This window comes from Gorilla gorilla, chromosome 13 (genome assembly GCF_029281585.2).
Source record: "Gorilla gorilla gorilla isolate KB3781 chromosome 13, NHGRI_mGorGor1-v2.1_pri, whole genome shotgun sequence".
In the NCBI taxonomy this organism is placed as follows: Eukaryota; Metazoa; Chordata; class Mammalia; order Primates; family Hominidae; genus Gorilla; species Gorilla gorilla.
The window spans coordinates 83,114,765-83,258,943 of NC_073237.2; the positions used below are offsets into that span (position 1 = coordinate 83,114,765).

Sequence of the window (144,179 nt, forward strand, 5' to 3'; positions counted from 1 at the left end):
TATTTTACAGCTATTTTAATCAAATTGTATCAGCACTTGCATTTGAACAAAATCAGGATAAGAATGTTCTTTATAAGCCAGCCTTGTTGTAACTGTTGGTGTACTTTAGTGACAAAATGTTGTCTTTCTCTAGAAGGTTCAGCAAATAAAAATGAAAATAAAACTTATTGAAAATAAACTTGAAGCTAAGTCTTTTAGTAAGGGATAACAAAAATAAGAAAATGGCTGAGGTTATAATCGAGGGGTATTTTTGTAATAAGCTCAAAACATTTCTGTGCAGGATGGATGAATGAAAATGACAAGTTCCTTCAACCATATATACTGACATTCTGAATTTAAAAAAATCATTTTCTAAAATTATTCTGTTTTAAAGTGTCATCAAAATAAAAACTATTTTTCTGATGGAATCTGTCTTCAATTTTATTTTCTTGTAAATAGCATTTCAAAGAGTTATTAAATTTCTTGTAGCTATGACTTACTCTGCAAAGTTACCTCCGTTTTCTTCTACTGGCACTTGCCAGAAAACAGAGATTGTATTTTACCTTCTCAGTTCAAATTATAGCATAAGGTAATTTGTGAAGTTGTGTGCTACACAAACAAAGCTGGAGAATCTACTCCTAGGAATAAAACCCACAGGCACAAGGAGGCGGGGTGTAGTTGTGGGCAGATGGCATCAGATCCATTCAGAATCTATGTGACCAGCACATGTGTCTCTCCAGAGCCTGCTTTGTGATTTCCAACATGTGATCAAGGCACTACCTGTGAGAAGGAACCCTGCAAGTGGTGAAGTAGTTATTTGTGGCATTTACAGCTGGAGGTCCTCCAATATCATCTCAAGCTGAAACAAATTGATGCTAGATTTTAAAAAATTTTGTTAAGTCTCAAACTCTTGATCTCAAGTGATCCACCTGCTTCAGCCTCTCAAAGTGCTGGGATTATGGGTGTGAGCCATCACTTCCAGCCCCTTTTTCACTTATAAGAACTCTTTTGACTGGAGTTCAAGACCAGCCTGGCCAATATGATGAAACCGCCTCTCTACTAAAAATACAAAAATTAGCCGGGTGTGGTGACGGGCACCTGTATTCCCAGCTACTCAGGAGGCTGATGCAGGATAATCACTTGAACCTGGGAGGCCGAGGTTGCAGTGAGCTGAGATCGAGCCACTGCACTCCAGCCTGGGTGACAGAGTGAGACTCTGTCTTAAAAAATAAATAAATAAACAACAACAACAACAACAAAACCTCTTGTGATTACATTGGGCCCACCTGGGTAATCCAAGACACTCTTCCCATCTCAAGATCCTTAACTTAATCCCATTTGCAATGTGATTGTCATGTGTGTCACAAGTTCTGGGAACTTAGAATGTAGATATCTTTTTACATTTTCTTCTTGGATGGGGGTGGGGAATTACTCTGTCTATCACAGGTGAAAAAAAACACTACTATATCAGGCAGGGTTTAGTATGCTAAGTTTAATCTTTACCCTGTTACCTGAATTTAGTCAATCTTGTTACCTAACTTCTTTTCAACTGAAGAGAAGTAGGAATGTCCCAACTTCCAAGACTGCTTAATGAATACCTAAGTAGCTTCAAAATAATGCCACAGCTTTCAAGGGTTTATTATAAATATCTGTGATTGCAAATAAGAGAACTAAAGGAGACATCCTCTGCAATTACTTCCAATCTCAGTGTATGATAGCATGAACAATCTAGCTTTATCAGGCAACTGTATTCATAGACATAATCAGAAGAAGGAAAATTCCAGTGCCAGGAAACCTTTTGGTTATTACAGATGTTTGGCTATGACTCATCCAATCCTATTTCAGATGCAAAAAATCAACTTTCAAGAGTTCAGTGGATGGCCATACTATCTGAATCATAGAGTGAGAACCTCTGTAAATCCATTTCTCCATAAAAGCAATGAAAACACTGGCAAAATGGTCAAAATCAACATTTTCATGACTCTGGAAATTAACCAAAGCCTGCAATAATCTAAAGTGTTTATTTAAGAAATAAATAAACCTTTCCTACCAGCTAAGAGTTATCTTGGGCAAAGTTCAGTCCATAGATGGGTGAGCTCAGGGCCTGGTCCTGGGACTCTGGGGGTACTGCTGTGGTACCATGGAGCTCTCACCAGCCTCCTGGGCTTGCCTCGTCTGGGTGAGCTGGCTTGTGTGTCTTCAGTGACATCAGAATTTTAGGTACATTTTAAACTTGCCTACTCACTTTCCTCTCTCCACAGCTCCACGGTAGTCTTGAAAACCAGCAGCCTCCAACTATGGTAGCTGTCACTAGAGGGAGGAAGCCAGCTTTGGAGTCCTATCCCAAGAGCATTGCCATTATTTGAACTGTCTTGCAGCTCCTTGGAAAAGCACCATTTGCAAGGCTGGGCCTTCATTTGACCTAACCTGGAGCTCACCCACAGGGAAATCCTAACCCCAGGGCATTTGCTGAAAACAATCAGAGGAAATTGTTAACATTATAGCTGCCTGAGACTGTTCTACCACTTAGGGAAAATGAGACCCTTACCAAAACCTGAAAGGAGAGCCTGAAGAATGAGATGTTTGTAGGGGGCTTTGAAAAACTCTGACATATTCCTGGGGATTTACAAAACTGCATACATGTATAGAGCTATGTGCATGACGAGGAAAGACCTAACAGGACCCCAAACTCTCATCTCTGGCTGAACTTGAGGCCCTGCACAAGCAGGAAGTGAAGGCTAAGGCAGAGTTTTAAAATGTTAGATCATTGAGCGTGTATTCCCAGCAAACTCAGGCCCCTTTGACAAAAGATGAAAGACTTATTGCTTTAGGGCCTGTAAGCAAATCTCTGACCAATCATTCACTGATTACTAAGCTAACTGAGATGAGTTTTCAGTTACTCACACTGCAAAGACTATAGATTTTATAGGATTAGTCCAGGAAAAGCACTAAATGAGCAATCAGCAGCAGCAACAACAAAGCAAACAAAACAAATTGGGGGTTGGGATGAGGGTAATTTGACTTCCAGAGTTGCCACACTATATTATCTAAAATGTTCAGTTTCAACAAGAACTTACAATCCGTGCAAAGAAACAAGAAATTATGTTTCATACACAGGGGAAAAAACTAGCCAATTTAATGTTTATCAGAAAGGATCCAGATATTTGCCTTACAAAACAAAGACTTCAAATCAGCTATTATAAATATGTTCAAAGGACTAAAGGAAGCCATGACTAAAGAGGAAAAGGAATATATAGAAACAGTGCTTCACAAAATAGAGAACACCAATAAAGAAATAGAAATTATTTTTTAAAAAACTAGATAAAATAACAGAAATGGAAAATGTGCAAAAGGGACTCAACAGAAAATATAAACTGAAAGGATAAAGATTAGAGAAGTTGAAGACAGGTTAATTGAGATGATCTGGTCTAATGAATAGAGAGAAAAAATGAATAAAAATGAACAGAGTCTCAGAAATTCCTAACGCACTATCCGACATACCAACATCTGCATAATGGGAGTTCTAGTGAGAGAGAGGGGTGGGGGGCAAATAGAATATCTAAATAAATGATGGCCAAAAACTTTAAAAATTTGATTAAAAAGATTGATTTGAAATAAGCTCAAAAGCGCCAAGTAGGGGCCGGGCGCTGTGGCTCAAGCCTGTAATCCCAGCACTTTGGGAGGCCGAGGCGGACAGATCACAAGGTCAGGAGATGGAGACCATCCTGGCTAACACGGTGAAATCCCGTCTCTACTAAAAATACAAAAGAATTAGCCGGGCATGGTGGTGGGTGCCTGTAGTCCCAGCTACTGGGGAGGCTGAGGCAGCAGAATGCTGTGAACCCGGGAGGTGGAGCTTGCAGTGAGCCGAGATTGCACCACTGTACTCCAGCCTGGGCGACGGAGCAAGACTCTGTCAAAAAAAAAATAAATAAAAGCTTCAAGTAGGATAAACACAAACAAATTCACACCTAAACACATCATAATCAAACTGCCAAAAGTCAAAAACAGGGAATCTTGAAAGCACCTCCTCTTATGAGGTCAGTATTAACCTGATATCAAAAGCAGACAAAGATATCTCAAGAAAACTAAAGGCCAATATCCCTTATGAATATAAGAGTCAAAATCTTCAAAAAAAATGCTGGCAAGCTGAATCCAACAATATATAAAAATGATTATGCATCATGGCCAAGAAGGATTTATTAAGGAACACAAGGTTTGTTTGACATCTGAAAATCAATTATATTGATAGAATAAAAAAACAAAAACCATATCTGCCTAGATGCAGAAAAAGCATTTGACTAAATCCAGCAGCCTTTCATAATATGAAGAAAAATACACTCAACAAACTTGAAATAGAAGGAAACTTTCTCAACCCGAGGGAGGCTACCTATGAAAAATTCAGAGCTGGTATCACAGTTAACATTTATAGTCTGAGTGTTTTTCCCTCTAAGATCAGGAGCAAGAAAAACATGTCTGTTCTTGTCATTTCAAATCAACATTGTATTGGAGGTTCTAGCCAAGGCAGTTAAGCAAGAAAAAGAAACGAAAGTCATCCAGATTGGAAGAAGTAAAACTACTCTACTGACAGATATTATAATCTTGAATATAGAGAATCCCAAAGAATCAACAAAAAGAGGAAGTGGCCCTCTGTGGCCCTCCACAGGTTTTTGCATCTGCGGATTCAACCAACTATGGGTGGAAACCTGTGGATATGGTGGGCTGACGTACACATTTTCCATCTGAGTTGGGTTGAATCCATGGATGCGGAACCTGCAGATGTGAAGGGCAAATTGTACTATGTCATTTCATATAAGATACTTGAGTCTCTATGGATTTTAGAAGTAATGAACAAGTTCACTGATGTTGCAAGATGCAAGATTAATGCAAAGAATCAATCATATTTCTCTTTACTAACAACAAACAACTCAAAAATAAAAATAAAGTTTAAAAAACAATTCCATTTAGAATAGCATCCAAAAATACTTAGTAATAGATTTAATGAAATAACTCATACATCAAAACCTACAAGTTTTGTTGAAGGAAATTAAATTAGATCTAAACGAATGAAAAGACATCTCATGCTTTGGATCAGAAGACTTAATGTTGTTAAGATGGGAATACTGCCCAAATTGTTCTACCTATTCAATGCAATCTCAATCAAAATGCCAACTGACATTTTGTAGAAATCGACAAGCTGATTTTAAAATTCTTATGAAAATGCAAGGGATCCAGAAGAGTCAAAATAATCCTGAAAAGGAAGAAAGCTTGGAAACTCACATTTCCCAATGTGAGAACTTACTACAAAGCTTACTTACGGTAATCAAGACGTAACAATAAACATCTAGATTAATGGAGTAGAAATGAGAGTTCAGAAATAAACTCTTACATTTATGGTTAGTTGATTTTCTACAAGAGTTCCAAGGGAATTCAATGGTGAAAATAATAATATTTTCAACAAATGGTACTGGGACAATTGGAAATCCTAGAGAAAAGATTGAAGTTGGTTGCCCACTTCATAACGTACACAAAAATGAAATGAAAATGGGCCAAATACCATACACCCAAATGTAATTGTGAAAACTATAAAACTCTTGGAAGAAAACTCCAAAGTAAATCTTCATAAACTTGGGTTAGGGAGTGGTTTCTTAGATAGGACACCACAAGCATAAACAACAAAACAAAAAATAGGTAAACTGGATTTAATTAAAATTAAAAACTATTGTGCTATAAGTGAGAGCATCAAGAATTGAAAAGATAACCCACAGAATGAGAGAAAATATTTGCAAATCTGGGTACGAGGGTTGGGATCCAGGGTGTATAAAGAACCCAAACTAAGAAATAAAGACAAGTAATACAAATTTAAATAGGCCAGAGGATTTGAACAGACATTTCTCCAAAGAAGGCATATAAACTGTCAATACACACAAGAAAAGATGTACAATATTACTAGTTACAGGTAAATTAAATCAGAACCACATGAGATAATACTTCATAGCTACCAGGATGGTTGAAATAAAAAAAGACAGATCATGCCAAGTGACAATAAGCATGTAGAGGGAGTGCAACCATCCCAGATCTTTGGTAGGAATTGGAAGGGTACAGCTGCTTTGGAAAACAATTTGGCAGTTTCTAAAAAAAAGTTAGGGATAGAGTTACTAAGTTAACCCAGCATTTCCACTTTACTTCTCACCCAAGAGATGAAAATATGTGTTTACACAAAAACTCATAGACATATGTTCATAGCAACTTTATTCATAATAACCAAAAAGTGGAAACAATACAAGTACCCATCAATTGATGAAAGGAGAGACAAAATGGGATGTGTGTGTACAATGGGAGAGTATTTGGCAATAAAAAGGAATGAAGGACTGATACACACTATGACATGGATGAACCTTGAAGTCATTACGCTAAGTGAAAGAAGCCAGCTACAAAAGACCAAATATGATATGATTCCATTCATATAAAATGTCCAGGATAGGCAAACCCACAGAGATGAAAAGTATAGTGATTCTTTAGGGCTGGAGGGAGAGAAAATTTTGGGGTAAATGGGGAGCGACTGCTAATGGGAACTGGGCTTCCTTCTGGGTTGATGAAAATGTTCTAAAATGAGATGGTGGAAATGATTGCACATGTCTGTAAATATACTAAAAAGTCACTGAATTCTACACTTTCAATGAGTGAATTCATAGTATGAGTTATGTCTCAATAACTCTGATTATACATGTGTATTTCACATATATGTGAAATAATATGTTTATTGGAAAAAATATCTATTAGGAGAAATACCAGCCAAAAGGAGGTTTCTCCAGCTTGAGTCAGCTCAACCACCAATCTAAATTGGATCTTAGTTAAATCTCTTTCCTCCTCTCAGCCTCAGTTTTCTCATTTGCAAAATGGGCCGATGGTAATACCCATTCTTTGGGCCTCACATAGTTGCTGTGAGGATCGAAGTAGGTAATTAGAGTGAAATCAGTGTTCAGAGATGGATAGGGCAGGAAACCAGGAGTTACATTTAAGTGTAGCTTAGTCTGTAGAGAGAGTCAAGGTTAAGAACATAGACTCTAGGGCCAGGCAGCCTATGTTTAAATTCATCTATAGCACTGACTAGCTGTGTGACCTAGAACAAGTGACTTCACCTTTCTCTGTGTAGTTTCTTCTGTAAAAGCGCATCATAGTATTGCTGCCTTCATAGAGCATTATGAGAATAAAATAATTTAATTAAACACATAAGGAAGATTTTTTAAAAAAGTTTAGTGTACTAAGAGATTGAAGTAAATTCTGAGAATGCACTGCCCAAACTCTGAATACTACAAAAAAAAAAGAAAGGGAGAATGGAAAGAGGAAGGAAGGTGATGGGGAGAGGATGGAAGGAGGGAAGAAAGAAAGAAGTAAAAAGAGAAAGAAGGAGGGGACGAAAAGGAAAGGAAAAGAAAAGAAAAATGCATTTTCCAGCTGGAAGGCAGAAATGATACAAAGAAAAAAAAGTATTTTCCAGCTAGAATGCAGAAATAATACAAAGAAAAAAATGTATTTTCCAGCTAGAATGCAGAAATTATACATTTTCGAGGGACTGAGAAAGTTACTGCCTCAAATTGCCATCACTGGAGATTATGAAACAAATTACACTGGGCTATTTAAAATGGTGATTAATAAATACCCTTTATTTATCAGCTGTGGACATTTTGAGTAAAGACAAAAGGAGGAATGTATTTTTTAAATATCTGGAATTATTCCATTTGACCACATTGCTATAAATGATGGTGAGGAGTATAAGAAAGAACTAGTCAAACACAGTTTTTTTTTCTATTTTTTAAAAAAAAACCCTCTGTTTGACTAGCTACAGAAAATGTCTGAAATGTCTCATGTGATTTTGCACATAAGATTTTTGACAAAATCTTGAGAGACAATTCATTCTTTAAAAACTACTTCTTGAGCATGGAGGTGAGCTCCTGAGAGGTGAGGCCGTTGTAGCTTGAGAGGCCCTAAGACAACGTCCAGAACAATGGCTCTTGACTCTAACTAGCAGAATAAACTAACAGAAGCCAGTTTAGCATTTCTCCATGTTGTTTGGAATTCAAACATAATGAAATGAATAAAAACTTTTTTTTAATTGTCTTCGGAGACATTTACATTTTCATATTGAACAGTTCCATCAAGAATCCCATGCGGTTCCTCACATTTCAGGTCTGAGCCTCAGTGTTTAGCCCGTGGGACTTCAGCAAAATGGCCTGTGCTGTGGAGGAACCCACAGTCTCAGCCTGTGCTTTGGAAGAGCTGAAGATCCACTAGGAGAGGCAGGAGGCTGAATGACATAAATGTCAACCAAAGGATTACAGACAAAGCCACAGAGGATCAGATAGGGAGAAAACTAGAAGAGAGAACTAAGAAGAGATCCCAGGAGATGGCAGTTCAGCTGGTCTTTATGGAACAGGCACTGGGGAGAAGTGTTCCTGATACCCGGGCTTGGATGTGGACTCTGGGAAGTCAAAGGCAGGGCCCATGTACTGGAGGTAATTCTGCTTGCCTGGAATGCAGGGACCACAAGAGAAAGTGATGAGAGAGAAGACTGAAAGATAACATGGTATTTAATCATCCTCAAAACTTAAACCACAATCTATGAAATTTAGAATTAGTTCTTTCAGCTCATATGAGGATACTTTTAAAAGTTTTAATCAGAAAAATATTATAATTGGAGCTATGCTTTAGAAAAAGTAATCTAGTGGCTCCCTTTAAAGAAACTTCACTTGGAAAATTTATTCTCTTTTTTGCTTCTGAGAAACTCCTAAGTTTACTCTTTATAGGGAATAGAATCATCTAATTGTTTTCTTTTTCCATTTGTCTCCCAGGATGCTCAGTGCAAATCTGCCATTTGTTTTTACCTGGCTAAATATTATGGCTTTTATAATCTGCAATCAGTTTCTGCTAGTTTCTGATCTTCCACTCTGATATTTATTTTTCCATGATTCTGACTTTTATACTTTATATTTTATCTTTTATTGAATATATTTATCAATATTACCATAAATCCTCAGGCTAAAATGAGGTAGAGTTATAAATAAGCAGCAACATGATATATATATCTGAATATAGTTTGTGGCAAAGATTGGGCGAGCATGAGTCTGAGTCCAAGACACTAGTGAGGCAGTACCAGCTCCAATTCCAAGCTGGAATCATACCAACATGAATGAATGGGGGAGTGTATCTCAGACAATGAAAAGGTCAGCATCCATGAGATTCATACACTTTGTTTATTACTATTTATATGTATTTATTCATTTATTTATGTAAAAAAATAGAGACAAGGTCTCACTGTTGCCCAGGCTGGTCTTGAACTCCTGGGCTCAAGAGATATTCCCGCCCCAGCCTCCCAAAATGTTGGGATTACAGGAGTGAGCCACTGCACCCAGCTGAGATTCATACACTTTAGATGTATGATGTGGAGCAGACCAGGGAGTCAAAGGTGATTTATGCCATGGATTAAGCATGAGGTGACTAGGTTTCCTCAAGAGTGATGGCGGCCTTGATACAAATAAAAAACATAGGAAGAAGAAAAGTTTTGCATGTTAAGGCAATGAGGAAGGTTCCAGGAATGATGACCCATAGTTGGACACATACAGCACGTGGATAGAAATGGAGAAGAGCCATCGAAAGAGAGGCTGAGCTGGAGAAAAAACTTGGAAATCATCTGTAAGGAGTTGGGAATTGAAAGAGAGAGAGAGAGAGAATGCAAGTAGGTGAGATTTCCAGAAAGAAGAATATATAAAGTGAAAAGAAAATGGCCAAAAATAGGGTCTTGACCAATGCTTGCATTACAGGGTGGGAAGATTGAAAGGAATTAGAATAGATTCCTAAAAGAAGCAGAAAAATGTGGTGCCAGGAAAGCCTAGGTGGAGAAAATAATTAAGAAGGACATGTGATCATCAATAGGCAAAACTATTGGATTAATTTATTAGAAAAATCATTGATAACCTTCAAGAAAACTATTTCAATGGACTGGTGGGGCCAAAGCCAATTTCAAGGTGTTAAGAAATGGTTGGATGTTGGGAAAGTAAAGGGCATGAGTACAGACCAGTAGTTTTCAAACACCACCTGCAAGCCTGGGGGCTTTGAGAAATCCAGCCTCTTGGGCCCCACCTCTGGAGACTCTGGTTCAGTGGGTCTGGAAGCAGTTGTCCTGGTGAAGAGGACAGAACCACATGAATCGTCTTGCCTATGCTTGTCTGTGGCTCATGGTGAGCTTGTTGTTTGGATGGTTGGTTGACTGTGTGGTTTGAGGGGAGGGTACTCTCTAACTCCTAAGGGTGGGATAAATTGATTTGGGAAATAGACTGCAAGAGAAAAGTCTCAAATTGGTGTGCAAGGGTGAAAAATAAGGAACAGTGGGGAAAGGAAAACTGGAAGGAATTTCGAAGCAGAGGGGGGACAAACAAGGAGTGAACAAATATTAATATGACTGAGGACCTGGAGCCATGGCAGGTACTTGAGAGTAATGTAGAGTGTTGGGAGAAAGAGAGAGAGAGAAATACTAAAATCTAGACAGAAGGGTTTGGAGTTGGTACTTCAGAGCCATGATTCTCCAAATGTGGTCCTCAGGCCTCTGCTCCAGACCTATTGAACTGGGGACCCTGGGGCTGGGCCTCAGCAATCTGCGTTTTAGTAAGTTCTCCCATTTGGATGCAAGTTTGAGAACCACTGCTTCAGAGAAAAAAACCCCAAAAACCAAAAAACAAAACAAAACAAAAAAAACAGGCCATATATTTTCTTATTAAATGTCCAAGCAGCATAGTGAAAATGATGTTTGGAAAAGATTTTCCAATCAGATATCGGGGTTTGCAAAAAGATAAAAATGGATGAAGTTGAAATAACCTAGATTTGAGAGGCTGGAATAGGGTAACAACTAAAGAAATGGATGGAAGAGGCAAATGCAGCATCAGCACAGGGCTTTGGTAACAGGGCACGTGGAAGGAGAGGGAAGAGAGTCTAAGCATTCCTCATTTGCCTGCCTAGAGCAGCCTGTGGTTTTAGTATCAGTCATGATGATCAACTAAGGAAGTTGGGAAAGGTGTGTGCTATGGGAAAAGAAAGCTCAGAGGTTTCTGTTTTGTTTCAAAGTCCAGGTGATGAAGTTGAGAAGGTGTGTCCTGTATGTCACTGGACATAAAGAGGGACACAGACAGAGCAGACCTGGGGCTGACCCTGGAAGGCGGCAGCTGACACAGCTTGAGAGATAACATACATATATAGGTAACCTTGAGTGACATGTACTGCACCCTCACTACATGTGAGCCACAGTAAATGACCAGAATCTCAGTTGTAGCTGGAGCATGTTGTGTATATGGGTGGGGGGCAGTAAGAGGGAAGAGCAGTAAAAAGGCAAATTTTTTTTTTTTTTGAAACAGAGTCTTGCTCTGTCCCTCAGGCTGGAGTGCAGTGGCGTGATCTTGGCTCACTGCAACCTCTGCCTCCCAGGTTCAAGCGATTCTCCTATCGCAGCCTCCTGAGTAGCTGGGATTACAGGCGCACACTACCAAGCCTGGCTAATTTTTTTTTTTTTTTTTTTTTTTGTATTTTTGGTAGAGACGGAGTTTCACTATGTTGGTCAGGCTGTTCTCAAACTCCTTACCTCATGATCCGCCTGCCTCAGCCTCCCAAAGTGCTGGGATTACAGGTGTGAGCCACTGTGCCTGGCCAAGGCAAATGTTCTTTAGCCATCTAGTTTAAAATGCATATGTGATCTTGCTTTTATTCGAATGAAATACTGTCCATAATAGATCACCTTATAATTTCAAGTAATGATTTACTTTTTTGTTTGTTTTTAATAAACTTTATTTTTTGGGAATAGTTTTACATTTACAGGAAAATTGAGAAAATAGTAGAAAGAGTTCCCAGATATGCCCTCACTCAGTGTTCACTACTATTAACATGTTCTTTTTTTTTTTTTTTTTTTGAGACAAGTTCACTCTGTTACCGAGGCTGGAACGTCATCACAGTTCACTGTAGCCTGGGTCTCCTGGGCCCAAGAGATTCTCCCACCACAGCCTCCTGAGTAGCTGAGTAGCTGGGACTACAGGCACATCACCGTGTCCAGTTAACTTTTTTTTTCTTTGGTAGAGATGGGGGTCTCATTATGTTGCCCAGGCTGGTCTCGAACTCCTAATCTCAGGCAATTCTCCTGCTTTGCCCTCCCAAAGTGTTGGGATTACAGGTGTGAGCCACTGCACCAGGCCCACATTATATTTGTATGTTACATTTGTTATAATTAATGAACTGATATGGATATACTGTTATTAACTAAAATCCATAGTTTTTTTAGACTTCTTGAGTTTTGTTGTTGTTGTTGTTGTTGTTGTTGTTGTTGTTGTTGTTTTGAGATGGAGTCTCACTCTGTCTCCCAGGCTGGAGTACAGTGGTGTGATCTTGGCTCACTGCAACCTCCACCTCCCGGGTTCAAGCGATTCTCCTGCCTCAGCCTTCCGAGTAGCTGGGACTACAGGCGCCCGCCACCACGCATGGCTAATTTTTTGTATTTTCAGTAGAGATGGAGTTTCACTGTGTTAGCCAGGATGGTCTCGATCTCCTGACCTCATAATCTGCCCACCTTGCCCTCCCAAAGTGCTGGGATTACAGGTGTGAGCCACCATGCCTGGTTTTTACCTGTTCCTGATTTTTATTTTTCCCGTTGCAGGATCTCATCCAGGCTGTATTTACTTGTCATGTCTCTGTGGGCTCCTCTTGGCTGATAGCTTCCCAGGCTTTCCTTGTTTTTGATGACTTCACTTGGTTTTGAGTTGTTCTGGTCAAGTATTTTGATGTTTTAAAAATATTATAACAACTACCACTTCCTCAGCATTTTATATGTAGTGTCTCTTAACATTCACAGCACAGATACTTTCTGACTGGATAGTATTACCATGATTATGATTTACATAGGTGGGCAGACCAAGGCTGTCTTTTATTTCTCATGACACATTTAACAATAGAATGCAGGAGAGTTAGGGTAAGAGGTTGAGGACTGAGGCATACATTTTTTCAAAATCCATAGTTAATTTCTTTTTTTTTTTTTTTGAGATGGAGTCTTGCTCTGTCACCAGGCTGGAGTGCAATGGCGCGATCTCAGCTCACTGCAACCTCTGCCTCCTGGGTTCAAGTGGTTCTCCTTCCTCAGCCTCTGGAGTAGCTGGGACTACAGGCATGTGCCACCATGCTCAGCTAATTATTATTATTATTATTGTATTTTAGTAGAGATAAGTTTTCACCATGTTGGCCAGGATAGTCTTGATCTCCTGACCTCGTGATCCGCTGACCTCAGCCTCCCAAAGTGCTGGGATTACAGGTGTGAGGCACTGAGCCCAGCTGATAAATTTCTTTATTTCCCGGCACCACTTCCCCCAGTGGCTTCCAGCTACCCCATCCCCCGCCCCCACCACCCTACCCAGGAGGGCAGTTTAATTTTTTCTGAGATGGATTTGCCCCTGGAAAGCTGTTAGATGGTGCGCTTGCTTATCTCATTCCTTTAGAAGGCTGCTACTCCCCTCTCCAAGCAGGTCGTTGGAAACATGGGTTGTAACAGTGTGTCACTTTATGGAGACCTGGGAAAATGGGCCAGGTGGCAGCTCCTCAGTGACCGCAGAAAGCAGCTGTCTGAGGATGAAACTTCATCTCACCTCGACTCCCTCTTATCCAGCCTCTTAGGAGCAGTCACAATTAAGCCAAATGTCTGACCATTTTTTAATCACCAAGCAGATAATAATTCAAAGGACCAGGCCAAAGCAACCTCTCTGAAAAGATCTTATGAAATAATTTCTCTTCGCAAATCCATAAAAATCGCCCAGGACTCCTTATCAATAGGGAGGCTTAAAGGGGGAGCAGAAGTCATTGGATTATGATGTGCTCATTTTAATGAAATTCCTCTCCTGCTGAGATGTTCCCTGCAGATTTTCCATATCTCAGCCTGGGAAAGGTTTGATGCTTTCCTGCCGGTGCCAAGAGTTAATTGAAAACATTTCAGGATAAATTTGGCTTGGGGGCCATCGCTTCCAGCCCATCATTCTTCTTAGCAATAATAGAAGAGTAATACAATTATTAATAGGCATGTTGTATCCTCTTATGGTACCCGTGGGTTTAGGAACCGTGTCTTTGACGTTCTTTCTAAAACGCCACACAAAACCCTGAAATGCGAGACTAGGAACTTAGAAGAAAAACAAGCTTTTGCTGCTAAATTATATAGTTTGTCTCTTCCTGTTTGGAGTGGATGAATGGTAGTAGATGATTGCTGCTTTTCCTAAAAAGTTCTATTTTCAAATCTAGCATTGCGATTTGAGAAAGATGCACTTATGGATATTAAAAGAAAATGTATGTAAACATTGGCAAAACAATTTACACAACTAAAATCATGTTAAGTTTTAACGTAGTACTCACTGGGGGAATTATTTAGGCATCATCTATCAAAATTGAATTAGCCTTCAATTTTAAATACAGCCTATTTTACCCTCTACATGCTATTTGACTGTCTCCTGAACTTTATTGAATAACATAGCAAACTAATATTTAGTCATTGTTATGAACGAGAATTGTAATTCTGATTTTCTTTGCTTTTTAATGTGATTTGGAATGTTAACTCTTTTACTAGCACCTTTCCATGTAGTTTGAACACCTATGATTAAATCTTCTCTTGAAACTTAATCTCTCTGGAGTCCTTGCAGAAACGTTAGGATAACGGAGCAAATCAGAAACACATCTCTGTCCTGGGTGTTGCCTCTTAAAGGGAGGAATTAACACCATCCAACCTTCATATATGTTCTTCCTCTAGCCAGAAGCACAGGCAAAATGTGTATGAAGGAATGAGTAAGTCACATAGAGCAGTAGCACCGTTTACTTTTTTAGAGCAGTACTTTAAATCTCTAATCTGACATTTAAGTTAATCATTGTGTCATCTTTTTGTTCTCTAAAAATATGTCAGAGTTTTATACATATATATGCACATTTTAGATGTATGTTTTAATCTCACTGCACACCCATTTTCTACACAGGGAAAACTGAGATGCAACGGTGTTAAGGGAGTGAGTGGCAAGAGCATCTAGCGTTCTCATCTGCCCTCGGTTTCTCGTTTGCTTTCCCTTCTAGGCTGGAGGCTCAGCGAAGGCAGGGATGTGTTCAATCACTGCTTTTTTTCTCCAGTGCCTAAAAGGGTGCTGAACATTCACTGAATAAATGAAAAAAAACAACAACTGCTGACTCTCCCTGACTCTTGCCTTTACTTGGGGAAACAAACCCAATTAGAAGTAATTTTCTACTTCATTAAACTATAATTGTGTGGTTTTTGTGGAGTTCTCTAATAAGATCATTTTAACTAAGATGCATAATGAGTACTTTGGGGATATTCTCTTAGATGTTAGCTAGAAAGATTGCTGCTTCTGTAGTGGGATTTCAGGACTCTCCATAGAACTACGCTGCTATGGTTTGAACGTGTCCCTAAAGTTTATGTGTTGGAAACTTAATCCCCAGTGCAAGCGTTGAGAGGTGGGACCTCAAGAGGTGATTAGGTCATGGGGGTTCTGTTCTCATGGACAAATTAATGCCATTATTGAGGGAGTGAGCTACTTATACAGGAGTGGGATTCTGATAAAAGAATATTTGGTCTCCTTCTCTTTCTCTCTCTCTCTCTCTCTCATGCTTTTTTGCCCTTCTGCCTTCCACAATGAGACGATGAAACACAAAGGCCCTCACCTGATGTGGCCTCTTGATCTTGGACTTCCCAGAACTGTAAGAGATAAAATTCTTTGTTGAAATAAATTATCTAGTCTGTGGTATCCTTTTATAGCAGCAAAAAACAAACTAAGACATACACCAAAAGATGCCTCCACTTCATCAAACAGACTTTGCGTGAAATCTCATAGTTCCTTCAGCTCTTGTCAGCGTCCCTCAAAGTGTGATCAATAGACTCTCCTAGGGTGCTTGACAAAAACAGATTCTCAAGGCTTGGCCCTCAGAGATTCTGATTCAGTAGGCAGAAGAGTGGAGCCTAGAAATCTGCATTTTGAACAAGCTCCCCAGATAACTTTTATGTACACTAAAGTGTGGGAAATATTGGATTACAGTTTTGACCCCGTTGTAATGAATGTGGCCTTAAAAGAAGCTGTTGCCGGCTGGGTGCTGTGGCTCATGCCTGTAATCCCAACACTTTGGGAGGCCCAGGTGTGTGGATCACCTGAGATGGGGAGTTTGAGACCAGCCTGACCAACATAGAGAAACCCCGTCTTTAATAAAATACAAAATTAGCCAGGCATGGTGGCATATGCCTGTAATCCTAGCTACCCAGGAGGCTGAGGCAGGAAAATCTCTTGAACCCAGGAGGCGGAGGTTGCAGTGAGCCGAGATTACACCATTGCACTCCAGCCTGGGCGACAAGAGTGAAACTCTGTCTGAAAAAGAAGGAAGGAAGAAAGGAAGGAAGGGAGGGAGGGAGGGAGGGAGGCACGGAGGGAATGAGTTGTCGTATATAATATGATATTATTATATGATAAGATACTTGCTTTAGGGGGAATGAGCTTTCTTAAAAGCAAAGCCTAACAATAGAGTCCACCAACAGTAGAATTCTCAATAAAGGAAGTCAAAAATGTAACCACAATGCTGTCACCACTCCAAATCCAACTTCTTTTGAAATCCCCTGTATTAGTTGGCTGGGGCGGCTGTTAACGAAGCACCACAAACTGAGTGCTTAAACAACAGAAATTGACTCAGTCCTGGAGGTTAGAACTCCACGTTCAAGGTGTAAACAGAGTTGGTTCCTTCTGAAGGCTAGGAGGAGGCATCTGTTTCATGGCTCTCCACCAGCTTCTGAAGGTTTGCTGGGCATCTTTGGCATTCCTCGGCTTGGCATCACCCTAATCTCTGCCTTCATCGTCACATGTGTTCTTCCTGTGTGCATGTGTTTGTGTGCAAAGTTCCCCCTTTTCAAAGTAAGGTCACCAGTCATATTGGTCCACTCCAGCATGATTTTATTTTAACGTAAGTAAGTTACATCCGCAATGACCCTGTTTCTAAATAAGTTCATATTCAGAGGTACTAGAGGTTAGGACTTCAATCTGTGAATTTGGGGAGGAGCATAATTCAACCATAACATCTTGCATCCTCAACAATAGGCACTAGGGACGCTTGAGTTTGGTGCGAGTCATGTTAGGCCAAAGGCAACAAGTCCCCCACTGCAGCTTGGTTGCATAGACATGTCCCAGCAATGGCAGCCACATCAAGTGTAGCATGGACTGTCCCCTACAGTCACAGCCTGAGCTGCTGGATGACGGGCATTGTGGGGAAGTGGAGACAATGGAAGAAAAACAGAGGCTGAAGCAGAGGAACTAAAAGAGGAAGCTGGAGAAATGGCTGCTGCCAATGACATCCCAAAATTTCTATATCTAGGAGCTTAGGGGCACCATCAATATGGTTGACGGGGGAGACTGGGAAACTTTTCCTGTTTCTTTTTTTTTTATTTTAAAAATATGTTTAGTTTTTTTGGAGACAGGGTCTTGCTCTGTCACCCAGACTGGAGTGCAATGGTGTGATCAGAGCTCACCGTAGCCTTTAACTTCTAGGCTCAAGCCATCCTCCTGCCTCAGTCTCCTGAGTAACTTGGACTACAGACACTCAGCACCAAGCCCAGCTAACATTTTTATTCTTATTTTTTGTAGAGCCAGAGGTCTCACTGTGTTACCCAGGCTGTTCTAGAACTCCTGGCCTCAAGCAATTCTCCTGCTCTAGCCTTCCAAAGTGCTGAGATTACAGGTGTGAGCCACCACACCTGGCCCTTTTCTTGTTTCTAAGTGTTGACTTAGCCAGCCTGCCATCATTCTCATGTAGCTTATATCAATATTTAGATGGTTGTGGGGGGATTGATACAACTGTAGGGGTGATTGAAGCATGCCTCTCCCCTCACCACACCTTGACTCTGCTATTTGTGGCTGACCAGTGGTGATGATGACGACAATGATAATTATGACATTGTCTCTATAGCATGCAGCATAGTTCTGGCACACATGAGACACTTAGTGAATACTGGTTGAATGAATAGCTTGAAAGGGCTAAAGCCTCACTTAAGACCAAGCATGTTTGCTTCCTGGGAGAAACATTACAAACAAATTAAAGTCAGATGGCATGTCTGGAATGCATTTACTTGGCAAAAAAGAATCTATTCCAGAAGATTTGGCTTGGCTCTGGGATGTTTTGTATAACCTTAAGTTAGAAATGAATATTTAAAATGAGACTCAGTAAATAAGGCTAAATATAGGACTAACACATACAGACTCTTGAAACTTTATCACTAATGAAAGCTGCCTTTGTCACCCATTCCCAGTGGAAAATGTTTGTGTCAGAAGCTGAAGAAGAGATGTTCTCAGGACCCAATACCTTTGAGATGACTCTAATCCTACACTAGGGTCACATAATTTGTGGGTCCACTAATCATAATAGCACCTCACATTTGATTGGGCCTTTCTGGTGCACAGAATGAACTTCATTGTATGCACTCATGAGGTGCACATTTTACCCTCTGCTGAAGGAAGGGCGAAGATCATCATCTCAATTTCACAATCTTAGTAACCACTACTGTTCACTGACCATATGCCCCAGGTTCCTGCACATGAAGATATAAGTAAGAGCAGTTTGAACTTTCATTCTTGGAATTCTATGGAGTCTCGTCCTTTCCCCAAGCATCTGATGAATTCTCAGAGTATCATTTTTTTTCTAGTCCCCTCTGAATCTAATTTTCTGCTTTTCTTTTTTTTCTTTTGGGAACAGGGCCTCTTTCTGTCACCCAGGCTGGGGTGCAGTAGTGCAATTACAGCTCACTGTAGCCTCAACCTCCCAAGCTCAAGCCATCCTCCCACCTCAGCCTCCCAAGTAGCTGGGACTACAGGTGCACACCACCACATCCAGCTAATTATTTATTTATTTATTTATTCATTTATTTATTTATTTTTGTAGAGACAGGGCCTCGCTGTGTTGTGCAGGTTGATATTGAACTCCTGGACTCAAGCAATTCTCCCAGCTTTGCCTCCCAAAGTGCTGGGATTATAAGCATGAGCCACCAGGCCCAGCCATTCTGCTTTTCTTGTACTGTTATTTTCCCTCTGCATTGTGGATCTCTTTATGTCCACTCCAGCACCAGCCCACAGTGAGACAAAACTCTTTGTCTAAGGAACCGCATTCTTCAGTCAGTTACAAAAATCAGGAACATTCAGTAAGGGGTAGTGATGGGTGGTATATTTTTATTAGAGTTCATAGATAATAGCAAAGGATACACATGTAAATTTTATGCAGCAGATAATTTAAAGAGAAGATTAGATAGTCCCCATTGTCTGTAAGTCACCCCAGTCTTCTGTGTCTGGCCATGTTGCTATGTCCTATATTACTCTCCTCTCTCATGCCCTTCTCTTCTCTCTTCTGATTTCTCCACCACAAATTATTGTTTACTTACAAAAAGCACTTGAATTATCTTATTGTGTTCTCCATTCAACCTTTCTATTCTGGAGCCTCCCTCCATGCTGCTATCCAATGACTTATCAAGGTTCTTCCTACACAGTCTATTTTTTCCCTAAAAGGGACTTCGGTTCCACCTGGTAAAATAAGCTTTATTCCTTTCCTTTTATCTCAAATTCTCATGACAATTATGTAAGGTAGATATGTTTAAATACTTCCGTTTTTGCTGTTCTTCACAAAGAAAGCAGTAACATGTATTGTTAATTCCAAGTAAAGATTGATTACAAAAAATATGAATAGCAAAACAGGAAAAACAATTTATAGGATACAATATGGAAATGGTGAAAATGGTAAAAGAAGAAGGCTTAGGAAAAGTTATTGTTTTCTTTAGGAGGAAGATATGAAACTTTCCAACACTTAGACATTGAGAGAAAATAATAGTTAAATATATGGGCTAAGTTTTAAGATAAAACACTAGACAAAGTAGAAGTATAATTTATAACTTCAAATAATTGGGGAAAGGGGGAAGGTGTGAGAAAACAGCCACAAACATCCTCAACATAATAAAAGCCATATATTACAGATCCACAGCTATTAACATGCTGAAGGGGGAAAAACTGAAAGCCTTTCCTCCAAGATCTGGAATACGACAAGGATGACCACTTTCACCATTGCTATTCAACATAGTACTGGAAGTCCCAGCTAAAGCAATCAGATAAGAGAAAGAAATAAAGGAAATCCAAATTAGAAATGAAGGAGTCAAATTATCTTTGTTTGCAGATGATATGATCATATTATATATTCAGCAGAACCTGAAGACTCCACCATAAAACTGCTAGAGCTTATAAACAAATTCAATGAAGTTTCAGGATACAAAATCAACATACAAAACTCAGTAGCATTTCTATATGCCAACAGTGAACAATCTGAAAAAGAAGTTTAAAAACTAATCTCAATAGCACAAATAAAATTAAATGCCTAGGAATTAACCACAGAAGTGAAAGAAGATCTCTATAAAGAAAACTATAAAATACTGATGAAAGAAATTGAAGAGGACACAAAAAAGTGGAAAGATATTCCTTCTTCACGGATTGGAAGAATCAATATTAAAATGTCCATACTATCCAAAGCAATCTACAGATTCAACGAAATCCCTTTCAAAATACCAATGGGATTCTTCACAAAAAAAAAAAAAATCCTGAAATTTATATGGAGCCACAAAAGACCCAGAATAGCCAAAACTGTCCTAAGCAGAAGGAACAAACCTGGAGGAATCACAGTACCTGATTTCAAATTATGCTATAGAGCTATAATAACCAAAATCACATGGCACTGGTATAAAAACAGACACATAGACCAATGGAACACAATAAACAACCCAGAAACAAATCCACACACCTCATTTTCAACAAAGGTGCCAAGAACATACATTGGAGAAAAGACAGTCTCTTAAATAAATTTTGCTGGGAAAACTGGATATGCATATGCAGAAGAATGAAATGAGGTTGGGCACAGTGGCTCATGCCTGTAATCCTAGCACGTTGGGAGGCTGATGCCGGTAGATCATTTGAGGTCAGGAGTTTGAGACCAGCCTGGCCAATATGGTGAAACTCTGTCTCTACAAAAAAATACAAAAATTAGCAAGGCATGGTAGTAGGTACCTGTAATCCCAGCTACTCAGGAGGCTGAGGCTCGAGAATCACTTGAACCCGGGAGGCAGAGGTTGCAGTGAGCCGAGATCACACCACTTGCACTGTAGCCTCAGTGACAGAGTGAGACTCTGACTCCAAAAAAAAAAAACCAATTAATTAAAAAAAGAAAACTAGACCCCTATCTCTTACCATATACAAAAATCAAATAAATGGATTTAAGACTTAAATCTAAGATCTCAAACTATGAAACTGTTGCAAGAAATCATTGGGGAAACTCTCCAGGACATTGGTCTGGGCAAAAATGTCTTAAGTAATATCCCACAGGCACAAGCAACCAAAGCAAACATGAACAACTGGAATCATATCAAGTTAAAAAAGCTTCTGGTTGGGTGCGGTGGCTCACACCTGTAATCCCAGAACTTTGGAAGGCCAAGGCAGGCAGATCACCTGAGGTCAGAAGTTTGAGACCAGGCTGGCTAACATGGTGAAACCCTGTCTCTACTAAAAATACAAAAATTAGCCAGGCGTGGTGGCGCACGCCATCATCCCAGTTACTCAGAAGGCTGAGGTGGGAGCATCACTTGAGCCTGGGAGGCAGAGTTTGCAGTGAGTCGTGATTGCACCACGGCACTCCAGCCTGGGCAAGAGAAAGAGAGATTCCATCTCAAAAACTAAAAAATAAATAAAAAATATAAAAAAGCTTCTGCACAGCAAAGGAAACAATCAACAAAGTGAAGAGACAACACACAGACTGGGAGAAAATATTCGCAAACTACTCATCTGACAAGGGATTAATAACCAGAAGTTTTAAGGAACTCAAACAACTCTATAGGAAAAAACCTAATAATCAAAAAAATGGGCAAAAGATTTAAATAGACCTTTCTCAAAAGAAGATATACAAATGGCAAACAGGCATATGAAAAGATACTCAACATGCTTGATCATCAAAGAAATGCAAATCAAAACTATAATGAGATATCATCCCACCCCAGTTAAACTGGCTTATATGCAAAAGAAAGGCCATAACAAATGCTGGTGAGGATGTGGAGAAAATGGAACCCTCATACACTGTTGGCGGGTATGTAAATTAGTACAACCACTATGGAGAACAGTTCAGAGGTCCCTCAAAAAACTAAAAATAGAGCTACCATTTGATCTAGAAATCCTACTGAATGATATATACCCAAAATAAAGGAAATCAGTATATTGAAGAGATATCTGCACTCCCATGTTTGTTGCAGCACTGTTCACAATAGTTAAGATTTGGAAGCAACCTAAGTGTCCATCATGAACGTGCTAGGATTACATGGGTAAAGAGAATGTGGTGCATATACACAATGGAGTACCATTCAGCCATAAAAAAGAATGATATCCAGTAATTTACAATAACATGGATGAAACTGGAGGTCATTATGGTAAGTGAAATAATCCAGGCACAGAAAGGCAAATATTATATGTTCTCATTTATTTGTGGGATCTAAAAATCAAAATAATTGAACTCTTGAAGATATAGAGTAGAAGGATGGTTATCAGAAAGAGAGAAGGGTAGTGGGAGGGGACCAGGGGAGAAGGGGATGGTTAATACGTATAAAAAAAGTTAGAAAAAAATGAATAAGATCGAGTATCTGATAGCACAACAGGATGACTATAGCCAATAATAATTTCACTGTACATTTAAAAATAACTAAAAGAGTATAATTGGATTGTTTGTAACACAAGGGATAAATTTTCCATGATGTGATTATTATGTATTGCATGCCTACAGCGAGACTCTGCTCTGTCTCAAAAAAAAAAAAACTCATGTGCCCTATAAATGTATACACCTACTATGTACCCACAAAAATTAAATTTAAAAATTAATAAAACAGCAACAAGCATACATAGTCAGTCCAACAAAGGCTATCAATGGGAGATTTTTGAGAAAAAAAAAACCATGAAAGCATGGCAAATTTAAAACATAAAGTAAAATGGTGAGAACGTATCAAAACAAACCAGTAACCAGTAAATATAAATAGTTTTTGAATTGCTATGAAGAAATAAAAATCTCCATTGGATTTAAAAAAAATGGTACCAATCAATCAAACAAAATTCATACTACCCAACTATGTGCTCATTACAAGACCTAAATTACAAGAAGATAAATGGATTGACAAGCGATTATGGTTTGGCTCTGTGTCTCCACCCAAATCTCATCGTGTACTCCCATAATTCCCACATGTTGTGGGAGGCACCCAGCGGGCGATGATTGAATCATGGGGATGGGTGTTTCCCGTATTGTTCTCATGATAGTGAATAAGTCTCACAAGATCTGATGGTTTTAAACATGGGAGTTTCCCTGCACAAGCTCTCTCTTCTCTTGACTGCTGCTATGTGAGACATGCCTTTTACCTTCTGCCATGATTGTGAGGCTTCCCCAGCCACATGGAACTGTAAGTCAATTAAACCTTTCTTTTTTAAATTGCCCAGTCTTGGGTATGTCTTTATCAGCAGCATGAAAATGGACTAATACAAAGAGGAAGATATTTAAAAAGCTACCACTCCCTAAAGTGGTATTAGAGGGATTGTGAGTATGATGACACAACTTATAAAGTAGAATGTACTTTTTAATTTTAATTTAAATATATAGAAAAGCTCAAAAGGTTACATGTAAATGTACTTAGATTATCTATAGGTGTTATCATTATGGGTGGCTTTTAGTGTCTTATTTTTCATTAACTGCAGTTAATGTTTAATTTAAACATTAACTTTAAAATTTTTAATGTGTGCGTGTTACTCTCTACAAAGAAAAAGCAAAGTGAAGTTTCTTCAAAAAACAGTTAACAAAATAAAAGCAGGTGCAATTTTTTTTGTTTGTTTGTTTTTGTTTTTGTTTTTGAGAAGGAGTCTTGCTCTGTCACCCAGGCTGGAGTGCAGTGGCACGATCTTGGCTCACTGCAACCTCCGCCTCCTGGGTTCAAACAATTCTTCTGTCTCAACCTCCCTAGTAGCTGGGATTACAGGCACACACCACCATGCCAGGCTAATTTTTGTATTTTTAGTAGAGAGGGGGTTTCATCATGTTGGCCAGGCTGGTCTCCAACTCAGGTGATCTGCCCACCTTGGCCTCCCAAAGTGCTGGGATTACTGGCATGAGCCACCATGCCCAGCCCTGATGCGACATTCTTACACAAAATAAAATTAAAGGCAAACATTATTAAAAGGGCAAAATTGAGGTTCATATTGTTAAAAAATATATTCTTCCATAAAGATAAAAGTCGTGTACCTAAATGCATTTAACACTATACCTTCAAAATATATACATAAAATCTGACAGAAATAAGAGGAAAAACTGATGGATCCATAGTGTGACAGGAAATATTAACATATCTCCTAAAGAAAATAACAGAAAAAGAAATACAGAGAATTAAGATAAGTAAATTGATACACTGTTGTAAAGAAGAACTCAGACAAAATCAGAGATTACACATTTCTTTTTAATGCACCTAATATAAATTTAACATTTTATCATATTAACAGCTATACATTAAATAGCATGAAGTTGCATACAGCAGAAGTTATTAGGCTGTGTTCGTTAATCAAAAATGCTGTAAAATGAGAAAATAATACCTACAAAATTATAACACAGATAATTCTGAGGCTAAAGAGACAATCCAAATAGGAAGTACGTACTCTTTGCAAATAAATTATAATAAGGAAATAGCACATCAAAACCTGTAACCCAAAAGTTGCACAAAGGAAAAGTAACATTTAGAAATGAACTTGTTAGAGCACATGAAAAAATGAAAATAAATAAGCTAAACATTTAGCTGAGGAACCCAGGAAAATAACAGAAACATAAAGTAGAAAAATGCAATCAAGAATGGTACAGCAGAAATTATTAAGATAAGAAAAAACCAATCATAGAATACATTTGAAAGATGAAACTAAAAACTTGCTATTTGAAAGGACCAATAGGCCGGACACGGTGGCTCATGCCTGTAATCCCAGCCCTTTGGGAGGCCAAAGTGGGCAGATCATTTGCAGCCAGGAGTTCGAGACCAGCCTGGCCAATATGATGAAACCCCGTCTCTACTAAAATTACAAAAAAATTGGTTGGTAATGGTGGTGAGCACCTGTAATCCCAGCTACTCAGGAGTCTGGGGCAAGAGAATCGCTTGAACCCAGGAGGCGGAGGTTGCAGTGAGCCAAGATTGTGCCACTGCACTCCAGCCCGGGCCTCACAGCGAGACTCTGTCTCAAAAAAAAGAAAAGAAAAGACCAATAATACAAGCAAAACTTCCAAAGAAAGAAGGCACATAGAAGCTTAAAAAAGAAGGAAGATATAAACACAGGATCAGAAAATGTTAAAAACTGAAAGAGAATATTTTCCACAATGTAATATTAATATATTGGAAACCTAGATAAAGTGATTTTATTTTATCTATATGAAAATATAGATCACCAACAATAGCTCAAGAATAGGGCTAGGTGCAGTGGCTCACACCTGTAATCCTAGCATTTTGGGAGGCCGAGGTGGGAGGATAGCTTGAAGTTTGAGACCAACCTGGCCAACATAATGAGACTTCATCTCAACTAAAAATAAAAAAAATTGGCCAGGCATGGCAGCACGTGCCTGAGGTTCTAGCTACTCAGGAGACTGAGGCAGGAGGATCACTTGAGCCTGGGAGATGGAAGCTGCAGTAAGCTGTGATTGAGTCACTGCATTCCAGCCTGCAGGGCACAGCAAGACCATGCCTCAAAAAGAAGAAGAAAAAAAAAGAAACAAAAAGAATAGAATTTCACAATAGACCAATAAACAAAAAATAAACTGAAAAGAAAATTCTTTAACTTGATAAAGCATAAACTAGAAACCGATACCCAGCATCATAATAAAAAACATTACAAATGCCATCCCTGAAGTCAGCATGCAAGAATAGCCATTATCATACCCTCCTATTTAAGTGGAAATCCTAGCTACAACAATAAGACATGAAAAGTAATTATGTGACATAAATATTATATATATTAAAAAGTAAAAATATATCAGCCATTTTTAAAGTGTAGTGTATACATTTCTGGAGGATTCCTAAGCTTCTTTCAGGGAGGCCATGGGGTCAAATAATCCCAAAGCTCAATTTTCCTTTTGCACTGTTGACATCTATTTGCACTGATGGAGCAAAAACAATTGTGGGTAAAACTCATTGTGAATTAGCACAAAGGCAATTGCACCACACTGTACCAGTATTCTTCCCTGCTGTGTATTTGCACAAAATATTGACTCTTTCACCTAAGAATAACCTCAATAAAGTAGTAACAATTTTATCTGATCTCAACCCTTGAGTATACATCTTTTTAACATTCTGATGATTAAATGGGAAGTATGAATAAAATGTTTTTCTTAAGAAAAAAGCTTGTGGTTGAGTTACAAATAGAATTAGCCACTTTTTTTTTCATGGAACACCATTTTTATGTGAAGAGACTGCAAAAACGTAACTGTAAGGGAAATTAAGTTTTTCAGACTTGGATATTTGACAAATATTTATCAAAAACAAACACAATTTAAGGAAAATAACAGAATTTGTTGTCAATAGTAAAAATGTGATATTCATGTAAAAATTAGAACTTCAGAAAAAACTTTTATCCTATACTGTAAGATTGACATTTTTCAACAGAGAATTATATGATGGAATCAGTGGGGATATTAACAAATGTGATTTATTTACTATTATGAGATTAAATGTGTCAACACTTGGAAAATCTTCATAATTCAGTGACAAATATCTTTCAAAAGATTGAGGCATGATGTTACAAAATGATGCATGAATGAATGATCCATTAAAAGTGCAAGATAGAATAATAGAATTTAATGTAACAGATTATGAAATGTTTATTGATATGGTTTCAGAGTCTACCTTATAATTAAACTTTTAAAGTTTACCATTTCCTAGATAGAAAACATTATTATATTTATGTCTAGGAAATCAAAGAGAGTCTACTGCCAATAGTTAGACCTCATAAGAGTTCAGCCAAGTATTTAGACACAACATCAATATATAAAAACCAATAATTTCCTATGTACTCAATTTTTTTTTTCTTTTTTTTTTTTGAGATGGAGTTTTGGTCTTGTTGCCAAGGCTGGAGTGCAATGGGACTATCTCGGCTCACTGCACCCTCCGTCTCCCTGGTTCAAGCAATTCTCCTGCCTCAGCCTCCCAAGGAGCTGAGATTACAGGCGCCCACCACCACACCCAGCTAATTTTTTTTGTATTTTTAGTAGACCCAAAGTGCTGGGATTATAGGCGTGAGCCACCACACCGAGCCCGTACTCATTGTAATAATAAAATAGTGTAATAATAATAATCATCATCATCATCTAGCAGAAACTACAAAATACCTAGGAATAAATCTAAGAAGAAATAAACAAGACCTGAATTTTAAAAAGATACAAAACCTTCAGCAAGACCTGTTTATAGATAACCATAATATTTATCTAACTGGAAAGATGGAAAGATTCACTATTATCAAGCTGCCAATTGTCTCCATATTGATCTGTAAATCCCATCCAATTCCAATCAAAATCTCAACAAAAGCTTTTTAAAATAAACTTCACAAGCTGATTCTAAAACTCACCTGGAAGGCAAACAATGCAGGATTATGTGAAATGTTTTGATGTAGAAGCAGGTCCTACTAGAAACCAAATCAATGCAAGTGTTTAGTGAATGAAATAGTAGATCAGTATTTCAGGTCTTTTCTGGCTTTTTGGCTCTAAAGTTCTATAAATTCTGAAAACCAAAACAATGAACTGCTTTCTTACTGCTCTTTCTTCCTATCATGCCAACAAAAGATGTGGGAACAGAACCCAGGGAAAATGATCCATTGTTGTAGAAGATCGTTTATAGAATGGCTGTCATAATTCTTAACATCCCCAAATGCTCACCTCTATGCAAAGGCTGCTGCCTGTCTTCCCACAGAGAGGTCGAGTCTATTTTTCAACCCCTTGAAGCTGGGCTTGGTCATGTGAATTTCATATAGATGCTCGCACATGTGCTGCTAGCAGAAGCTTAAAAAGTTCTTGCAGGCCGGTTGTGGTGGCTCCCCCCTGTAATCCCAGCACTTTGGGAGGCTGAGGCGGGCAGATCACAAGGTCTGGAGTTTGAGACCAGCCTGGCCAATAGGGTGAAACCCCGTCTGTACTAAAAATACAAAAATTAGCCAGGTGTGGTAGCGTGCGCCTGTAGACCCAACTACTTGGGAGGCTGAGGAAGAAGAATCTCTTGAACCCGGGAGGCAGAGGTTGCAGTAACCTGAGATCGTGCCACTGCACTCCAGCCTGGCGATAGGGCGAGACTCCATCTCAAAAAAAAAAAAAAGTTCTTGCAAACGGGGGCTTCCCCTCTCTTGCTGTTTTTGGACTCTAGCTGTCACGATAAGAAACTTGGGTTACCTTGCTAGATGTGAGACATGTAGTCCAGTTGTAACTGTCAACCCAGCCAATTGCCAGACATGTGAATGAGGCCACCAGGAACCAACCCTCCCTCCCCTGACCTAGCAGCTAACTACAGCCAAATTAGCCAAGAAAAGGTCAAGATTATTACTTTGCTGAGCCCAGCCCAAATTATTGATCCAACAAAGGAGATCCAAAATTGAGATCAAAGGAATGACTAAAAACTTTAAGCTATTAAGTTTTGGGGTGGTCTATTATGCTGCAGAGGCCAGATAATAAAATCATGAATTTCCTGGCAGTAACCTAAATATTGGCAGTTTTTTTTCCTCTTGTTTTGCCTTAAAATACTATTGGTTTCAATAGGCTGGATTTTGTGAAATAGAGAAAAATCAGGAGACAGTGAGCAAGAACCCCCTTTGGCAATTTACACGAAATATGAGTCTATGTGTTTCTAGAACTTACTCATAATTATTTTTAAAATAATATGCAATGTGAAATGTTATGATTAATTCAGTTACTATAAATAACTTGTCCTTCTAGAATATAACAGTATGTTTTCATTTTAGTACATGTCAAGAATCAGGGCATAATTTAGCCCCTGAAAGTGCCATAACAATTTTTGGCTTAGCCCTTCTATCAGAACTTCCCTAAAATAAGACAGCTGTACTTTCATACACTTTTTAAATATACTGAAATATTATAGGACAGAAGTCTTCCACTCATAAAACACATTTTTAAAAACCCAGAAGATTAATATGAGAGCTAATATTTTCCCACAAATATCTGTAAGGCACAAACATATTTTGAGAAAGAGAAGATAAACAAAATGGTTAATGAACAGATGTAGAGAAAAAAAAAAAGAAAGGTGTAATCATTCTTTAGTAGAGGAAGAATGGGCTTGTTAGAGAAGACAAGAGAGGGGGGTTCCAAAAAGCAGGTTTCTAGCGTTGACCCACACTCATAGATAGCAGGAAAGTTTACTCTTTGGTTCACTGTAGTATCCCTAGAGCCCAGCATGGTGCTTAGCCCATAGTAAGTGGTGCTCAATAAATTTTGATTGAATGAATGAGTAAACAATTTATCAAGTCTTCTCACTCTAACACTTTTGTGTTATGATTTATTTTCATACATCATATATTTTTCATCTAGAACAGTTTCAGAGTTTGTGTTATTTTATGAATACAAACTTCTTCTTCATGAATCCAAAGTCTACTAAGCGAATAAAGGAAAAAGAGGGCCCGTTCCTCTGAAGTATAGGTAATGGTTGTCAGGGGCAGGTTAGCACCCACAGGGACTGAATCCACATTCTGTTGTTTCTTCTTCATGGTTCTGAATAATATTTTAAAAACATTTTCATTGTGAAAGCAGGATAATATATATTCATTGATGAAAGTTAGAGAACATTTAAATCTGTAAGGAAGAAAATAATAACGACTCACAATTACATCATTGACTGCTAACATTAAGACACATTTCCTCTCATAGACAGATGATTAGAAAAAGTCACTGGAGCCAGATGTGGTGGCTTATGACTGTGATCCCCACAATTTGGGAGGCCAAGGCCAGAGGGTTGTTTGAGCCCAGGAGTTCAAGACCAGCCTGGGCAACATAGTGAGACTCCATCTCCACAAAAAATTTAAACAATTTAGTTGGGCGTGGTGGTGCACATCTATATTTTTATCTACTCAGGAGGCTGAGGTGAGAGGATTGCTTGAGCATGGGAGGCTGAGGCTGCAGTAAGTCATGATTACACCACTGCACTCCAGGTTGGGTGACAGAGTGAGACCTTGTCTCAAAAAAAAAAAAAAAAGAAAGAAAGAAAGAAAAGAAAAAGTTATTTGAATTTTGCCCAATATTTCAAATGTTCTTGGGTTCTCTGGGCTTTTTACATTTTGAGAATCAGTAAGGTATTAAAGTTATAATCACAACCTCTTGATGCAAAGAGACCTGGATTTTATATTCACCAACTTTCCCACTGAATGACTATGGTCAAGTCATTTAAGCATCTGCTCCCTCATTTTTACAGTGGTTGTGATAACAAAAATAACAATAAAAATAACAATTATTATTCACAAAGATGTAGTAATGATGAAATAATGTGATACATGTTATGTGCTCGGCATTGTCATGGTAAGTAATAATCACTTAATAATGTGAACAATCATTGATTATTATTATTATTTGAATATAATGGTGTAACTTGGTCATTTTAATTTTCCTGGAATTAGTTGTAATTACAATTATGATTACTATTATTGTTAAAATGAATAATATTTTGATCAGTTACGTTTTCTTAGAAATTCAGTGAATTCATCTTGCTTTCTAAGCTTTGCTTATAGTATTGGTCCCTTAAGCATTTTAATATTTAGGTGTAAGTGCCCAGAAATGTTATTATTATTCCTTGTTCCTGCTTTCCTCAGACACCTCTGACTTTCTTTCATCCCTGCTAGGAGTACTCTCTGGGCACCCCTTCGTCTTCCCACTGCACATCTTTCTCCCTCAGTTTTCACAATGACCACTACGCAAGGCTGACTTCTGCCTGAACTTTAGGCCTGTAGCTGGTTTCCTGCAGTGCACCACCAACAGGGCATCCTGTATGTCCTCACACATCACTTGCTCTCCCACCTTTCTTCCTCTAGGATCAAAGGTGACATCATCCACTGGTTACCTGAGCCAGAAACCCAGCAGTCATTTTGGCCTCTTCCCTCCCTGAATGCCCCATATTTGACCAATTGTGGTGTCTTGAACCTGACTTCTTCCTCCCCTTCACTGACACTCCTTGAGTTCCAACCCTGGCCTTTGTTCACTGGACCCTGCAGTAGCCTCTGAACTGTTCTCTCATCTCTGGTCTTTTTCCCTTACAGCTAACATATGCTCTGTGCAAAAAAGTGAACTTTCGAGCTTTCAGCTGGGAACACCCAAGGATTCCCAATCTTTCTTATTGTGTAGGGTAAAGTCTATGCCTAGCATGTCCTTCAAGGCTTCAATGACTTGGCATGAACAATTCTTTCAGGCCGCTGCTACTTTCTACTTTGGTGGGAACAGGTGGTCTCATGCACAGCACCATGCTGATTCATCCCTGTATGCCTTTGGTCACGCTGTTCTCCCTGTTAAATCAAGTTTAGCCTAATGCTGTCTCCTTACATATTTTAAGTTCAGCCTAAAGGTTTCCCTGTACCATAACAAGTGGAGATGTGAAGAGACCGCAGCCTACTCTTGTGCCAATCACCAAGTTTTGGCCAATCCAGTGTAGCCAACTGTTTGAACCATGTGTAAATAAGGCAAACACTGAGCTGTAACCAATCCAGCTGTTTCTGTCCCTCACTTCCATTTTCTGTATGTCACCGTCCTTTTTCTGTCTATAAATCTTCTTCCAGCACGTGGCTGCGCTGGAGTACCCCAATCTACTGTGGCTCAGGAGGCTGACCAATTTGCAAAGCGTTCTTTGCTTAATTAAACTCTTACATTTAATGCAACTGAAGTTTTCTCTTTTATTACCTCTAATCCAATGGCCTTCCCCACCTTTCTCTTGGCTACCTTCCATGCCTGTCTTTAGATTTACCTTCAATGTCACCTTCTCCAAGAAGCTTTCCTTAAACCCAGCATTGTGCTGTGATCCTCTTCTATGCTTGCCATGTCATATAATAAGTTTCTATGTGTGCCTATCTCCTTATTCTGAGTGTCAGCTTGTCAATGGACATGACTGTATCATATTCATATGGATACACCCACACATAGCACACCCTCAGGAAATGCCTCTGGAACTCTTTTTATACCCCCCAGCACCTGTTCAGGATTATGGACATAAGTTTTAGTCTTTGCAAAACTCACTTCAATGTTTGTTACAGAAGGATGCTCCACATCAGTGAAACTAACTGGCAGGTAAGAAGTGACATGGATTAAAACCCAAAGGCTGGCATTTTTCTAAAAGAAATGTCTATGACAAAGACCTCAAATCTCACTGAAATTGTTCCTCATTTTGATGCTTAGTAACATCTAATCAGGGATAAAATATACAATCAGATTTAGTTGTGGTATTAACCCCATTCTGGTATCCAAGAACCCGTAAATATCCTATAGCACTTCTAAAATTTAAATAAAAGATAAATGTGTAAGGACACATACTGATAACAAGAGAACAGAAAGTTGTCTATAATAGCATTTTATTTTTTATTACAGATTGAAGATGTCCTTGACAACATTGTGTAGATGCTATCTGTTTGCTTAAGGAGAACATGCTATAGATAACTATAGTATATACCAGCACCATTGAGAGTAGCTGTCTTTGATCAACTTTATAAAATTGAACTCTTAGAACAACAAAATCAGTAAAATATTGTTTTGGTGAATGCCGTATCAAAAACATAGACATTTGATTTTATTATGGAACCCATGCTCCTGAAATAAGTGGAGAAAACACCTTCTGCATCTCAGCAGCCCTTCTGGATTCCCTTGCATGCATATTACACAGGGTTTGAAGGTAGCCCTCCAAAATATTAGCTGAAAGCTTCCTCGGAAAGCAAATCTTTCCCACATCCTTCCCTGCAGTTCCTCTTTAAGAGGTGTCAGCATGGCTGAAAGAATGAAGTGGCTGCACATTGTTTGGCCGTGCTATTATGTGCTTAACATTTCCATAACAAAAGTGCCACTCGACTTCTCCCCGATTAATGCAGCTCGAGGGCTCTTGTCGTCCTTTAATAAAACATTGTTGAAATCATTTATTTAGAGCCCCTGGTTACTAGTGGGAGAATGACCATCTTTGTGCCAAAATATAGTGTATACAGTCCACTATTTTGTAGTAGATCATTCCGTTATTTAAGAAATTGATTAAATTGATGCTTAGAAGGAAGGTATTTATGCTAATAGCACATGACTTATGTCATTCAGATAGTCAAGGGTGAACCTTTTCCACTGTCTTCCAGAGGCAATCTCTCAAATAGACTACAGTAAAGTCCAACTTTACTTCACTCACAAGGCAGCGAGACCCACTGGAAACTCAACCTTCCTTAACTACATTGGCCACAAGGCATTTGCAACCTGATGCCCTCCCACAACCTTGCTTTGAGTAGCTGGGGGAAACAGGGTCAATTGGCGAGAGTTCTGATGTCCCTTGGTGTAAGAGGTCAAAACACAAATAACGCAGGCTTTTCTTTTTATGGGTTGAAAAGAGATACATGAGGTTATTTTGTTAGAGAGCCTCCACAATGAACTCAACAAGCTAACAATGCAAAGCCAAAGTTTAAAAGTAGACAAAATTTTAATACAATGTTTGAGGTCTCTGAAAGTCCTCATTGTATTTTGGGGATCTATTTTTATTTGATGCTCTGTAACATTGTTGGGATGGGGTGAGGGTGTGAATACAGATGGCGGCAAGGAACAGAGAAAGCTCACTCCCATGAGGGTTCTCCTGACTCTTCAAGGCAGAGAGATGGAAAGATTCTGTCTTCACTCACAGGGACCCCATCTGGAGAATGGCGGTGCACCCTAGATGTGTTAGGGCCTGATGGTCCCTTAAATTTGTGGCAGTCAGGGCCAGGAGCTATGTCCATCCTTCTAGACATTTGAAGCGTTGGTGTCCAAGTACAGAGAAGTCCTGCTACTTAGTAGAAGAACTTATTTCCCTACAGACATGTTTCCACTTTACATACGTGTATTGCTCACGTACATCGCTATATATTGTTTAAAATAAACAGAGACCTTATGTTATGTCCATTGTGAATATATACAAAAGCGTTGCTGTGTGCTCGGGTGAGCAGTGAAGCCTGAACCTCCTTCTATTTACTGTATGGTCACTGTCAGTTCAATGAACTGCCTCCTTGTTCTCGACCATTGTCCCACACTCCCTTAAACATTTGTCACTGAAGTGCCTCCAAAGACAAATAAACTGTCACTGAGAATTCAAACCTGCTAACTGGGGAAATGGGAAAGGCCGTGAGGACTCATGATTTTACATGAAATCTAGAAGGAGTTCCTCTCACCCTGGCAGAGTTCTGTTAGAAGGGTGATGCTTTTTGAGAATCCCCAGGAAAAGCCAGAGATACCTTTTCTTTCATTAATGGGACTTCCAGCCATTCTCCATGGGACATTTGAGATGGCCAAATGTCCAAAATTCCAAAAGGCTCCCCAGAGAGCGTGAGATATTACAGATGTCAACATCTGTAAAAATCCTTTCTGCTTAGAAGCAGATGGCAATATGCAATCTCATAACCACTAGCCGAAGGGTTCTAACATCTCAACAACCTCCGCTAGGTCTGTGGGGTACCAGAGGACTCCTGGGCTCCAGTGTATAATTGTTTAAATTAAAATGGACCACCAATCAATGTTCACTTTCTTTAAGGAAGAAAGCATAAAGCCTCGTGTCCTCTCTCCCCAAGAGCGAGTTGTGTTGATTTATTCCAGGCAGATGCTTTTGACAGGACCCTGTAAAATCAAGTTGTGAGTTTATTGTAGCAGTTAATTATCAGGCCTTTTCTAGTGCTAATGCCTTTTACTTCTTACTGGGGAAAACTGGGCCTTTTACTGGGACAAAGACTTAACTTTTAGTCAAGAATGTGTTAAAATAACATGAGATGGAGATGATTTAAATATATTTAAGGACAAACGCAGGAGCACTGCTAACTTGTCGTTTTGTAAAGAAAGCTGATTTCACTTACAAGTCTCTGGGAATACTCTTTGTTCGCTTCCCAAAGAAACAACACTCTCAGCTTTGTTTTAACAATATGTTTACTCAACCATTCAGGTGACTGGAGATTCCAACCACACACCACTCTCCTGGGCTTAAGTCTGACACTACAGCTATCTTAGACTTTCTAATACTATACATATAGAAATCGTGGTTTTAGGTGCACCAAGAAGTGTCTTGAATACTTCCATAAAAGCTGGGAAAACAGCGAGTTAGAAGCACAAGAAACCTTGAAAGTAGGGGGGTGGGAGTGGGTATGAGGAAGTCAGAATGGGGGCATAGCTTCGTTAATTACTTTAGGCAGCAGAGAAATCTGGTTATGTTTTTTCAGCACATGTTAATATCAAATAAAGAGACACCAGATCTTGCTAATCTGTCGACCCCTCAGACAAAGTTTATTTGTGGTGACTTTTAAACTCCCGACTTGCCTTCCAATCACCGCGTTTAAAATGAAAAGCTTTAAATAAACACCAGGAATAGAAGATAAATAAACTTTTTTTCCCCCTTGCAAGTGCCTAGCTTGGCGAGGTTCAGGCTCAAATCCCCAGAGGACAGAGCGCTCTCTTTTGTGTTAATGTTTAAAAGATTTTCCAATGCCGGAGTTTATTCCTACTGCAAACATTTCTATTTACAAGGTCAAGTGTATCAGCACTCGACACAGCTTAAGAGTGTAATTATTTATCTAAGGGCGTTTGAGTGTAGATCAGTAGCTCTGGCAGGAACCCAGCCTTCAGCCACTGCTAAACAACTCCTCACAACAATATTACAAGTTCTGGTGATTGTTCCTTTCCCCTGTGTGTTTACTTTTGCTGGTCTGAATGTTTTGCAACAAAATTTTGTACTTTTTCACCAAAAGTGTGAAAATGACTTTGAAGTATTGAGCTTGCAAGCTTCCTAAAACCTATTGGTAACAGATGTTATTGGCATGTTTGATTGAGAATGGCTAGTGGCCAGAAAGGATACTCTTGGGGGTAAGGGGTGATGGGAAGGGGGATACAAAGAGGGGAGGTCTCAGGGGAAAAGGGGGAGGGGGGGCAACATGTCTGAGTTATCCTCAAATTATGTACAGGAGACACTATTTTGTGAATTCTCTCCACAAATGCAAACACCAATAGAAGCCAGTCAATTACATATTTTTGGCTGCCTCATTTACAGAGGTCTAATTGTTCATTAAATTAAAGGCAGAAATAATACCCTGCATTTCTTGTCTTGTACTGTATTTTCATTTCAGTTGATGGTTGATAGATTCTCAGTGCCCCCTCAACCCCTCTCCTCACCCATTATTGGGTTAACCACAGTGTAACTCTGGAAAGTAACTACACCATATTCATTGTTTAAAACTCTTTACTGATGTACATGTTTTAATAAAACAAATAACCAAAAAAATACACAAATCCATAGTTATTTAAAAACTTAGGATTTTTAAAAAACATGTCTATAAAAATACAACGTTTAAGGCAGTTTGGAAATGCATTTGTACATTTCTACAACGTCCATAAATTCTCTTGAAAATAAGAATGTTAACTTCAATTCTATAAAATACACTGTACATTTTAAGACTGTTCTAAATATAGCACACTTCACAATGGACTGTGGGTTTTGATTCCTGGTGACAAATGGATTCTATACATTTCAGGGGGGAAAGGTGTAATATGGATGTGAGTTTAAAACTTTTAATTTCTTTTTAAAATAAATTATTTCTGAAGCATACAATTTATAAAAATTCTATATACAAAGTACAGCAACTGGTAACAAACCCCAGTTTTAATACATTTTATATACGATGTACCAGGGTTTAGCAACCCTGATAGGAGCAGAGGCAATATACATTCTCCGCATATTTAAACATAAAATTTCTTGATGTAAAGAACAAAAATGACAAAAAAACAAACATCATAATGAGACTTTCATACATGGCAGTGCAGAGCTTTTTTAAATAAAAAGTTGCATTGTTCAACACCATGGCAACCCCTTAGATCAGCATTTTGGGACCCTTAATCCTAAGAAATGTGCTAAGAGATCAGAGTGGTAGCAATGAAATTAAGGTCAAGGGCTCAAACTTATCCAAAACCAATTTAGGGGTTCCCTCTAAGGCAATCGCCACCCACCCTCACCCCCACGTCACTGAGAATTCTGGGCGCAGATACAAACAGTGAAAGAATGAATCGGTAAGTGGGACTTTTCTGTTTACATAGGATTATAATATCCTCACTGGCCACAATCTGTAAAAGTCGATACTGGCACTTTTTTTCCCCCCTCAAAGGAAATATGCTAATAGACAGCCCCTTTGCAAATATAATTCCTCCTTCCCAACCCTTCAAATTGCTAAGGCCCCACTGGTCAGCACCTTCCCTTTCGAGTCCAGGACTACTGTTCTGTCCCCCACATGCTTGCTTCCTCCCGGACGTCCTGAACACTGCAGCTAGGTTTCTGGACGGCAGACGAGTTGGGAGTTTCTGGAGCTTGGAATTGGGGCGGGGGAGGAGGTCCAAGAAGTCAAGCTCCGGAGAGGAGCTTCAGGGGAAGTGCCCAGAGTCGTGGCCGGGGAACCGGCTACACCAAGTTGACTTGGAAAAAGTTTTGGGAAGTATCCCCAACCATCCCCTCTATCTGTCCCAAGCCACAGGTGCCCGGCGCGGGGGCGAGGCGAGCACGGGAGTGGGACGCGGGCTCTCCCGCAGCCAACGGCGGGGGGCGCGAGGGCTAAAAGAGCGGCCCAAGCAGCAGCAGCAAGATGGAGGCGAATGGGGTCCAGGCGCCCCGGGGCGCCAAGCGGCCGCCGCCGCCGCTGCTCCTGCGCCCAGGCCCATAGGGCAGGTCCCCCCGGCCGCCCGATGCAGCAGCGCCGCTGCCCGGGCGCGGTGGGTGCGGGACGCCGTCGTCGTCGTCCAGCGGCTGCTCACCACCCGCGCCCCCGGTGCGCTGCTCGTCATCGTAGTCCTCATCGTAGTAGTCGTCCAGGCCCCCGTCCGAGCCACTGCTGCCGGGGCCGTTGCCCAGCTCGGCGCCGAAGCACAGGCGGGCCATGTTCTCCTTGACCGACTCGCAGATGGGCCGCTCGAGGCCGTCGCACACGCAGTCGTTGAGCAGCGCCGCCTTGGGCATAGCCAGCATGTCCTCAATGACGGTGCGGCATTCGTCCGTGCAGCGCAGCCCGTTGAAGACCTTGCCGCAGTAGGTCAGGTAGCGGCTCAGCGCCAGGTTGCAGCGGCTGTCGCGGTCGCAGCGCCGCCGGGCCTCGGTGCAGCCCATGACCCCGCCCGCGCCGGGGCCGCCCGCGCCGCCGCCGCTCGTCCGGGGCAGGCACGGCTCAATGGCGCGCTTGGTGGACTTGCAGTTCTCGTCCTGCGCGCAGTCACAGTCCTCCAGGGCGGGCCCGCGGCGCGTGTGGTTGAGCTGAATGAGGGCCGAGATGCAGTGACTCGGGCAGCGCCAGCGCGACGAGAAGGAGGCGGCCGAGGCCGGGAAAGCGGCGGCGGCGGCCCCGGGCGCGTCACCCCCGCCGTGCTGCGCCAGCACCGGCGCGCACGCCTCGGCGTACTGGTTGTAGGCGTAGCTGCACTCCGGCTCCCCCTGGCACTGCAGCAGCGCCTGCCAGCAGATGAGGCGGCGGCCGTGCGCCAGCCCCGATCCCCGCGGCGCCGAGCCCAGCAGCTGCACCAGCGCCATCAGGCACAGCCAGGCGCCCGGCACTGTCCCCCCGCGGGCCTCGCCGCCGCCGCCCAGCAGCGCGGCCACCATCGCGGGCAGCGGCGGCCGCCGGGAGAAGAGGGTAAAGGAGACGAGGCGCGGGGAGCGGCGGACGCGGAGCCGGTGGAAAAGTTTGTCCAAGTCCTGCCCACTTCTTGCATGAGTGTCTTCATAAATCCATGCGCGCCGCTGGCTGATGCCCCGCTGGTGGCAGAAGGTCCCCTTTCGCTCTGGCTGCGGTGGCTTCCTGGAAAGGAACAGCTGCCGAGATCTGGTCCCGCTCTCCCACCCGAGAGCCCTCCGCTCGGCCCCCGGTGGTGGCGGGAGAGGCTCACTGTCGCCCCGGGGGGGTGCGGGCCGCGGGGCCGTGGCGGGGCTGCAGGACCGCGCGGCGCGGCGGGTGCATTTTGCTCCGCGCCTGCAGATCCGTTGTGCGGCCGGCTGTCCCCGTGCCGGCTGCTCGCGCTGCGGCCGCGGCTGCTCCTTCCTCCTGGGCTCAGTGCCGCGCCGCCGCCACCGCCGCCGCGGTCTCTCGCATCGCGCCGCTTCCTGGCCCGGCGTCCGCGCGCTGCCCGCCTTTCCGCGGCCCGGCCGCCCCGCGTCCCCTCCCCCTCCACCCGCGGCAACTCCGGCCTCCGCAGAGCTCCGGGGAGCTCTTTCCGGGAGGCGCGGGGAGAACAAGAAAGTCGGCGCTGCCGGAGAGCGGCTCCCTGGCTTCACTCGGCGGCAGCTTCTCGGGTGACCAAGAGCCCTGGGAGCGGATCCGCTGAGCCCGGCTGCAGACTCGTTAGCAGCGAGGCTTTAAATACAAAAGTGGGCCGGGAGCCCCCGCGTGGTGCCGCGGTGCCCCCTCATTATGCATGCATGGAAAAGCAAACAAACAAAAACATTAGCAACGCTCCTCCGGCTCGCCGAGCCCCGGCCCCGCGCGCTCCGAGCCTGCCCGCTTTCTCCTTTCTCCACTCTCTTTCGCCCTTTGCTCGGCCCCCTTTCCCGGCTTTTCGAGATGCTATTGGTCCTGCCTGTTGTTGTTGAAAGTTTTTTTTTTTTTTTTTTTACGAGCCGCTGGAGTGGGGTTGCGGAGTGGGGGAGGGAGGGAGGGTGGTGGGCAGCTCACATTCAGGCATTCAGGGCTTGAAAGGAACGGCTTAGGGAGCCTGACGGAGGCCCGGAGCTCCTCCTACTCTTAAGGAGGCTCGGATATGCAGCCCCAGCTCGCGCACAGAACCAGCGGGCAGGGCTTAGGGGCAGCTGTTTGCATCCGGCTCAGCCACGGGCCTTTTTTGTTTTTTTTTTCTTTTTTTTTTTTGTAGTTTTATTAATTCTCGCTGGCCCCCATCTGTGCTTTCGACTGGATTCAGAACTCAGTTTATCTTCCAGGCTCCCTGTCTTTGGGTCTCGATCACCACAGAGGGGAAGGGGAGAATCCAGAGATAAAATGTGAGACTGAAACTGTTTTAAAGAAGCATACAAGAAAGAAGCACACACTTTATTAGGGAGATGTTGATGAGATGCTTACAACCCGCCCGCCACCCCCCAGCCCCAGCTAGGCCATCTGGCAGGTACCGCCCGTGCGCCAGGCATCGTTTTCAAATTGCAAGACCGAAATCCAATCAACCGAAATAATTTCTTAGGAAGATAAGCTTGCAACACGTGCAATAATGAAAAAATTTAACTAGCATTAAAAATATTCAGGAATGTCGGGCAAGTACCACCTGGCCGCAGTCACAAGACAGAAGAAGGAGATAAATGGGCACGCACCAAAGGTTTATATTAAAGTGTAAGTTTCAGCCCCTCAGTATATTTAAGGGAGGCTGCTCTGCAGAGGAAACCTCTGCCTTCTCGGCGCGGGAGTTTCCGAGCTACCTTAACTGGGGCGCAACGCAGCCTTCAGCCACCAGAGGCAGCGGGTGTCTGCGGCCTGTCAAAAACTGGCGCTTTTTTCCTCCCCTTTCCGTGGAGAGACTATCAACTCCATCTGTCACAAAAATTAAGGCTAAATCTCCTCTCCAGAAGCAGAGGGAGCCGGGGCTCCGACGCGCTCAGCGTCGGGCTGTCCGCCTCTCCCTAGAGGACAAGTGAATTTGAAATGGCAAAAGTCACAGCCGGAGGCCCAGCACTAGGAGATTCCTCCGGCTGCGGGAAATCTTCCTGTACCTGCTGAAGCTGCTGCGTTCCTCAGAGGCGCTTGGTCTGCCGTGGGAAGCTGCACCTCTGCAGTCCCCAAAACCAAAATCAAACCTTAAAAGAGCCAGACTGAGGTAAGGCGGACCGTCTTGCTCTGATTTGAGTATTGGTAGACAAACAGCAATATAAATCGATACTAAAAAAATCCAGAAAGGCTGCAACTTCATGGCACATCAAAACAACCATATCCCTGGCTCTCTGTCTCTTTTTTTTTCTCTATTATTTGGAGTTGTCCTCTCAGTCCGGCCTGGAGGACTTGGACAACTCAGACACCTTCTCTGTGTCTGGGATCCCTCCACAGGTAAGGTTCGAAGCCAATTAGACAATTGAAAAATCCCCTCTTGTCTTTAAAGCTTTGTTATTTTAGGCCCATAAGGAACAAAGTCAGCACTCGGTTTCATCTTTACTTGAATTTTTGTTGAGTTCCTTTAGAATAGTGGGACCCAAACCTTAGCACGTATCCTAAAACTCAGATCCCTAGTTTTTGGAGTTTCTGATTTAGTTGGACTGGTGGGTCCCAAGAATATGCATTTCTAACAAGTTCTCAGGGAATGCTGCTCTCAAACTTTGAGAACCACTGCTCTCAAAGTTAACATGTTTCTTTTCTGTGTTGTTGCTGTGTTTTTGGTAACACTTGCCCCACCTTGGCCTTGATACAGCTCTCAGTGGGGTTTAAGGGAGGCCCAAGAGCTCTGCATGCTTTGGGGACTTCTGCATCCCAGTCACATAGCATTAGCATTGCAAGCCTGAGGGGTTCTCAGCCCACTTTTTTACTGTGTCATTTCCATTCACCACGATAGGCTATACTGTCTTCTATCTTAAAAAAACATAATAGTAAAACCTTCTAGACTCCACGTCCCTATTCAGTCACTATCCCATTTTCAGGAAAACTTGAAAATCTTGCTTTTACTCACTTTCCCCACTCGATTCACTCTACATAATCGAGTTCCATTCGATTAGATTATGTAGAGTCGCTAGTGACCAAAACCTTGCTCTACCTGATTGTCACTTCTCAGTCCTCAGCTTATATGACGTTTCAGCAGCATTGGCCATGACTGATCACCTCCTTCTTTTCAAAGCGCTTTCTAAAATTTTGGCTTCCGAAACTCAATACTCCCCTGTTCTCTCATTTTACTGCCTGGTGGCTCCTTCTGTCTCTCAACTCCTTAGGTAACCACATCTAGTGCCTTGATTTTAAATTGCATCTCCTAATTTGATGTTTTCAATCTCAGTCTTTCTCTGATCTCCATATGTATATATTCACTTGGTTCCAAGGACATCTCAAACTTAAGCTTCCCCAAGAGCACTTCTAAATTTCCATCCCCCAAACCTATTTGTTTACTGGGCTTACTGTGGTAGATACCCTCCAAAATTGGTCTCCATCACTTTTCTCCCTACCTTTACATCCTTACTACTCAGATCAAAGGGCAGAATATAATCCCCTTCCCCTTGAGTCTTGGGTAGGCCTTACTGACTTTGACGAATAGGACATAGTGAAAGTGACTGACATTCTGGGGCCTCCAAGGCTAGATCACAAGAAGCCTTGCAGCTTCTACTCGGGCCTTGTATTAGTCCATTTTCACACTGCTGATAAAGATATACCGAAGATTGGGCAATTTACAAAAGAAAGAGGTTTACTGGACTTAGGGTTCCACATGGCTGGGGAGGCCTCACAATTATGGTGGAAGGCAAGGAGGAGCAAATCACATCTTACATGGATGGCAGCAGGCAACGAGAGGGCTTGTGCAGAGAAACTCCTGTTTTTAAAACCATCATATCTCATGAGACCCATTCACTGTCATGAAAACAGCATGGGAAAGATACATCCCCATGATTCAGTCATCTCCCACGGGGTCCCTCCCACAATATGTGGGAATTATGGGAGCTACAAGATGAGATTTGGGTGGGAACACAGAGCTAAACCTTATCAGGCCTCTTGGAATACTTGCTCTGCAGAAGCCAGTCACCATGTAAGACATCTGGACCACCTTCAGACTCGCATGCTGTGAGGAAGCCCATGCTTACTATGTGTAGAGGATACATGGAGAAGGAAAGAGATGCCTGGCCAGCTCCCTGCTGTTTCAGCCATGTGAGTGAAGAAGGCACCAGACTTGTGAGTGGAGACACTAACTTGGATGTCCAGCCCAGTTGAACCTTCAGATGACTCCAGCTCTAGCTGCCATCCTACTGAAGACACATGAGAGAGACCCCAAGCCAGGGTCAAGATCAGCGTGAAGCAAGTGAGGCATTTTGGTGCAAAATGTAAGGAGGCATTGACCTTCATAATTGGGCTCCAAGACTCCAAGAGTGAGTGCCTCCTTAAATTTTGTACTTTAGACACTACACTCACCTTTCTCTAGTTCTGGTCTTGCCTCAAGCAAGAAGAGCAGAGCTTAGCTCAGTCAACCCAAAGAATCCTGAGAAATAACAAAAAAATATTCTTTTAAGCCACTCAGTTTTGAGATGGTTTGTTATGCAACAATAGAGCATTAGAACTTTTCTTCCTGTCCAATTGCTTAGGTGAAAGATGCTAGTATCCGCCTGAATTCTTTCCTTTTCTTCACATTCTACATTCAATTAATGGCTCATCATAGGTGTCAATAAAATATTTGATAAGTTGAATGAATGAAGAATCAGCACTTCTTGTCTTCTGAATCAGCCAACTCAGAACTAGTCCAAATCATTTCTACTACAAAGAACAGTAATAAAGACCCTGAGAGATTAAAGAATACAGAATAGTTCTGAAGTTTTAAAATATAAAATTATATTTCCAAAAGGGTTGACTGGTTCAGTGAAAGAACAAAAACCTCAATCAACAAATACCAATTACCTTTTGGTGCTTTAGCAACATAACCCAGATAAAGTAGGAGGAGATAGACTTCTGCCCTCAGAGGACTCAACAATATGTCACTTGGCCATTTGGAGTTGTCAGAGGCTCTAACCACTTAGCAGAAGTCTTAAGTCACAGACACCCTGTATTAGTGTGTTCTCACACTACTATAAAGACTGGGTAATTTATTTAAAAAATAGGTTTAGTCTGCTTATGGTTCAGAAGGCTTTATAGGCTTCTGCCTCTGGGGAGGCCTCAGGAAGCTTACAATCATGGCTGAAGGCAAGGGGAAGCAAGCACTTCTTCACATGGCTGGCAGGAGAGAGAGAGCAAAGGAGAGGGGTGCTACACATTTTCAAACAGCCAGATCTTTTGAGAACTCACTCTCATAAGAACAGTATGGGGGAACTCCCTCCATCCCTCCCCCATGATCCAATCACCTCCCACCAGGTCCCTCCTCCAACACTGGAGATTATAATTCAACATGAGATTTAGGTGGGGACACAGAGCCAAACCATATCACATCCACTCTCTTGTTTTCTTTATTTACTTGCATTCTTAAAACCAGAAAATATTAATACTTCAGTTTGTGGCAGATACTGCATGGAAACCAAGCACCATCTACTCTAGAATTCTACATTAGACTTTGTATCCTGAATGTTTACCTCATTCTTCACAAAAGTCTTCCCTTTGTCTGTTGCCTTCTTAAGAAGAATTAATTCTTGGGAACAAGATAGAAGGATGGGAACCTCATGTAGAAGGAAATCCCTTTCATGCACAGTAAAGCAGGGTCATTCTCCCAGCTAATGATCTGGAGCCTCCTCCTGAACCCCAGCTTTGCTTATATCTTTGGCAAGGACCATCTTCGCATCTTTGAGCCCTATTAATTCCATCTAAGAGAAATGTTGTTCACATTCACCCTTCCTGTCTTCTCATGTCCTGGTTTCTTCAAGGTTTTCTTCATTGCTGAATACCAGGTCTTTCCCAACTCTCCTCCAAACCAGGGATTGTAAACCAGAGAAGCATCTCTAAAGGACTCGGGAGATTTTTCAAAATACATATGCCTGTGCCAACTTCATTACACTTGAATTCTTCCCCAGGGGCCAAGGAATGTGTACTATGGAAAAAAACACACACACACACAAAGGCATATTTCTGCCTCAACCACTCAAAATCAGCGGTTCCTAGATTTTGAGATTTCAAAGATCCGTTTATTTTCCAAAAAAATCTGGAATATCTTTTAAAAAAAGATGCCAACTTTTTATTTTATCAAGCATTAACAAACAAACAAACCTACTACTACCATCTGTTAACACCAGTGTCTTATTAAATAAAGAGGATTTGAAACCCCAAAGGCAGAGAAGGAATAACCAGAGAATACAGGCAAGTTGAATACATTTAGATATTTAAAGGACTTACTATATTGTCCTATTATTTTTTTTTTTCATTTTAACTGAATTTACGACACATGGGAAACTTCTTCAGAAACTTTTGCATCTTCAGAGAGCATTTTGGAATAACTACTCTAAAGCAATCCTCCATGCTGATGCTAAATGAGTCGGATGAAATCACTACTCCACTTAAAAATTTACAGTGACTCCTCAGGAAAAAGTCCAAGGTCACTACCAGTGTTACAGCAGTTTGAGGTCTGGTGCAGTGGCTCATTCCTGTAATCCCAGAACTTTGAGAGGCCTAGGCAAGAAGATCACTAGAGCCAGGAGTTTGAGACCAGCCTAGGCAACATCGCGAGACCCCATCTCTACCAAAGAACACCCACAAAAATTAGCCAGACATGGTGATGCGTGCCTATAATTCTAGCTACTCAGGAGGCTGGGGAGGGAGGATCACTTGAGCCCAGGAGGTTAAGGCTACAGTGAGCTATGATCGCCACTGCACTCCAGCCTGGATGACAGAGCAAGACCCTGTCTCAAAAAAAAAAACAAAAAAACAAAACGCAGTTTGAAAGACCCATTCCAAATACTTAATCCCATCTATTCTTGCCTGTGCCCCCAAACACAAACGTATGTGCGCACACACACATGCACTCACATACACATACATATGATGCATGTACTCACATACATATATGGATGTACACGTGCACACTCATGCAGGCACACACAGGCACAACATATACCCATGCATGCACTCACGCATACTCATTCGTGCACACACATACACACAAACTGGAATTTCTCTTCTGAGTATCCACCATGGCATCTCCATCCTGCCCTTCTCCGGGGACTTTGGTGTGTTGGCCTCTTTAGCAGAGAAATGCTTCTGTCCCCCAGCTTTAAGGGATTACAAGGGAAAGTCTCCCTTTTGACGCTCTACTCCTGGATAATACATGTAAAGTCTCACCGCCCCCTTTCTATGTGCACATACTCTTTGTAACTGTAGTCAACGCTGAGAAATCCATGTTTGTTGCTTAAGCCACCCAGTCTATGATATTCTGTTATAGCAGCCCAAACTAAGATAGTGGATGAAAAAGACAAATTTTTCTAGTTAACAAAGAGCTCTTAGAAATTTACAGGAAAAGGGCCAGGCACGGTGACTCACGCCTGTAATCTGACCACTTTGGGAGGCTGAGGCAGACGGATCACTTGAGGTCAGGAGTTCGAGACCAGCCTGGCCAACATGGCGAAACCCCATCTTTACTAAAAAAAGAAAAGATACGAAAATTAGCCAGGCTTGGTGGCAGGTGCCTGTAATCCCAGCTACTCGGGAGGCTGAAGCAGGAGGATTGCTTGAACCCGGGAGGTGGAGGTTGCAGTGAGCTGAGATTTTGCCACACCTCAGCCTGGGCGATAGAGCAAGACTCAGTCTCAAAAAAAAAACAAAACAAAACAAAACAAAACAAAACAAAACAAAACAAAAAACAGGAAAAGGACAGACCAAGGGAAAATGGGTGAAAGATAGAAACAGACAATTCACAGAAGCATAAATCCAAATTGTCAGCAAACAAGTGAAAAAATGTTTAAATTAACTAGTAGTTAGATGAAAAGAAATTAGAAAACAATGAGATATTACTTTAACACTCCATAGACCGACTAAAATGTGAAAGCACTTTGACAGCCAGTTCTTATAAAGATACCTTCAAAAGTTGCTTGTATAAATGTGAAACGTTGGATTCTTTTTTGGCAATACCTTTAAAATGTAAAATACAAATACTGTTTGGCCCAACCCATTCCTGAGAATCTTTCCAATAATAATAAATACTGATAAGGAAGGACACTATCTGCATTCTAGCCATTCCAATAGAAATAATTACTTTTTTCCTCCAAAGTTCTAGCAAAAGTTTTGGAACCTCAATTGATCTGGGCCATGTGCCCATGTACCTTAGTGAAAGAGAGAGAGAAAAAGAGAAAGAGAGAGAGAGAGAAAAACAGAGAGAGAGAGCACTTCCTGAAGGAAAACCAATGCTGTCATGATGAGAAAAATCAGCCGCTACACCAGGGCTCCACAAATGTGATCCAGTGCTTTGTAGTGGTCCATGATGAGATGGACCACTCAGCTCATTAGAGCAGGCATTTGAATACTTTTATAGCTATCTCATAGAGTAATATGATGTCAGTTGAAGCCAATAATAAAATTTGAGGCTTCTATTTTGTAGGTATTCTTTTTTCTAGTAACTTCAAAAATTTTGTTTTACAAACTATCTGTGATAGACAAAAAAATTCTGCAGTTTCAGAACAGACAATTTGAGAAGCACTGTGAAATATATACATTAAAATACAAAAAAGAAATGGATACTGGTTATTTTCTTTGGTTTTAGAGGTAAATAAGTTGTCTGGCACCGGAACATAAGGATTTGGCGCTGTGTAAAGATTAATAAAAATGGAAGGAACAAACTTCTAATTCTTCAGAGAACATGGATAACAACTCCAAGATGCAAAATGACAACACGATCCCGCTTTCACTGATGAGTGTATCAACAGAGACAGAGCAGCTGTTTAACACCATCAGCCTACTGTTCTCTATGGAGCAGAAAACACACCCCCTCATCATTGCTTTGGAACTGGGGAGATCAAGATCCAGACTCAGTTTCAATACCTAATAACATGAGGAAATACCCACAAAATTAGTAGGAGCTCCAATTATCAGGAAACTCGACTTTCATACTTTTTGAAAAGAGATATTAATGAAATAGAGACTTAAAGCCATTGGCAAGATACAACATAGAACATTTGAGGCACAACATGCTTCAACCTCAGTGGATTGCAGTTAGCCAGTTAGCAGTACAACCGTATTTCTACCAAGAGCATTTCTTCCCCCAAGAGAGTACCTTGGGCACATTTGGGCATTACCTACTAAATTCTCCAATAATTGGGGCCGATTCTACAATATGCATAGTTAGTATGTTTCAAAGTCGTGCTAGGCCTTATTTCCAAATCTAGCTTCTCACTGCTGAAATTAAGAAGAAACTTTTGGCTGGGTGCTGTGGCTCATGCATGTAATCCCAGCACTTTGGGAGGCCGAGGCAGGCAGATCACGAGGTCAGGAGATCAAGACCATCCTGGCCAAAATGGTGAAACCCCGTCTCTACTAAAAGTACAAAAATTAGCTGGGCGTAGTGGTGCATGCCTGTAATCCCAGCTACTCAGGAGGCTGAGGCAAGAGAAGCACTTGAACCAGGGAGTCTGAAGTTGCAGTGAGCTAAGATGAAACCACTGCACTCCATCCAGCCTGGTAATAGAGCAAAACTCTGTCTCAAAAAAAAAAAAAAAAAAGAAACTTTTAAATAATTTAACTCTTTCATAAATCTAGATAAATTGTTTTCTAAATAAAAATAACATAGTTTGTAAGAGAACTTATCAAATGCCTCAAAAGTCTGCTTTTTATCTTGTGAGGATTTATATAAAGACAATAGACATCCCAAAAAAACCTATCCACAGGAAAAAAAAATCTAGCAACAAGCTTGTACAAAATTTGTAAGTTTCAGGTTAATGCTTCTCTAGACAATTTGAGAAAAGTACTACAATTGCTTACATATTTACTGCTGAAAATCTGTAATTGTCATAAATGTCTTGGGAAAAATCTGTAATCTTATTGATAAAGATTACAAGCCATCTAATTCATTTTAATGAAATATATATCCTAGGACTTCATCAAAGACCTCATTGATGAGTTCACACTTTTCCTAAATTTTAAATTTATATGCACACTTACCTGCTCATTTCTCACTGAATTTGATTCAGTTGAATCCAACAGATGTTTATTGAGTTCCCACTGTATGTTCTAGGAAGGCAAATAATGTTTTCTTCAAGTATTCCATCTCTGTTCCTCTTTTCTTTCTTTATTACTAGACTTTTTTTAAAAAGCACTTTTAGTTTTAAGGCAATTTTAGAAAAATTGATTAGAAAGTACAGAGGGTTCCCACACAATTCCTACTCCCCCCAACTGTTTCCTCTATTATTTACATTCTGTATTATATTACTGTGGTACATTCGTTACAATTGATGAACCAATACTGGTATTTTATTATTAACTAAAGTCTTTGATTTACATTAGTTCCTTCTTAGTGCTTTTCATTCTATGCATTTTGACAAATGTATAATATCATGTATTCACCATTAGAATATCATACAGAGTTTCATCTCCCTAAATTCCCTGGAAGCATTCTGTATTAACCTAGAAGGGATCTTAAATCAAATTTTTTCGTTTACAGCTTCACTTCTTAAAGCTTCTGGATTTAGTATTTCTTTTTTGCGCATTATTTAAAAAATTAAGCGAGATTTTGCATGCCATTTGAATTCAAAAGTTGGTCTCTCTGTGGTACACATCTCCTCAAATGATTAACTATTTATGTTGAAATAGTACTTCTTATAATTCAGTTATCCATCCGGAAATATTTCTTGAGTACCTGCCCTGGGCCAAGCATTCTGGTCTGTTTTCTCTTGATTAGTGAAGTTTGTGATAGGTGACCTTATGTAACATATCTTTGTTTCACTCATAGACATACATTTAATTATCAAAATCCTTTACACATATATAGTACAAAATGCAAAAGAATTTTTTTTTATTGTATAATTTTAGCAAGCTTCCACTTACCTTTGCACAGAGACTGCCACTTCCTTTAGCCACTGTTATCAATTTCTGGCATGCATTTCCAGAGATATTACATGTATACACATATATAAGAATCTTTTTAAAAACAACAATCTTTGCCTTGTTTTTTTACTTAGCAGTATATTTTGGGCACTGTTCCATGTCACTTTGTAAAAAGCTGATGTATTCCTTGCTTATCCTTTTTGATGAGTACGTAGCGTTCTGCTTTTGAGTGTTCCATAAATTATTTAAGCAGTCCCTTAGTCCCTTATTGTTGAATATTTAAATTCAAATTCTTTGTTATTCCAATGTGGCAATGAATATTCTTGCACATTTGTCATCTCATAAATATTTTAATGCAGCCATAGGTTACATTTGTAGAAGTGGAATTACTGAGTCAAAGAGGAGGTTCATTTTAAACTGTGCTAGATCAATTGTTCTATCTATGTATCTCTGAGAGGTCCATTATTCCCTGTAGAAGTTGTGCCAGTGTATGAGAGTGTTTCCTAATATCATCACCAACATTACATGTTATTATTAAGCTTTTGGATCTTTGCCAATCTGATAAGTGAAAATTTATGCCATTGTAGCTTTAATTTTAATTTCTCTTATTATATGTAAGTCATACATTATTATTTAAGTCCTCAGGAAGTTAATAAAGTAAAGACTGAATACATTTAACTGCAAGGAGGTTAAGTGATCCAACATCATCCAACTCATAAGTGAGGGCACCCAGAAAGTGCTCTCCCAAGCCCCTGTCCTCTGTCATCCCCCACCTCCCTGTACTATATAGCACAGTGCCAACAGTCTTGGTTAAAGGTTTGCATTTTCCTCCACTTGATCAGTAATTGTCAAAAAATTATTACTTTTTATGAAGAGGAATAAGTTTTCTTACTAAAATGGCAAAATCAGTTAATTCTGAAGAATCCTCCCAGATTTCATTTAAAATTTTAGGAACTCCCTTCCCTCTCACTAGAGACATACTAGAAAAAAAAATCAACATTTTTTTATCCGGATAATCACTGAATGACTGACATAAAATATCTGGACTTCTGTTTGAGATGAAATTATCCTATTATTGATGGGACATATTTGAGAAACAAAGCTTCGCTCTTTCCTCCCTAACTTCCTGCTCTGAAACACCTGTTTCCATTCTGTATCTGACCAAATTCAGAGCATTGAGTTTCCATGCACTATGGAACCCTGAGAATCTTGTGGTTTCTGAGCAGCCAGTGAAGACTTTGCTTTCCTTTGCATTTGTTGTGTTTGTCAGGTAGAGGCTTGTCACTGGACCTGAGCTGTCTACTGCCTCACTGTCACAGCCAGTTTGCTGCTCTAAGAGGGTTAATTGCCCCTTCTTCTACCCTCAAATCCACTCTTGACCCTTGGTTTGGAAGGAAGGAAAGAGACAGAGCCATATGGAAGCAAGAAGGTTTCCTATGGTCCCAGGGCAGAGCAGTTTGTGGTAGTTTAACAATTATTAAACACATTAACGAAGTGACCAAATGAACCAACTTTCTGGAACAGACGTTATGTCAATCTTGAATTATGCATTTTTGCTGTTGTTATTCTTTATTCATCGAACAAATATTGTACACCGGCCGGGCGCGGTGGCTCACGCCTGTAATCCCAGCACTTTGGGAGGTGGAGGCAGGCGAATCATGAGGTCCGGAGATCGAGACCATCCTGGCTAACACAGTGAAACCCCGTCTGTACTAAAAATACAAAAAAAAAAAAAAAAAAGCCGGGCTCCGTGGCAGGCGCTTGTAGTCCCAGCTACTCAGGAGGCTGAGGCAGGAGAATGGCGTGAACGTGGGAGGCGGAGCTTGCAGTGAGCCGAGATCGCGCCACTGCACTCCCACCTGGGCAACAGAGCGAGACACTGTCTCAGAAAAAAAAAAAAAAAAAAATTGCACACCAGTTTGTGTCAGAAGCTGGTCTCTGTTCTAGAGGTCTAGCAATAACTAACAGGAGGAAATGCCTCCTCGTAGTTCATTTTATCCAAAGGCTCTCATAATTTTCTTTCCCCATTTTCATGGTAAATCTGAGAACTGAGTGACCTATCATTACAAAAGCGGAGTCCGTTTCTGGAATTTCTGGAAAACAGCAGATGCCCTCAAGCTTAGCCTTATCTCTATTCTACAAACAAAAGAAGTGAAGTGAATTCCTTCCTAGGACCTTCTAGGTCCTGGAGGAAAAGTCTATGCGATTCTCAAATCTTTGAGAAACATCTGGGGGAAGCATAAACAAGGTGGAAGAAAAGCCTCCCTTTAAAAGCTGATCAGCCACTTCTCTGCCAAGGGCTTGTCAAAATTGCTCAAGAGGGAGGAAAAAAGAGAGAGAAACAAGTGCACATATACATTTTTAAAGTAGCTAGCAACCAAGACAACACCAATTATTTAACCACAGTAAAGAAACCAGCAGCCAAACCACACTGATTATTTAACCGCTTATCCAAGTGCTGAACACAGCCATAGCCAGCCACATTAATTTAATGTAAATATCCCCAGTAACCAGTCACACGGAGTCAAGAACTGCAGCAAGGGCAGCTCCTCACCTTTCCGTGTCTTGTCTCCAGATGTCTGGAGCTGAGAAATTGGCTATCATCCAACCCATATTTTGCTATTTTTTCCCCCTTGGCATTTTTTTCCTCCAAAAATTGGTTCATTCCTTCGCTGCTGATCTACAGTCTCACGTGTATACACATACTCAGGGAGACATTGCACTTAGTGAATTATGTTCTTTCCCTCTTCATTTCCACCTGTCCTTTTCAAATCAGTCTTTCTCCTTTTTTAACTTCAGTGCTTTCTTTACAGTACATTCAATTCCTGCTTCTGTAATTTTCGCTGATCATTATAAGTAAACTTTACTCTCAAGAAGAATTTATCAGGAAAACATGATCTTGCTTTGCTATTTGTCATTACATAATCCATACCATTGGAATTTACTATAAAATATTTCCTTTCAGTGAGAAATGCCCAGACTCATAGATCTCATAAGCCCAGATGTTCATGTTTGAAAAACACAGCTCAGCTTTTAATGGCCACAGGTTTGGCATCTGACTCAAGGTCAGCCAACCCATTGTCTAGCAACCAATCTGATTCCTCTCTTTGGGATTTGAACCAAGAGACATGGAGACTGGCTTGAAATGTGGCATAGATTGGGAGCTGGCTGACAGGGGAGGCCATGTGCAAACAGAGCAAGCTTAACTGGAGAGAGGAGCAGAGAGAAACAGCTGAGGAAGACCCAGTGGTCCACAGCAGTTAAACGTGAAGCAGCCGGTAACCATATGCTTCCCTGAAGGAAGGAGAGAGACGCCCCACTGCCTGTCTGTGGTCTAGTTCTATTTCTCAGGAACCGATCTCTATTTCAGTTGCTACGACCGTGAGATTGATGCTGGATATACCTCATATTACATTTGTGTCAGCAGAAAATAGGGCAAGATTAGGCTCTGGGGTCACCTAGCTGGTCCCTTTCGATTCTGCTCTCTCCTCAATGCCCACCTTTTCTCTGGCCATGGCATCAGTTTTAAAATGATGATTGTGAATAAAATGTCTATCTCATGTGTAGGGAAGCTTCTTAGGCATAATGTAACAAGCTTAATGAGAACTTGAGCTTTGTGGAGTGAGTCATGGAGCTACTACATAGAGAAAAAGGTTCAGGGTGCTATTGATGCCTAACCAGCTTGTACAATACCTCATCAATGGCAAAGCGCAATGTTGGTGGGCTGAACCTCTTCTCTTTCCCATTGCTTTTGAGTGCTAGATGCCATATTCTGACTTCTCTGATTCAAATCTAACCCGATTTTGGGGGTGGGAAATTAAAAGTGCTCTTGGCGCAGGATAAGTTCGAGATGGTTTTTGAACAACCAAGTGAGTATATATATATATGGAGATAAGAGAAAGACTAAGATTGAAAATATCAAAAAGCACTTTGGAAAGAAGGGGGTGATTGGTCATGTCCAATGCTGTGGAAAGGTCACATAAGCTGAAGACTGAGAAGTGACCATTGCATTGGGTAGAGCAAGATTTTGATCATTAGTGACCTTGACAAGTAAAATGTTGAGATAAAATCTGATTATAGTGAATTCGGAAGAGAACATGAGGAGACAGTGGAAAAAGTAAGTAAAAGCAACTTTTCCCAGGGTTTTTAATAGAAATGAGAGAGTTACTCACTGGGGACTTCCCCAGGGGAGGTGGTTGGTTATCAGCACAGAAGCTAGGAACAGCCAGGGTTTGAATCTCAGCCTTATAGGAATTAGTTAAACTCACTAAGACTCAAATTTCTTAACCTGTAAAAGGAAGTTCAGAGCATAAAATTATTAACTGAAGAGTTGAGTTTCTAGCATGATACACATATTGGCTAAATTAAATCAAACCACAGATGAGATGCTTTATTTGTCTAATATCTATGAGCACACACCTAGTAGCTCTTGAATAGAAACTCATGCAGTTCTGTGTATATGACTCTTTACTGCCCATCTGCCGTGTCCTGGTGCTGTGCTGCTCTAGGTGAATGTGAGACAGTCCCTGTCCTTCATAGCCTCACCAGCTAACCTGAAGCAAGAAGATCCCTCTACCACCACAATGACCTATCTCGAGCCTGAATAGAACTTCCCTGGGTTATTTCATAAATGCAGATTCCAGGACATCTACTGGACCTGCAGAAGACTCTGGTAGCAGAGCCTGCCGAACCCCACATGGTACCATCTACAGTGATTTCTTCTGCACACTGGAGTCTGAGGACTCTTGCTAAGGAAACTTGGATGGTTGTGGAAGTTTTTGGGCAGATGAGTGACAACAGAGCAGCATTTGAACATTAGCCTGTTAGGACTGATTGGAGGGAAGAGAGGCAGCAGTACTAATTAAGATGAGATTGCCATGAACCAGGGTGAAAAGAGTGCTTATGTATAAGGAGGGAGCAGTGAATATAAAAAGAAGGGCAGGCAAGAAAGATTGTTTTCAAGGCAAGAAATGACAGTGTTTAGTAACTGAGTGGAAATAATAAATAAAGGAAGTATTAGCAGCGGAATGTTTCTGTATCACGTGACACCAAAGTAAGTTAGTGGAGGCAAATCCAAACGGGTCTGCAGCAACCTCGATTCTTGCCTCCTTGGAAGAAATAATTAGACCGAGGGACGTATAAATAATTAGACCGAGGCAGAGTGAGAGACTGAGGCAAGTTTTAGAGCAGGAGTTAAACTTTATTAAAAAGCTGCAGAGCAGGAACGAAAGGAAGTGAAGTACATTTGGAAGAGGGCCAAGTGGGCAATTTGAGAGATCAAGTGTACTGTTTGAACTTTGACTCGGGGTTTTAAACGTTGGCATGCTTCTGAAGGGTTGTACCCCTTCTCCCCCAATTCTCCCCTGATTCTTCCCTTGGGGTGGGCTGTGCACATGTGCAGTGCGTCTACTGCAGGCACTTGGGAGGGGCCACATGCCTAGTGTGTCTACTGGAGTTGTACGTATGCTCACTTGAGGCGTTCTTCTCTTACCATTCCAATGTTCCTAGAAGGTCATATGCCAGTTAAACTCCACCATTTTGCCTCTTCTTAATGCATATGCTTGAGCTCACTCCCACAGCTCCTGAGATCTTATCAGGAAGCTGCTGATCACCAGTTTAAGGGTTTTTTTTTTCTGTTGGGAGACTGCCTTTCTCTGGTTCTTGCTGCGACCAGTTATTATTTTAGAGAAACTGTAACAACTGCCTGACCATCTCCTGATGGTGACCTGACACTCCTGGTTGGGGGAGCCCTCTGCTGCCCTGCTCATGCCTAACTAGCTACCCACTGTAATAGAAGGAAGGGAGGATGACTCCAAGGTTTCATTCAAGGAGGCTGCTCCCCTTAGTTTCAGATTTGTTTTTCTGCCTCCTCAACATCTCCACTCAGAAGTCCAATAGTCACTGTCAATGGAGCACATCAAAAGCACAAGCTGGAGTTTCCATTTTCCTCAAACCTACTTCTCCCCCAGCCTCTTCCTCATCTCCGCAAGTTACAACTCAGGACAAGGCTCTGAAGTGATTCTTGAACTCCCGTTTCTTCCATAGTCCCATAACCAAATCCTGCAGCTATACTTTCAAAATCAATCAACAATCTTTCTATTTTTCATTGCCTCCAACTTGACCATTTTGGCCCAACCAACATTATCCTTGGCGTAACCTAAGACAACAGCTTCTTAACTTGTCCCTGCTTCTACCCTTGTTCTTCATAAACTATTCAGATCATGTCACTTCTCTGCTCAGATCCCTTTAATAGTTCCCCCAATTCATTCCAAGTCAAAGCCAAAGTTCTTACAGTGGCCCACAGGGTCCTACACGATCCCATCCCCCAGCACCTCCCTGACCTCATCTCTTCTCACTGGCCCACAAGCAATCTGCTGGAGACCTTCAGGTGGCTGTGTTGTCACTTATATTTGGCAAGCCGGCTCCCAAATCTGGTCCTTTGTTCCTGCCATTCAGTCTGCTGTTGGTGGACCTAAACTTCCTCTGTCCTTCCCTCTCCATCAAGGTTGGGAGGTGGTATTCCTTGCCTTAAATACAATCCTTCCAGAAATCCACATGATGGACTATTATTATTATTCCAGTAATGTCACTGTGTCATCCTCACAGAGGCCTTTCACGACCTCCCTACATGGAATAACATTAATCAAGTAACTAGTTGTGACTCTCTACCTGCCTTGTTCTGCTTAGTTTTTTTAATTAGCCCTTATCACTTGGTATATTATATACTTACTTTTCTATTATCTGTCACCCACAAACAGAATGTAAAACGCTAAGAGAAGGGCATTTATATAGTTTGTTTAGTGCTAGAGCCCCTGAGCCTTGAACAGAGACCAGCACATAAACCTTCATAAACATTTGTTGAATAAATGGCAAGACTGAATTAAGAGGCAGCGTAGCCACTAGGAAAGAACATGGGCTCTTGAGCCAGGTGGGCTGGGTTTGTAACTTGGCTCTACTTCCTGCTTAATAAGTAATCTTGCACAAGTTACTTTGCATCTCCATGCCTCAGTTTTCTTATCTGTAGAATGCAGGTATTAATAAGAGCTGTCTATGGCCATTTTAAACATTGCTACACATTCTTTAACACTGCTTCTGTGGAGAGTAAGGTCTATGTTCCCTCCACCCCTAACTCTGAGCAGTCTTGCAACTGCTTTGATCAGTAGAATACAACAGAATACAACAGCCTTGTGTACCAAGGCTAGGTACACAAGGTGATCTAGCTTCTGCCTTGCTCACAGGAACCCTTGCCCTTTGAGTTCAGAGCTGCCATGTAAGAAGTACAAGTACTTTGAGGCTGCCATGGTGGGGGGATCCTCAAACTACATGGAGAGGCAATAAGTAGGTGCTCCAATCTGCAGTTCCAACTGAGTCCTGCCTTCAAATCCTCCCAGGCCAAATGTCAGATGTGTAGAAAGAATCACCCAGATGATTCCATCCCCCTGCAATTGGTCAGTTGGTCAGTTCACCTGTAGCTGTTCAGGTCTTTCGAACTTAGACCTCAGATGTTGTAGAGTAGAAACAGATCACTCCCATCTGATTTCCTATGTCCAGTGTACTTATCCAGACAATCTGTGAGCATAGTAAAATGGCTGTTCTTTTATACCACTAAGTGGAATAATATTGTATTATATCTATGAGTACAGTATTACAGTATTAGAGTATTAAATAATAAAGTATATTAATAAAAGTATTAGAGTTAGGTCTCACTCACTTGTGTGTTTCTCTGAGCACGTAGCAACAGTGTGAGGCCTAAAGGAGACACTCCACAAACATTTGCTTCACTGGTTTCATAAATGCACTCGTGTTCATTATCGTCTATAAACTTCTTGGAAAACATTGTTTTTCAATAATTTTCTCCATTCTTGTCTTGAAATTTGTCATATTTGCCGAGAAGTTGATTGGTAATCTTATAAGATTTAGATTGAAGTTTATGGATGACATGGCTAGTATTGCTAAGAATGTACAGCGCAGCGTAAACACGGAAGTCTTGCATAATCTTTTCCTGGACTTGTGCTTTTTTGAACTGGGTTCAAATCTAAACTGAGCAAGGCCACACAGGGCGTTAAAGCAAAAAATGTACAGTTGGAATGCACTGAACCCCCTCGATTGGGGGAGATAGGCCTCAGAGGAGGTAATTTTTAAGAACCTGCCTTTTATTTCCGGTCACCTGGCAAGCCAATCTAAGAAAATATACAGTACAAATGTGATTTTCTAGTGACACAATTGTCTAGAGAGAAAAACAACTTCAAACATATCATGGTGTTTTGGAAATTATTTGCTGAATATGTCAACATAACCCTTGAAAGAAAAGCAGTTGCCTAGCTTTTGGACTCTTCTCATGTGCAGATTTCTCAAATTTTGAAATAACAAAATCCTTAAAATAATTACTTGGATAGGACTCACATTTTTTAGACAGCCTGTTGGATACTTTGCTACAAATAATTTCATGTGTCTAATTTAATGGTACAGCTATATAGAGCAAGAAGGAAAAAATAGGAGGGCAGGGAAGCTAAAGAAGAAAGGGAACAGCAAGCAAGGTTTAGATGTAATTGTTTAAGAGTGCTGCCTTAGGAAATAGTAATCTCCTTTGAAGTTTGTAGTCTCGGAATTCTTTTTTTTTTTTTTTGAGTCAGAGTCTTGCTCTGTCTTCCAGGCTGGAGTGCAGTGGCACAATTTCAACTCACTGCAACCTCTGCCTCCTGGGCTCAAGCAATTCTCCTGCCTCAACCTCCTGAGTAGCTGGGATTACAGGTGTGTGCCACCACACCTGGATAATTTTTGTATTTTTAGTAGAGACGGAGTTTCACCATGTTGGCCAGCCTGGTCTTGAACTCCTGACCTCAGGTAATCCACCTGCCTCAGCCTCCCAAAGTGCTTGGATTACAGGCTTGAGTCGCAGCGCTCAGCCTAGTCTCTGAATTTTTACTACAGCAAATATTAATGCTTCAATGTCATATATAGCCAGTAAAGCAGAGTCTTCATATTCAAAGTGAAACGTATTTAGGACTGTTTTTTCTCAGTTAACAGTGAAATCAGGGGGGTAACGGTGTTACTAATGATTTCCTATGTATTGACCCAGGGTAGAAAGTTCCTTTCTAGGGGCTGTTGACTTTATGAATCAGGATTATCATCTGAGAGTGCGGGAAGCCTGGTTGGGAGGGTCAGTTGCCAAATAAACAACCTGGGGAACTCTGTGTCTCAAGCAAGAGAAGGATATATTTATTAAACACACATGGTGCTATGGTTTAAATCTGTCTCCCCGCTCAAATTTCATGTCCAATTTTAATCCCTAATGTTGGAGGTAGGGTCTGGTGGGAGGTGATTGCATCATGGGGGCGTTGTTCTCATGAATGGTTTAGCACCACCCATCCTTGGTACTGTATAGTGGGCGAGTTCTTACGAGAGATCTGGTTGTTTAAAAGTGTGAGGCACCTTCCCGCTCCCCCTTCCTCCTGCTCTGGCCGTTTGAAGTGCTCTCTGCCACTTTGCCTTCCACCATGTTTGTAAGTTTTCTGGAGCCCTGCCCAGAAGCCGAGCAGATGCCGACACCACGTTCCTGTACAGTCTGTGGAACCATGAGCCAATTACACTTCTTTTCTTTATAAATTACCTGGTCTCAGGTATTTCTTTATAGCAGGGTAAGAACAGACTAATACATTTGGGCAACTGATTTTGCCATTTACATTGCAATTTTATTTTAGTGATTAGCCCAATATTCCACCTTGCAAAACTATCTCCTTCATGGATTTTATTTATTTATTTATTTATTTATTTATTTATTTATTTTGAGACAGAGTCTTGCTCTGTCATCCAGGCTGGAGTGCAGTGGCGTGATCTCGGCTCACTGCAACCTTCACTTCCTGGGTTCAAGCAATTCTCCTGCCTCAACCTCCCCAGTAGCTGGGATTATTGGCGCACACCAGCACGCCCAGCTAATTTTTGTATTTTTAATAGAGACAAGGTTTCGCTATGTTGGCCAGGCTGGTCTCGAACTCCTGACCTCGTGATCTGCCTGCCTCAGCCTCCCAAAGTGCTGGGATTACAGAAGTGAACCACTGCACCCAGCCAAGGATTATCATTATTATTGATGATTCATTTTTTTTTTTTTTTTGAGATGGAGTCTCGCTCTGTCGCCCAGGCTGGAGTGCAGTGGCATGATCTTGGCTCACTGCAAGCTCCGCCTCGCGAGTTCACGCCATTCTCCTGCCTCAGCCTCCCAAGTAGCTGGGACTACAGGTGCCCGCCACCACGCCCAGCTAATTTTTTGTATTTTCAGTGGAGACGGGGTTTCACCACGTTAACCAGAATGGTCTTGATCTCCTGACCTCGTGATCCACCTGCCTCGGCCTCCCAAAGTGCTGGGATTACAGGCGTAAGCCACTGCACCCGGCCATTGATGATTAATTTTTGTTGAGCATTCATATTTTCAGGAGATGTCATGGGCTGAATACCTACTCTACGCTAGAGTGTACTAGGTTTATATGTGCACCATGCCCTTAATCCTAACATCATTCTACCTATTTGCAGATGCATGGCTTGAGATGCCCAGAGCCATAGTGCTAGCAAGCAACTGGGATATGGAGCTAGATCTCTCTGACTTCAACATCTTGCCTCACTTGCCTCATTGTACATGATGTGCTATCAAGTGCTTACTTTGAGCAGCTGCTGGGAAACTGGTCTGCTGGGGCCTTAAACAATCATTTGGTCTTTAGTCCCTGGTTTAATGTTGGCCAATTATTTTAGCCAACAAACCAAGCAGGTTGGAGGAGTGGGCTGGCTTTGACATCAGCATGTCGAGACTGGCAACCCCGCCTCAGCTCTGATATCATCACGGTGAAGTCAGCCTGGCGTGGCCCCCACTCACAATTCCTGTCAGAATTGTGGTCTAGCCACAAGCCAGACACCGTAGGCTCCAAGAACTGGTAAAAAACCTGGGCGAAATAGATTGGTGGGAAATGTGCATTCCATGGGCAGCCAGCTTCCCAAGGCTGCCAACCTTTGCTTTCCTAAAGAGAAGGAAGATTAAGTAGTTAGCTGCCTTGGATTCAGGATGCCAATTTCAACACTACACGTGTGCAGAGTGATCCCTTTTGATTGTTTAGGCAACGCTGGAGAGAAATGTGTCTAAAATTATTTGATGTCATTTCAAATGTTCCTATTCTCCATTTTGTGTATGAGCTTCTTGGTGACTTCTTTGAGTCATTCTGATATTTGTGTGCATAGCTAAATGTATATGTGACATAAGCTGTTTTGAGCACCTACATTATAATGTGTCAGGGACAACAGTGCCTCTCTCTTTTCTGAATGTATTTAGCCAGTTAGTGTTAATGTTACCTAAGCTGACACTCCACCATTGTGCCATCCTTGAGCCATTGGCTCCAGATCCAGTCCCCGTCCTTCCCCTTCTCTCCCCTCTTCTGCATCACTGAGAGCTTTACCCTGCTGGCTGACTTTCTCAGGCTTCCTTGTAAGCTGTTTTTCAGCAGGGTTTGGCTGAGGGGAGGCACTGGTGAGGGACAAAGGAGAAAGAAAGAAGGGAGAATCCAGGATGTTTTTCCTGTCCCTCTTTGCCTCAAGCAGCATCCCCCAACTCCACACCTCCATTACCCACTTGGCTGCCATAGTTCTCACTGGTTCCTGTGACCTGACCCTTGGGCTTAGGTAACTATGATCTTTCTCTCTGTCCTAGCCTTGGAGACGTGGCAGCTCCCTGCTCATGCAGATCTCTGGGTTACACCGCTGTGCCTGGTTCAGCTTCCTAGCATCTATTATCTATGTAAGGAATTTAATTCTCTCTCTTTGATGTACCCACAGTGGTTTCTGCCTTCTTAGGTGGATCCTGATAAATATAATTACGCTAGTTTTTGTCACACTTAGGAATGTTTCAGATGCCTATGAATTGCCTTTAAGAGATTTTGGTAAGATATAGTTTAGGGGTCTTTCTTTTAGTTCAGCAAACATTCAGTGGGTACCTACTATGCACAACACAAGTTTGTAGGTGAATAGTTATTGATTGTTACACAGCCAGCATCTAAAAAGATGAGATGATCTGAAGAACGTTCTTTTCAGGTCAGTGGAATGTAATCAGCACAATTGATTTATTGCCTGCACTTAATAAGAGATATTAGGAGACAAAAACATTTATTAATGTTCTTGTTTGATCAGTGTTAATGTCAAGGCTTGTTATATGGGGGTGCCATCAAATCGCCTGCTGGTACATATTCTCACAGAGCACCAAAAATTCCATCCAAATAAATTATTGTTATTATTATTTCAACTGATTCATTTGGCAGGAAAAGTTGGGATCAGAAGAGCAGGTGAGCCACGTTTCCTCCTGCCCTTGATATAGGCAGTCTGGTGTTGAGCTAAGTGAGTGATTAAGACCTTTTTTTTTTTTTTTTTGAGACAGAGTCTGGCTCTGTCACCCAGGCTGGAGCGCAGTGGGGCCATCTCAGCTCACTGTAAGCTCCGCCTCCCAGGTTCACACCATTCTCCTGCCTCAGCCTCCCAAGTAGCTGGGACTACAGGTGCCTGCCACCACGCCCAGCTAATTTTTTTGTATTTTTAGTAGAGATGGGGTTTCACTGTGTTAGCCAGGATGGTCTCAATTTCCTGACCTCGTGATCTGCCTGCCTCAGCCTCCCAAAGTGCTGGGATTACAGGCATGAGCCACCGCACCCGGCCGATTAAGACCTTTTCTATAGCATCAGGCATTGACCTATGAGACCTGTGAGGTCCACACACTGATAACCAATTCCCTAGGAATGATGAGGAAGACACAGAAGACGGGAGCTATGAGAGCAGCCTTTTGTGATTTTTCATGATGTAACTGATACTTCCTGTGAGCAAATAAGCTACTGGCTAGGTTCATCACAAATGGCCTGTGGTGACTGAAGAGTTGTGCATATTTTTACTTACTAAAGGACATGTATGCAAATTCTTATTGATGTTATAAATCATGGTATTTTGAGGGATGCCAAGAAATTGATCATTTTCACTAACCGAAATCATCTAATGCCTCTTAGAGGTGAACATCAGAGTTTGGAATAACAAGCATCTTTTACCGCTCTTCCTTGATACTCCTAGACTCTTGCTTTCCTGTCAAACTGCCTCCTATGTTAGCCTCAGAGGGAATGAGGTTGTTAAATTCCAGTTGTGGGATCAGTGGAGGTGTAGTAACCCTAACTTAGTATCAGAGTATCCTCTGATAACATGAAAAGAAGAAAGGGGTGGAGGAGAAAGAGAAGAGGAGGGGAGGAGGGAAGGGTGACAAGGAGTTAAGGAGGAGTGACGGATAAAGCCATGGCCATTCCAGATGCTGTTGTCTGAGCTACTACCTGCTTGTCCTGTTGCCTTAGGGATGGGGACCCTTCTTGCACTGCATTAGCCCAGTAGGGAAGGCTTGTGGGGCTTTCTATTTGTTTTCATTTATTTACTCTGATAGGAGGCAAGCTTCATTTCCTTAGCTTACCTCTCTTATTCTTTTATACTTAAAGTGTACTTTTATTCTTAAATTTTTAAGTATAAAAACCGATCTCACCTCCATTTTCTTCTTGAAACCCAGTCAATCTTGTAAGCTAATTGTTTGCCGGTTCACCATTCTCCCAGCTGGATATGAGACACAATCATTTGAAGTCCCTTTTTACGTGTGCCAGATGAAAAATCCAATTCATCCCTTAACTTTCCTTAGTAACTGAAGGAGATGAAATACAACATCTGTTTGGTTTGTTAAAAAGTGGTGCCTTTGGATATCACATTAATTGGATTTAAAGCGTGGGCAAAATTGAATATCTAGCAGGCCTGGAAGTTATATTTAAAGCTATTTTCCCCTCTCGGTGGAAACAAAATACCGAACATTCATGATAGATTGAGATTTAAAATGGTAGTTCCATAAGAAGGTGGTTCTCCTCTCTCTCCCCATGTTCCTCTGTAAAGAAGTTCCTGAGTTTAGAATAGAAAATAATAGTAAACAGTATTTTGAAAGCAATGTAGCCTAGTTGGTGTTGAAAAGTTTAAAGATTTAAATGTTCTGTTTGTGAAGGAATTTGCTAATTGTCCTGCAGATGTTCCTTCTTTTTATCCCTTATGTGTCATAGTTTGCTTAACATTCTCTTCCTCCCTTTCTTTCTCTGGCTTTAGCTCTCCATCTTGTTCTCTTTTTTAAAGCAGTGAAGATAAGTTCAAAGAATGTGTAAAACTTCTTTTCTTTCCCTGGAAACAAGGCTATGCCTCAGTGCCAAAGTCCTGAGGCCCTGTCTTGATGAGAAGCCCTCTTGCTTTAATTGTAACCTTTTCCAGAAAGTTCTCTCCCAACTCAGTGACTTGTGTATCCTGGATTTAATTTTATTAAGTGAGTTGCAACGTTAAATTATTTGGCCTTATTTCATGACTCCACCTAACCTTCTAACCCCCCACTGAAATAATCAAATAGTGAGTAACAAATACCTGTATTTTTTTCAGAGGACTTAAAATGGCGAATTCCTTAAGAGTCCTTGGATGATCAGAAAGTTCTCCTAACAACTCCAAACCATGGCTGGGAATCAGTGTTCTTATCCTTTAAAAAAAAAAAAAAAAAAAAAAAGACCCATTAGTAGCACTCATTTTTAAGATTTGCTGTTCAGCATAATATTAAAGTCACCTGATCACTTTGCATTCATCTTAGTCAGTATTTTGAATTCCTAAGTTAATATCACCTTTAGAAATAAAGTCAAATGTCTTTGTTTTAGTTACATTATTAATTTTTCATAATGCGATTGAAAATGAACTCTAGTGCCTGAATTTATTATTAATTTATTTTTAAAGTAGAGATAATCTTCATTTCTCTTACATGGGGCATTAAACACACATACAACCAACCTACTAATGTAGATTCAATTCTTTTCCCTGGTGTAAACATGGTAGATCCCACAATGCATAGGCAACTGTGCTAGAAAAGGGGCCTCAAGCTGCTTATTCCAAGCTTCCTCTCTGGTGAGCCTTGCCTACAACTCCTCTCCCCATCCCTGGGACTCAGATCCTCCTTAGCAAATGATCTTTCTCTCTCTCTGCTTTCTCTCTCTCTTGCCCTTCCCTTCCCACACCAATTTAAACAATAACGGCAGAAGCATGAAACCAAGAAATTGCAGTGAGGAAACGTATAGGTAATATGAGGGATGTTCTGCTTCCCCTATTTTGTGGGATTCATTGAGCAAATGATTTGTCATACAACCTAACTCCTGGTAAGACTAGCTTACCACCTAGTCTTACAAAGTATAGTTGACCAAATTGACAGTTTTGCTTAAGGTGGGTCCTGAATATATAGAGCTTCTATAGACATTGCTGATTCTTCATGAAACTTGGCTTTCCTGAGCCATCTTTGCCATGAAAAGCATTTGGTAGCCCTTCCCTATGTTTCATCTCCCTCCTCTTCTCACATACACACACATTGCTGCTACTGCTCCTCTTCCTCCTCCTCACACACACACACCTCTCCCTTAAGAAAGAGTTTGAGAATCACAGAGCTAGAGATAGGACTTGCCTGAGTTCCAGAATATTCCCAATGATGAGGTAGATCACTTCAATCCCCAGAAACATGGATGTGGCATTGAAGAGTCGTTGCAAATATGCTGCTAGTCTTCAGGGCTTCTTGCATTTGGTATTTAAAGTAGAGCTTCACTGTTCTCTGAGTTATAGTAGATTTTCAAATTTTTAACATATCTCACTTCCAATATACATAAACCATTAGATTAAGATTATTTTGAGCATAAATTATTTGAGATTATCCATGTGACTACCCACGTTGCGTTTGATTATATGACCAATAGCCAGCTATGAAATCTTCATCAATAAAATAATTTCAGGTGTCACTATAACTTCCTTACCCCAGAAAAAGACTACGATAACGCTCAGATAAGAATTTGATGTATTTGGCAACCTCAAAGTATCGAGGAGTATTTGTGAAGTTAAAAGAGTGTTCTAACCAAAGCTATACGGTTATTCCTTATAGATGGTAAAGAAAGAATGAGAGCATTGTTGGGGTTTAAGGGATTGCATTAACAGAGCTCTGTGTAATATGGTGAAGTAAAACTCCACTGGGAGAGAGGCAGTTTTGCAAATTATGGTGCAGTCAGGTAATTACTCCTCTCCCTCCAAGTTTAGTTGATACTCTCTGAGATTTAAAGTTTGTCTCTGTGAGATATGTAAGTATGTGTGTTCAACAGTCTCTCCATCATGTAAAGGAAGCTAGATGGCTTGTTCATTGACTTAAAAGGCTAATTACCAGCAATCACAATTCCTTCTAGTCTGCTGTTCCTCTCAGAGAGGAAAGTGTTCTAAACTGGAGGAAGTATAGTGCTGGGCAGGGAAAAGGACAGATCGTGAGTTGAGCCTGTGATAAGGGCCAAAAAGCCTGCAGAGTTTCACACCATGGAGATTAGAAGAAGAAATGGTGGAGGGAGGTACAGGTCAGGTGGTCAAGGTCAAGGTGAATAACTTGAGTGTGACCTGGAGGAGATCCCTTATGAAGGCACTTTTCCTTTCAAATATAGGTGCTTTCCGCCAGAACGGTGAGAGAAGACAGTTTTAAAGTATAATTGTAAGTTTTTTAAAAGTTTTTTTCTCTTAGGATGTAGTTGCCTTGAAGTTACTCCACATCTTCAGGAAAATCTGATCATCCCTTTAGTCTTCAGTGACACGCAAGTGAAGAAGAGGAAACAGGACATTGAGGGAAGCTTGGCCAGGTAGCAAATCAATGCCTCATCCCACCCATGCCTTATGGTTCCAGCTGGGAAAGGACAACACCCTTCCAAGGGGATTATGCTTGGTAATGACCATCAACAGCGAGGGAAGGTCCACCTTCAAGGAAGGGGCCATAGGGAGGAGCACTTGAGCTGAGATAGGACTTCCAAGAAGACATCCATAAATACTCAAGTGAGAAGAGACTTTTAGGTTGACAACCCAAGGAAAAAATGGAAAGTGAGGCTAAAAGAAAAGGATTTGTTAAGAAATACTTTAAGATGGCTATCCCTCCAACCTGTTTATCTCCAAGTTGTGAACTCTCCTCTACCCAAATTTATATCTCATGGCTTCACCCTCATGCTTCACTTTAGAAGTTAAACTTCTCCAAGGAGTGTCACAACTATATATGATACCCTGGATATCTTATAGGATTTTGGACTTGGGTTTCAATTATTTTAAATCCATCCAAATGCCTTTTCTCTGCTGACAGCTCCACACTGCCCACTCAAATAAAAAAGACTCACCAGGAGAATAAATTATTTCTTCCCTTGTCAATGGTAATTTGTGTTCACTAAATTACCTCCAGATCTACTTTCCTGAGTCAAAAATAACTTCATAGTTTTTTTCCCCCCTCCATGTTTAGCTTGGAAAGACATATAGATTTAGAAGTTAACCTCTCTCTGTTAGATGCTCAAGAATAATTAAGCTCGTTTTCTTCTTAAATCAACCAGATGTTTCATTTTAAGATGGAACAATATGTGGTTTATTTGACCCAAGTTCTCATGAAAAGGCCATTGCTTTCATTTTGATAGTCCTGCTTTGCGAGAGGTAAAAATGAAAAACATCTTTAAGAGAATTCCATCTTTTTTTTTTCCCTGGGAACAATGCTCAGTCTCAATAGGAAACCACATTTTTTAAGAACATGAAAGTTATTACTGATGATGTCCCACAATCTGATCAAACACTTAAGCGACAGCCGTCACGTTACGATTTTACCGCACTGTTCTTCATAACTTTCAAAAGAGACTTAAATGTCTACTGTGTCAAGATTTGTTTCTGGCAAGGCATTTATTTACTCTATTTCTTTGTCACTTTAGTGTTTTCTTCTAATCAAGCTAGGCTAATATGCTTAGGGCACCTTTCATTTTTGTCTTAAAAAATACCAATAAATGGTTAAGGGTAGTTTTTACAACATGGTGAGTGTTATTTCACAATGTTTCATTAGCCACAAATCCTCAAGTCACTTTTAAGAATTCCAGATGCCCTACTGTAGGTATTTTTGCAGCTGTTTTGTGGGAAATCATGAAAGTGCAACTCCTTTTGACAAAAAAGAGCATATCTCATTTCTACAGGGATTGGTCTCTTTTTACTGTACTTTATAGTAACAAAAAGGGCAATGTAAAGACAGCTGTGTACTGTATATAGTTTCTCCATGTGTCTGAAGTTCAGACAGTGAAAATATCTTCTAATTTGTAAAATACTATGATTTTGCTTTGAAGGAGGTCTTTCTTTTAAATTGGTTATGAAATATTTGAAGTTACAACTTTCTTTCTTTCTATTATTTGCAGCACACAATTGGGCCTGAAATTTTTTTTATCTGGATCCAATAATTTTGCTTTTGAAATGCATTTTATTATTCTTTGTAACTAAATTCCTAAGTCGACTCCATGCATTCTTTTACTTAGGAGACAACACAGTGAATATAACTGTCGATAACTATTAACTCCTCCTCTAAACTATTAACTGTTAACCATCTCCAATCCTCTTAGTATTACATATTTCCTTTAAATTTTTTTTTTCAATTTTGAAAGTTGTATATTTCAGGATATTATGAATAGCTATTTACTGATATACCTCAAGAATATTTTGCTGCATAGACAGCCACGGTTTATACATTTTATAAAGAAGGAAGGAAGAAAAGGTTTTCCTTGTGTTATTTCCAGTACCACACGATCTGTAGTTTTCATCATCGGGCTATCCCTGAATTGTAATGTGCCCAGTGCTTATTTCTTTCGAACAAAATCACTTAAAAAATGTTGAAACTGGAGATTTAGGGCTCAACGGACCTAAAGGAATTCACATTGCTAAGATTTTGGCTACAGTGTCAAGACTAGACCTGTGATAAACAGGACCTGTGATAAAAGGAAAATAGACGAGGATCTGGAGATGGGAGGTCATCCTTTGACTCTAGCTCCTTCTAGCTGTGGGTGACATCATTTAGAGCCAATTATGTAGACTCTTACATTTTATAGATGAGGAAACCGATGCTCAGACGTACAAAATTACGTCTAGAATTTCATAGACCACCCAATGTAAAAAAGGTCAGTTTTCTTATTTTGCCATTTTGTCTTTAACTTCTATTGCTTAAACCTGGGCTTATAGACCGCAGAGTGGGTTCAAAGGAAAGTTGTTCATTCCACAATAGGCAAAGTGACTTAGTAAAACTGTGGGGATGCTGAGCTGAAAAGACACAGTGTCTGTCCTCAGAAGGCTTGACATCTAGTGAGAAATCAACACAGAGCCCCGGGATTACAATACACAAAGGCAGATGCCCTGTTGAGGCAGGAATAGAGTTGGGTAGGACAGAAACAAGTGAGGAGGGCAGTGGTTTATGATTCTTGAAGTAGAGTGGAGATGGCCTCCCTGGGCAGACAGAATGACATGCAGACCATGAGGGCCTGGAATGGTGTCTCTGTTACTGAATGCAGGTGTAGAGGGCCGGGGGAGAGGCTGCCCAGCAAGCCACAGTGGGATTCCGTAGCCTTTGTCTGCTCTGCCAAGGAGCTTAGATTATTCTACTGTGGACATCAGGGATTCCTTAAAGCATTTAGAACAGTGAAATGACATGCCTGACTTTCCATATTCTAAAGATGATTCACCCATGCCATGCTTTTCTCTCATTGCTATGACAAGACTTGCAGGTTTGAGGGGAAGGCAAAAAATTTCATCTCACCCTAATCAGGCGAAAGTCAGAAAATAACTCTGAAAAGCAAAAGAAGAAACAACCTCCTGCCTTAATATTTATCTGAATCACCTCCAAAATATTCAGTTTACAAGAATTTTCAGGCCTGTCATTGTTTTACTCGAAACTCTTTATTACAATTTAAAGTACTACGTGTAAGACAATTCTTTCCTTAAATTCAACAAAATATTTAGTTCCACTGAAGTGGTTGACTTGTGAAATTGTTTCTGCTTTTCTTTAAAGGATGTTGTAATTTATTGGATCTTTTATTGGACTTAAGGGACCAATTTATTTACATATACTCATATGATCCTTGGGATCAGATGGTCCTTAGCCTAAAACCCTGCTCTTCTAAGTAGAGTAGGAAATTACCAGGACAATGGCACTTGTGTCTTAGGTGTCCTGGGAGAATGAAATATGGTAATGCATTTATAGTGATTTGCACCACGTGGCACAAAGTAGGTGAACCAAAAATGTGAGCTCCTGCCTCCACTTGTGGCAGGCCTACAGGAGAGTGAGTTCTGTTTGATGAGGGCATGGCTGAGCTGGATGGCACAGATTCTGTGAGTCCACTTTACCATCACAGCCTCCTAGGAAACACAACTTGTTCATCAGCCAGCACTGGGAATCCAGGTAAATTAAGCAAGGACTTTGCAACACTTGTCAAGCAAAAAGAAAGCTGTCCGAAGTCAAAATGAGGTTCTTAAGGGAAAGAAAGGAAGGGAACAGCCAGACAGCATATTATGTAATTAAAGCTGGAGTCAAACATCATTAAATGGGGCAAAATTCTGGTTGAAAATGTTTAAAAAGTATAAATTTTTAAAGATATATAGTTATACTTATTTCGGGTAGATATAATAACTTAAGCTATGTTAATAAGGGCCTTCCTAGCAGGGAAAATGAAAATGCCTGGCTTAATAAAACAAAATAACAAATTTAGTATTAGAATTTAGAATGTTAATAATTCATATGGAGAGACTGGAAATAGCTTGTTTTCTTAACTGGTTTTAAAAAACCTCTGAAGTGTTATTTATACTGTTAATTTATTCAGCTAACTTTTCCTCCCTGGACTGTGGGACCATAAGCTTCAGTGCAGCTGCTGCTCAAATCTTCCTTAATTCCCAAGGGAAGTCTGCACTAATGACGCTATACGATATTCAAGGGTAAAAGACATGGGCCACATCATTGGTGAACTATTCATGGACATAGAAGATAAAATAGATTCTTAATCAGTTGAGACTTGGAAAATACGTTCCAAAAATCTCTTTCTTTTCCTCTTGAAATATGTAGTGTTACAAAGCACATGTGCTCACATAGCCTAGATACCTAGGCTAAGAATGTTTTCTAAACTAAAAAAAAAAAAGATTATAGACAGGAAAAATATTGACTGGAAAGAGTATCCACAAATAAAAGGAGAATAACATTTCAATATCCAAAGGCTTACTTTGGTCAGCTTGGAGACACAGGATGTGACATTTGAGTAATTAATGGAAAGTCTTTGTAGGAGCAGTGATGATCACAGCTTTCCAGAAAAGCAAAGGGAAGGGCCACATTCCCTGTCCCAATCCGGCTGGCTCCATCCTGAGCATTCAGACCACTTTGCTGAGGCCTTTAACTGCATCCCAGTGACACGACTCACACAACAGTCACAGTCACCAACGCAACTCTGGCGCCAGCAAGCTTTAGTTTGTTAGGAAAAAAGTACTACTTTCCATGTATGTTTAAATAGTACAGACACATAATATTAAAAAAACAGAAGCCCTGAGTATGTAATTTGATGCTAAGCCTTTGCAAAATAGGCAGAGATCCAAATATTTTTCTCTGCTAAAAGAGTTGAAAATATGTTTCCAGGGGTGACTTGGCTGGAGAGGTTACCACTTGGGATTGGTGAGCTGAAAAGTCTGATTTGCGGACGATCCATATTTCTGAGACAACCACGAGAGCGCCTAGGGTTGACTGAGATCCAAGTGGAAGGTAGTCTCTACAGTTGAACTTTCCAGGCTAGCCAAGTGGGAACGTGTGTGTGGTAGTGGGTGGAGGGGAGGTGGGGGAACAGATCTTATTTTTGAAGCTTTAGACTCAGATTATGGAATCAAGTGAAATGGTGCAAGATCCACTCAAGGTTAGTTAGTTATAAATTCGGACTCTAGAATTCTTTGTGGGGAGTTACTCTCTAGGTTATTAGAGATAATACATTGCTTGAAGGCTATTATCTTGATAGTAGTCTGGTGATAGGGAGATGCCTATAGCTTGCCAGCTAGAAAAATGGCTATCCCTGGACACCCATGAGGTCCTGGGCCCTTTAAGTCAGGTCAACTATATCCTACTGGGCTCCAAAGGCAAATCTTTCAACTCAGCAGATGTTTTATGTAATCTTCCAGGTCCTTCCCCACTGCTCCCAACATGCATGTACTTGCTTTCATTTCCTGGCTTCAGATATCTGGGTTTCTATGGTAGCTGCTGTATCTGACTTGGTTCTCCTTCAGGTTTGGCAGTGACCCTCCTGGTGGACTAGAGCTGACCACTTCCACCCATTGTAGACCCCAGCCTGTGAAACAATTCCCATAGTCAAGCCTGCTACCACCTCTCTCCCAAATAAGTTCTGGACTCCTTCTTGTCAGAAATAAATGGCTTCCCTTAAGCCTTATGCAAAAAGAGACAAACATGACTAATACCTGGTCCTTACTTTCAAGGAACTTACAGTCAATTGCGTCAGATACGGTACAAGAAAATTGAGCTAATGTTATGGTAAGTCTTATGCTACAAGTGTCAAATGGATAGCAGGTGCTCTGTGGTTAGGAGGAGGGAGGGGACACTTCTCTTCGGAGAGACCAGAAATAAAGTGTCTACAAGAAGGATTTTTAGGGATCTACAAATAGTTTTTTAAAATTAGTTATCTATTGCTATTGTAACAAATTACTGCAAACTTAGTAGCTTAGCACAATACAAATTTATTACCTTCCAGTTCTGTAGGTCAGAGTCTGACATGGTCTCACCTGACTAGAATCAAGGCATTGGCAAGACTTCATTCCTTCTGGAGGCTTTGGGGGACAATCTGCTTCCAGGCTTATTTGGATTGTTGGCAGAATTCAGTTCCATGTGGTTGTAGGACTGGGGTTCCCGTTTCCTTTTTGGCTGTCAGCTGGGGTCAGCTTTAGCTCTCAAAGACCTCTCTCCACACCTTGCAATGGTCCAACCCCTACAGTTCAGGATCAGAATTTTCTCATGCTGCACATCTCTTCTGATTCATCTGTCTACCTTCCGTTTCCACTCTCAAGCACCCTGTGATTACCCAGGGCTCACGCTGTTTATCCAGGATAATCTCCTTATTTGAAGGTCGATTATCAACCTTAATTACATAACATAATCACAAGCATAAAACATGGGGTGAAAGTCATGGGGGCCAAAATCCTGCCTAGCACCGTGTTTTTGTGATATCATGAGCTGGTGGGAGAATGGAATTCAGAGGAGTGAAGAGTAGAACCTAAATCACATTTTCATTAAACACCTATCAGGTGCTAAGTATGACTCAAGTTTGGAAGGACAAGTTAAGTCAGGACTCATTGTTTCCTCAACACCTCAGCCTCAAGGGGAAGACAGGTTTATTTTTAAATAAATTGCAATACAATCAGCTACATGAAACATCAATAACCAACATCCAGAATTTTGTGGTTTTATTTTGATAGAGTACTTTTTTCTCTTGAATTTCACAAGTTGGCACATATTTATGACCATGAAAAGAAGTTCTGATCAAGGCATTGGCCAAAAACTGCAAAAAATGAGGTGGAATCTAAGGGAGACCCATTCTCAATTGCCCCATCATTCACACCACAGCACTGACCCTGACCTGCCATGTTGCATTACTTTCAACTTTTTCACCCAACGTGGAATATTCTCTCCTTTCAATTGTAGCACAAAATAATATTTAAGGCAGAAAACCAGACCGTAATAGCAACATTCCAGTTGATATTTTGAAGCTCATTAGATCCATTCTTAGTCCCCAGGCAGCATTCTCCACTCTCCAACATTCACTCATTTTCTCCCCTGTTTCCACTTTTACCCAGTTGTATACTCAATAAGAAAATGAGGAATAGAAGACATTTAATTTACTTTGAAAAATTAGTCTCCCCATCCCAACCCTAATGGAGTGTTACAGACAGTGAAGCCATTCAATAAAGGTTTAGCAAATTGAAAAACAAAAATGCAAAGAAAAGAAACAAAACAAAGTCCTTGGTTTTAGAGATTTTAAGTGAGTAGACAGGAAATGGCATTTGCTACCTGAATCTTTTTATCTTTTTCAGGCAGAGGAGCTGAGCAGCTAATTGGAGGGAATAGTATGAGCCTCCAAAGATTAGGGAAGAAAATTGCAGTTGAAGAAAACTTGCTTTGGTTCAATGCAAAAATAATGGGATGAATGGCATGCTGAAATATCATATGACTTACGAAAATGATGAATGGTAAGACCATTGTACATCTTCCATAAAAGCAGGCATTTAAAGCAGACATTGAGAACACTTGGTTCTATGTTCATCCCTTGCTGATCTCTTTGCCCCATGTAACGCTGTTTGTACTCTGGTTTTGGTTACTCTGGAATGGCCAGTGATTCTCAAACTCAATAAGAGGAGAAATGATGACAAGAAGCAAAGGCCGTCTACAGCCCTCACATTAGATAAGCAACCGGGTAGTAAGTCACCAGAAATTTGCTGTCATTCATGGGAAGGTTCCCAAAGAGTCAATGGAACATGAGTTCCTTAGGTTAAAAGCCAGTGGCTCACCGGTCTCACTTTAAAGCTTCAACCCCAGGTTCTCCCATCCACATCTCAACAGGCCTTCCTGAAAATATGTTAGGCTACATGGCAAAGGGCAATAAGGTTGCTAATCAGCTGACTTTAAAATAGGGAGATCATCCAGGAGGGCCCAGCGTAATCAGAAGCAACCTGAAATGTGGAGGAAGAGGCAGAAGAAGCAAAGTCCGAAGGATCATGGTGATGGAAGCAAGGTAGGATGGACGTTGTGTGAGGACTCAGCCTGCCACTGCTGGCCTTGAAGATGGAGAAAGGGGAAGGAATGCAGGAGTGTCAAGAAGCTGGAAAAGGCAAGGAGATGGATTATCCCCCAGAATCTCCAGAAAGGAATGCAACCCTGCCCATCATTTGATTTTAGCCCAGTGAGAACCATGTCAGAATTCCAGCCAACGGAATGTCAAGAAGCAAATTAGTGTTGTTTTAAGCCACCAAGGTTGTGGCAATTTGGGCTAGCAGTCATAGGAAACAAAGAGCAGCATCATTGAATCAACCCCCAATGTGTGTTAACTGTGGTGAAGGACCCCGGGATGCCTATGGGTAAGAAGCCCTTATCTTGAATCATTCTTTGTGCAGGACTGAGTGACAGACTGTCCAAGAAGTCACTAGAAAAAGGTCACTATAACTCTCAACTTGTCAAGCTTCAAATTGTGTGTGTAGAAACAAATTTCCAAGTTCTAGTCTGTTGTAGAGATTAAAAGCTAATATCATATGGGCCAAATTCAGCAGTCAGACTCTTTACTTGCATGGATTTTTTTAATTGAATTGGTAGCCAAGATTTAAAAATGTATCCTAAACATCAGGATTTTTTACTTTTCTTGAAAAAAAATAGAAAATCTTGCCATATTTGCATTTTCAGGATAAAAGAGTAGTGAATGTCCCTCTAGACAAAGAATGCTCTCTCTGGTTGTCACTGTCCCCACTACTGTACCATCTCGCATCCCCTCCAACTGTCCTATGTGGTCCTCTGGGCACCTGAGTTTGCAATTCCTGGTACACTGCTTATATACAGTTTCAATACTGGCTTAATTAGGGTAAGGTACTAAAGGCAATCTAGTTAGTTGCAATGTTTCATCCTGCGTGATTGCACAGTGCCTTCATCAATTTCAGAAAAAAAACCTCAGAGATGAGATTGTTTGGCCCGTTGCCCCATTCCTTCCAAATTCTTAACCTATGCAGCACCAAGAAATACTGGCGTGGGTGCCTGATAGGGAATTTCCAGGCCTGCTTAATGACTCCAATTCTGATCAGCTAAATCTTTACTCCCTTGCGAATATATCCAAATCTGACTTCAGCAGATAAGGAGAGAATTTTTCGAAGGATAGAAATCAAGCTGGAATACTTTCAATGTGGTACACAATGTGCTCAAACAAAAAGTCAGATGATCTGATAGCGTCTTCATATGTGCAGGACTTAGAGAAATCCTTGTGCCCTTTCATTAGATTAACAGCATGTACATTCTGACATCAGCTGCAACATGAGCTGGTATTGCAAAATGTGCTTTGGAATCCTGACGCATTAATTGTTATGTTTGGCTTTATTACCAACATATCTTTTTACTCATATCTGAATGCCGATGGTTATGGGCCAACATTTTTGGAAAAACGATACCTTGCAAGCTCACACTTGAAACGGCTCTGAACAGTAAGGGAAGGTCATAGATATGGGAATGAGAGAGGAAAGTCGGCTCACAAGAGTCAATGTCCTGAGCGGCTGGGCAGGAATGCACCTTTTCCGTGACAGCCTGTGCGTCTTCAGAACACAATGCAGTGAATAATCAGCCATAGATGGGCAAGGGGGAGGCCTGGTCGGGCTTTTGACACAGCCCTCTGTAGGCGTGATGGATGTGGAGAAACTCAACCCTTCCCAGGGGGGTCAGGTGGCACCATCAAAACAAAGAGTGCAAACAGTTCAGTCCTGGAAAAGAACTCCCCCCACACTTACCCCCCTTTCTTTTTGCTATTTGTGCCAAAAAGTTACAGTATCCAGCCATTCCTGATTAAGCTGGAAATCTATGCAAAGAAAAGAAAAACAAAGCCAATGTGAAAATGCACATATTTAAATTGTGCAAAATTTCTACAGAAATAAATAAATAAATAAATAAATAAATAAACAAACTGGCATTGATTTCCAAGGCTGGGTGAAAAAAAAAATCCACTTTCTGGATTAGAGGGCAAGACATTATCCAAATTGGCAAAAAAAAAGTTCTCCCAAGTCTTTCCTTTGGAGGCTGTTGATAAAAACAAACCAGAGGAGGATGGTTCTTCCTCTGACCCTGGGGCCAGCCTGAGAAGATGAAGAAAAGAAACAGAGTATGTGTGTGCCTGCTGTCCCAACCAGAAAACCTTTGAAAAATAATCTTTTTCTGCCCTTTCATTGTTTTCTTGTCTTTTTACATCTCTGAGCAGTGATTCTGTTGGATTTGGATTTATTTGAGCTTTTGGTAAAATACACCACTACTCCTGCCTCTCCTTCCCCACTAAATCTAGGCTCCTAGGAATTTTAGAAATATCTATAAATTTGCTTAATTGCCAGCCAGTTTCTCCATTTCTAGGCAACTGGCTTCCCTTAGCTGTAATGTCAGAATCTGACCTATGGCATCAGGGTCTCGTTTATCTGATGACTACCAAATGTTGAGGGTGCCGTCAGCCCGCTTTGCATGCCTCTACAACTGGGCATTAGATACCTGGCCTTGGAGCAGGTATCTGAACAGCTCTTCAGTCCTTATCCAAATGGGTGGAAGAGAGCCAGTTGAGAAGGGAGCTTTTGGGAAGATGTGACAGTAAACAGCACCTGCTGTGTACCAAGCAATGGGCTGAGCTTTACTTTGCGCTATGCCCACAGGCATTCAAAGGGCCAATTTTGTCAGTCTTACTTTTACCAATAAAATTCATGGAGAAATTTAATAGCTTGACAATCTTAAGCCAGTACATGGTAAAGCTGGCATTGCAAACCAAGGCTGCCTGCCTCTGAAGCTTTACTTATCCAGAGAGCCCCATTCTTACTCCCGACAGAAACTTCTAGAAAGATACTTTGATGTTTGCTCTTTTAAACTTCTTATCTCTCATCTAATCCCTCATCACAGAGAATTCCCGCAGAGAGAATTAGATATGGCAGCAAGAGCTTTGCAGAAGTAATTATTAACACGCCTCAGCTCAAAATTGATTTCCACTCTTGGACCCAGACTCTATCTCAGAGGCAGGCTGTCAGGATAGAAAATGAGGGTTCCATATAATTTAGGCCATTTAGATCACTCTGCTGGCCCCCAGCCACCCACAGCCACCAATGTGTTCATGTGGCTTTAAACAAATGACTAGTTTTAAATAAGTAAGAATTTGGATTGTGACAGCTTTATGGGAAAATGTCAGAAGCAGAGTTGTTTCTGAGGGACTAGTTCAGTGGGCAGCCGGACAATGAATCCTATCTGAAAACACAGCATCAGGCAATTAGAGGAACACAGGGATTCCTGGACCGCCATCTACTCTCTACCTTCCTTCTCCCAGGAATCCCTTGGCTCAATTTTGGACTTTCCCTCTCATGGTGTAAGTTTTGATTCCAGACACCCATTTTGTGTGCTTACACAAAAGGACAGGGCAATGGCATGCAAAGATCATGGGCTGTGAATAAGAATACCTGCTTTTCAATAGTTGTACCATATTAACAAACTGTGTGACCTTGGGCTAGTTACCTAACTTCTCTGGGCCCTTCTTTGTAAAATCAATTGTTCTAAGTCTGGAAACAGTGTAAATAACATACCACCTGGCTTATAGTAGACAGCTAAGTAAAACTTTTCCTTTTCTCTTCACTCTTCTACTAATTTGCTTCTTCAGGAATGCCCTAATTCCAAGGGGTTCGCTTCTTTTTTTGCAAGCCTTATATATTTTAAGAACTGCTTAATTTGGTGATGGCATTGAAGATTGAAATCTTGCATTTTATTCATGAGCTGTGTACTGCTGATGGTATTGTTTAACTTCTCTGAGCCTCTATGTTCTTATCTATAAGTTCTTGATAATAATTGTGATGCAGTTCATTTCCAACCAAACAGCCATTTAATACCTTCTTCTCTGCACAAAGGGCCTAGATTTTGGGTCCATGTAGCCAGCAGAGGTCTCTCAACATGAGGGAAGACCCAGACCCAGTGGACAAATTCTGGTTGATCTAATGTAATGATACTAGCTCCATTCTTCTTTACCAATGAGTGCTCTAGGGGGAGTATAAATGATAACCACTTTTAGCCAAAGAAATAAAAATGGAAGTTTTAAGATGGAGCCCCAAGAGAAAAAAGCCTTTTGTCCACTACTTTCCACTTGGTTGTTGATGGTGGATGTAATGCCTAGAGAACTGGCAGCCATCTTGACCCTATGAGGTGACAGCACAAGGATGAATACGAATATGCTAATGATGATGGAAGGGATGGTGGGAAAAAGCCAATATTGTGATATAATATAATATTGTAAAATTAATTATCTTGAAGATGTTGTAATTCAGACATAAAGAAATAGTAAAAACCAAATAGTTCTCATTACTAAAGATTGAATGATTTTACTTATGGCTGTCCAAGCAATTCCATTCTCTCCTGTTAGCTGTGAGCCTATTTGACTTACCCTTTTGGCCTGAGCTGAATTTCAAATCTGTCAGTGTCACTGATTGGATAAACAACTTGCAGGGAAAGGAGGTTGTAACTGAGTCATTTGTTGATTATTTGTGGATTATAAGTTGTCTAGAGAGTAGAAAAAAGACTAAAAATGCTAGCCGTGAGCAAAAGTAGTTCATTCGTAAATTCAATCAACATTTATTAAGGTCCTCAATTAGGTGGCGGGAAAACAAGGTCAAATAAGTTAGTGCCCTGTCATTACAGGGCTTAGCAACAACTCAGTAGAGAAAGATATGTGACAACTCAGTAAAGAAAGATAAGTGAACAAGTCCAATCGTCCCTCAGTATCCACTGGGGATTGGTGTCAGGACCTCCTATGGATACTAAAATCTGTGGATTCTCAAGTCCTTTATATTAAATGGCATAGTATTTGCATATAACTTATGCACATCCTCCCTTATACTCTAAGTCATCTAATACAATGTAAATGCTATGTAAATAGTTATTATACTGTATCGTTTAACGGACAATAACAAAAAAAGTCTGTACATGCTTAACACAGGTGAAATTTTTTTCCAAATATTTTTTATTCGAGGTTTATTGAATCTACATATGTGGAACCCATGAATGGGAGTCGGAGAAGGGGGCAACTGTATACGCAAAAAGCTATCATAATTGCCAAAATAGTGATAACAATGTTGAAACACTACTGGGATTACTACTGTTAATGACTACCAGTGATCAAGCACCTCCCCTGCCCCAGGTACTGTCCCAAGTACTTTGTAAATACTGCCTTTTATGATATTTATAACAATTCTTTGTGGTCAGTCCAATTGTCATGCCTGTGTTAGAGGTGAGCCTCTGAGACCCGAATGCACACAGCTAGTTAATGGAGTAGCTAGAATTTACATCTAGGTCTTTCTAATTGCAAAGCTCATAATCCTGACAACCAAGCCATGGTAGAGATTCCAACAGGGTAAAGTGGAGCTTGAAAAGGAGGAAGTAGTTAATTTTGCTGGGGGTACTAGAGCAGGGAGTGGAAGTTAGGAGCAGGGGAAGTAGGAGGAAGAGTAAGGAAGGTCTTTAAAAGGAGGTGACCCTCCACGGAAGCTCAACTTCCTGGAGAAAAACTTCTCAGAAGAAAATGTATGATGTGCAGTTCTTTAGTATATTGTCTAATATGAAGGAGTGGGGGGGATAGAGGCAGAATGGTATCTGAACTGGCTCAGTGGCCCCCCTCCCCACCCCTGCCAAGAAAACTGCAAGTTCCAATGCAATTGGGACATCAGGGACCTGGGAGAATTATTAGAGCTGTTTATTTTGCCAAAGTACATACTTGAAATCTCATGCATAAAAAGTTTTCTATGAATACAAAATATTGTGATTGTCTACATTAGACCACGGAAACATTATATTCAAAGAGAAGGAGAGAAGTTTGAACATATTTATTTAGCATATGAAAGTGGGTGCTCGTGCCAAAAATAATGCAGTATGGTAGAAACCTACTTAGGCAGTGTCTAAACTAACACAGCAGAACATGTGATGTGAAGATTTGGTGGCTGTAATTCATGCCAACCAGATCCCCCACAACCAGATTTGGTCTGTGAGACCCTCCTCATCCAGCCTCTGCCTTGTTCTGTGGCCTTAGGCTCAGTGGTCTAACTTTTAGCACTCCACTTGTGCTATCGGGTTTTGCCATACAGTTCTAACAACTAAGTATTTTAACCAAGCTAAGGCCTGGACAACACTGAAATATGAGAGGTAAAATAAGATTTTGCTGACTTTTGAATTATTCAAATATTAAATCTTAATATTATCAATCTATAATTACTTGAATAATATTACTTTGTGAAGATTCTGTTTCTAGTAGATAAGGCCTTGAATACTTCTTTGAACTTTTTGAAAGTGTATACCTATTTTTTAAGTGTATACTTGTTTTTTAAAAACCATGTTTGCCTGCCTTGTTTGAAGACACGAAAAAATGTACACAAAATGATTTAGAACTGTTGAACTTTTCAGAAAATAATTTAAAATCATCTACCTCATAACTAAAGGTATGTTTTTTTAAATTACAAATCAATTTCAGCAAGTTTTAAAGTTGATAATATCTCATCCTGTTTTGGGTATACCATGTACAGTAATTAGTACTGTACTTAATTAAAACGATCAGTAATTCTTATCATTTTAAAGAGGGCAAACTGAAGTGATCTTTTTTTCAGTGGCAAGAAAACCCCCAACTCTCAGCATAGCCACATTAACCTTCTTTTCGTTCCACAAATTAGCCAAGCTCATTTCATTCCTCAAGTCTCTGCACTTACTGTTTCTTCTTTTTGCTACATTCTTCCCAGAAATACTTGCTTTTCGTCTTTTGTGTTTCATTCAGGTCAAATGTCAAATGTTCCTATTTCAGAAAATGTGTCCCCCTCTACCCCTCACCAACTCACCCAGTTATGCAGACCAAAAACCTGGAAGGTTATTTACCAATTTTCCCAGTCCCCCCATATGCCATGTATCAGTCTGTCTGTTGATTCTATGTCTCAGTTCCATCTGGAATCTGACCATGTCCTGTCATTTCTATTGCTAAAACTCTAGTCTAAGCCACCATGCTCTTTCATCTGTATTAGCACAACAACCCTTTCTCATTGCAACTTAGCTGGCCATACCTAATACAGAAACTGGTACCTTGAAAGGGGATGTTGCTAGGATACAAACTTAATATGTTTATTTCTTTTGAGAACTGCCAGACTGTTCCAAAGTGCCTGAACCATTCTGCATTCCAACCAGCAATATATGAGGACTCTAGTTTCTCCCCATCTTCACCAACACTTGTTATTTTCCTTTTTGGTTAATAGCTATCCTAGTGGGTGTGAAGGGGTACCTCACTGTGGTTTTGATTTGTATTTCCTTAATGACTAATGATGTTGAGCATCTTTTCAAGTGCTTGTTGGCTGCTTGTATAGCTTATTTGAAGAAGTGTTTCTTCAAGTCATTTGCCATTTAAAAAATTCGGTGTTTTTTTTTTTTTTTTTTTTTTGCTGTTGAATTGTAAGAGTTCTGTATGTATTTTGGATACTAGACCCTTATCAAATCATAATTTGCAAATATTTTCTCCCATTCTGTGGGTTGTCTTTTCACTTTCTTGACAATGTCCTTTGATGCACAAAAGTTTTTATTTTTTATTAAGTCCATTTATTCATCTTCTTTTTTGCTTGTGCTTTTAGTATCACATCTAAGAATCATTGTTAAATCCAAGATTCCTACGTTTTATTCTAAGAATTGGAAAATGGAGTCTCAAAGAAATACATGTACACACATGATCATAGCAGCACTATTAACAATACTCAAAGGGTAAAAACAGCCCAATTGTCCATCAATGAATGGATGAATAAAATGTCGTTATGCATACAATGGAATTTTATTCAATCATAAAAATAATGTTTTACTGATGTGTGCTACAACATGAAAAACCTTGAAAACATTCTGCTAAGTAAAGGAAGCCAGACACAAAAGTATAATTCCATTTACGTGAAATGTCCAGAATGAGTAAATCCATAGAGATAGAATTCAGATTGATGGTTACCAAGGGCTGGGAGAAAGGAGAATAGGACAATTGCTTAATGGGTATAGGGTTTCCTTTTGGGGTGATGAAATGTTTTAGAATTAGATATAAGTGGTGGTTGCACAATATTCTCAATGTACTAAATGCCACTGAATTGTTCACTGTAAGATGGCTAATTTTACATTACGTGAGTTTCACTTGAAAAAAGCAAATTGCAAAGAACAAAGTAGAATCGCTTCATTTCCTCTCTGAAAGGTAATACATTTAATATATTTTTATTTCTGCTCTTTCTATATTTCTTTTCAATTTTTTATATATTAGAATTTTAGATACACAGTATTTTTTATAGTATATGTCTTCTATTTTAAGACTTATTGTTGATATTTGCATTATGCTTAATATTCACATTAACAATAATTATTTAGACTTATTTGTAGTTTTCTGATTTCATTGTTCATCTTTGATGAAAATACTACGCCTTCCTCATTCTTGAATATGTTATAGTATTTCTTTGAACAATTTTTTTTGTTTCTTTTGTTTTGTTTTGTTTTGTTTCTTTGAGACAGAGTCTCACTCTGTTACCCAGGCTGGAGTGCAATGGCACGATCTTGGCTCACTGAAACTTCTGCCTTCCCAGTTCAACCGATTCTCCTGCCTCAGTCTCCCAAGTAGTTGGTATTATAGGCACGCACCACCATAACCGGCTAATTTTTATTTTTAGTAGAGATGGGGTTTCGCTATGTTGGCCAGGCTGGTCTCGAACTCCTGGCCTCAAGTGATCCACTCATGTTGGCCTCCCAAAGTGCTGAGATTAGATTACAGGTGTGAGTCACCATGCTTGGCCCTTTGAGCAATGTTTGAAAGAAGAGTATATATGTGAAACTCTACTTGAAGACTTTAATTTCTGAGGATGACTTTCACTTGCTTTCACTTGACTGTTTCATTAGATGTAAAACTCTTAGGACACCCAGAAAGATGGAGTGGATGTACTTTTCCCTATTCTTCATGTCAGAAAGCCAAAATCAAACAAACACAAACCTAAAATATCAAGAGACAGAATACTTTAATGAAGTATTTTAAAAAATAAAAATTATGCTAAAATCTATGATAGACAAAATATAAAAATTTGAAATAGAGTTTGACAAGGCAAGATTAGGGTGGGGTGAGTCATACAAGTGCAACATCAGATCTCCCCAATTTAAAATTTTAGTATTTCGTCCAGCATGAATTATAATTCATTACATTTCATTTAATTCTTATTTTTAAAAATTGCAGTAAATATTGTTTCTCCTGATTACTGAATTTTTGGGTGTTCATTAAAATTTTGCACCTCAGGACTTCATTCACCTTACTTTAATCCTGCTTAGAGCACATTTTTTATCCTCAAAACTCCCTAGGTTTTGCTCTGATGTAGTGGCTGTCAAATTTGGCTTCACACTAGAATTTAAATGTTATTCGATAAATTTAATATCCACATTCTTTCCTCAGACAAGTTAAGCCAGACTCACCATTAGTAAAGCAAGATTTTAAAAATCTTTCTAGGAGATTCTAATTTGCAGTTGGGGTTGTAAACTACAACCTTATTTTTTTATTCCTATAGAGTTCAGTGATAAGGAATATTGATCATCTAGTCAGAATGCATCAGTTCAGCTCTTGGCTTTGTGTCCTTGAGTAAGTTATTTAGCATTTCTGATACCTAAATTCCCATCTCATGGCATGGTCCTGAAGATTCAAGGAAAAAGCACATGCAAACCCTAAGCACTGTGCCTGGATCTTAGCAACCATAAATGCTTGCCATTCAGATATTGCTGGTGCTGGCCGGGTGCGGTGGCTCAAGCCTGTAATCCCAGCACTTTGGGAGGCTGAGGCGGGCAGATCATTTGAGGTCAAGAGTTCAAGATGAGCCTGACCAACATGGTGAAACCCCGTCTCTACTAAAAATACAAAATAATTAGCTGGGTGTGGTGGCACATGCCTTTAGTCCCAGCTACACGGGAGGCTGAAGCAGGAGAATTGCTTGAACCCAGGAGACAGAGGTTGCAGTGAGGTGAGAATGCGCCACTGCACTCAGCCTGGGAGACAGAACGAGACTCCATTCAAAAAAAAAAAGAAAGATATTCTGGTGCTGAAGATGGAAACAGGAAAAAGCAGTAGCTACGATTTAGTATTGTAGAGGAGAATCTTTTGCCAGTATGAAATCTTTTGCTATATCCTCTCAAAAATACGTTTCCAAAGGATTTGTCTCCATGTCTGTCTTTGTTTATTTATTTTGCCTCATATTCAGTGAGCCTATTTGCTTTAACAACACAAATGCTTTAGTTCAAATTTGTCCAACCTGCAGCCCACAGGACAGCTTCAAATGCAGCCCAACATAAATGATTTTTTGGCACTTTTTTTTTTCCAGTTCATCAGCTATCATTAGTATTAGTGTATTTTATGTATGGCCCAAGACAATTCTTCTTCCAGTATGGTCCAGGGAAGCCAAAATGTTGGACACCCCTGCTTTTAGTTCAATACATTTTTTTCTATTATATCTTTGATTACTTTCTCACTCTCTGTTTTGTTTTCTCCTTTTGGTAATATCTATAGCTCTCTTTCTCACTAACTCTATAATCTTTTTTCTTCAATTTCTTGGAGAAGTTTTTAATTTTGTGTTTTTGATGTAAAAACACATATGCACAGTTTTACAAGTCAAAAGCTAAAAGTTTTTGAAAAAAATGGCAGTATCTCATACATTACTTGTATTTATTCTCTTCAGAAGTCACTTTAAAGTATTATCTTTTCTTCTGGCATTACCTTTTTAAATAGCATGTTTTAAAATAGAAATTTTCATGGTTTTTATTTATTTTTTGAATATGTAACACATTAACTTTGTTCAAAAGTTAAATAAATACAAATTTCTAGATTCTTCATATTGACCTTAGTAATAATTTCCTGAATATGACACCAAAAGCACAGGCAACAAAAGCAAAAATAAATAAATGGGACTACATCAACCTAAAAAGCTGCTGCACAGCAAAGGAAACAACAGAATGAAGAGGCAACCTGTGGAATGGGAGAAAATATTTGCAAATCATACATCTGATTAAAAGTTAATATTTAAAATATATAAGTTAGTTCTACAACTCAATAGCAGAAAAACAATCTGACTTTTAAAATGGGCAGAAGACCCGAATAGACACTTCGTAAAAAAACATAAATAATCGTAAACAAATATATTAAAAAGTACTCAATATTATTAATTATAAGGGAAATGCAAATTAAAACCACAATGAAGTAATACCTCACACCTTTTGGATGGCTATTATCAAAAAAATAGGGAAAAGGAAACTCTTGTACACCTTTTTCTGGAACTATAAACTGATATAGCCACAGTGGAAAACAGTATAGCAGTTCCTCAAAAACTTAAAAAAAGAACTACCAGATGATCCAGCAATCCCTCTTCTTGGTATATACCCTGCAAAACTGAAACCAAATTCTCCAAGAGCTGTCTGCACACTCACATTCCTTATGGTATTATGTACAATAGCAAAGACACAGAAACAACTTAAATGTCCATGAACAGATAAATAGACAAAGAAAATGTGATACATACATACAATGGAATATTATTCAGCCTTAAAAAGGGGGTTGGCTTAATGCTTAAAAAAGAAGGAAATCCTGTCATTTGCCACATGGATGAAGCTGAGAGACATTATATCAAACAAAATAAGCCAGACACAGAAGAACAAATATTCTGTGATCCCACTAATATCAGCAATTTAAAATAGCAAACTTGTAGCAGAGATCAGGCTACAAGTTCTTTTACACAAGTTTATTTTTTAGGTGGAAGTTTCTCTCCCATTCCACTCCCATCTGCCCGTTACCACTGTTACTACCAACAATATTTAATTACCTTTATTGTATTTTGTGTACCTTCCACAGTTTTTTTTCATGCAAGTAAAAGCAAATATAACATGTATTTTTCATTTTCTGAAAGTAAACTTGGGCATCACTGTTTCTCTTTGCTGCAATATGTTCTCAGCCTCTCCCTGCCATTACTAGGGTTTCAAATTACACAATTATATTCTTATCTCAAGTTGCATTTCCCTCTCGTCTGACTGCCTATTTAATAGTTTTCTAAATCCTATCAAGAATATTAATTCCAGACTTTCTTAAGTTTATTTCCAGACATATTTCACATAATAATTCTGTTTCTTGAGAGGATATTGTTTCTGATTCCTTAAAACCTTTAGAAGACATTTTTAATTTCTGTGCCTGGCACTTTGTGTCCATTTGCTCATTCCTGCAGAAAGAAAATTTTGTATTTTACCTTTTTGGAAAACTAAGAAATATTTTTAAGGCATTGAGTGGTGTACGTAAAGAGAGAAGGGAAAAGATTAGATTTTCTGTAATTTTATTTCACTAACACAAAATTTCAGAAAATGAAAAGAAATAAGGAAGGAGTCAGAGCTAGAGGAAGTGTCACCTGGGTTCCAAAGAGTTCTTTTTTCCTGTTTGTCACTGGTTTCCCAGCTGATTCTGAGACTCCCACCTCCCCTTGGCATAACTGCCTCTTCAAATTCCCTGGTTATTGCCTGATCCTACTTTCAGACATCAGGATAATTGGGAGTGAGTGTGTTCATGGGGTCCTTACTCCAAGTGACCTTCAGTGCCTGCTAGGATCAAGCTTTTCCTACAAATGCTGTGTTATGGACTGACCTTAGCTCTGGCACTTAGAAGTTGGTGAGATTCTGCTGAGAAAATGGCACCTTCTCATGCAGTGAATTGTGATTGAAAGACTTTTTCCTCAATCTGCCCTGTTTCCCAGACATCTCACAGAAATTCCTCAAGATTTTTAGTATATGTATGACATTCTTAAATAGTCCCTTGCACAGGTATTTCTTCTTTGTTTTTGTATTGGTGTGACAGTTCAAAGGGGATCTGAAAGTGAAGGATAGATGCGTGCTTAAGATTTTTAGTATATGTATGACATTCTTAAATAGTCCCTTGCACAGGTATTTCTTCTTTGTTTTTGTTTTGGTGTGGCAGTTCAAAGGGGATCTGAAAGTGAAGGATAGATGCGTGCTTAAGATTTTTAGTATATGTATGACATTCTTAAATAGTCCCTTGCACAGGTATTTCTTCTTTGTTTTTGTTTTGGTGTGGCAGTTCAAAGGGGATCTGAAAGTGAAGGATAGATGTGTGCTTTCCACACTTGTCATTTAGAACCCATAGTGACTTTCTTAGTTTTCCTCTATCTAGATGTGTATTATTTAGTCACAAGTATATAAACTGAACATTTAAGCTTCTGTGTTGACATCATGGAAGGCAGCTTTGATCTCCCACAGAAAGTCTCTGAAAGCCCCTGATAGCCACACTGCTGGTGAAGTATGAGGATGGGCTTAATGCTACATATAACTTTTGACTCCATTAGGCATATTCATAGATGGGGAAGTTTAATTTCTTTCTCACATGCTCCTTAAGAACTTTTGTTATTATCCATTAATTTTTTCCCTCCTCCCTCTGTATAAATAATTTCACATCTCTTCTCTGAGGCTTCTCTAAGGACTCTCACTTCATCATCACTTCCCAGTTTATCACATCTCTCACTTAATTCGCGAACACTTTTATTCATTCATTTATTCATTCCCTGAGTGTTTACTGAGTACAGGGAATAGCATTAGAGAGTGAAAAATGAGCCAATTTTCCATATCCTCAGGGATCCCACAGGTTAAATCTAAGATGTTAGGAAGATGTTGCAGCTGGAGAATCTTATGGAAATAAGGGGAGGGGAAGACAAGGAGGATGATAGTGTGCACGTCTCTAGCATCTGTACTTTATCTGTGCAATCTTATTTTACACTGATGACATGGTGATGATAGCGATAGTTATTTTTAAATGTTTGTTATTTAACACAGGTTTTGTGCTAAATTTAATATCCATTAACTTACATCATTTCATGATTCCCTTATGAAATATTCATTGTCATATTCCAATTTTACAGGTGAAGGAAATGAAGTAGAAGGATGTTACATACCTTGTTCAAAGTGACATAGCTGAGTCTGCTTGGACTGTGGTTCAAGCCATGCAGCCTAACTCTAGAACCCCTGCTTTGCTACCTGACTTTCCAGACGTAGGAGGCAAATACCATAATCAGCTCCTTGTTTAGAGGTGTAGGAATTGAGGCCCAGAAAAAATAAGTAACTTGTCCAAAATATGTAGTGAAATTGGTACTTGAACTTTTGTCTGTCTTTCAACTACACTACCACCTCTAAATGCTCAAATTCAGATCATTTTAGATTTAAGGACTAGAAATAGCCTTGGAGATCATGTTATTAAATAATTACTCATTTTACAGATAATCTGTAATCACTAAAATGGTTTACTAAAGCAATCAGGAACAGGTTCTATACAGCAAAGCAACTTAACATACAAAGGAAAATTATTGTTTGAAATATTATTTCTATTTTTTTTTTGAGATGGAGTTTCGCTTTTGTCACCCAGGCTAGAGTGCAGTGATACGATCTCAGCTCACTGCAACCTCCGCCTCCCAGGTTCAAGTGATACTCCTACCTCAGCCTCCCGAGCAGCTGGGATTACAGGTGCCCACCACCATGCCCAGCTAATTTTTGTATTTTTGGTAGAGACGGACTTTGACCATGTTGGCCAGGCTGGCCTCGAACTCCTGACCTCAGGTGATCCACCTGCCTCAGCCTCCTAAATGGCTGTGATTATAGGCATGAGTCATCACACCCGGCTGAAATATTACTTCTATTTAATATTTAAGAAAACAAAATGAGGAATTCAATTCTTGATGGCAACACAGCTCTTGCTAGTAACTTAAATGCCTCATTGTTTCTCTGCAACAAGAGGAAAACTTGGGAAACGATTCTGTAGGCACTGAGACCATCATAAGGAATTGCAGGACCCAGAGATTTTCATGAAACTGAAATTGCTCATAGGAAATCAAAGCAAATTGCCTTAAGAGTGGCATCCAGTGGACCGTCCTCTGAAAAGTGACCCACAAGTCTGCATGACTCTTTCCAGGACACTGAATTGGAGCCAGCTGACGTAAGGAGCTTACCTTGGTTGTCACCTTCTGGTCTCTGTTTGAGGAACAACTGCATGTGATTAAGGGTAACAGATACAGAATTTGTGTTAAGCCCAGGATGTAATTTGTTGAATGAGTAGCAATTGACTTGAAAATTGGATGGATGGGGATTGCGTTTCTTTACTCTCTCTCTCTTTTCTTTCTCCCTGTCAATATGGCTAGATTAAATCATCTTTAGTCTAGTCAAATCAGTGCTTGCTGTTGTTAAGAAGGATATTCTTGAGGTATAGTACTTCAGGGATGCTAATTGGGATTTGAGCAGGAGGAAATTTCTACCCAGGCACGTGCATCGTATACTGGAGATGGCAAAAACTGGTTCCAAATGAGGGTGTGTTTGTGTTCCTAGGCATTTTCCTATAGGGGCCAAAAAGATGCAAAATCTTCTTTTCTAAAGCTTTTGGTGGTTCTCCAGCTTGTCTACACAATGGAATCACCTGGAGAATTTGGAAAACCAAAAATACTGATACCACTGATCCTACCCAACAGATTCTCTTTTAATTGGTATGGAGTATGGCCTCAGCACCGATACTTTTTAAAGTTTCTGAGGCGATCCTAATGTGCAGCAAAGCACCGTCAAGCCCCCTCTCTCTGAGGAGGCACCAGCTGCAAGCATGTTTTACACCAATATGTTTGCTGAATATAAACATCACAGTGCAAACTCTTGCACCCAAGAACTCTGGGCTGCTTGTGGACAGTCTTTGGCAAAGTCTGAATTTATAAACTGATAATACATATAATTCCATAGGCTCCATATGGTTCGTGTTATCCTGAGGGGAACTATACACATTTGCCTTGCCCCAGGATGGAAAGATAAATAACAGATGTGGATAATTTTTGTCATACTTGTACTGAACAATAATAAAAAAAATTAGAAATGAAGGAGCAGAGAGAGAAGTAAAACTCATGAAAACAAAGCTCAAATCAATTATTCTACGTTATATCTTTGCATTTTTAAGAATCCAAATACACAGTAGTACTCCATAGAAAAACCTGTCATACAGTTCTCCATTTCTAAGGGAGACTATCTCTAGAGTAATGAGACATAATATTAAAATTGTATGTTAATAAAGTTAATCAATTTGTTATTAGTGATAAAAAGTAAAATCTACATAGAGCTTACTGTGTACCAGACACTGTTCTAAGCACTATGCAAGTATTAACTTATTTAACCCTCATTATAATCCTGAGACAAATCCTATTATTATCCTTATTTTACAGATGAAGAAACTGAGACCCCAAGAATTTAAGTAATTTGTTCAAGGCAACACACTGCTATGCGGTAGAACTACAAATTGAGCCCAAATAATCCAGCTTCAGATACTATGCAAAGGTATCCTAGGTGTGGGGGTGATAACCTGGTGACAATCCCTTCTCAGAAGGAAAACAGGTCCCATCTACAGAGGTGAAGCAAAGAGTGTGGAACTAAAAAACTCAATGGAAGAATGGCTATTAAGATTTAGGATGGCTGGGAAATAATAAAGTAATAATAATACTACTAGGTATTGACGTGTGCTACATGCCAGGCCTTGGGTGACATTTGGATTGATTCCCATTTTCTTTACTTTTCAGCAATGGGGTCTTTCACCTTTCAAGCTCTGCCTGAGAAGTCAACATGGTGGCATTTGGCTAGGTTCTTTTAGGCAACGGAAAAAATAAAACCCATTTATCTAGCTTATATACTTTTAAGGTTTTACTATGGAATACAGCATGCATAAATAGTGAATGCACGTGAATGTGTGTAATGTGTGTATATACTCTTTAAATAATAATTATTGAACATCCATAAATTCATTACTAATATGTTGGATCGGGGGTTGGCAGATTTATGGGCCTCAGGCCACATCCAGCCCACGGCCTGTTTTTGTAAATAAAACTTTATTGGGACTCAGCCATGGCCATTTATTTACATATTATCTGTCTTGCTTTCTTGTTACAACAGTAAAATTGAGTAGTTGCAACAGAGACATATGGCCCACAAAGCCAAAAATAGATACTGTCTGGCCCTTTATAGAAAGCATTTGCAGACTTCTGCCCTAGATATCTCTTCTTGATCCCATTCCCTCTTCCATCGCCAGGGGCAGCCACTCCCCTATACTCTGTACCAATCTTTCCTTTTAAGAAAATTAATTGTTTAGTTTCACATATTTGACTCTAATATAAATAAAATTATGGGCAATTCGTTCTTTATGTTTTTGAGATTCATCAATTTGATGTATAAGGCTGAAGTTCGTTGGCTTTTATTGCTGTTTGATAGTCTATTACCTGAGACTATCTCTGTTCATTCAGTCTATTGTTTGATGGTTATTTTTGCTGTTTCTAGTTTTCTGCTATTTTGAATAAAGCTATAGAAACATTCTTAGTATGACCTCCGGTGAACATGTACACGATATTCGCTGGTATGCTTCCTGGAATTGCTGAGTGAAAGAGGATGTGCATATTTACATACCCAATGTCAATGCCCTATCTGAACTATTTTCCAAGTGGTTGAACCAAGTTATATTCTCACCTGCATTGTATGAGAGTTTCTATAACTCTATAACTTCACCAACACTTACTAACTTTCTAAATGTTTGCCAATCTGGGATGTGAGAAATGGTATCTCATTAGATTTTAGTTTGTTTCCCTTAGGAATATAATCTGCCGCTTTCTGTTTATGAACCACTCATGTTTCTTTTTCTGTGAAATAGCTGTTTATGTCTTTTCCCATTTCTCTGTTTTTGCCTAATATTAATTTATGTAAACTTGTTTTACATTCTGGATATAAGATTGTTGTCAATAATTTGTGTGATGTATGTCCTTTTCCAGCTTTGACTTCTCTTGTCATTTTCTTGTGGTCACGTTTTGATTGACAGACTTTTGAAAATATATGTAATCTATAAACTAAAGAGCTTCTGCACAGCCAAAGAAACTATCATCAGAGTGAACAGGCAACCTATGGAATGGGAGAAATTTTTTGCAATCTATCCACCTGACAAAGCGCTAATATCCAGAATCTACAAAGAATTTAAACAAATTTACAAGAAAAAAAACAAGCAACCCCATTAAAAATTGGGCAAAGGATATGAACAGACACTTCTCAAAAGAAGAAATTTATGCAGCCAACAGACATGTGAAGAAAAACTCATCATCACTGGTCATTAGAGAAATTCAAATCAAAACCACAATGAGATACCATCTAACACCAGTTAGAATGGTAATCATTAAAAAGTCAGGAAACAACAGATGCTGGAGAGGATGTGGAGAAATAGGAACACTTTTACATTGTTGGTGGGAGTGTAAATTAGTTCAATCATTATGGAAGACAGTGTGGCGATTCCTCAAGGATCTAGAACTAGAAATACCATTTGACCCAACAATCCCATTACTGGGTAGATACCCAAAGGATTATAAATCATTCTACTATAAAGACACATGCACACGTATGTTTATTGTGGCACTGTTCACAATAGCAAAGACTTAGAACCAAACCAAATGTCCATCAATGATAGACTGGATAAAGAAAATGTGGCACATATACACCGTGGAATATTATGCAGCCATAAAAAAGGATGAGTTCATGTCCTTTGCAGGGACATGGATGAAGGTGGAAAACATCATTCTCAGCAAACTAACATAAGAACAGAAAACTAAACACCGCATGTTCTCACTCATAAGTGGGAGTTGAACAAAGAGAGCAGAACATCACACACTGGGGTCTGTCAGGGGGTGGTGGGTTAGGGGAGGGATAGCATTAGAAGAAATACCTAATGTAAATCACAGGTTGATGGGTGCAGCAAACCACCATGGCACGTGTATACCTATGTAACAAACCTGCACGTTCTGCATATGTACCCCAGAACTTAAAGTATAAAATATATATATGTAATCTAATATATCAATTTCTTTCTGTATGTCTATAAAGTTTGCATTTTAAGTAATCATTTTCTATCCCAAAGTTATGATGATATTCTCCTTATATTGTCTTCTAAAATTATCAAAGTTTTGCCTTTCAAAATTAGGTTGTAATATACCTGGAATTGAGTTTTGTGCATATTCTGAAGGACAGTCGACTTAACTTTTCTCCATAAAAATTGAACCAATTGTTTTAACATGATTTGTTGAAAAGCCTATTCTCTCTTTCATTGAACTATAATGCTAGCTCTGTCATAAATCAAATTTTCATTTGATTTATGATATGAAAATTATATGCATTTGATTGATATGCATTTTTTCTCCAATGATACTCAACTGTCTTAATTATATAATTTTGTAGTAATTCTTGGTATCTGATTAGGCAAATACCCACTCCCCACCCTGTTTCTTTTGTTTTTAAATCCAGGGGTGTTTTGGATATTCTTGTTCATTTGTGCTTCCACCTATATTTTTCAGTTAACTTGTCATGTATGAAAAAATAAAAGGCAAAATTTTTTATCCTTAAATCAATTTGGGCAAGTTTGCAGTTTTTTCTTGTATTATAACTTCCAATCTATGAATATGATCTATTTTTTCACCAATTTATGGCTTCTTCCAATAACATTTTATAATTGTCTTTTTAGAGGCCTTATCTTTTGTTAAGATTCATATCTAGGTATTTAATATTTTTGATGCTGTTATAAATGGTATTTTTAAATATATATACATTTTTAACTATTTCACATAGAAAACTTTAATGGATTTTTAAAATGTAGATTTGTATTCAGTAAACCTGTTAAAATCTCTTAGAATGTCTAAGAGTTTATTTATTCAATTTGATTTTCTTTTTTTTTTTTTTTCTGGAGACGGAGTTTCGCTCTTGTTGCCCAGGCTGGAGTGCAGTGGCATGATCTCAGCTCACTGCAACCTCCGGCTCCCGGGTTCAAGCAATTCTCCTGTCTCAGCCTCCTGAGTAGCTGGGATTACAGGCTCCCACCACCATGCCCAGCTAATTTTTGGTATTTTTAGTAGAGACAGAGTTTCACCATGTTGGCCAGGCTGGTCTCAAACTCCTGACCTCAGGTGATCCGACTGCTTTGGCTTCCCAAACTGCTGACATTACAGGCGTGAGCCACCGCGCCCTGGCCTATTCTTCTGGATTTTCTATGCAATTGTGTTATAACTCATCATAAAGATAATTTTATTTCTTTTCCACAATCTTTACAGGTTTAATTTTTTTCTATGCCTTGCTGCACTCTTTATGATTTCCAGTATTTGCACTACTCTGGCCTTTGGTCTTTGCTCTTGCATCAGCCTTTCATAATTGGGTATGTTTGTTGTAAGTTTTCTGTAGACAGTCTTTATGAGGTTAAGAGATTTGTTTCATTTCTAGTTTATTAAGAGATTTTATTATAGATCAATGTTAAATTTTATCAAAATTTCTCCATTGCATTTCTATTGAGATGATCACGATTGTTAAAATTTAGTATAAAGATTTATTATTTTGATATTTTAAAATCAGGTTTATTGAGGCATAATTTATATATAATAAAATTTACCCTATTAGAGTATCCAGTCCAGTAAGTTTTGGTAAATGTATGCGAATAACACAATAAACAGGTTTAGAACTTCTCCATCACCACAAAAAGTTTATCAGGCCCCTTTGCAGTTAATACTCACCTTCTCTCCAGCCCCAGTAAACCATGGATCTGCTTTTTGTTACTGTAGTTTTTCCTTTACTTTGATTTTTTAGAGTGTTAAGCCAGCCTTACATTTCTGAGTTAACTTGGTCATGATATCTTCTATAAACATTAATGAATTTAGTATGATTGGCTGATGCCTTTGCTTTCCTATACTGTCCTTGCCTGGTTGGTACAAGGATTATATAATACTTATAAAGTGAGTTGAAGACAGTTTCCTCTTTTCACCAGCTGGAATAATTTATGTATTATTGAAATTGTTCCTTAAATACTTGGCAGAATTCACTATAAAGGCACTTAATTCTAGACCTTTTGGAGGAAGACAAAATACTGATTTTTTAAATCATTATTTTATTTTTGTAATACAGCTTATTTTTCCAGAAACTTCTACTTTTCGTTTACATCTTCAAGTCAGATTAAAGTTGTATTAATAACCCCTTATTATTGAAATCTCAGCAGAATGTGAAGTTGTGTTCCCCCTTTGTATCCATTTTTTTCTCTAGATATTTTTCTGTTACCTGTTTTAAATTTAATTCCATTGTGGTCAGAGATAATACTTTGTATGACCTGCATTCTTTTACGTATATTGAGACTTGTTATAAGGCACAGAGTATGGTCTATCTTGGTAATCATTCCTGGCACACTTAAAAATAATGTGTTTTCTGCTATTGTTGAGTGGGATGTTCTGTAACTGTGAATTAGGTCAAGTTAGTTGACAGTGTTGTTCAAGTCTTTTATATTATTACTGATTTTCTTTCTACTCTATCAATTAGTGAAAGGTGTCAATATTTCCAGTTATAATCATGGATTTGTCTATTATTACTTTCAGTTAGAAATTTCTAGCTGAAATTATCTATTTCTACTTTCAGTTAGTGTTAGCTTGCTATATCTTTTTTCCATCCTTCTTCTTTTAACCCAATGTATCTTTATATTGACATTATATATATGATTTATATTATATTATGTTACTATATCTTGTATGCAGCATATATTTGGATCTTTTTTATCCAATCTGATGATCTTTGCTTTTTAATTAATGTATTTAGATCATTTACATTTACTGTGATTATTAATATGTATTAAGTTCAAATCTACCACTTTGGTATTGAATATCTAATTGTCCCATTTGTTCTTTGTTTCAAAAAAACTCTTTTTTTGCCTTTTTTTATGTTGAGTATTTTAAAATTCTATTTCATCTTCTTTGCTTATTAGCTATAACTTTATTTTGCTAATTCAGTGGTTGCTTTAGGGTTTATAGTAAACATCTTCAACTTATCACATTCTATGTTCTAGTCATATTATATTATTTAACACATAGTATAAAAACTTTACTGTAGTATACGTTCATTTTCCTCCAGTAATTGTGCGATTCTTGTCATCTATTTTGCTTCTACATGTTATAAACTCCACGATTTTGTAATATTTTTGTTTAAACAATATTTATTTAGACTTAATAATAAATAATAAAAATATATGCTAACCACGTAGTTATAATTTCTAGTGTTGTTCATTTCCTTGTGTAGATCCATATTTCCACCTGCTATCGTTTTCCTTCTGCCCAAAGGTGCTGGTGATGAATTTTTTCAGCTTTGGTATACTTAAAAAACTTTTTTTATTTTTGAAAATATTTTTTGTTAGGTATGAAATTCTATGTTGACTTTTTTTTCTTTCAGTATTTTAAGAATGCTACTCCATTGTCTTCTTGCTGGCATTATTTCCAGAGGAAGAAAAATCTTTAAGATTTTCTCTTTTTACAGACTTTGAGTAATTTTACTACATTATAATTTGGTGTGGTTTTCTTCATGTTCCTTCGGCTTGAAGTTCATTGAGATTCTTCAATCTGTGAATTTATAGCTTTTTATCTACTTGAAAAAGGTTTAGCCATTATTTCTTTAAAAAGTCATTGTCTCATCTTTCCCCTCTTTGGAAATTTCAATCACAGGTATATTAGGTCATTTGATGTTGTTCCACACATCAATGATGCTCTGTTGTTTTTGTTATTTTCTCTTGTTTTGAGTCATTTTTTCTTCTGCGTTTTACTTTAGATAGTTTATCTTGCGATGTCTTTAACTCACCAGTCTTTCCTTTTGCAATGTTTAATATTTTGATTGTTTGATTTTTTTCCTTCTCACTATGGTTCATATTTTCCTGCTTCTTTAAATGCCTGATAATTTTTTATTGGATGCTAGACATTGTGGATTTTACCTTGTTGAGCTCTGGATACTTTTTGCTTTCTTTTGAATATGTTGAGCTTTTTTTCTGGGATACAATTGTGTTATGTGGAGACAGTTTGATCCTTTTAGGTCTGGATTTTAAGATTTGTTAAAAAGGACCAGAACAGTGTTCAGTCTAGTGCTAATTATTCAAACTACTGAGCTAAATCCCTTCTAAACACTCTACCCAATGCTAGGTGAATTACATTATTTTTTCAGTTTAATGGTGAGTACAGGCACCATTACCTGCCTTATGTGAGTTCCAGACACTGCTCCTTCCAAGTCTTTAAGGAAGTTCTTTCCCCAACTTTGGGCAGTTTCTTCACAAACATGCTCTGATTACTGCTCTGTTGAATAAATAAAGGAAAATCTCTACAGATCTCTGTGTGCAGATGCCCTCTCTAGTATGCTTCCCAGTAAACTCCAGCCACTTTCATCTATTCAGATTTTTAGCTTTGACTCCTCAACTTGGTGACTCTACTGTGATCTCCAACCCCAGGTCATGGCCTGGAATCTCTTGTAAGGCAGAACTGTGAAACAACCCTGCCTTACCTGATTTATTTGCTTTTCTCTCATAGATCACTGTGTTTCATTGCTGATGTCCAGTGTATTGAAAACCATTATTTCACATATTTTTTTCTGTTTTGTTTGCTTCAGGTTGATCCTGAGATCTTGTTCCTGATCTTCCATTTTTGCAAAGACTGAAGGTTCAATCTATTTTTTAGACCATTATTTTTGTTCTGTCATACCTCAGGTTTGTCAATTTTATTTTCCTTTTTCAATAACTTACATTTGGTATTCTCAAGTCTCTTTATGGCATACTTGTTTATTCGTAAATGTGTTATTTGTACATTCATTTTCTTTGTTATTAATTTTTACTCAAATTCATTATTTCCTTCTTTCTACTTGTCGCAGTAGCTTCACATACAACATAAAACATAAACTGGAGAGACCCCACCCAGTATATAAATGTAGCAAAAATTTCATATACCCCATACATTTGCACAAATAAAACACCCCCAAAACCCTCCCCAAATCCAAAGGCTCAATTTAATTCTATGATTTCAAAATATCGCCACCCACATCACAAAGACTTTCTTGATCACCCTACCTTCTTATAGTCTAGTTATCCATCTTCCAAATTCCTGGAGCAATGGTTCAGAGAGAACACATTAACCCCTGAACAGAATGTTTACTCAGCAGACAGTGGTATCTCAGTTCAGGTAACTAAAATAACTCTTGTCTGACATACAGCATAAGGATGTTCTTCTACAGGCCTGACGGAATTTCTTGCAGAGCAATAAAGTACACTGGGATATTGCTAACCAAACATTATCACCACTGCAAGAAACATGGAAACTTCACATATTGACTGATTTAAGTCCCAAAAGGCCTACTAAGAATGAAGTACTCACTTGACAAGGGACTGTGAGGTGGCAAGGTGTTCATAGGTGTTTATGTAGGGATTGAGTCATGTTTCATCACAGGAGAAGAATCTAGGGCTTGACCAAGCTTAGAATCAAGATTGGGAGCTGGTGCATTTATACAGAAAACATAATGAACCCTACACCTTACTGTGTCCTGTGCCAGTAAAGGCACACAGATGACCATTGTTCTAGAAATTTGAAAGATAAAGAACTAGACTATGAGAAGGCAGGGTGATCAAGAAAGGCTCCACAATGTGAGTGGAAATATCTTGAAATTATAAAACTAGTTGGAACCTTTGGGTTGTTTTGTTTTGTTTGTTAATTTGTTAATTTGTTAGGGGTACATGAAAAGTTTTGTTACGTGTATATAAGGCATAGTGATCAAGTCAGGGTGTTTAGGATGTCTACCACCCAAGTACAATACATTTTTGTTAAGTATAGTCACCCTATTCTGCTACTAAACATTGAATTTATTTCCTCTATCTTATTCTATGTTTGTACCTTTTAATCCACTTCCCTTCATCTTATCCCTGCCCCCACTCACTCTTTCCAGTCCCTGTTGTCTATCTTTCCACTCTCTACCTCCATGTTGGATGGAAACTTTGTTAACTGAATATTTGCGTTTCCTTAGAAATACTTAAGAAAATAGTCCATATCACACCGTTGTGAGCATTTATGATTTTTTTTTCTCAGATGAAAAACCCAGATGATCTGGGTTCTTTCACATCAATCTCTAATAGGTAGCATTCCTAGGCCCTCTGGCACTAGCACTGCTCCCTAACACAAAGACTGAGTCGCTCATGTTTGTATTCTCAGAGCCTAACCTACTGCCTTGCAGAAAGACTGCAAACATCATCCTTTTTCTACATAGAGTGAAGATTTTGGGCTTGATTTCTTGGTCAGAGAGAGCTATTGAAGGTTCGTGAGCAGGCAAAGGCCACATAACTCTGTGTCATTGGCTCAAGCTGACCAAGTCATACATCATGTGACCTGCACCCAACTATAGGGAGCTGCTGCATTTGTTTCATTCCTTCTTCATGGCAAAAGTCCTAGGTAGAGCCCAACGTGCTGCCATGGGCTGTAGGAGGGACTGTGATGAATATGGCTAACTTCAAGGAACTCAGGAGTTGGTGGAGGAGCTTTACAAGTCAAAACATCCAATAATGACTTGTTTTCATTGAATTTACCTGAATGCTCTGTTAAGTTATGGAGACCTGTCTGCTGTGATTCATTAGATAGAAGCACTATGGATAATAAGACTCTCAAAATACTGTTCTCATTGATATCGAATCTGTCTTGATGAACTGCAGCAATTGAGAAAGATCCCTTTGCCCAGCCTTTACCAATCTCCCTGCCCTTGAATTAGCAGGACTTGAATCACAGCAGAACTGGAAATAAAGTCAATACTGTACATATAAAAGAAAGTGTTGGTCAATTGCTTTCTCTATGATATTCTAGTAATTTAATTGTACTTTCAGGTTAGAAAAGTAAAATAAAACAATTCTAAGGAAATCATAATTATGTTGTCTAAGTTGTGTACTGTGTGTCCAAGTATTTATTACACTCTGTATATGATGATAGATAACATTTTTAGAATGCTTTCTCTGTACCAAGGATTGTACAATATGTTTAGTATATACTGTTATCCTTCAGTATCCATGGGGGATTGGTTCCAGGACCACTTCCTCACTCCCCCACCCTCCACACACCTCCAAGATACCAAAATCTGCTGAAGCTCCAGTCCCTGATATAAAATGAATAAATTTGGGTATAACCTATGCATATCCTCCTGTATGTTTTAAATAATTTCTAGATTACTTATAATACCTAATACAATGTAAATGCAATGTAATTAATCGTTATACTATATTGGCATTTTATTTATATTATTTCCTCTTGTACTGTTATTTTTTTCCAAATATTTTCCATCCCCAGATAGTTTAATTCTTGGATTCAGAACCCACAGATATGTTGGGCTGACCTTATCATCCCACTAAAGACTTGTAACAATCCCAAGAGCTAGGCCTAATCATGATCTTTATTTTATAGAGAAGAAAATTAAAGCTTAAAGTAACTACAGGATCAGGCAGTGTGAACAAGGTAGAGCCAGGATTCGTACGAGGGAAGTCATGCTCTACCACCGCAGGCTGCACTGGGCTAGTTGTGCACCTGCCACATATGAACCTCAGATATAGCTACTGTCTGCCAGAAATCCCACCAGTGTTTCCAGCCATATTATTTGAAGGTAAGGTAGAGCACCTCTGTAGTAGTGTTGCTGAAAGAAAAAATACTGAAATTAATAGAAAGACAACAATTTTTCTTATCACATATAGCTATAAGCATGGTGGAAAATTATGTCTATTCTGTCAGTAAGTAGATATAAACCTGACCAATAATGGCATATATGCCTATATCTCCATAAATTAAGTATTGTTTAACATCTCCTAAATTTATCATAATGCTTCAACAATTTAAAAGAGATACCATTTTAAAGACAGCATTAAAAAAACCCAACAATTTCTCACTCCTTATATATGTACATTTACATATGTACACACACATAGAAATACGTATATACATGTACACACATACCACATACATATATATTTATACACATATGTGTGTGTGTGTATGTGTGTGTGGTATTTTTCAATTCACACCTGGAAAGTGAAAGTAGTGCTCCCATTTAGCTATTCCATGTCTGTGCGCAGTACGTTCCTGACAGAAGAGTTTCAGTTTAGAAGGGGACTCCTCCATGAACCTTCCTTCCCCAACTCCCAGAACAAAATGAATCCCCTCTCTGTACAGATTGCTTTTATGTCTAAAATAGATCTATGTCTTTTCATGCTGTCTTGTATGAGAGTACACTGTACATGCATCCCTCTCCCTTTCTTGAGTTAAATAAGGTCCAGGAAACTTTGTCTGGAATTCCCAAGGCTGCTTGAGGATGGGAGCTGCTCAGCAGATGTGTCAATACTTGTCTGAATATTTCTTTCTAAGTGAACTCTCTTCTGGTAAATGAGAATGAATATTGGCCCAGTATTGATTTCCCTTTTAGATGACACATTTCTTTTGTTAACACGTTTCCATCTTTGGAGAATGAGGGATAAGTGTGAAAATGGGTACATTTACTTTCTCTCTTTATTTACTGAAAATTTTAATTCATTTTCAGGCAAGTAGGTTCAGTATATGACTTTTCCTGGGGTGAGAGGCTAAAGGAGTGGGAGGGATGGCATTTTCGGTTGACAGAAATAGAGGTCAATCGGTCTGGTGCCCACATGCTTTCTGAATGCTGGCAGCCAGCCGGAGTTCAGGTCTCAATTAAGCAGATTAAGCCAAAGAAAGCACAAATGCAAACCCAGGCAAATTACCCCAAATTGCAGCTATTCCAGCGTTCCTGTACACCGGATTTCTGAATATAAACTGACCCCCAAGATATTAGGGAAGAGACTGAGGAGAGCAAACCCTCTGGCCAGCTCCAAATCCATCTGCTTGAATTACAGAGATGCAGGCCCCCATCTGAGGCTTTCCCCTTCATACCAGGCAGGAGGGCATTTGGGGCTGTGCGCGTGTTTGCGTGCATGTGAACTCATAGACGAGGGCATATGTGTACACTGCACACTCAGCATGTCAAAGGCAGCACTTGTTCTGCAGGCCTCATAAGAATAACCACATCACACAATGGTTTCTTTCTAAATAAACAGAAGAGGAGAGTTGGCTGATAAGGCATTTGTAGGATATACCAGGTCAAATTCAATCAGCAGCTCCTGAATGTAGACAAGTGGCCTTCTATGCTAGTGACCTTGGGAGAAGATACCATCTCTCCTGTCCACAGGCCCCATAATTGCATCTCATTCCTGACTCCTGCGAAATAATGACCCTCTCCCCTCATGGTTTGCAGAACAACACATGGGGAGGAAATAGTAGATCTGAGCTAACTGGCCCAGAAATTCTAACCAGATGATGGAAAAATGTTTTGTCAAAGTAAGAGTTCTTTGAATTTTTAAGAGCTTTGCATAATCTAATAAGCAGCCTTTTCAAGAAAGTGTCCAAAATGAGGCCAGCAAGACTATCCACCATTATTTCAATATCATCTTGCCAATTCTTTCATTTTGACGGATACAGACAGGAATCCCAAATAAAACATTCCTTCTTAGTCCTCCCCTGCTTCTTTTTTGGCAAGAGTATAAAAGACTTTTCCCCCTTAAGCAAAGCAGTAAATGACACAATGAAAGAAAAAAAAAAAATGCCTCGCAGAACTGCATTGTATTTTCAACTTTATTAAATAAGCAAAAAAAAAAAAAAAAGTGGAAAAAAAGTAATTTTGTAAAGTCTATTAAGCTCCCATTTGTTTGTGGAGGTGTTGGCTAGTTGTCTAGATCCTTGAGTAACTGACCTTTTTAGTTTGTTTTTATGTTGTTTGTTTTCAGCTTTTGTCCACAACAGGCAGTCACTTCAGACCAGGAAGTCTCTAAAAGCACCGAGACTCTTCGGAGGTTAATGCTTTCAGCCAAGATCATGGATGGGGAGGACACAGGGCTTTACCATCAGCACTTCTCTTGGTACCTCACTATCAACAGGATGATGGCCCATAGGAGCAAAGGCACCAGTTTTCATGCACTGCCCAGTTTACCCATTTTGGCAAATCCTTCCTCCTGGCCTCCTGACTATGACACCACCCAGATGTCCATATTTTCTGCCAGGAAAAGCCTGCTGGGGACAAAGCTTCTTACTTCATGTTTATCTTCTCTCCATTTCAGAAAATGTCCCGTCTTACATTGCAACCTGTTGAAAGCAGGAAAGTGATTTTATAGTAAGACTAATTTACATTAAAGTGAAAATGACATTATTTTGAAGGGTACCACTTCAAGTAATTTGTTTATATTTTAATAATATATTGAGAGTCTTGGTGGCTCAGGCCTGTTTTCCTGGCACATAAGGAGGCAAAGCTGGGTGTTTGAGACCAGCCTGGACAATATAGGAAGGCCTCATCTATATAACAACAACAACAACAAAAAAGAATATGATAGAGACATTCATTTCATTGAGCATTACATTTTTTGAGCATTATATATTCTGTGTCCTGTGTCTCCATCCAAATTTTAGACTCAAAATATATTATTACTGTAATGTTAACCCCAAAAGAAAAATATTTATTGGTAATAATCTAAGGACTATGATATGTAAAGAAGACCTCTCCAAATGCTCAAATCATACCATACTGGGAATTGATTACTCAAATAGCTCTCTCTGTATACCTATATCTAAACCAGGACCAAAGACTGAACAGGCTCTGAAGATATCTTTGTTTTTGTTTTTGTTTTAGAAACAGGGTCTCTCTTTGTTGCCCAGACTAGTCTCGAACTCCTGGACTCAAAAGATCCTCCCCACTCAGGCTCCCAAAGTTCTGGGATTACAGGTGTGAGCCACTGTGCCCAGACTGAAGTTACCTTTGTAGGGTGCTTCTTTCGCATGAGAGATGGAACATACAGATCCAGTACAGATGGGATTGTTCTATAGAGTAAAATGAACAAGTGCATAATTAATTCCCATGTAAGCCATCCTCTGGTCAAAAGTTTGCCAAAAGTTTCTACCATTTGATCCTCTATTTCTGAAGTGAATACAGAAGCAGTACAATGAGACAGCTATTAGCAGAGGAAGGGACATACATGGGATTCTTGTAGCTCATGTGGATATGGAACTGCAGAAGAGAGAGGCTGAGGTTGACGTAAAATAAGACCCTGAAATCCAAAGGCAATCAACGAGATAGCATTGGTTAGAGTTCAAAACCTCAGAGATCCATATGGCTTTCTTGGTGAAAAACTCATTTATCTTGACCTAAGGCAGAAAGTGAGAAGGAGGCAGTAGCCACCAAGACAGAAGAAAACTGAAGCATTTGAAGAGGGAAATTCAATGGCCTTCAGGTGCCTTCCATGTAAACATTTCAGAAAAACTCCCAGAAGTTTGATAGAGCTCATGCGTGTCAATGAAACTGTAAAATTCAGTCAAGTCGCCATCTTGGTTGGACTCTAATAGGGAAGAAAGAGAAAGGATTAGAGCCAGAGAGAAGGAAGACTGCTTCCAAAAATAAATTTCAAGAATATCTTAGGGTAAAAGGATGGACATCTTCACTGGGGACTGAAGATGGGGAGCAAATAGCACAGAGAAGAAAGGTTTATAAGGTTTAGGAGCAGAAAAATTTGATTTGGAATTCCCAATCCTGTTCCTGTTTCAGAGGGCCACTTCTGATGCTGTCTGTTGCTGTTGTGCAAACTTGCTTTTCCTGCAAAGCCACTGAAGCATCTTCACATGCCATAATGTCTGTACTGTTTAACTCCCGAGATAATTATTCTCAAAGGAAGAAGTCACTGATGGAAATCCCTGTAGCTCTATTGGATAGCAAATAAATTGCATTTATTCCTTCTGAAAGAATTGTTTTAAAGCAGAATTACATAAAGGGACTCCATAAAGAACAAATATAGGTTAAAACTTGAATTTTTCTCAATATTCTAGAAAGATGATGGGCTGTCAGTATCCTGCAAATGTCCCGTCTCTTCCTAGGACCTATGAAATCTCTCTCTCTCTCTCAAGCCATCTGGTGTTTGCATTATACTTTCATGTGTTTTTTCACTCACAACATCAGGTCTTCACCCGCACTCTTTCATGCCAGAAATTTCATCCCAGTGATGTTTGGCCCACCCCTTCCTCTCTTTCCTTCACATATTTCTTGAAGTATCAAGATGTTCCTGAATATGAAAAGCCTTTTTCTTCCTGTCCTTTTTCTTATACAGAGCCTTTAAGTATGAACTCAACCATCTTACACAAATAGTGTACATATTTTATTTGTTTGTTCATTCATGGGTATTAGTTGCTGTTTGTGTGAATGGTTTAGATGTTCTCTGTAGAATTATTCTTTTCTATTTTGTTAACAATGCCCACTTTCAATTGTAACATATTGCAAGGTAGAAAATATATTCTTTAACCAGGATTTTAAAAAAATAGGTATATAGGAATGTTCCCTGAGAGACAGAGAGAAATATTGGTGCTCATACATTTATGTATATATACAAAAATGTACTCATATTTATATACACACATAGAAATGTACATGAATGAACATATATATACATGTATATGTGAATATACACATGTATGTGTCTATCATAATATCATCCTTTGTTTTATATTTTTGCGTATATTTCAAAACATTTTCAAGATTTTTATACCGTGGTACCTAAATATAATTTATTTATGTTCAAAACAGTGTCTACACCATCATGAATAAGCTGTGGCTGAAAACCATTTGATAATGAAGCAATGGAGCTGACAATGATATTCACTCATTGCCTGGTTTTTTTGTTTTGTTTTGTTTTGTTTTGTTTTGTTTTTTTGATGCTTTTAAAAACTGCTGTCTAGGGTCGGAACTGCAACTTGCTCCGGAGGGCTCGGGCTCCGTAGTCACCAACTGCAAGGACCCTTCCCCCTGCGGGCGCTCCCCTGGCACAATTCGCGTTCGAGAGTGACCTGCACTCGCTGCTTCAACTGGATGCACCCATCCCCAATGCACCCCCTGCTCGCTGGCAGCGCAAAGCCAAGAAAGCCACAGGCCCGGCCCCCTCACCCATGCGGGCCGCCAACCGATCCCACAGCGCCGGCAGGACTCTGGGCCGAACTCCTGGCAAATCCAGTTCCAAGGTTCAGACCACTCCTAGCAAACCTGGCGGTGACCGCTATATCCCCCATTGCAGTGCTGCCCAGATGGAGGTGGCCAGCTTCCTCCTGAGCAAGGAGAACCAGCCTGAAAACAGCCAGACGCCTACCAAGACGGAACATCAGAAAGCCTGGACTTTGAACTTAAACGGTTTTGATGTAGAGGAAGCCAAGATCCTTCGGCTCAGTGGAAAACCACAAAATGCTCCAGAGGGTTACCAGAACAGACTGAAAGTACTCTACAGCCAAAAGGCCACTCCTGGCTCCAGCCGGAAGACCTACCATTACATTCCCTCCCTGCCAGACCATAACCTGGATGCCCCTGAAATCCGAAATGACTACTACCTGAACCTTGTGGATTGGAGCTCTGGGAATGTATTGGCCGTGGCGCTGGACAACAGTGTGTACCTGTGGAGCGCAAGCTCTGGTGACATCCTGCAGCTTTTGCAAATGGAGCAGACTGGGAAATATGTATCCTCTGCGGCCTGGATCAAAGAGGGCAAATACTTGGCTGTGGGCACCAGCAGTGCTGAGGTGCAGCTATGGGATGTGCAGCAGCAGCAGAAACGGCTTCGAAATATGACCAGTCACTCTGCCCGAGTGGGCTCCCTAAGCTGGAACAGCTATATCCTATCCAGTGGTTCACATTCTGGCCACATCCACCACCATGATGTTCGGGTAGCAGAACACCACGTGGCCACACTGAGTGGCCACAGCCAGGAAGTGTGTGGGCTGCGCTGGGTCCCAGATGGACGACATTTGGCCAGTGGTGGCAATGATAACTTGGTCAAAGTGTGGCCTAGTGCTCTTGGAGAGGGTGGCTGGGTTCCTCTGCAGACATTCACCCTTCAAGGGGCTGTCAAGGCCGTAGCATGGTGTCCCTGGCAGTCCAATGTCCCGGCAACAGGAGGGGGCACCAGTGATCGACACATTTGCATCTGGAACGTGTGCTCTGGGGCCTGTCTGAGTGCCGTGGATGCCCTTTCCCAGGTGTGCTCCATCCTCTGGTCTCCCCACTACAAGGAGCTTATCTCAGGCCATGGCTTTGCACAGAACCAGCTGGTTATTTGGAAGTACCCAACCATGGCCAAGGTGGCTGAACTCAAAGGTCACACCTCCCGGGTCCTGAGTCTGACCATGAGCCCAGATGGGGCCACAGTGGCATCTGCAGCAGCAGATGAGACCCCGAGGCTATGGCACTGTTTTGAGTTGGACCCTGCGTGGCGGCGGGAGCGGGAGAAGGCCAGTGCAGCCAAAAGCAGCCTCATCCACCAAGGCATCCACTGAAGACCAACCCATCACCTAACTTGTTTTTTATTTTTCTAATAAAGTCATGTCTCCCTTCAAAAAAAAAAACAAAACTGCTGTCTAATTATAGAATTGTATTCAATCCTGTTTTAATAAATAAGAGACAATTTACAATTACTCACTTGCAGCAACGTGCTTTGAATCATTTCAGAGAAGAAGGACAGAAGAGATTGGTTGACACCACAGTGTGATTAAAAAAATAGGAGTCAGTGGTATTTATGAGATGAATAAATAAAGCACGTGCCCACCCCCATTAACCCACTGCATGGTCAAGTTCTTAGGGAGGTGATGAGGCAACCTCTCCAATATTCCCATTATAGAGCTCCACTAACATTCTGCTTGGTGATGACAAAGTTGCATTTAGATTGGTTGATAGTGGGCAAATACAAGGAGCGATCCAGGCTGTAGTTGCATGGCCTGAGCAGCAATGCAAGGAGGACCTTCCTTTTGCCTTTAAGCCTCCTCTTCCAGAGAAACTTCTACCAGCGACCTGGCAGTGAGACTTGTGTTTCACGTAGTGATGAATGTTTTAGACCTCCAGACTCTTGTTCTACTGAAGACCCTCCCTCCAGGGTCCTGCGTTGAACTGGCCTTGCTGCAGACTTCCTGAGTTTGTCAGCAGTAAAGGTAACAGTCCCCAGAATGGAGCATTCTAGCCAATGGTTAAAAGTCCTGGTATTTTCTCCACAAAGTGATGATAAGAAAGGGGGTTGACCCCTCAGTCATATCAAAAATATTTAGAGGTCACCGGGTAGACATGAAAGACAACCTGTTGAAAATTTAGATGGAGGTCTGGAGTCATCATACAAGCAGAGGAAAAAGACTGAAAAGAAATAATGTCAGAATGTTAATGATATGGTGATGTTAGAGGTGATTTTAGTTTTTTTCTTTGTACTCTTCAGTGTGAATTCTCTAAAATGAGCATTTTTTAAACAAGAAAAAAATGTTAAAATAGGCACCGAAAACCTGAATACAATAAAATACTTTTAAATAAGTTCACACTCATATCTAGAAACTCTAAGCAAATCTAGGTTGCCAACAGTCACAAAAGGTAATTCTATTTAGGTTAAAAATGTGAGCTATGACTATCTCATTTTCAGATATTCACAGAATAGAATAGCAGGACTAAATTGTGTGCATGGCTGAGGAAACATAGCTTTTTGTTTTCTCTGTGTCAGGTGGTTTCTCTCTCTTTAACCAAGATTACATTTCCAGAGTATCTACTTCTCCATTTCTCCTGCCTTTTATTTTTCCGTGGTTGCAATCTCCTGTAATTATGAGAAAAAAGTTTTTTCCTGGAGCAGCATCTCTGAGATTAGCCACTTTGGAGCCAACCTGACGATTCCCAGTTGGTGCTAATAATCTTCTCTGTAGAAACATAAGTTTTCAGGACATTCAGCTCTGCTCTGAGACTTAAAACAGCTGGAAAATTCATGACTTGAGTTTTTAGATCTGACAGCATTTGAATCCACTGTCAAATAGTACTTAATACCTGTTAATCTTTTTGCAGTTTATTTTCTTGTGCTTAGATATTTGCTACAGTAATTAAAAGCAGGTATGAATTCCTGAAATATAATTCCAAATACCTAGTTCTAATCAGTCAATCCAGTACTTGGATAAACAAATACCAAAGTTCAGGAGAGGGTAAAAAAGTTGGGAGTTGTCTTTATTTTTGAACCACACTATCTTTAAATTGCACACTATTGTCCTTAAACTGTATGAATTCAACCTGGAAGGATAAACCATTCCTCAAATTAAGGCCTTTTGCACTTTGGTGATACATCTTTATTTATGAAAACCTGACATCTCCATTTCATTACATTTTTAGCACTAATCTGTGCTTCTTGCTAGATATTTAACAAATGAAGTTTTTGTTAATATATTAGTCCGTTCTCACACTGCTATTAAAGACATAACAGAGACTGGGTAATTTAGAAAGGAAAGAGGTTTAGTTGACTCAAGTTCTGCATGGCTGGGGAAGCCTCAGGAAAAACAATTATGGCAGAAAGGGGAGCATGTCCTTCTTCGCATGGCAGCAGCAAGGAGAAGTGCTGAGCAAAATGGGGAAAAGCCCCTTATAAAACCATCAGATCTCATAAGAACTCACTTACTATCATGAGAAGAGCATGAGGGTAATCCCCTTATGATTAAATTACCTCCCACCGAGTCCCTCCCACCACATGTGGGGATTATGGGAACTACAATACAAAATGAGATTTTGGTGGGGACACAGCCATCCATATCAGTTAATGACCATTTCGTTCATTCATTCATTCATTCATTCATTCATTCACAGCCCTCTGGATTATATATACCAGGGAACAAAACAGGTTAAAAAAATCTCCGTTCTTGAGGAGCTAAAATTCTAGTAGGTGGAGAATAAACATAATAAATAAGTAAAATACATGGTATTTTAAGCCCTTTGGAAAACATACAACATGGTAGGGAGATATGGAGAGAGCAGACTGCAATTTTAGTTGGGGATGGTTCTGTGTCAGTCTCACTGAGAAGGTGACTTTCAAAGGCTTGCAAAAGAAAAGTAGGTTAGCCAAGCAAAGGGAGTGGCCTGGGCAGGCAGAATGAATGGTGCAGGAGTCCTGAAGAGGGAGAGAACAAGTGGGAGGGGAGGGGTGGGGCAACAGCAGTGCAGCTGTGAGAGGGATGGGGGCCCAGTGAGAGTGAGGTCAGAGAGGTCATGGGGTGGAGGGGTACAGATTACATGGGGTCTCCTGGACCATTATGAAGATCTTGACTTAGTCTGGCTGAAGGGGGAGCCATTGCAGGATTTTAAATGAAGAACTGTTGGCCTCTGACTTTTGAAGGTCACTCTAGCTGCCATGTTGAGACTAGATTGAGGCCAGGCAAGGGTGGAAGCAGGGAGACCAGGTAGGAAGAGGATTTACTTAGACCAAAGCAGTAGCAGGGAAAGTGGTGAGAAGTGGTCAGACCCTGGATCTATTCTGAAGGTGGCACTAACAGTTTGCTGAGGGATTCAAGATGGGGTGTGAAAGAAAGGGAGGGGACAAAAATGAGATAGTCCAAGGGTAAAGGGAAAAGTGAAGTTTCTATCAACTGAGTTTGTATGCCTTTGTTTCTGGGACTCAGGGGTAAACTTCTGAAAGACAAGTACATGTCCTGTGTTCTGTAAACATCACAGAATCAAGAAACAATAAAAATGATGTCTAAACATAAAGTATGATAGTCTCCGACATTTATCTGCAACCTACAGGGAGTTTGAGCCTTTCCCATTCCATAGGGAATCTCTCAAGCTCCACTCTGGGGCCTGCCATCTAGGTTGGCACCCAAGGGCAGATGTTTCTGGGCCCTCATCGTTACTCCCAGAGTCTTAGTGATGACCTGTGGATGGCATGGGGATGGGTTACTTCTTATCTGTCTGGATATGTTTTACCCTTTGGACTCCATGGGAATCCAGGTACTTTCCCAAACATGTACAAGTCCAGGAGAGGGATAGAGGATGAGGGATGAGATCAGGTTGCACTCCAGGTCTCACTATCTTATTTTCTTGTGCAACAAACAATGCAGGCTTAATCCAGAGGGCATGGGACAAAAATACGTGAAATTTTTGACACAGGCCAGCTCAAAAACATAAATGAATCACCCTGGCCAGATGGAAACAATGGGGAGTAAGTGGTGCTGACTGTGGCAAAACAAAGAGTTGCAGGTGATGGCTGCTACAAGAAAATGTAAGCCCAATAAACAAAATGCGTGTGAGTGGATTGCAGCCCAGGAACGACTTCTTGGCCAATGGTTTGGGCCATGGGAGCAGTACCATGAAGACTCTCCCTTGGTCCTTGGAAGGCTCCTCCCTCTAACTCTCCCTCCCTTCCCCTTTCCCATGGCCCTTTCTTTAACCCATTCATTGCCTACACTACAGTACCCAATTTACCCTACACTACTTCCTGACTTTTGCTCACCCTCTACAAAAATAATCTAGTTCTGGATCTTTTAGTCCCCCTGTGTCTTGCTAACTCTACTGCAGTAAATGCATCAGGTGTTTGTCTATAGATGTGAAGTAATTCACATGTTTTACATTTCAGTATTTACCTACACAAATTTACCAATGTACAGTCCTAGCAGCATGCTGCAAGGGAGTCTTCAGGATGCCAACACTAGATTCACAATGGTTTTCATTTTTTCCAGTCAAGTGGGCAGCAGAAATACTATCTTGTCTTTCTTTTTGTCTGTGTTTTCTTGATTGTTGGTGAGGTTGCGTGTCTTTTCAAGTGTTTGTTGATTATCTGAATTTTCTTCTGTGGATTAACTACTCATATCCTTTGACCCTTGTTCTATTGTGTGGTTTGTCTGTTGTCTTTCCTTTAACAGTTATATATTTTGCAAATACTTTTTCCCAGACTGTTTTGTGTTTTGTGTGTGTGCGTGCATGTGTGTGTGTGTGTGCGTGTGTGTGTTTTAATGCTGTTTATAGTGTATTTCATTCCTCAAAAAAATTTCCTTAAGGTCATTATATCTGATTTTCTTTTCCATTATGGGTTCTGGGTATTCTATCTTCTTTAGGAAGACTGTCCCCATATCAAGCTTGTAAAGAGAGTCTCCTTTATTTTCTTCTACATTTACAAATTTGGTCTTTACATTTGGCCTTTTCATTCATCTGAAAATTCTTTTTTAAATCATATGAAAATTAGTATTTTCTTCAAATGGCTAGCCAACATTATTTTCTGAAAAGAAATCCATTGTTTCCCACAACTTTACAATGTGGCCTACATCCTGTATTCAATTCTAGTCACTTAATTCAACAGCAAACATTTATTGAGCTCTGCTACATGGAGAACTCTGCAAGGTAGAGTTAAGGCTCAAAGTACAGTCAAAAGCAGATGGGCTCCTGGACTCCATCAATGTTAGCCTTGATTCAATAATATCTGCTGGACTTTACCATTTCCAAATGTAATGGATCATTAACTTTCTAAGAATATTTCATACCTATTAATGGTAGTTCCAACTATGCCAATGATCTAAGATCGTAACATATTTTATCATGAAACAGGAACAAATAAAGAGGTAATCTGTAAAAAGCTCCCCAGCTTTCCCATGTCCTCATTGTAACTCCATTCCAGGTACTCCCCTTATCCTTGAAAGAGCACCCCTTTATCTGTGAGCATCATGAGCAGGAATGCAAGTCCAGAGCCACCTTTGCTCCCTGCAAATGAAATATATTAATTTCCCATGTCTCTCATTGTTTCCTGACCCATTCAGGAGGAATTCGAGGAAGGGAGAGCAAGAGAGTGTTGCAGCATGACTGCCTGTGGCTGCAAGCAAGGGCACCTTCCTGCTTCTCTTGCTTTTCCCCTTTCACCTTTTCTCTGCTGGCCTCCAAGTGAAAAATACTCATCTTCCCTTAGACCCATGAAACAGGAAGAAATATCTCATTGACTTGAGAAAAATGTCTAATGAAAATATGATTATTCCTTAATGCCTAGGAAGATAGCAAATCTGTTTAGGGAAATACATCTTAAAGTTTTGACTGAACTTGAAGTTCATCAGGACATGGCCTCTCTGTGATGCAAGTATAAGGTGAACCACAGCAGATTTTTAATGTCAACAGTGGTTTTTCTTTAGGGGCATTCCGTGTAAACTATTAACACCTCCAAGGGTCCAAAGTAAAAGTCCTAAATTGAGTTCTTTATACAAAAGCTTTCACAATTCCACAGGAAAGCAAATCTTTATTTTAAGTATGGATGTTTTTCCTCTCCATTATCCCTTCATGAAACCTGCTTTTGACCTAAGGCAAGGTCAAAAGCAGGACCTTGACCTGCTAGAATGGAAGCTTCAGGGTGTGCCTGAAGAATAGGAAGGAGACATACTATCTGAAGTGATCTCCATGATATTTATGATTTCAAGAGCTCATTTTTGGCTCTTGTAAGGCCTGGTTTTGACTACTCTGCACATTACCTCGCCTCTCACCTCTTTTACTTTCTTTCCCTTCGCACCACCATCACCCCTGTTCATCAGTGGAAACCAACTAAACAGAGAATGAATGGCTGATGAAAATTACTAAGGAAGCCAATATTGAAAGAATGGACTTTCCAGGGGGTGAAATGTAGGAGAAAGGTCCAGGGATAAGGAGAGACACTGACGACAGCCGGAATGGCAATGGCAAGAGCCAGGCGTGACAGACCGAGGTCCTTCACCCCAAGGTGAACCCCACAACTTGTTCCATTCTTCCTCTGCCATGTGAAAATATCCTCTAAGATGTGTTATTCTTATATATTTGCTTCTAACCCCATCCACTTGTTTCTCATTGGAAGAAAATATTTCTAATTCATTGGAGAAGTTTAAATTCTAGTAAAATTTTCAGTGTTTATGATTCAGAGTTAAATATAATCCCCTAATTTACATTGATTTTCTTTTAAAAGGATGAGTTTGGTCTTTCAAAATGTGAAAGGCCTCCACAACAGTTATCTTCAAATGGTTTTATCTTGTTGCTTCGTTGTCCCTGGCCCTTTTGGAAAGTTGACTTAATTTTATACACCTAGATACTTTTACTTCACCCATTTGCTGTGTTCCTAAGGCACTCCCAAACTAAAGTAAATGGATGAATTTGCTGATTTTTCTTCCATGAATAAGCCCTATCCTCTAGAGCAAATGGGCATAAGCTCTGTAGGCTTCTTGTCCTCATTGGCATAGGGTTTTAGACTTTGTGGAGACAAAAAAAAAAAAAAAAAATCAAATTCCCTTAGAACAAATGACCCAGATTAGAGGGTAATGTATTGGCTAGGAGGGAAATGGACAGAAAGAAAATATGTAGCTTGTCTCTACAACTGTAGTTTTTAAGCCCAAATAGTTTCTTGGAAGGATCCTTTGGGTAAGAGGGTTTACTGATTTTTTTTAAATTTCTTTAGTTTCTTTCTAAGTCCTACTTCTGGGGCCACTGCTGGATCATCAACTCCCCAGCACAAAAGAAGGCACCAAAGTCCCCAGGGCTGCCAGAGAACAAAGGGGAGCCTGCTGCATGCTGATAAATTGCTCATGTTAGCACCTGTAAATCTGTTTTGCATTTCATTTCAACCTTTACTCACTGCCGATAACAGCCCCTGAAAATGAATCTTGACAGCATGTTGTGATTTTACAGTATCCAGCAGCAAAGCCCAGCTAATTGTGAGCATATGATTTTTCAAGCACTAAATTTTATACTTAGTCCATGGCTCTGACAAACTTACTTATTTGGCAGTTGCTAATCATTAAGGTATTAATTGCTTTTCTCCCAGCATTTAAGCAAGATGAAGTTTGTTTTCTAAAAAGCAACTTCTGCTAAGCTGGACAGTCATCTTTGATTCTTTGTAGGCTGTTCCTGCGGATGTGTTTCTTGCTGAACTATTCCAAGAAAAAACAAAAAACTGTTGAGATAGCAAACAAAGGCCCCTGTACTGAAGTCTTGCAGAAGGGCAATTCCAGTGGTGTCTAGTTTCAGGCTAGAATACTAAGATCATAATTTCAGGCCATCGATGGCTCTCCCAGATGTCTTTGGTCAAGTTAATCACAGTTTGCCTGAAGGTTGAGTTTTCAGGTAATCCATCATGGCGTAATTGTAAATCAAGAGTTCTTTCTAGCTAAAAGTTGGGAGGTTTTAGAGCAGCCTGAGACTATGAACCATGAACATAAGGCCACCAGCCTCTGTCTTTTGAGTTTTGCAACTGAAGCCAATTTCACAAATACTGAAGAAGGCTCAAGACGTTACATGTCAAATGGACACATGAAGTGATTGTCATTTGCGTCAGTAGGAACACATATGATGTTGTGGGACTCAGGCACACCTGGTCTTCTAGTGGACCCTCCAGTGATGGAAGATTTTCATTCTAGATGGGTAGGCATTGACATCATACCTAGTGTGTCCTCTGCCAGGCACCACAGAGGTGTGGAGTATGCCCGCCGATGCCCTTGTTGCTGGAGGAGAAATCACATTTTTCTGTTTCTCTTAGCTTTTTCTCCCTGGTTCCACAAACTCCCTTTAGTCTATGTTGCTTTTCTTCAGCCTGATTTTAATATTTTCCCTTATTTACACTGAATTCCAATTTAAGTTAGAAAACCTAGTATTGAAGATTGAATCTACTTCAGAGGATCTCTAATCCCTGATGTCCAAAATGTTACCTGCATGAAATATATACAAAATTTTATGCACACACTCACACCCTATTGTATGTTCATTATCTATATATCATTTCACTAACTCCTCCATTTATCCAGTAAGTTAGGTATTCTTACTGCCCCCCACTTATTTTTTTTTTTTTTTTTTACAGGTGAGGAAATTCAAAGATGGAATAAAACATTGTCCAGGACCTTCCGAATTTTGCGGGTGCACAGCCAGGATTTGAACCCTGGACTGGCGGTCTTGGAGAACACACACACCATCGAAACTTCTGTGCATGGGCTACATGGCAATCACTATGCAGTTTTATGTTTTCCATCAGCTATTCTGACCTCCTTCCATGGCACATCAGCTGGAAGTGCTCCTAAGGGCTTATACGGCACTTGTTCATGCCCTGGTGTACCTCCCAGAGCTCTGGCTCATCTTAACACCACTTAGAGATGTTGCTTTGTTTCTCTCCTAACCTGAGCTTCACAACGGCATTGCTTGCAGCCAAGACAAAATGGAATGGTCAGAGAGGAAAATAAGAAACTGGCTTTCCTTTCATACCATGTTGTCCCAGGGGTGGTTTTAGATATGTGTGAAAGAGACTCAAAGTCTGTATTCTTTAACAAAACCATGTTACTACCTGTTCAGAAGGAAATAGCAGTGGTATTCATAACAACACAAAGGAAAAAAAATTAAGGCAATTGTCTCGATGAGTTTCCCAGATCATGAAAAGTAAATGTATTTTTCCTTGCATTCTGTCCAAGAATATCTGCAACAATGGAACTCCAGCTAAAATTCAAAGTCAATTCTCAATCTCACTTTGTTACTTTCTTCTTCTACTAAATAGGGAAGTTTATTACTAATGACCCTGGAGAAACAGTCAGGCAGGACCACATATCTTCTGCCTCTGGTCTTGCCAGGCATTGCCAATTCATCACTGCACTTTGTTTCCCTGAGCCCTGACCCAGCCTCACAAGACAGTCACTACAATCAATCAGACTAGATGTGCAAGAGGAAGCAGAGTCTTCACTGCATACCTAGAATAATGCAAACAGCAATATCACAATCAGAGAGTTATCTTTTTCTAAGTGAATATTCCGTCACTGCTGTCTTTGGCACAGTTGCTCTCTCTGAACCACCTTTTAAAATTCCTTTCTTGTGTTGTTAGGGTCAGGTGACTACAAAAGGTCATGCTTATGAGGATGCACGGATGGTATGGAGAGTTGACTAACCCCCACTGGGAGTAAAGGATCTCCCATTCTCAATCCCCTGTCCTTTCCTCCTAAGCACCTCCTGTTTGAGGAAATTAATATCTCAGTTAGAGAGAATTTGTTTTCATAAAGAAGCAAGAATTTTCTTGGAACTGTAAAGGTACTTCCTTGAAATAATTATTTCTGATTCAGGGCCCCTTTGCTGCTCATACATTCAGAAATCAGGAGCATTTTAACGGATATTTTCTTGATTAGATGATTTGCATGCAGGTCAATAGAGGGTAGGAGGGTATCTCTTCACCTTTGTACAAAGTTAAGGACAATCTAGTTGGAGATATTAATAGTTTAGTGTTCTGACCAGTCACAGATAAGGAAGAAAATGTATTTGCTGTTGTGAAATTGTGTGTGTGTGTGTGTGTGTGTGTGTGTGTGTGTGTAAGCTGCCAGCACAGTTGCTTAGAGAGGGGACTGGATGTACTGAGAAGAGTAATCTGCTCTCTACATCCCCTTACCTTTATTCTTTCCCCTGGGTATTCTCAGAAGAACAAATTTATAGCCCATAGGTTAATAGGGAGCTATGCGTCTCATTGTAAGTTTCCAATGGCACAGAGTAACATGCTTGCTATAAATTGGCAACTGCCTACAATTCAGAGGTTCTGTTCTCAAGATTCACAACTGGAATGGAAAATAAGGAAGTAACTAAATGGAAGAGGCCTCATATTGTTGCTTTATAGGGTGTTTCATTCAGCTGTTCTTCTTGGCTCTTCACAAAACAGTAGTTACCTTTTCTTAATAAAAATACTCAAAGAACTAGGAATAAAAGGGAACTTCCTCAACCTGATAAAGGCCATCTGTGAAAAACCCACAGCCAACATTATACTTAATGCTTTCCCCTTAAGATCAAGAAAAATACAAGGATGTCTACTCTTGACACTTCTATTCAACACTGTACTGAGAGTTATATCCAGAATTATTAGGCAATAAAAAGAAATAAAAGACAACCAGACTGGACTGAAAGAAGTAAAACTATTTCTATTCTGAAAAGACATATTCTTATATATAGAAAATCCTAAGGCATCCACTAAAAAACTATTAGAACTAGTAAATAAATTCATCAAGTTTACAGGATACAAGATCAGTGTATTAGTCCATCCTCATATTGCTATGAAGAAATACCTGAGACTGGGGCTGGGTGCGGTGGCTCATGCCTATAATCCCAGCACTTTGGGATGCCAAGGCAGGTGGATCACTTGAGGTCAGGAGTTCGAGACCAGCCTGGCCAATATGGTGAAAACCCATCTCTACTAAAAATACAAAAAATTAGCTGGGCATGGTGGTGGGCACCTGTAATCCCAGCCACTTGGGAGGCTGGGGTGGGAGAATTGCTTGAGCCCAAGAGGCAGAGGTTGCAGTGAGCCGAGATAGTGCCACTGCACTCCAGCCAGGGCAACAGAGTGAGACCCTGTCTCAAAAACAACAACAACAACAAAACAAAACAAAACCTGAGACTGGGTAATTTTTAAATAAAGGAGGTTTCATTGGCTTATGGTTCTGCAGGCTGTACAGAAAGCATAGTGGCTTCTGCTTCTGGGGAGTCCTCAGGAAGCTTCCAATCATGGCAGAAGGCAAAGGGGAAGCAAGGCATACCACATGGTGGGAGCAGTAGCAAGAGAAAGAGAAGGGGAAGTTGCTACATACATTTTAACATCCAGATCATATGAGAACTCACTCACTATCCTAAGAGCAGTACCAAGGGAGGATGGTGCTAAACCATTCATGAGAAATCCACCACCATGATCCAATCACCTCCTACTAGGCCCACCTCCAACACTGGGATTACAATTCGACATGTGATTTGGTGGAAATACAGATCCAAACCATATCAATCAATCTACAAAAATCGATTGTATTTTTATACACTAACAATCAACATCCTAAAAATAAAATTATGAAAGCAATTCCATTTTCAAAAGCATTTAAAAAAAACAGCAACAGCTAAGAACAAATTTAACCAAGGATGTGAAATACTTATGCAGTGAAAATTACAAAATATAATTAAAAGAAATGAAAGAATATTAAATAAATGTAAAACAATCCCCTGTTCGTGGATTAGAAGACTTACTACTGTTAAGATGGCAAAGTTCCTCAATTGATCTACAGGTTCAATAAAATTCCAGCTTTCTTTTTTTGCAGAAATTGATAAGCTTATCCTAAAATTTATATGAAGATTACCTGGAGTTAGCCTAACTCGAGGTTAAGGACACAGTCCTCTATGATACTGCCCTAACCCAGACACCAGCTGCAAGTTCAGGGGTCCCCAAGTCCATCCTCACTTCTCACAAGCTGGATAAAAATTCGAGTTTCCACAACTGCCTTTGAGTTTGAGAAAGTTTGATAACTTACTGGAATGACTCACAGAACACAGGAAAATGCTATACTTATGACAACGCTTCATTTCCGCAAATAAAGAAGTATTTTAATTATATATAAATTAGAACCAGCCAAAGGAGGAGACACATGAAAAAAAGTCTGAGAGGATTCCAAATGTGTAGCTTCCATCTTCCTTAGGATGTGCCACCCTTTAGGCATTGAAATGTGCTCCTACTCGCTCAAAATGAATTGCCAACCAGAGAAGTTCACCGTTGTTTATTTAAGCTTCAGTGTCCAGAGTTCTTACTGAGGCTTCTTTACATAGGTATAATTGATGAAAACATTGGCCACATGGTTGAACTCAATCTCTAACCTCCCATCTCCTCCCCCCAAGTCAGGTATGCTATAATATGGCTCAAAGCCCTAGCCTTCTAATCATATGGTTGGTCTTTCTAGCATGGACCGTCCCCATCCTGAGTTATTTTCTTATCATAAACTATCTACAGACTCATTTTGAGTGACCTTGTCAGCACAAACTAACAGGTGTGGTCCAAAGGCCCACAATGAACAACAAAGAAACTACTGTTTTTGAGAAATTCCAAGGGCTCAGAAGTTATCTCCCAGGAATTGAGGACAAAGGCCAGCCACACTCTTTATTATATAGAAAAGGAAAGGACTCATAATATCCAAAATAGTGTTGAAAAAAAGAACAAAAAGGAATCACAATTTTCAATTCCAAAACTTACTGTAAAGCTACAATAATCAAAAGAGTGTGATACTGGTATAAAGCTAAACATAGTCCAATGGAATAAAACTGAGAATCCAGAAAATATCCTCACATTTATGGTCAACTGATTTTCTACAAAATCAGGGATGTCAAGACAATTAAATGAGAAAGCACAGTCTTTTTAACAAATAACGCTGGGAAAACTGCCTATCCACATGCAAAAGAATAAAGTTGGACCCCTACCTCACAACATATAAGAATTCACTCAAATGGATCAAAGAACTAAATGTGACAACAAAAATTATAAAACACTTAGCAAAAAACATAGGGGCAAATCTTTGTGACTTTACATGATACCAGAAGTCTTAGATATGGCATCAAAAGCAGAGAAAATTGGTAAATTGACCTCAATCAAAATGTAAAACCACTGTGATTCAAATAATAGCATCAAGAAAGTGAAAAGACAAACCACAGAATGGGGAAAATATATGCGCATTCTCTGATAAAGAACTTGAATGCATAATATAAAAAGAACACTTATAATCCAACAACAAAACAAATAACCCAATTTTAAAATAAGCAAGGGATTTCAATTGATATTTCTTCAAAGGGTATGTACAAATGACTAACAAGCACGTGAAAGGATGCTCAACACCATTAGTCTCTATGGAATTGTAAATCAAAACCACAAGCAGACACTACTTCACAACTATGAGGAAGGCTAAAATTTTAAAAAATGTATTCATGAAGATATGAAGAAATTAAAGGTCTCATACATTGCTGTTTGAATTGTAAAATAGTGCAGCCACTCTGAAAATAGTTTGGAAGTTTCTCAAAATGCTAAATATGTACAAAGTTATCATATGATCCAGCATTTCCACTCCCTGCTGTACACTCAAGAGAACTGAAAACACGTATTCATACAAAAACTTGTAAATGAGTGTTCATGGAAGCATTGTTCATAATTGTCAAAAAGCAGAAACAACCCAAAAGTCCTTCAACTGATAAGCAGACAAAAAAAATGTGGTCTATCCACACACAATGGAATATTATTCAGCCGTAAAAAGGAATGAAATACTGATACACGGAACAACATGGTTGAACTTTTAAAATCATTATGCTAAATGAAAGAAGCCAGACACAATAAGCCACATTATATGATTATATTTATGTGAAAAGTCCAAAAATATGCAAGTCCGTAGAGATGAAAAGCAGATTAGTGTTGCCAGGGGTTGGAGGAGGAGGCATTGTGGAGCGTCTCTGAAAGGGTACAGAATTTCTTTGTAGGGTGATAAAAATGTCCTACAATGAGACACAGGTGATGGCTGTACAACTTTGTGGATATATTAAACAACAATGAATTATGTATTTTAAAATAGTGTATATTAATTACATCTCAATAAAGCTGATATTAAATAAGAATTGCTTCCTGAGGCAACCATATGTCTTGATTTAGAACATCAACACTGTTTTCATTTCCTTCTTTTTAAAAGAAAATTAACATCATAATGAGAACATTTGTGACTTCTTTATGCACACTGTACATCTCTAGTTTCTGATATCTAGTAGCTCCTATTTTTAGGGTTGATTTCATTTAGAAATAGGAAGCTCTGCTCATGGAAAAACCTGGTTTATTTTAAACCACTTAGAACTCAATAGTATTTTTATAAGAAAAAGATTTGTCCAGTTATCGTTTTTTGACCTGTTATCATATGCCAGGTACTACTGCGTTAAGTTCCCAAAAAGTTTTTATAAGAGCTGCAACTTCCCTAAGGGAGTTTATAATGTAATAAAAGAAACAAATGTATTGCGCAGGTAGTTACAATATAATGTAAGGTGTGCAATGATGATGGTTTACACAGCACTCTAAAGTAGAAAAAGCAAGATCTTCTCGCTAGTTTTTAGATAAGGTGAAGCCCTAACTAAATCTTATATGAGGAACAAGAGTTACACAGATAAATGAATCTATTCACATAATCTATATATGGAAATGAATTTATTTTGTAGCTCGTGAAGTAATTGAAAGGTTCTTATCAAGAAAGTGACATGTTGAGATTTCCTTCTAGAAATCTGGCACTCTGGCTTCTCTGTGAAAAATACATTGAGACGGTTAAGAGTAAAGGCAAGAAGAGGAGGGAGGAGTCTATTTCAATGGTCCAGGTGAGACATCATGAAGGCCTGAACTGGGCAAGGGGAGTAGATGTAGAGCAGGCTTTAAGAAACAATTTGGAAGTATTATTAGGAAGTGAGAAGGATCGTAGCTCTATTAAAATTTCCATATTCATAGCAGTTGAGCTCAGCAATTCCATTACTAATTATATATTTAAAGGAAAATAAATAATTCTACCAAAAAGACACACGCACCTGTATATTTATTGCAGCAGTATTCACAATAGCAAAGACATGGAACCAACCCAAGTGTCCATCAATGCTGGATTGGAAAAAGAAAATGTGGTACAAATATACCATGGAATACTATACAGCCATAAAAAACACAAAATCATGTCCTTTGCAACAACATGGAAACAGCTGGAGGCCATTGTCCTAAGCAAACTAACACAGAAACAGAAAACCCAGTATGGCATGTTCTCACTTACAAGTGGGAGCTAAACACCGGGCACACATGAACATAAAGATGGAAAAAGTAGACACTGAGGACTACTAGAGAGGGAGAGAGGAAGGGAAGCCAGGGTTGAAAAATACCTAAGGGGTACTGTGCTCACCACCGAGGGACAGGTTCAATCATGCTCTAAATCCCAGCATCACACAATATACTTTTGTAACAAACTTACACATGTACACCCAGAACCTAAAATAAAAATTGAAAAGAAAAAAAATAAATGAACGAATGAAATTAATTTATTAAGCACTAAAAAAAAAGTTATGGTTCAAGTTGAGAGGCCTCCTGCATAGGTATCCCCAAAAGGGAAAGGCAATACAGGAGGAGGTGCTGGGTTAGGGCAGAAAAGGAGGGCTTCAGTTGTGGGATGAAGACATGATCAATTACTTGTCCATTTCAAATAGAAATAAACAAGTACATCACAAATAAGTGTAACAATAAAAGGGCAAAATTCTGTATCATTTCATATATTGACTCTAGGATTACTCTTGTCTCCCTACTGGTTGGTATTTGTGTTCTATGCCTGCTGATTTCTGGCTGATAAGCATGAGTCTTTGTGGAACTCAAACAAATTTACAAGATAAAAACAAACAACCCCATCAACAAGTGGGTGAAGGATATGAACAGACACTTCTCAAAAGAAGACATTTACACAGCCAACAGACACATGAAAAAATGCTCATCATCACTGGCCATCAGAGAAACACAAATCAAAACCACAGTGAGATACCATCTCACACCAGTTAGAATGGCGATCATTAAAAAGTCAAGAAACAACAGGTGCTGGAGAGGATGTGGAGAAATAGGAACACTTTTACACTGTTGGTGGGACTGTAAACTGGTTCAACCATTGTGGAAGATGGTGTGGCGATTCCCCAGGGATCTAGAACTAGAAATACCATTTGACCCAGCCATCCCAAAGGATTATAAATCATGCTGCTATAAAGACACATGCACACATATGTTTACTGCAGCACTATTCATGATAGCAAAGACCTGGAACCAACCCAAATGCCCAACAATGATAGACTGGATTAAGAAAATGTGGCACATAGACACCACGGAATACTATGCAGCCATAAAAATGATGAGCTCATGTCCTTTGTAGGGAGATGGATGAAGCTGGAAACCATCATTCTCAGCAAACTATGGCAAGGACAAAAAACCAAACACCACATGCTCTCACTCATAGGTGGGAATTGAACAACGAGAACACATGGACACAGGAAGGGGGACATCACACACTGGGGCCTGTTGTGGGGTGGGTTGAGGGGGGAGGGATACCATTAGGAGATATACCTAATGTAAATGACGAGTTAATGGGTGCAGCACACCAACATGGCACATGTATACATACGTAACAAACCTGCACGTTGTGCATATGTACCCTAGAACTTGAAGTATAATAATAATAATAATAATAAAAAGAATGAGTCTTTGTGATAAAACAAAGCAGAATACAACACAGTTTTACTACTCAGAAGCTGTCTGCACATGCTTTTCTATTTTTCTGATCAAATCTCATTTCTCTGAACAGTCTGCTTATGTCTAATTCTATCATGTTCTCTGTGCTTGCCTCTCCTTTGTTCTCTTTCCTTCTTTAAGAGCCAACTTCCTCTTTCTGCTTCTCCTCCCCCTTTTGTAGTGGACTCATCTGAGGCCTGTGTGTCTGCCTGAGTTCTTTCTACTAGAAACCTGCCTCTTAGTGCTGACTTTAATGCAAGTCAGCAATATAATTCCCTTCCCACCCTGCTGTACGGAACCAGAACATTTTACAATACAATGCATCCAGGTTAATTAAAATTAAATCATCATATATAAATGACGACTAAAATAATAAACAGATCTAGTTAGCAACACTGAGCTTATTTGATGACTGCCATAAACTCTAATTGAAATAACTTTTTATACTTACCTGGCAGGGGGAGATACCATGATCATAAAGAAACTTGTAGAGTTATACTCTGAGTTCTTTGAAAAGTGGAGCAGCACAATCTAGATGTTAACAGCTCGTTCCAGAGCTATATGGCTTGTTCTGGATGGCAAATGGCCTTGGTTCATCACCACTGAAAGGCAACTTTCTCTGACTAGAAATAGACACTTATTCTAACATTCAGTACAGTTCCTCTAAATTTTTACAAGAGAAAAACCATACCCAGTTGAATTTTGCTTCCTATCCCAGAAGGAAGTTTGGGAAATTAAATATAATTAAGCAAACTGATATCTTAGGATGATTATTTGATTCAAGTGAGCTGGGCGAGGCCCTGTGATTGACGGTGTGAAGTGTAATATAGTGAAAAGGAACTGGAATGGGAGTCAGAAAGCCAGGTCTGGAGGAAAAACTGTGTCTCCAGCCAGCTGCAATTACCACAGGCCATTCAAACTCGTGGATCTGCTCCCTTAAAAATTCCTGCAGCCGGGCGTGGAGGCTCTTGCCTGTAATCCCAGCACTTTGGGAGGCCGAGGCGGGTGGATCACGAGGTCAGGAGATCGAGACCATCCTGGCTAACATGGTGAAAGCCCGTCTCTACTAAAAATACAAAAAATTAGCCAGGCGTGGTGTCGGGCGCCTGTAGTCCCAGCTACTTGGGAGGCTGAGTCAGGAGAATGGCGTGAACCCGGGGGCGGAGCTTGCAGTGAGCTGAGATTGCGCCACTGCACTCCAGCCTGGGCGACAGAGCGAGACTCCGTCTCAAAAAAAAAAAAATCCTGCAAAAGGCAGAGATTATACCTGATAGTTCTACCATCATTTACTTCTGTAATCCATGTATCTGATTCCAGAATCATGGGTTCAATGCTTTCTCTGTGTCACTATGGTATAGTTGGGAGACAGTACTTCTACTCAGCCTGCCCCTGGGCACTAGGACATGATCAGACGTCAGCCGATTTTTCTATGAGATGATGCTCTATGTGTCTATCTTGATAAGCAGTTATGATGTTTCCATCACAGCAAATAGAAATGTGACCTATGTTTGACCATAATCATAGCTAAATCTCTCTTAGCTAATTAATGTCAATGTTATCTCTTATGCTGTGATTATCAACATACTGTAATATGTCTAAAAGTTAAATGATTTTGTTTCTCTGGGATGTCTTGTATGGAGGGTGGTAGGGAAGCCTAGATGTTGAAGATAGGTGTGATATCCTTGGATTTATTGTGATAGCTCCTCTTACCCTGTGTTTCCCATGATGATTATGATATACCAGCCTAGGAACTTCTGCACATTTTAAAGCTCAACTATCTTTTTAAAAATTATGAGGCCAGGCACGGCGGCTCACATTTGTAATCCCAGTACTGTGGGAGGCAGAGACAGGTGGATCCCTTTAGCCCAAGAGTTTGAGACCAGCCTAGGCAACATGGTGAAACCCCGTCTCTACAAAAAAAGTACAAAAAATTATCTGGGTGTGGTGGCGGGTGCCTGTAATCCTAGCTACTTGGGAGACTGAAGTGGAAGGATGTCTTCAGCCCAGGAGGTTAAGGCTGCAGTGAACCAAGATGGCATCAGTGCACTCCAGCCTGGGTGACAGAGTGAGACCCTGTCTCAAAAAAGAGAAATGTTTCAGACATGCAAAAGAATATAAAGACTGACATAATGACTACTCTTGTAGTAACCATACACCTTAAGAATGAAACATTACCAATGGAGGTGAGATGCCCATGGCCCCTCCCAGCTGTGTTCCTCTCTCTCTCTGAAGGGCTCATTCTCTGGTAGGGCTTTTTTTTTTTTTTTTTTTAATTAAATCTTACCTAAAACTCCTTTATGCTGAAGGCATGAAAGCTAAATGTCAGCATAAATAAGGACAATAAAGATGTTTGAGAGAGAAAAGAATGTTTCATCTGTGATTGTGGATGAGGACTGGCATCTTTAAATACCTGTATCATTTATTTATGGAGGGTCTCACTTAATGATACATCAGAAATATCCTGCAAGGATGGGACACCATGTTTTCAGTCTTTACCCTATTACTAGCTATTCAGATTGTTTCCAGCTCCTTAATAAAGTAAACAATGTTCTAATAATCCTGTGTGTGTGTGGATAGATGGACAGATGGATGGATAGGAAGATGGGTGATAGATAGATATAGATAGATGATAGATAGATAGATAGATAGATAGACAGATAGATAGATAGATCCATCCATCCCCCATCCATCCTAATATACTGAGGCATTTTATTTCTAATGGAAGGATTCCACCAAAGTATAGGTGCTAGGTCAAACATTGTATGTATTTTTAATTTTAATAGAGATTGCCATAGTTTTCCATAAGCTATTAATTTGAAATTGAAGTTTTCAACATCTGAAGCATGATTATGGAATCTTTGAGTTTCTTGAAACATTTTGAAAACCACTGGACCTAGGATTTTTAGCTATTTTGTTTATCATGTCTGCCTATGTGGCCTTTGAGAAATGTGAAACTCTGTAAAATACCTTGATTATCCTATGATACAAAATAGAGAAAGAAAAATACTGGCTGGATGCTAGAAAATGGAGCTGAGGACTGACTTCATGTCTTCCTAGACTAAGTTTCTGGTTAGAAAAATGGAAATAGGTCCCAATCAGGGAGGAAATAGAGCATTTATTTGATGCTGCATTTCAGTACAAGCATTAAAATATGCCAAGTAATGGATGAAAGCCCTTTCTGATTATTTAATGAAGACATGGAATTCTGTGGAGTTCTGCTTCTTATGTGAATAAGAGATCCTCTAGCAATGCAATATTTCAGCTTCCATTTGTGCAAAATTAGATGAAACAAATTACTTTAAAAATAAACAACAAAAACCCAAGCTCAGAATCATGCATTCTTCTCAAAAGTAACTTCCTAAAATCAGTGTGAACAAGACTAAATGAAACGAAATAATTGTGAAATAAAGTCTAGAATGTATTCTTTGTGGAAAATTAATTCTAGCTCACTGGAAAGACTCAGTCTTAATTAACAAAACAAATTTGGACAAAATCAGAATGTGCAGCAATTTATATCTGCTGCTCTGGATTTTTGGGTCCCCTTTGAACTCTGGCCTTAAATATTCTGATGGATTTTCTTCATAAGCCTTTAAATTCTCATGGGGTAGACTAATGGCCTTTTCAACAGGCACATGAATTTCCCCTTTTGCAGTCACCACATATATAGGCAGTACATCTCTAGCAAATCTCCAGACCATCCCAGAGAAAGTAAATCCAGAAAAGAAGAAAGGAAGAGGGGGTGGGGAGGGCAAGAATCGTCCCCTGAGCAAACCTGCAATGCTCAATAGTTAGACTGAATGATGTGGTGGCATTGGAGGCAAAAAAAAAAAAAAAAAGAAAAGAAAAAAACACCTCTAACTTGAACTGCTAAGGTTTTTTAAAAGAAAGAAGAAAAAGAGAGAAGGAAGGAAGGAAGAGAAAGAAAGGAAGGAAGGAAGGAAGGAAAGAAAGAAAAGAAAGAAAGAAAGAAAGAAAGAAAGAAAGAAAGAAAGAAAGAAAGAAAGGAGAGAAAGAAAGAAAGAAAGAAAGAAAGAAAGAAAGAAAGAAAGAAAAAGAAAGAAGGAAAGAAAAAAGAAAGAAAGAAAAAATAACTAATCATGCAAGCAGGCAAACAAACAAAACAAGGTAAAGGGAAATGTTAGGATGCTTTCAATCAAGCCCTTTTAGATCAATTAACACCGTTGTTTATTTAATCTCCAAATTCCATCACATGTGGCAGGCAGGAGTGCTGTTCTTCTTTTCAACTGAAACAGTGCAAAACATAGTCTGGATTCAAGGAAATCTTGCCAAAATCCCTGGCAATGTATCACTTTTTTAAACCCTGTTTTGCTTTTGTGCTCATGGTAACGTTTGCAGCTGTCGAGTGTGGCTTCAGGCTGTCTGACTCCCTTGAGAGAATTTATGTGTTTTTCTACTTCCTTTCCTTATTAGGAGGCAGGAATCTGCGACACCTATTAGAACAAGTATGCATAAAGGGTAATGACCATGCGATTTATTAGTGGTCTGTTCTTCTTCAAATGAGCTCTCAGCCCCTGTTCAGCAAGGGCCATGCCCAGGTTTGAACTGGCCTCTGCTTTCTCGGCAGCAGGTGGGCAGAGTGGCTTTAGTCAAGGGGACGAGGAAAGATGTCGGCCTCTGGGAAAAGCTGGTTCTTTCTTCCACACCAAGGCACGGAAAAGAAACTGGAGTGTCAAAGTTTGGATTTAACGAATATGAAGTATTAGCTGACAAAGGTGAATGGGATCGAAATAGAAACATGAGCTAGATTTTCATAATAGCTCTGTGGCAGGAAAAAGGCTCCCAGAACCCTTTTGTTTTGTTCTTTTTAAAATGGCAGCGTGTGGGGGTAATTTTGTTCCTACAGGTCTGAGATAGGGGAATGAGCCTTTCCTAGGAAAGCATGGGAATTCTTTCCTCTGTTTCCAAGGAGTAAAAAGGTCGCCATTTGGGGAAAGGGATGACTTCGAGAAGCTAAAAGAGTGCTCGTCTGCAGCGGACCCCTCACAAAAACGTTCAAACAAGGAGTCAGGAAAGAAGCTGCAGGTTTTAATAAAATCCACATATCAGCCCGAAAACACTGGGCCAACTACATCTCTGCCCAGCCTCCTGCTAATGTTTGGAGTCCAGACGGAAAGTTCAGGAGAACAAAATGCTTGGGGCCAAATTCATTTTCTGTGAAAATCACCAGTATGTTCAAGAAAACGTAATCCATATGTTTTTGATTCATTCGTCAAAACGTTTCAGTGAGCCATTGGGTGTCCACAAAGCTTGTCAGGTCATTCTTCTTCAAGGCAGAAAACCGTATTTGGCCATAGAAGGTGGATTCTAACCCCAGAAAGGGCAGGTTCAAGTTGAAACTCACTCTCAAGGTGTGAGTGGGCTCTACCTTGAAAAAGTCTAATAGGCTCTACTGAGAAATACCAGGAAGAAGAATGAATACATTTTCCTCATGCAGTTTTTAGGCTGGAGATAGTAACTGGGGGAAGGCAAGGGGTCAATGTTCTTTTGAGCTTTTAAGCATGATCAATATTGTGAGATGAAGAAAATTATCTCAGTTACTCTTAGTCTGTTGAGAAAGTTAAAACTTCATAATCAGTTTTGTTTTGTTTTTTCTCATGAACTCTCAAAGATTCTTCTCCCCCCAGCATCTATGATCCCCTACCGGGTAGAGTCATTTTTACATCCCCCTAGTACAGTATCTGACACATTCTAGTAGGCACCCAATGAATGTTGACCAGAACTGAAACAACAAATATATTTTTTCCTGTACTGATCAATACATAAAGGTTTGCTTCCAGCTTGGGTGCAGTTATATCCAATAGCTTGTAGTATTAAAGTCAGAGAATAGGCACTGTGTGTTAAGAAAGTAAAAATGATACATAGACCTAATGGTGCAGATAAGTTTACAGGAAGATAAAGCTAAAAGGTTAGAAAACACATTAATTAGTTCCCCTCTTCTATCTGGAGTCCTCTGGCTTTTTTCATTTGGAGCATGCACTGGAATAAAGAAGGAAGGAACCTACTTCAGGCTTTGTCCAGAGTCATAGCAGAAGGAGAACATTTCATTACGGTGCTTCATACAACTCACCCAGGTCCCCCGACACATTCACCCTGAACTGCATAAATCTCTCAGTAAGCAGCAAATGAGACCCACGTTTAGATTTCTGACTAAACTTCTGGCTTCTTTTCACATTTTGCGCAGTCATTTCAAGTGAGCTAGCCAAAGCTGCTAATTAAAGAGAGAATGATTTATTTCATAAGTTTTCTTTTCCCTCAGGAAACATAACTCAACTCCAGGCACAGCTAGTTTACCTCGCCCTAGTCAATAAATTACACCCACCTCATTAATAGTTAATTAGGAAAACTGGAAACCCCTTGACAAAACCTCAAGAAGGAAAGGGTCAGCCAGCTCCAAGCCAGAAATGTACAATGAGCCTGATCCGATGCTCCTTTCGTGCTCACGGGCCCAGGTGCCCAGTCCTGAGTGGGAGCCTTGGTTTCTCCCCATGTGTTTAGGAAGCTCATTCTGCCCTGCGCTGCCCTCCTACAGCGAATCTTACATGCATGTTGTCTTTGTGAGGTAGGGGACAAAAACCCTGTCTTTAACCTTCTTTTATAACTGTTAAAAAATTTTTTTTTAATTATGGCAACAAAAATCTAGAGATCAATTTTCCTTCAATGTAGTATATGTTTCTCCAACAATAAACACATCGCTAAGGTTTAACTTTCAGGAACAAGATACTTTTTTTGCTTTTCATAAAAAAGATCGCAAAGCTCATATACTGCTGACTCAGTCTTTCCATATATAAATATTAACTGGAGGAGAGCCAGACCATGCCAGCTCCCCTAGTTCTCTATATATGGCCAATCAGTGCATTGGTGCAATGCAAGAGGCAGATTTATGTACAATGAGAAATAGAAAACTAAGGTTCACTTATAGTGCCTTGGCATTTCTAAGTATTTCACCAACATGCCACCTAACAGTTATATAAATTTGAATGATATTTCTTAAACTTTAATGTTCACACGTATGTCTTGAAGGTCTTGTTCAAAAGCAGATTCTGATAGGTCTGAGATGGGACCAAAGAATCTATATTTCAAACAGGCTTCCAGATGACACCAATGCTGCCAGTCCTTGGACCACACTGAGTAGCAAGGAACTGGGAAACATCATCCACCTTCCTGAGTTGGCTGGTGGGTCTGAGTACTCGTGTGATCAGGTATAAAAACCAGGTCTCAGTATGCATTATGATTCTCCTCCTATACAAATCATTTTCTAGAACAGGGTTTGGCAAACATTTTCTCTAAAGTGTCAGTTAGTAATTATTTTAGGCTGTGCAGGCCATTCAGTCACTGTTGCAACTATTCAGCTCTGCCATTGTAGTGCAAAAGTGACCTTTGAAAATATGTAAATAAATGGGTACGGCTGTGGTTCCAATAAAACTTTATTTATTTCTGAAAGTAAGCAATGGACCAGATTTGACCCATGGGCCTTAGTTTGCCAGCTCCTGTTCTAGAACAGTGGTTTCCAAAAGGTTGTGTACTCAGAGCAGTACCCCCCATACGTGCATATTTATTTATAAATTCTGTATACATCCTACTTCACTAACACAAAAGTGAAACACAAAACAGGGAAAATTGACATAGAAAATCGTATTTCTTTGTTCATTCAGTTGGAGCATCTTGCTATCCCCTGGGTACGCACACTCACCTTAGTGACAGAATTAGAAACTAGTGATGGAGAGAATTTTAAAATACATTTTTCTTGACAAAAGTGATCACATTTCTAAGAGTAGACCTTGGTGTTTGGATGATTTTTTTGCATTCCAAGACATAGAACAGCTATAATATGTTAAGAGCTGATAGCAAAGACAAGAAAAACAAGCCTTGAATATAATTGTTTCATGCAATCAATATGGTGACACAGTCACTCTGCACCCTTTGGGGCTTATTTGAGCAGTCCTATGTGCCAGGTGCTAAGCTAGCACTCACAATGTTTTATCTCATTTAATACTCACACAGCCCTCTGAGGTAAGTGATTATTGTTGCTGTTTTATAGCAGAGAGAATGGAGACTCAGTACGTTCCTTATTTAGTTAGTTGGTTAGATGGGGTGTAAACGTCATAGCGGCCTATTTAAAAAGCCTTTGTCCTTAATGACTGCTATTTATTGCCTCATCAAATAATAATCATTTTCAAAATTTTACTATTTATTTATTCTGTAATGACATCACACTGATGGAAAAATCCCTCTGGTTATAGTGAATGGCTTTGACATACTTCACCCAAACTGCTTCATCCTACCAAGAAGTTGACAATGAAGGTAACTAGGCCTCTGTGCTGAGAGAGACTGTCATCTAATTTCAACAATATTGTTGGTTTCTAAGAGATTGCTTACTAGCCATAATGTACTAAGAATTCTCATTCATCTGAATAGTTATGTGCTCAAAACCTTCTTATTACTAAAACTCAGTCAGAGATGACAAGGTGAGCCAACTGCCTAAGACTATTTCTATGTAAGAAGGACCTGATTTGTAAGGCAAATAGCTTTACTTGCTTTGCAAGATTTTCTACAGATCCAAATCAGCCATAGAGAGCCTATCCATATACCTCATTCAGAAGTGAAAGGTTCGAGTACAAACACTGACATTTATGTGACAAGGAAGGCCTTAGAGTTATAAACCATGGTTCCACAGTTTAGGAGAGAAGACTATTAGCACATTTTAAAAACTTTTATTTCAAAATAAATGATGCATCAATGTAAGTGCGTGGCAATTATAACCAGTGCATTGATATTCAGACTGAGGATTCTCTCAATAAAACTTGGCCTGTTAATCATGAACTATAAATCAAGAGTAAGAGAATATGTTCAATGAAGAATATTGGGAATAGGAGTGCAGATAAATCTAGAAACAATAAGACCAGAAACTAGGGTGATGAGATCCATATTTTGAATAAAAAATCAGACATATTGTGACAGATATTTCTGTTTTCAAACATTCTTTTTGTCAGGTTGTCCTGGAAAACTTAGGGCAATGATTTCTGTCACTTCAGACATTACTCCTACTTAAACTGTGGTACGTTTCACCATTATTGTTTTTTTTTCTCCTGTGCTGTTTTACTTTCCCACCATTTTACCAGTGTCTTTTGGAGTCATTTTCAAAGTAAATAACCAACCTGCCACCCTTCATTTTATTTAATATTCCTTTCAAATACAAAATTCATACTGTATATGGCCTCCTCATTTATATAATTATCCTACCTCAATTATACAATTCACAGATTTCTTTTTCAAAATATTTTAGTAGAGTTTATGACCTCAAAAATGCTGTCAAAGATATAAAAGCAGGTTATAAGAGCAGGAAATATTCTTATAGAAAACTGTTATATTAAGAACAAGATGCTCTTAATTAGTAAACACATAATAGTAGATGTTTTTGTATTTTTTGCATAAATCAAACATTTAACTACACTACCTTCATAAAATATTTGAGAGTCAAAAAGTAGCCAATTTTCTGATAAGTTGCATGAAAGTAATTACTTAACAGCAATACAAAAACAGTCACCAGCCACGATTAAATGCTATGCCTTGCTTAATAAATGAAAACATAAGTACATATATAGAGACAAAACTTCTACCCTTAAGATCATTATACTACATGGTCAATTTTGGTACAAAATTCAGGCTTTTTTTTTGTTTTATACTTTTGTTTTCAATGAAATTGTCAGTATTCTTTTGGCCACTTATAAATTCTTTTAATAAGTGAGTGTCTCTAATGTTTATTATTATGATTAAGAAGACAATTACTTCTCTAACTTTAAAAACTTTTTTTATTAATGATCTAACAAAAAAAGATGGATTCAGAAAGAAAACTTCAGTAGAGATCAATGTCTAAATGTCACCTGTGCTATAAGTAGAAAAATACTTTTTGATTGTCCAGCATCCCAAATGTCCTTTTTCTTTTTAGGAGAAATCCCTTATTGTATGTGCTGCTGTGGTAATTCTATGCTCTGTATCTCTGTTTGAATTATCTCAGAAGCAAACTGAGAGACAATAAGTTACTTGCAAGGAGTTTACTTTGAAAATGACTCCAAAAGACATGAGTAAAATGGCAGGAAAGTAAAACAGCAAAGGAGAAAAAAACAATAAATGCTGCATTATCAAGCGAGTCATCACTGTAGGCAACAGGAGCTTAATCCTTATGAGAAACTCTGGGAAACAGCCTATAACACAGCTCTCAGGGTTTTCACACCAGAAGGATGAGGAAGCTGGGGAACTTAAACATTAACACTGTGATGGTTAATGTTACATGTCAACTTGACTAGACTATGGTGCCCACATGTTTGGTTAAACACCAGTCTAGATATTGCTGTGCAGGTATATTTTTAGATATGACTAATGTTTAAATCACTAGATTTTGAATACAGCAGATTACCCTCCATAATGTCACTGGGCTTTACCCAGTGAGTTGCTAAGGACTTAAGAGAAATTGACTGCCTGCAGACTGCTTCCAGGCTCAAGCTGAAATGTCAGCTCTATCCTGGATCTCCAGCCTGCCCCACAGATTTCGGATTTGTGAAATCCTGTGAACGAACTTACTAAAATATCTCTTCTCTCTGTCTGTCTCTGTCTTCACATACACAAACACACACACACACAGCCTTTTGGTTTGGCTTCTCTGGATAGCCCTGACTAATATAAATACCCTTGGCTGAGGGCTCCCTCAGGCTAAGGGGTGCAGGTGCTGACAATAGAAAGTGTGGAGGCTTGCAGTGAAATGAGAGGAGGGAAGAGTGGCAGGCCACCAATAGTGGCTGTTATACTTTGCCTACCACCGCTGAAGACCAAAAGGGATGAGCCAAAACAATCAGCGGCTAGGGACAGTGGCTTCCAGGGAGTCAGTGGTGGAGTCTATTTATGCAGGAGTCTTATGCCAATAGCAGTGTCTTGGTCTGACCAGGCCTCTTACAAAGTGATTGGGTCCTTGGACCCCCAGAGCAGCCTCATTCTCACCTATTCTTTAATTTCTATTTGCTAGTTTCCTATCAGTTCTATGAGCTATCAGTTGCCTTCCAATGAATTCCAGTCTTTAAAACTAATGACCAGAAACTATGGTTGTTCATTGCAGTAGAGAACTTTGGTATTTATGCTTTTCTAAAACATTTTGATCATTCATTACTGCTCCTAGCTCATATTTAATGCATTCACTTTCGATTTTTAGAGTCTGAATGTTTTAGCCTAGATTATCTTATTTAGGCATAAATCGTTATGTTTAGTAATTTTTTTGAGATATAGGACAGAAACAGATACTAATGTACATTTTATCAGGAAGTGGCAACACTTTAAACCATGGCAGTAAACATGGCAGTGTGTTCCTTTGTTCATTCAATTACAATTTGTTAAAGCATTACTATAGTAATGAGTATTTGGAATATGACAGTGAATTACACCAAGTCCTTGTCCTTACAAAGTTTAGTTTAGAGTGGAAAAAGATTAAAACAATGATGAAAACAATAACAACAACAACAAAAACCACAGCATTCTACCATCAGGGAAGAGAGCATAATTTTAAAGGGTTGAATGAAACATTAATTAAACAAATGAGGTATTTCAGCAGAGATGAATAGCATTTTTTAAAGTCTCAATTGAGACACTAGAAATTAAAAAACAAATCAGAGTTTTTTGTAAAAAAAATTTTTTTCTAGGGCCCATGCACAGACTGTACGTTGCCAAGAGGGCAAACATCAGTAAATTTGCAAATAGTTTGAGAGAAATTATTCAAACTGAAACAAACCCAGGAAAAAAGAACTTTATAAACATGAAAGACAAAGAAATGAGGAGGAAAGGAAGAGGAAAAAGAAAAAGGATACAAAGTGCAAGTATACTTCAGGATCAAACTGCTGAAAATCAAAGATAAAAAGGAAATATTAAAGGTAGCCAGAGAAACACAACAGGAAGAAAGAAAAGAATTACCATAGATGGAACGGAGGAGCCAAGATGGCCGAATAGGAACAGCTCCGGTCTACAGCTCCCAGCGTGAGCGACGCAGAAGACGGGTGATTTCTGCATTTCCATCTGAGGTACCGGGTTCATCTCACTAGGGAGTGCCAGACAGTGGGCGCAGGTCAGTGGGTGCGCGCACCGTGCGCGAGCTGAAGCAGGGCGAGGCATTGCCTCACTCGGGAAGCGCAAGGCGTCAGGGAGTTCCCTTTCCCAGTCAAAGAAAGGGGTGATAGAGGGCACCTGGAAAATCAGGCCACTCCCACCCGAATACTGCGCTTTTCCGACGGGCTTAAAAAACGGCGCACCACGAGATTATATCCGGCACCTGGCTCGGAGGGTCCTATGACCACAGAGTCTCGCTGATTGCTAGCACAGCAGTCTGAGATCAAACTGCAAGGCGGCAGCGAGGCTGGGGGAGGGGCGCCCACAATTGCCCAGGCTTGATTAGGTAAACAAAGCAGCTGGGAAGCTCCAACAGGGTGGAGCCCACCACAGCTCAAGGAGGCCTGCCTGCCTCTGTAGGCTCCACCTCTGGGGGCAGGGCACAGACAAACAAAAAGACAGCAGTAACCTTTGCAGACTTAAATGTCCCAGTCTGACAGCTTTGAAGAGAGCAGTGGTTCTCCCAGCACACAGCTGGAGATCTGAGAAGGGGCAGACTGCCTCCTCAAGTGGGTGCCTAACCCCTGACCCCCGAGCAGCCTAACTGGGAGGCACCCCCCAACAGGGGCACACTGACACCTCACACGGCAGGGTACTCCAACAGACCTGCAGCTGAGGGTCCTGTCTGTTAGAAGGAAAACTAACAAACAGAAAAGACATCCACACCAAAAACCCATCTGTACATCACCATCATCAAAGACCAAAAGTAGATAAAACCACAAAGATGGGGAAAAAACAGAACAGAAAAACTGGAAACTCTAAAAAGCAGAGTGCCTCTCCTCCTCCAAAGGAACGCAGTTCCTCACCAGCAACGGAACAAAGCTGGACGGAGAATGACTTTGACAAGCTGAGAGAAGAAGGCTTCAGATGATCAAATTACTCTGAGCTATGGGAGGACACTCAAACCAAAGGCAAAGAAGTTGAAAACTTTGAAAAAAATTTAGAAGAATGTATAACTAGAATAACCAATACAGAGAAGTGCTTAAAGGAGCTGATGGAGCTGAAAACCAAGGCTCGAGAACTACGTGAAGAATGCAGAAGCCTCAGGAGCCGATGCGATCAACTGGAAGAAAGGGTATCAGCGATGGAAGATGAAATGAATGAAATGAAGCGAGAAGGGAAGTTTAGAGAAAAAAGAATAAAAGGAAATGAGCAAAGCCTCCAAGAAATATGGGACTATGTGAAAAGACCAAATCTACGTCTGATTGGTGTACCTGAAAGTGATGGGGAGAATGGAACCAAGTTGGAAAACACTCTGCAGGATATTATCCAGGAGAACTTCCCCAATCTAGCAAGGCAGGCCAACGTTCAGATTCAGGAAATACAGAGAACGCCACAAAGATACTCCTCTAGAAGAGCAACTCCAAGACACATAATTGTCAGATTCACCAAAGTTGAAATGAAGGAAAAAATGTTAAGGGAAGCCAGAGAGAAAGGCCGGGTTACCCTCAAAGGGAAGCCCATCAGACTAACAGCGGATCTCTCAGCAGAAACCCTACAAGCCAGAAGAGAGTGGGGGCCAATATTCAACATTCTTAAAGAAAAGAATTTTCAACCCAGAATTTCATATCCAGCCAAACTAAGCTTCATAACAGAAGGAGAAATAAAATACTTTACAGACAAGCAAATGCTGAGAGATTTTATCACCACCAGGCCTGCCCTAAAAGAGCTCCTGAAGGAAGCACTAAACATGGAAAGGAACAACCACTACCAGCCACTGCAAAAACATGCCAAATTGTAAAGACCATCGAGACTAGGAAGAAACTGCATCAACTAACGAGCAAAATAACCAGCTAACATCATAATGACAGGATCAAATTCACACATAACAATATTAACTTTAAATGTAAATGGACTAAATGCTCCAATTAAAAGACACAGACTGGCAAATTGGATAAAGAGTCAAAACCCATCAGTGTGCTGTATTCAGGAAACCCATCTCACCTGCAGAGACACACATAGGCTCAAAATAAAAGGATGGAGGAAAATCTACCAAGCAAATGGAAAACAAAAAAAGGCAGGGGTTGCAATCCTAGTCTCTGATAAAACAGACTTTAAACCAACAAAGATCAAAAGAGACAAAGAAGGCCATTACATAATGGTAAAGGGATCAATTCAACAAGAAGAGCTAACTATACTAAATATATATGCACCCAACACAGGAGCACCCAGATTCATAAAGCAAGTCCTGAGTGACCTACAAAGAGACTTAGACTCCCACACATTAATAATGGGAGACTTTAACACCCCACTGTCAACATTAGACAGATCAACGAGACAGAAAGTCAACAAGGATACCCAGGAATTGAACTCAGCTCTGCACCAAGCGGACCTAATAGACACCTACAGAACTCTCCACCCCAAATCAACAGAATATACATTTTTTTCAGCACCACACCACACCTATTCCAAAATTGACCACATACTTGGAAGTAAAGCTCTCCTCAGCAAATGTAAAAGAACAGAAATTATAACAAACTATCTCTCAGACCACAGTGCAATCAAACTAGAACTCAGGATTAAGAATCTCACTCAAAACCACTCAACTACATGGAAACTGAACAACCTGCTCCTGAATGACTACTGGGTACATAACGAAATGAAGGCAGAAATAAAGATGTTCTTTGAAACCTATGAGAACAAAGACACAACATACCAGAATCTCTGGGACACATTCAAAGCAGTGTGTAGAGGGAAATTTATAGCACTAAATGCCCACAAGAGAAAGCAGGAAAGATCCAAAATTGACACCCTAACATCACAATTAAAAGAACTAGAAAAGCAAGAGCAAACACATTCAAAAGCTAGCAGAAGGCAAGAAATAACTAAAATCAGAGCAGAACTGAAGGAAATAGAGACACAAAAAACCCTTCAAAAAATTAATGAATCCAGGAGCTGGTTTTTTGAAAGGATCAACAAAATTGATAGACCGCTAGCAAGACTAATAAAGAAAAAAAGAGAGAAGAATCTAATAGATGCAATAAAAAATGATAAAGGGGATATCACCACCAATCCCACAGAAATACAAACTACCATCAGAGAATACTACAAACACCTCTATGCAAATAAACTAGAAAATCTAGAAGAAATGGATAAATTCCTCGACACATACACTCTCCCAAGACTAAACCAGGAAGAAGTTGAATCTCTGAATAGACCAATAACAGGAGCTGAAATTGTGGCAATAATCAATAGCTTACCAACCAAAAAGAGTCCAGGACCAGATGGATTCACAGCCAAATTCTACCAGAAGTACAAGGAGGAACTGGTACCATTCCTTCTGAAACTATTCCAATCAATAGAAAAAGAGGGAATCCTCCCTAACTCATTTTATGAGGCCAGCATCATTCTGATACCAAAGCCAGGCAGAGACACAACCAAAAAAGAGAATTTTAGACCAATATCCTTGATGAACATTGATGCAAAAATCCTCAATAAAATACTGGCAAAACGAATCCAGCAGCACATCAAAAAGCTTATCCACCATGATCAAGTGGGCTTCATCCCTGGGATGCAAGGCTGGTTCAATATACACAAATCAATAAATGTAATCCAGCATATAAACAGAGCCAAAGACAAAAATCACATGATTATCTCAATAGATGCAGAAAAGGCCTTTGACAAAATTCAACAACCCTTCATGCTAAAAACTCTCAATAAATTAGGTATTGATGGGACATATCTCAAAATAATAAGAGCTATCTATGACAAACCCACAGCCAATATCATACTGAATGGGCAAAAACTGGAAGCATTCCCTTTGAAAACTGGCACAAGACAGGGATGTCCTCTCTCACCACTCCTATTCAACATAGTGTTGGAAGTTCTGGCCGGGCAATTAGGCAGGAGAAGGAAATAAAGGGTATTCAATTAGGAAAAGAGGAAGTCAAATTGTCCCTGTTTGCAGGCGACATGATTGTATATCTAGAAAACCCCATTGTCTCAGCCCAATATCTCCTTAAGCTGATAAGCAACTTCAGCAAAGTCTCAGGATACAAAATCAATGTACAAAAATCACAAGCATTCTTATACACCAACAACAGACAAACAGAGAGCCAAATCATGAGTGAACTCCCATTCACAATTGCTTCAAAGAGAATAAAATACCTAGGAATCCAACTTACAAGGGATGTGAAGGACCTCTTCAAGGAGAACTACAAACCACTGCTCAAGGAAATAAAAGAGGATACAAACAAATGGAAGAACATTCCATGCTCATGGGTAGGAAGAATCAATATCGTGAAAATGGCCATACTGCCCAAGGTAATTTACAGATTCAATGCCATCCCCATCAAGCTACCAATGCCTTTCTTCACAGAATTGGAAAAAACTACTTTAAAGTTCATATGCCTCGCCAAGTCAATCCTAAGCCAAAAGAACAAAGCTGGAGGCACCACACTACCTGACTTCAAACTATACTACAAGGCTACAGTAACCAAAACAGCATGGTACTGGTACCAAAACAGAGATATAGATCAATGGAACAGAACAGAGCCCTCAGAAATAACGCCGCATATCTACAACTATCTGATCTTTGACAAACCTGAGAAAAACAAGCAATAGGGAAAGAATTCCCTATTTAATAAATGGTGCTGGGAAAATTGGCTACCCATATGTAGAAAGCTGAAACTGGATCCCTTCCTTACACCTTATATAAAAATCAATTCAAGATGGATTAAAGACTTAAATGTCAGACCTAAAACCATAAAAACCCTAGAAGAAAACCTAGGCATTACCATTCAGGACATAGGCATGGGCAAGGACTTCATGTCTAAAACACCAAAAGCAATGGCAACAAAAGACAAAATTGACAAATGGGATCTAATTAAACTAAAGAGCTTCTGCACAGCAAAAGAAACTACCATCAGAGTGAACAGGCAACCTACAAAATGGGAGAAAATTTTCACAACCTACTCATCTGACAAAGGGCTAATATCCAGAATCTACAATGAACTCAAACAAATTTACAAGAAAAAAACAAACAACCCCATCAAAAAGTGGGTGAAGGACATGAACAGACACTTCTCAGAAGAAGACATTTATGCAGCCAAAAAATACATGAAAAAATGCTCATCATCACTGGTCATCAGAGAAATGCAAATCAAAACCACAATGAGATACCATCTCACACCAGTTAGAATGGCAATCATTAAAAAGTCAGGAAACAACAGGTGCTGGAGAGGATGTGGAGAAATAGGAACACTTTTACACTGTTGGTGGGACTGTAAACTAGTTCAACCATTGTGGAAGTCAGTGTGGTGATTCCTCAGGGATCTAGAACTAGAAATACCATTTGACCCAGCCATCCCATTACTGGGTATATACCCAAAGGACTATAAATCATGCTGCTATAAAGACACATGCACACGTATGTTTATTGCGGCATTATTCACAATAGCAAAGACTTGGAACCAACCCAAATGTCCAACAATGATAGACTGGATTAAGAAAATGTGGCACATATACACCATGGAATACTATGCAGCCATAAAAAGTGATGAGTTCATGTGCTTTGTAGGGACATGGATGAAACTGGAAATCATCATTCTCAGTAAACTATCGCAAGAACAAAAAACCAAACACCGCATATTCTCACTCATAGGTGGGAATTGAACAATGAGATCACATGGACACAGGAAGGGGAATATCACACTCTGGGGACTGTTGTGGGGGAGGGGGGAAGGATAGCATTGGGAGATATACCTAATGCTAGATGACAAGTTAATGGGTGCAGCGCACCAGCATGGCACATGTATACATATGTAACTAACCTGCACAATGTGCACATGTACCCTAAAACTTAAAGTATAATAATAAAAGAAAAAAAAACTTAAAAAAAAAGAATTAAAAAAAGAATTACCGTAGACTTCATATTGTAAATTATGCAAGCTGAAAGACAATGGGTAGATGTCTAAAATAAACAAAAACTTTCAACCCAGAATGTTATACCCAGCAATAATATCTTTCGACTATGAAGGTGAAATAAAGACTTTTTCAGCAAACAAAAGCTAAGATAAATCAGTTCTGGCAACCTGAATTATAAGAAATGTTAAGCAATGTTTTTCAGACAGAAGGAATATGATAACTCATACAAATATGAATCTAAACAAAGAAAGGAAGAGTGCTGAAAATGATTGAAAATGAGGGCAAATAATAAAGAAATATTTTCTTACTTTTAATCCCTTTATACAATAATTTATTATCTAAGGCAAAAATAATAACCATGTATTATGGTATTTAGAATATATGTAGGCATTAAGAATAAAATGTGTAGTAAAAAATTGAACAGATGCTAGGAGGTTAGACCTGGAAGTACGCAATTAGGAGGCTCTCAGACTATACTTGAGATTCTATAATACTTTTGAAGGTAAGAAGTAATACATTAAAGATATAAATTGTAAAACTTAGAGCAACCACTAAAAAGATAAATATTCCATTAATCCAAAAGAAGGCAAAAAAGACTTTGAGAGGAAAAAAAGAATATATAGGACATAAAAACAAATATAATGATAGATCTAAATCTAATCCTATCAATGATGACGCTAAATGAAAATGATCTAAAACCATTTAAAAGGCAGAAAATAGCAGAGGTGACAAAAGAAAAATAGCTGAATTGGAATTTATCAAAATCAAAAACTCCTATGCTTCAACTAACACCATCAAGAATGTGAAAAAACAACACACAGAATGGGAGAAAATATTTGCAAATTATAATTTTGATAAAGATCCTGTATCTAGAATATATAAAGAGCTTTTAGAACTTAACAATTTAAAAAGACACATGACTCAATTTTTAAAAGGGAGAAAGGGCTTGAATAGAAATTTTTCCGAAGATAATATACAAATGACCAAGAAGCACATGAAAATGTGTTCAATATCAGTCATTGGGGAAATGAAATAAAAACCATAATGAGATACTACTTCACACCCACTAGGATGGCTATAATAAAAAAAGATAGTGCTGACAAGCATATGGAGAAATTGGAACCCTCATATACTGCTGGTGAGAATGGAAAATGACACAGCCACTCTGAAAAACAGTTTGGAAATTTCCCAAAATATTAAACAAAGAGTTATCATATAACCCACCCGTTCTGCTCTTAAGTATATACCCAAGAAACTGAAAATATGTGTCCACCCAAAAGCTTACGCACAAATGTTCTTGGTAGAATTATTCATGGTATCCCAAATTGGGGACAAGCCAAATATCCATCAACTGATGAAAGGATAAATAATGTATAATATATTCTTACAGTGGAATACTATTAAGCAATAAAAAGGAATGAAATACCAATACATACTACAACATAGATGAATCTTGAAAACATTACACTAAGTGAAAGAAGCCAGTCACAAAAGGCTACATATTGTATGATGCCATTTATACAAAACCTCCAGAATGAACAAGTATACAAAATTGATTCTTGACTGCATAGAGCTGGTGTGGGAGGGAGAATGGAGAGTGACTGCTAATGGGGACAGTTCTGGGGGGAAATGATAAGAATGTTCTAAAATTGGACCATGGTGTTGGTTGCACAACTCTGAGCTATAATAAAAACCATTGACT

At 39.7% G+C, this 144,179-nt stretch overlaps 2 protein-coding genes across 14 annotated transcripts; one reads left to right on the plus strand and one right to left on the minus strand.

The window, feature by feature from the left end:
• Positions 1–36,538: 36,538 nt before the first annotated feature.
• On the minus strand, positions 36,539–39,883 carry GAS1 (growth arrest specific 1). The gene has a single exon (XM_004048209.5). The coding sequence runs from the start codon at positions 38,951–38,953 to the stop codon at positions 37,916–37,918; it is 1,038 nt and encodes a 345-aa protein (XP_004048257.3). The 5' UTR covers positions 38,954–39,883; the 3' UTR covers positions 36,539–37,915.
• Positions 39,884–39,978: 95 nt separating this feature from the next.
• Positions 39,979–107,998, plus strand: LOC129524502 (cell division cycle protein 20 homolog). 13 transcript variants are annotated; one of them, XM_063696513.1, is made up of 7 exons: positions 39,979–41,163; positions 43,046–43,396; positions 73,950–74,105; positions 79,640–79,807; positions 89,633–89,722; positions 98,158–98,254; positions 106,344–107,998. In XM_063696513.1, exon 7 carries the CDS (start codon positions 106,551–106,553, stop codon positions 107,922–107,924), a length of 1,374 nt encoding a protein of 457 aa, XP_063552583.1. In that variant the 5' UTR covers positions 39,979–41,163; positions 43,046–43,396; positions 73,950–74,105; positions 79,640–79,807; positions 89,633–89,722; positions 98,158–98,254; positions 106,344–106,550; the 3' UTR covers positions 107,925–107,998. The 13 variants fall into 13 exon arrangements, with proteins under 13 accessions (XP_063552583.1, XP_063552590.1, XP_063552586.1 ...); XM_063696520.1 differs by lacking the exon at positions 43,046–43,396 and adding an exon at positions 74,547–74,990 and having other exon boundaries at positions 106,192–107,998; XM_063696516.1 differs by lacking the exon at positions 43,046–43,396 and adding an exon at positions 90,915–91,026 and having other exon boundaries at positions 106,192–107,998.
• The last annotated feature ends 36,181 nt before the right edge of the window (positions 107,999–144,179 follow it).

Excerpts from the sequence above, each read along its gene's own strand:
- GAS1 (XM_004048209.5), bottom strand. The coding sequence starts at position 38,953 with ATGGTGGCCGCGCTGCTGGGCGGCGGCGGCGAGGCCCGCGGGGGGACA.
- LOC129524502 (XM_063696525.1), top strand. The coding sequence starts at position 106,551 with ATGCGGGCCGCCAACCGATCCCACAGCGCCGGCAGGACTCTGGGCCGA.